The sequence below is a fragment of the Phascolarctos cinereus genome, unplaced genomic scaffold (genome assembly GCF_003287225.1).
Source record: "Phascolarctos cinereus isolate Bilbo 61053 unplaced genomic scaffold, phaCin_HiC Scaffold_2;HRSCAF=192, whole genome shotgun sequence".
Taxonomy (NCBI): Eukaryota; Metazoa; Chordata; class Mammalia; order Diprotodontia; family Phascolarctidae; genus Phascolarctos; species Phascolarctos cinereus.
Window position 1 is genome coordinate 258,477,388 of NW_027555625.1, and position 144,179 is coordinate 258,621,566.

Below are 144,179 nucleotides of genomic sequence, written 5' to 3' on the forward strand. Positions count from 1 at the left end.
TGAATGGGATTATGGGTACAAATTGGTGTTGGCAAAGAGAGGGTTCACTTCTTCTTTGGATTCTGGAGCAAAGAAGAAAATGAGGGATGATGAACGGATCTGAAAGGTAAGGTTGGGGGAAAAGAGGGAGCTCATAAGGCTTCAATTTTCTTGGTGAAATATAAGGTGAAGTCCTTTGCTGAGAGGGATAGCAAAGGGATGGTTTGATGACACAAAGTTTAGAACAAATGATTCATGAAATTCAGGACTGATGCTGTGAATGGGTGTGAAAGACTCCATCAAAAAGAAGTACAAAGATTGCTATGAAATACTGAGCAGTTGAGATTAGAGAACAGATTTGTAGTTGACCCAGTTAGCATGTTGACTCAGTTGTACAACTTCTTCAGGTGGTGTTTAGCAGCATAGGAGCAGGAATGGAGAAAGCAAAGGGTGGAGGTAAATCCAAGGCTGAGATTTAGAAAAGGATGTCTAAGAACAGCACTCCAGTGTTGTCTGACCGGGAGAAAATGAGACCACTGCCTTGGTCATAAAAACTTTGCACCTCTCAATAAATTCCTTGAGGACTGGGATTATTTCACTTTGTATGCACAGGACCTAGCACAGTGCCTGGCACATAACATAGTAGACACATAATAAATGCTTGTGGATTGATTGAATGCAGCCTGTAATTACATTAGGGATTCTGTGGTGTTGTCAGTTTGGTGTTGGTGTTATTATTGTGGCCAGTCTGGCCCTTTATGCTTTAGGTGCCCCTTCTGGGATTGTTAATGACTTTCCCTTTTAGGAAAGACCTTCATCTCCTCCCCCTTGGGACTGGGAACATGATTCACCACTTAAACTGAGCTCAGGGGATTTGGAATCCCCCCAAAAAGCTAGATTTAGAGTCTGTCCATCACTAAATATTTGTTAAGCACCTGCTATGTACTAGGCACCGTGCTAAATGCTGGGGATATAAAGAATGGTAAAACACAGTCCTCACTGTCAAGGAACCCATAATCTAATGGGGAAGACAACATGCAAACAAATCCGTATAAACAAGCTATCTGCAAGACAAATTGGAAACAATTAACAGAGGGAAGGCACTACAAGGAGGATCAGGAAAAACTTCTTAGGGAAAGTAGGATTTTAGTTGGGACTTGAAGGAAGCCAGGGAGGCCTGGAGGCAGAGATGAGGAAAGAGTGCATTCCAGGCTTGGGGGACAGCCAATGAAAATGACCAGAGTCTGGAGATAGAGCGTCTTGTTCAAGCAAAAGCAGGAAGGCCAGTGTCACTGAATTGCAGAGTACATGGCAGGATTAGGGTGGGGGTAGGGTAGTGGGCAGGAGTAAAGTGCAAGAACACTGGAAAGTTGGAGAAGTGCCAAACAAAAGATTTTATGGGGGCAGCTAGAAGGCACAGTGAATAGAGCACTGGCCTGGAGTCAGGAGGACCTGAGTTCAAATCCAGCCTCAGACACGTAACACTTACTAGCTGTGTGACCCTGAGCAAGTCGCTCACCCCCAATTGCCTCACCAAAAAAAAATAAACAAATTTTATATTTGGTCTTGGAGGTGATAGGGAGCTACTGGTGATTTTATTGATTGGAAGGGGGAAAAGAGGGTAACATAGTCATACTTGTACTTTAGGAAGATAACTTTGACCACTGAGTGGAGGATGGACTGGAGTAGATGAAAAAGATCGACAATATGATAAGGGGGCAAAGGACCATGGAAGAGGAAAAGTGTAGTCACCAAAGGGGTCAAACTAGGAAAGGGAGAAGAATGTAGCTAGTGCAGTGTGATAGTTTGAGAAAGAACTGAGGGACTGAAGGATTGGAGGTCGTGATGTGGATGAAGAACAAGGTTTGACACTTGACACTTACTAGCTGTGTGACCCTGGGCAAGTCACTTGTGTGGGACAGAGACCACCTACCCAAATTAAAAACCAGAGTCTTGACAAAAGTTTGCAAAAAGGAGAAATCTATTGACTTTCTCGAGAAAGGGCACCCCTGTGCTGCCTAAGCTGCCGAAAGAGTGCAAGTGCTCTTTGTTAAAGGCAAGATTATATAGACCCTAACGCAGCAGCCCACTCTAACCCCCTTCCCGTTGGCTCATTGGCTGAGCCTCAGGTGTACAATCTATTCGTGTAAAAACTACCCCAGTAACAGAGAGAACAAAGGGGTATAGAAATTATGTTAGCATGTTCCTCTTTTCAGGGCCTCAGAGTTTCAACAGCCTTTTACCCAAGGTCATATAACTAGCTAGAGGTGAGATAGACAGGATCCTTTTATGGCTCAGGAATTTCTGCTAACATTATCTAAGAGTAGGGGAGGGAGAAGGCTAGGGGAGGGGTTCTTGTATTCTGAGGGGTGTACATATACATGTACCACTCAAAAGCAACAATACCAGAACCATTAACAAGAACTAATGACCCTTTGAGGAGGCTTCACTTCCGAGAGATCATCTCTCACACACCTAACCCCAACTGCCTTTTAAAAAAAAAAAGAAAAAAAAGAACAAGGTTTGAGAGAAGTATATTGACAATAGATTGTGATCAGATAAAGGAACTTCATAATTAATGAATGTTGAAGTCCTGCATTTGCAAGTGACGGCAAGATCATAACCATATTTGTGTGTGACTGAGGTGGGATGGAATAGGAAGTCACGTGGAATGAATAAGTTGGGAAACTATGAGATTAGGGTACTTGGGGGAATATCAGTATGTGTGTTGAAGTCCCCAAGTATGAGGGTAGAAGTTGAGGAGGAAAAACTATGAACCAGGCACTGAAGTCATTGAGAAAAGAAGGGGAATGTTCTAGAAGTGGGTGGATAGCAGGTGTGAGAATTCTGATTGGGTGGTAGATACAGATTGAATGATCTTCAAAAGAGAGTTTACTGAGTGATAGTGGCAGAGGGAGAACCTGGTAGGAGCAATGGGGAGCAAGAAGTTGTCCAACTATTCCACCGTGACTAATGAGTCATGAGTAGGGAAGCCGTCATCAGGAGGGAATTGGGTCTCAATAAGAACCAGAAGATGGGAGGAGTAGGAAAGGAAAAGAGTTAAGATAAGGGCAAGTTTGTTGCCTATGGATGGAACAGGCTTTCCAGAGTGCATAGGGTTAAGCAGTGGATAACTTTAGAGTGGGACATGGGAGGGGGTTGTCAGATGAAGTAAAGTTTGATTGAGGGGAATGGAATAATGTAAGGTATTAGGGGTCAGGAACAGGATTTTCTATGATGACTCAAAATCACTGGGCTGAGGAGGGTATAACTGGTTATGATTTTTTTCATCATTTTGGGATGCGTTTAGGCAGATTCATAGGGGTTTGGTCTCAAGGTGGACTACTCTTAGGGCCTTAGGCAGTTGAAGTGAGGGGACAAGTGTGCTTGGAACTGAAGGAATGTGTTACTCCCCTTCCTCCAAGGCAAATGATTAGGCCAGAGACTTAATAGAATGGCCATTCTCTTCTTCCCTGAAAGGGAGAAAGCTGGTGCTCAGCAGTGGTGTTTCATCTCTTGCAGCAGGAGGCAGGAGACCTGGCTGGATGGAATGGTTTTTTCTTGCCCTAGAATTGTGCAGGGGATATAGCTGGGCAAGATCTGGCCCTAACCCAAAGGACCTTTCAATGAAGTGAATGATAGAATAAATATGTAGTTATATTATATGTGGAAGAATGTGAAAAATGCCATAAGAGAGGTACAAAGTGTCATCTGTAGTAGGGAAGGGAAAAGCCACTAGGGTGGAGGGGAAAAGTGATCAGGGAAATCTCCATGGAAGTAGCTGTTATTTGAATGACATTTAGGTGAGATCCAAACTGAACAAAGCTAATAGCTCTCTTGTCAGATCATGAACCCAATTATACTTCAGTAGTTCATGCTGACTTGAATCTAAGAAATCTCAAAATGGTAGTCTGGACATTGCTTAAAGCAGACCATTTCTGGTTTCCTAACCTATATGACTGAGTCTCTAGACAAATGTTCTAATTTGTTCTGAAATTTCCCAAAATTTCTGGAGAAAGGAGAAACCCTAAACTCCCATCTCTACTCCAATCTTCCCTGACTTGGGAAAACTGTTTCATGGCTCTAACTTCAGAAGATTCCCATTGTCCTTCAGCCATCTGTTTCAAGAAGAGAGAATTCTGCTCATTGCTTCATAATCCAAAAAAAGGTGTGTAGGGGTGTGTGTGTGTTGGGGTGGGGGGGGTGGGTGGAGAAGAGCACCAATCACCATACCCAGATTTAGTAAAATCTATATAACAGAATCATTTATTGCAAATCAGTTAACAAAAACAAAAAGTACATAATTTTTTATAATCTACAATTTTGCATGTAGACAACTTTATTAAAAGGTTTCTCCTCTTCTGTAAACTACAGTCTAGTTTATAAACCATGAAAAGAATCAACATCATATGATGTTTAGTCATGCATATTAGGGATGCCACAACATCACTGTTTGGGAAGGTGCAGGCTTGAAATACTGGCCATCTAATTTGGCCTGGTATCCACAATGCAGGACAGTGCTTTTCTGGGTTAACAAACATACATCCCTGCACATCCCTTCAGTTGCAGGTGGAGCAATATTCTGACATCTCTAATTGGCATGAACTATTTAAGACTTGTTCATTTAGATTTTTGAAACAAAATCCACCTTTTAAAAATTTATTTACAAATATTTTAATTGCCATAGGCTTATACATAAGGTTACTAAGTTGCTCTTTTTGCCCTCACGCTTCAAGTATGTGTCACCTCGTAACTGAGATACACCACTCGGAATGGAGAGGGTCCAATGGCCAACATTACATTTAAAACAACTTCATTACCCAAATCCTCAGCTGCATTTCCCACTCACTCTTCTAGTTCTTAGGACTAGAGGCTTCTGCGCACACCCCAAACCAGATACAACTTCAACTTACCACAAACATCCCACATCCCAAAGCTGAAAGAGATGTCTGGGTAGGACTGAAGCACACAGCCTAGACTGGTATGATGAATTTGTTTCAAAAAAAACCAAAAACGCACCAATACACCTTTATGCAGGTAGCTAAAGTGTCCTGGTAAACTTCCTATAAAAAATAGGAGCAGAAAATTAAGGTGTGGTATACCCAAACCCCAATCCCAGAACTTGCTCATTCAATTATTTGCTGAACCTGAAAAAAAGACATTGAAGGTGAGGTGTTTCTTTTCCTTTGCTGATGTCATGTACTATTTCTTTCTTTCTTTTTTTTTTTTCCTGAACAGATGTAGATTCTATTACCTTAATAACGAGCATGGGCCTGCAGACCTGAGTGCTCATGTCAGTATTTAAATAAAAACAAAAACACCCAAAACCTTTTTTTTGGAAAGAACAAGAACTTGAAACTACGTAATACTGAAATTGTAAACAAAGATTCATGATTGGTACTATAAAATGTATCCTCAAGGAAACATTTTAAGTACATTTCAAAAAATCATTCTATTTTAAGATACCTCAAATTCATATTAAAGCCAGACATGCAAATTAATAAAGGACTTCTACTAAAGGCCTCAAAGCCTCTTTCCTTTTTTTTTTCTCTTTTCTTTTAGGTTTTCTTGGAAGTTTATCCTTTACAACTTCTACTTGCAGAGACAGATGTTGTAAGTTCATTGATACTGAAAACACTGGAAGATGAATAAGGCAATGGGTGGTACTGGCAGGTGTGGGATGGGGCCAGGGAAAAACTCTGCAGTTTTTTGGGAACTTTTCTGCATAGCTGGTTTAAAAATAACTTTCCCCTCTCCTCCCTCTTTATCATTTATCTCTGGATTTAGAAAGATTATCAATAAATAAATGTAACTTCTAAATCATGAATCTTTGCTTATCTTTACAAACACACAAAAAAATCATCTTATTAAAGAAAATCATTTTTCTAAACAACTAGTTTTGTCTCAAAACAAATTTTTTGTTTTGAGCCCTACATAGAACATATAAATAAAAAAGGCAGTGTTTTCATGTAAAATAAAAGTACATAAATAAATACTAAAAAAAATTAAAATTTTTCTTATTCTGTATAAAAACATATAAAAAAAGAAAAGAAAAATGAATCCTTCAGTCATGTCACAGCATATAGCATTCCCAAATGTCTTGTTTCCTCTCGTGTTTCTTAGGAAAGGAAAAAATATCAAGTTTTGTGGTTAGACACCATGTGTTCGTTCACTTAAAAGCATCTGGAACGTGTGCTATCTGTGACTGCATACTTGTAGGTGGGCTTGATATGCCTTCTGACCAGTCGGAGATGTTGGAATGTGGAGAGGAGCTAGACCACTGGTCTGGTGACTCTGGGGATGGGGTCAAGAAAGGATGATCAGGAACTTGAAGCTGGTGGCTGGGTGTGTTGTCCATGGGGGAAGAATAACTGTGCTGAGATGGTGGTGTCAAGAACTGAGTAGTGGGCATGGGCTGAGAAAGGGAAGATGGCAGGGTCGTTGGCAGGATCTGGGTCTCCTGTGGCAGAATGGTGTGGACAGCCATGCTACTGCTTCCCAGCTGTTGGACATCTTGTTGGTTCAACTCACTGCCAAGGAAACTCTGGCCAATGTGGCCAGTTGTGGAGCTTGTATTGTGCTGCTGCTGCTGCTGTGGTTGCTGCTGTTGCTGCTGCAAGTTTTGCTGCTGTGGTTGCAAGTTTTGCTGTGGCTGCATCTGCTGCAACTGTTGGGCCTGCATCATGTGGGGCTGGGTGGCTAGCCGTGTATTAGGCATACCCTGGTAGCTCATCATCTGGGACAGGGTAGTAGAGGAAAGGCCATTGTGGAGTGGCCCCAAGATGTTGTGCTGGAGGCTCTGGGCAGGTGGATTCAGAGGCCCAGCGGGGATGTTCCCTCTCAATGGATTATACTGGTTTTGGACCATCCCATTCTGGAGTCGTGAAAGCCACTCACATTGCCCATTCAGACTGGCTGCTCCGCTGACTGCGAAATTCATAGACGCGCTATTCATTACTGAGCTGGGACTAGAAGCAACAGGAAGGTGAGACAGGCGGGGTGGCACCGCATCAAAACCCAAGCGGTTGGCACTGCCCAGTGCGGCCATCTCCTGCTTCCCAGCTATGTTCAGGTGGTTGATGCTTAAATGGGCATCAGGCATACCAGGCAAGTGGTTCAGGGGCACGGATGGGGACTGCTGGAAGGGGGAAGTCATTAGCGGCGGAGATGCCACATCTGACAGGTAGCCATGGGGTGACTCAAGAGAGTCAACAGGGGACAGCACGCTGGAACTGTCTAAAAGGCAGCCCTTTCCATCTTGAGACTTTTTCCTACGGGCCTTGATGTCTTTGGCATCCTTGCCATTACAACTGAGTCCCTTGGTGCTGGGTTTCCGGGCCTTCTTGCTCTGGACAGCTGGCTTCAGGTTGCCAATGTAACTGTTAGGGGAGCAGAGTGGAGGAGACAAGGTGGGTGCCCCCAGTGGCCCACTGTGCAGGGGCGGGCTGCGCACCAAATTGTATTCATCCAGAAGCCGCACAATGTCATGGTGCATCCGCTCCTGAGCGATATCCCGAGGCAGCCGATCCATGTGGTCGGTTATATCCCGGTTTGCAAAGTGGTCCAGCAGAACTTTGGCAGTTTCATAACTCCCTTCTCTGGCTGCGAGAAACAGAGGCGTTTCTTCCTGAAGGAAAAGGCATACAACAAACAACTGTTTAGGAGAAAGTCAGCAGAGGTTTCTAAACCCCAGCATCCAGAATGATTTGTAATTATGACCCCTGGGGACCTTAAAGTTCACAAAGTCCAATCCCCTTATTTTACAAATGAATAAACTCAGTTCTAGAGAGTGGAAGTGATAAGTAGATGTCAGAGGCAAACTGGAACCCAGGTCTGCCTCCAAATCCAGTTTTCTCTACTATACCACACTGTCTACATTTCATATTACATTTGGTAGCTTTTGAGTCTAACATGACAGTCTACTTTCCATTTTATCCAAAGTGAATATTCTAGCCCAGGAGAGCTTTCTCTATCATCCAGTGGGATATGTGAACTCATGGAAGACAAATTAATTTCAACATTAGCCATATCATAATGAGGTAGGAATTTAAAATGATTTAAAGCAAACATTAGTGCATCCCAAAACCAAACTTAATAATTACTTGGCATCTTGGATGATGATTCATATTATTACATCTAGAGTCATTCTCCAGAAAGGACAACAGACCTAGCAGGGTAAAGCTGGGCAGATGGACTTCCATTTCCTCGTGTGCACAAGAGAGCTAACAGTACTGCTTTTCCCTATAGTCACCAGACTACTGGGTTAAGATCAAATGAGAAAGAAGACATTCTACCTTCTCAAAGAGGCAGGGAACCACATGCTTACTCAAAACTTAAAACTTGGCCAGAATTCATAGGTTCACAGGATTTAGAACTAGAAGGATCTTGGAGGCCAATAGTACAATCCCTTTATTTTACTGATGAGGAAACAGGCTGAGATGACTTTCACATGGGACACACACTCAAATCCTTTGACTCTAAATCCAGTGCCCTTTCCCCTCTCTTGCCTCCCCTGCACGTCCTCATGAAACTGAATCAAATTAGACTTTTGTTAGTATTTTTCACCATCATTTTCCTTATCTTTTCTGATAGGGTTCAGACTTTGGGATAAGTCTTACCTTTAGTTACTTAATTTATGTATGTTCTTTATATAGTACATGTGATATAAAGAATATATCCTTCATATAATTTATTGTGTGTGTGTATGTATTCTTTAAAGTTGGCTTAAGTGCTTTTCCTAAATTATCCCAATTCATCCCCACAGTAATCCTGAAGTAAGTGCCACAGATATTATTATCCTCATTTTATAGATAAGGAAACTGAGGCTCAGAGATTAAATGACTTTCTTATGGTCCCATGGCTAGCTAATAACAGTCAAGTTTCAAATCCAGGTCCTTTTGATTCCAAATCTAGTACCCTTTCTATTCATTATAGTCTTCTAGCTCTAGGATTTGGTAAGCTTAACTTTTAAAATAACAATACCTCCCTGCCTCCCCCTCTATGTATGGAGCCATGCAGTCTCTTGTCTACCTTGTTGTTCTGCATATCCTTATTTGCTCCATTTTTCAGCAGTACAACAGCAGCATCAACATTATTTACTGCAGCAGCCCAGTGCAGGGCAGACTTGCCTGGGGGGACAAGAAGGTCAACATATATTTAATCAACTGTTAAGAAACAGGAAACATTCTCCCCACCTCAACCCCCACCCCCCATGTCTCTCTTCTTACTACCACTGGTTAGCTTCCATCCCCAAGGGCCTACCCAGATCATCAACTGCATTGACATCTGCATGGGAGTTGATCAGGTCTCCAGCATGCCTTCTACTGCCAAGCGGGCAGCCAGGATCAGTGGGGTGGTCCCATCATGCATTCGGGCATCCAGATCTGTAGCTCTATTCCGGATCAGGATCTAGTCACCAAGAGAAAATGAGAATTTAAGAGTCAGGGAGGTGACAGGGAGGAACACAACTGCAGAGATGTGCAACAAAAAGACCAGGTGCCTGGCCAAAGCAGAATGCAGTGTTAGAACATTAGGCCTGAAATATATTCTGAACTTAAGTAAATGAGGAAGAATGGTGGATTCTAAAAAAGGAAGAGGTGGAGCCTTCTGATATATGGGTAATATGTACATAAGTTAAAAGGTATCCTCTAATCAGCCCTTCCCCCACCCCCAACCAATCCCACACCAATATCCAAAATCCCCTTTCAGGGGCCAAGATTCTCATTTTACAGCAAGTCATCATATTTCATAAGGAAATCTCCCTGGAGAAAGAACAGTGATTTAAATTTCCTTTTGATCCTCTCAGTGATTCTAATTGCCCAATACCAGAACCTCTAGAGCTGCCACTACCGTTTTCTTCTCTCTTTCTAAGGTGGTTGGAGCAGATGATCACTAAAATCCCTTCCAGCTCTAATGCCTATGATCTTTTCTTGAGAAAAGACACTGATATAGAAGAGGAGAAGAGGACAAGAAGGGGAAAATAGCCATGGAGGAGTGGCTGAGAGCCCAGAGATTTCTTAAGCATGACCCTTAGTACAAGGTCAAGTACAACCTAGTGAGGTCTGAGCATCCCTAGGCATAAAGGCTATATTGTGTGTGTAGCCTTTATATTGCCTACAATAGAATGCAGGAGATATGAAATGGGGGGGGGAGGTGAGGGAAGGAAGGACAAGCTGAGAGGAAAAAAGGAAGAAAAACAATCATGAACAAAGAGCGTAAATGATCCTGGTCTTCAGGTAGGTCCTGAGCAACACAAATCAATCTTATTTTAGATGCATTAGGAAAGTTCATCATATTTAATGGCATTATATATTATCATTTCCTATTTTGTCATTTGCATAAATCCAGTCATTCACTAATTGCATGGCCTTGATGACTGCATGACTTCACTTCTCTCACTCATTTTCCTCATTTGTAAAATGAGGTTAGACTAATGATTCTAAATCCATGTTGGGTTTGCTTCATCATCTTGGTAGGCCAGGTAGGGAAAGAAGGTTCCTCCTGCTTAAGGCAGAAATGGCTCACACCAACTCCTGAAGAGTCCCCTCTGCAGGACATACTCAAAACCAGAAATCTATTATCATTGTGGAGGTTGCTCCGCCTCACACTCATTCACTGCAAAGGACAAGAAATTGCCCCAAGTAAACCCACCTCATGGCCGCAGGCAATACCTCTGGCCTAAGGATACAGTTCCATAGGTAGAGGAGGGGGCCACCAAATGAGAACAAGGGTAACTGGGTGTGGACATTGCTAACTTGGTGAGAAGAACCAAGAGACAAACTGCAGTATTCTCAGGGCTCCCCTCTCCCTCTGATTTCCCAGCAAACTCTCTTCTGAGGATACTGTTTGGGAGGGATCATAAGTATCCTCCTTAACATCATCTCATAAACTAAGGATATCCCCAAATACCTCTTGCTTCCCCTAGAAACCTGCTATGGCACCATTATCCAAAGATTTATCTAACCCCATCTTTAAAGCCTACAACACCTTTGGGGAGAACAAATTCCTTAAGTTTATATCCAAATGTGTGAAGGATGAGAATGCCCCCACTGCCTAGTTCTAGTACACGAGGTTTAGTGCTCACTCTCCACCCCTCTTGAATTATTCACACCATACTTGGAACACATGCCCACCTCACACCTCTTAGAAACTTTTGTTCCCTTCAAAACTCTGCTCAAGTGACACTTTCTGTACAGGACCCATTCTATAGCAGGTGCTTAGAAAATGCTAGCTGCTTGATACCTTTTCAGTGTCTATCCAGACTAATAATTTTCAGCTAAGCTCTTTTGGAGTTTATGAGAAACCATCACACAAATCCCATGCCCCCAACCACCTTTGATCCCAAAAGCTCAGGAAAGAAAAAAGATGAATGCTTCAGAACACCTGGCAGGCACCTACCTGGAAGACCCCCTGAGCATCAGCAGACACAGCTGCATGAAGAGGAGTCCGGCCCATGTTGTCTTGAATGTTGGCATCTGCACTGGCCTCCAGCAGACGTTTGGCTGCATCTGAACGGGAGTAGCGAGCAGCCAGATGGAGGGCTGTCTCCCCAGTTCGATCTGTTTGGTTGTGCAAGCTAGCTCCTTGGTAGATGAAGTCTGAGATGACAGCTGGCGCATCCTCCTCTTCTTCACTGTTGCCTGTCTCTAGGCCCCCTCCACTACATGAAGCTATCATCAAGGGGGTGAAACCATCTATGGGAGAGGAAGGTGAGTGTCCATTTAGTCTAATATTGCTGTAGCTTTTACTTTCCAAAGAGAGAAAGTAAAGCTCTCTTCCTCCATCTGAATTTCATCTGAGGGTGGAGCTTAACAAAAAAAATCCTTGGATTGTCAGCTCAGTCACTGACTCCACTGTCTCATTTCACATAATATCTGTACTTTGGTTTCTTCACCCACTAAAAGCAACATGTGCCCATATGAAATGAGATTTTAAAAACTCCATAATCAAGAGAATACTCTGCCTTCTTGAGAGAGGCAGCTTGTGGAAAACAGTTTCTGGAGACAAGAATATTTAAATATCCCATGTGCTGCTACTCAAAACCTGAAATTGGTGAATTGTCCTAAAGAGAAAGCTGGGGATGGGGGTGGACCACACACACTTTTGTGTTGGGAGTCTTGAGAAGTTTCCCACAACCTTTTCTGAACTTGAAATCTAACGGAACTGAAAAGGGTTTTCCCTCCCCATTCAACAGAGCAGGCTTTCAGAATGTTGATCACACCATGTTGCTATTGACCTTCTGCGTGTGGCGGAGTGGGGGAGGGAATTAGAGCATGCCAGAGAAGACGTTAATGGATTTGGGGAAAGGACAGTGCCAGGGGCTGTTTATATAAATAGATCTACGAGCTATGCTGAAGTAGAGAAAGCATGAGGAGCGTCAGGGAAGGTCTCCTTACCAGGACCTCTGACATTGACATCCATGCAGTCAGCATCAATCTCGCCCTGTGGTGGGGTGGGAGCCATTGACGGGATCCGGAGATCAGCAGCATCAAGATGCTGCTGAGTCCACTGCCGGTGATCTGTCTGATCATCCATGTCTGGCAGCATGACTTGTTCTTCAAACTGGGGAAAGCAGGGAAGAGGGGGCGTGGGGTGGGGTAGAGAAATCAGGCTTCAGGTACTTCAGGAAGGAAGGCTTCAACTAAGCTGTGTATAAATGCTAGAAAATCCCAGGCATCAGCGGCCAACTTATAAAAGGCCTCTCATTGACCTATTCCCCAGCTGGCAGGCAGCAGAGCTCACCCTGAATTTCTTGGTCTCCAGGTCTTCATCTCCCCATTCATTCTGGTTGTCATCCATTAAGGCACCATCTGAGGCATTCTTCAGGGGTCTTTGGAAAGGGTAGAGGGAAGCATAAGAGTGAACTATGCTCACTGAGAGAGTCTGGGAACATTTCACAAGACTCCTCCCCAGCTCTTTCCCCTCTGGACCCCATCTACAATTGCTCAATACAGTGAATGGCCACTGCTCTCCCAGAGCATAATCTACCATGCTTGAAATGGAAGGGGGAAGTTTCCCTGGGGAAAGATCTTCCCACTGCGCAGAACGCCACAGTTAAGGAGGACAGTGCCTGTTCCCAACACAACCCCCTCAGACCTCCGCCCACTTTTCCTGGAATCAGACGGGTTCAAATCCCCGATGTGTGACTTACTTCAATCCCACTGAATCCTCGCCTAAAGGCTCCCGCCGTTTCTTCTTGCTGGACTCGGTCACTTTGAAGCCCTCGGGGAACCACAGCTGGCCATGCTCCCTGCGCCGTTTTCTTGACACCAGCACACCGAAGCCAATGAAGGCCAGCAGCGCCAAAGCAGCCACCACCACATACATAGGATACAACTTGGAGTTCTCTGGGGATTCCACTGTCTTACCTATGAGGGGACAGGGCAAGAGGACACACCGGAACATTGAGCTACATATCAAGTCAAGAACCGGAATAGTCAGACGGAGTGAAATTAGTTCATAAAAGGTAACTCACTAGCTCTATATCATTCTCCCCCAAAATAAGGTCATTTTATACATGATTAATCAGAATTGCAAAATATCACTAAATTCTCTCCTGCACTAGCCTGCTGTATCTGGAGACAGCTTTTACTTTTTTCTCCTTTAAGGAAAAGGATTAGCAAACTTCAAATCAGTGCACTTGCACTGAGCTGTTAAGACAAAGGATTTAGGGGGGATTTTCAAGATACAAACTTCAACTCCTCACATGACACCGATCAATTCTTGGTTTTTTTTTTAAAGCTGTAATGATTTTGAAATAATACCCAACAAAGGGAAAAAAGGCCTGGGGAGGGGGAGTGAAATGTGGAGAGTGGATGAGGACAGAAAGATACATATATCCCAGTTACTTACTATGACTTACCAATAAACTTACTTCTCCAAACATGTACCATTCTTAACAGCTGGCACCACTGGTACCATGAGGTGTCTCCCTTGTACTCTGTTCAGAGGTCTAGAAAATCTTTTCCAAACCTCAGAACAGCATATGTGGGACACCCCTCAGACTAGCTGGCAAAGATGATTTAGTCCCAGTCTTTGGAGAAATTAAGACTGATTTAACCCCTACTGTTTTCCTTTCTCCCAGCACCCCCCCCCAAAAAAAAGATAAAAAGAATTCTAGGTTTTTAAGGAGGAAAATAAGCCAGATTCAGATCTAGGAACTGGCTAATGAATGAACTAAGCAGGAAATCTAAAGGGGAGGATGGTGTTAGAGTAGGGGAATTCTAGTCTCCATTCAGGTAAACAAAGCTGCACACCCTAGGATTTGATGGGCTTACTTACTCTGTACAGCTTCAATTTTGTAGGGGATATTAAGGTTCCCCATCGAAGCCAAGGCCCCCAGGAAGGCTGCCACATCTGTTGCACTCTGAAAACACTGAGAAGACGACTGGATGCATTGGCGGTTGTCAATTTCCAGATACACAATTGATCTGTATAGATGGGGAATGGGGAGAAGCAGGCATGATGACTGGGTACAAGTGAGAGTTGGCAGAGTTCTCTCATTTCTTCTCCCCCAACCCCTTGCTTGGCAGTCCACATTTCAAAAGCAACAGATTTCTTTTAACCCTTCTGAAAAGACAGGGTAGAAAATGTCTTCAACCTAGAAAACTTTGCCATTGAGAAGCTTGGCAGTTCCTGAACAAAGCAACATCTGATGCTACATTAACCTTGTCCCTCAGAAGAACTGAGACTGAAAAGGGTGATGGACATAGACTCAAGAAGGCAAGGCCTAGGAACTTCCCCTCTACTCCCCCCCCCAAAAAAAAAAGAACTACCCACTACCCCTCAGCTGTATAGTGCTGCTCTACTTATCAAAGTAGTTTCACACACCTGATCTTATGTGATATTAATAGTCCTGTTAGGGTAAGATGGAGAAACTGATGCACAGTCAGTATGCTTTCCAAAGTATAAAGTTTATATGGAAGCATTATTAAGATAATGTGATTGAATGATGATTAAGCTTGATCTTCCCAAAAAGAGGTGAGAGTGTACCTCCCTCCCTTCTTTGCAAAGTGGGGAGGGGGAAACAGTGCACATACTGTCAGACTTGACTGACATGTTGATTGGTTTTACTGAAATGCTTTTTTCCTTCCTTCTTTTATTCTTTGTAACATGGGGTAAGGGAGGGGGAGGAAGGATATGTTGAGAAATGAAAATGCTATAAAAACAAAGATAAAAGATGATGAACTTAGGGCCCTAGAAAACCCACTGGACTCTCACCCTCGGATGTCCATCTGGTCCAGCTCCCTCCGCTGCCTCCCTCCAACTTGGGAGTAAAGAGACGTCTTCATTTTATTGAAGACAGCACCCGGCATGTCTGCCCAGCTCTCTGCAGATCTTTTGATGTGGTGCTTTTTCAGCTCTTCTGCATTGCCATAGTAGGGATAGATCATGTACTCCCCCTTGGAATTCTTCTTGAAGACCACATTGGTGTGCAACACTCGGCTGAGCTCCCGAAGGAAATGGAAAGAGTTGTTCTTCAGGTTTTCTGGGAGCATGAGTACCACAACCACCAGGGTCCCATCTGCCAGCTTTTCGGGCATATTGTCAGCACAGTCCAAACCATCCCACTCGCACTCTGCGTTGTTGCAACCCTGGTCACAGTGGCCATCGCTGAAGTGGTCCTTACAGTATTGGTCATACAGGGGGCTAGAGGGAGAGGAAGACATGGTCATTCCTAGCCACAGATTCCTCCTGTATCTTGAAATGAACTACAGCCTGGCTACTTAGAGCCATTCACCAGGGTCCCCTTTGGAATGGTCTCCACATCTATTCCTTGAACAGACCAGAGATACATTCTCAACTGTGAGCTTCGGCTCATGCTGTTCTCCCAACAGAAAAACTGACCCCTTGCCCCAGTTCCTTCCCATCACTGTCCCCTAAAGGTAAGTATGGGGGGGAGGGAAGAGGGAGGGTGCGGTGGCAGGCAACGCTTTTCCTAATCACTAAATCCCATCACAACACAAAATAAATTTGGCTGTTTCTATGGACCAGCAGTTTCTATGGACCAGTCTTCTAAATCTCATGAGGCAAGAAAAAGTGGAAGGAAAGAGAAAGCACATGGCAGAAGGAGACTTACTTGCACTGGACCTCCACTTTCTGGCAATCAAAGCCATCGAACAGGCAGCCAGCATTGTTGCACTGGCTATCACAGCTGCCGTCATTGAAATACTTCCAGCACTGCAAGGACTGGGTGCAGTTCTTCCAGGGGTCATTGAAATTAAGGGAACAGTCTCCACCATCCCAGCCACAAGCATGGTTATTACACTTGCCATCGCAGATCTTATTACCAGTGTCCTTCCTGCACTCAGGAATCTCACATTTCTCTTCAAATTCAGGTGGGGTGATGTCTCTCCCCACCCCACCCAAGAAACTATAGTCCAGGATGTGGCACAGAAGCCCATTGAAGTTGGCAGGGCAGTGGCATTGGTAGAAGGGGCTCTCGGGGATGAACTCGCACGTTCCCTGGTTGTAGCAGGGGTTGGAGAGGCACGGGCTACTCATTGGGTACTGGCACTCAGGGCCCGTGAAGGGCCCCATGCACAAGCACTTCGAGCTCTTCTGGCCAGAGACGCAGGTGCCCCCATTCCTGCAGTGCAGGCTACCACAGGTACGGGAATCATTCTCACACGTGGCACCTTCAAAGCCCTGGGGAGAGTTTAGAGAGTTTTTAGTATGTCCTTCTCCTTAGACTCATAATCCATGATTTAGGGTTACCCTACAGGGTTCTGGGAGGAGGGTTCAGTTAGACATTCAGGACATCACCTCCAGGTCATCAGACAGTCTGGAGACACCAACCTATCTTTAATTTCCCCTCTCCCTTCCACTCCATTCTGCCAACCCTTCCTGTATCCCCACAAAATCGCATCACCACGTACAGAGGGGCAGTTGCAGATGAAGCCACGTCCAGTGTTGGTTGCCACAGCACAGGTCCCACCATTCTTGCAAGGCTTGCCCTTACAGCCATCGACGACTGAATCACAGCGGCGCCCTGGGTTGGTGACAGAGGTATGTAAAAGTGAGGAAGGTCAGCCCCTCATTCATTCTGCCCATCTCCCTTCCACTTCTTCCCCCCACCCAGTCCCTACAACAGTTTCCCTTGCACTGCCCCCCTCCTGCCTACCTGTGTATCCCTGCCGACATTCACACTTAAAGTCATTGACACGCTGTACACAGTTCTGAGTGCCATGAGGATCACAGGGGTTAGAGAGACATTCGTTGACATCACCTTCACAGCGCTCTCCAACAAAGCCAGGAGGGCAGTTACAACTGTAGCCTCCGACTTGGTCAACACACTTGCCATTATTGAAACATTTTGGTCCCCGGGTAAGGGGGTCAATGAATGGGGTGCAGTCATCCACGTTGATCTCACAGTGCACTCCTGCAGACAACCCCACAGGGAGGAAGAAAGTGAGTAGCCAGTCCTCAACAACATAAACAACACAGAGGTAGCAAATTCCTCAGACATCATTCAATCCAATTTTCCATTTAATAAATGAGAAATATGAGGGCCAGAGGGGGTAGAAATGACTTGTCCAGGGTTACTTAGATGCTTAGTGGTACAGCCAAGACTGAAAATTGGTTCTCTAGACTCCCCAAATCCAGGGCTCCTGCCACTACATAACACTGCATTTCAATACTGAAAGACAGGGTCAAGAGGAAGGGATGAATGTTACTTGAAGGGTTTGAGGATTACAAGAAGCCAGCTTAAGTCTTTTGGGTTTAACCTAAGCATGACCACTGGGGACAATGAAAATCCCTAAAGAAATAAATCTATGTGAAGACATACTGAATTCAGGAGACAATACTAGTAGACATAGACGTGTGAAAATTGGCAAGAGTTTGAAAATGGCTGTTAGCTCTGCGGTGATCACCACCTCCATGAAGATTTCCTTTATCCTCTAACTCTCTACATGGCTAGAAGCGTACTCTACCCCCTCAATTTCTCACACAGAATACAAGGCGTCTTTCGTCTCTGCCTTCTGCACTCTTGCATGTTCTGTATTTGCATTTCCACTGAACAAACCCAGGGTCTTTCACCTGGTGAAGATAGCTCCCTTACCTTGAGTCCCCCTGGGACAAGAGCACTTGTATGTATTGATCAGATCGATGCAAGTGCCACCATTCTGGCAAGGGTGGGACAAACACTCGTTGATCTCCTCAGAGCAGTTCACCCCATGGTAGCCAGCGACACACTGAAAAGGAAGAGGAGAAAAGGGAGAAACATCACAGCCTGGCCCCAAATGGACTTAGTTGCCTCAGGAGGCTTAACCATTATGGGGCTGAGATAGACGCAGAATGTAGCAGTCCCGGGCCTCCATTTCCTCAGCCCCTGCAACATTCAAGGGCAAAATCAGAATGGACTTTAAGGCTCAGGGGAGTGGGTCAGGGGTGGCTCTTCTTAAGAGGGTCTCTACGCCAGCCCTGCTTCTGTCTAGGAGCCTTTCCTCACCATCACACTAACTTGTTCAGCACTCGCAACCAGCAATGGAATTCAAAGCAAAAAAACACTCTGCCCTGCATTTTTCTACAAGTACTTCATGTGTGCCAGTGTTTTCTCCTTCCTACAGTGTGCACTCAAGGACAGATTACACTACTACCTTGCCTCATTATCTTTCTCTGCCTTCCCCCAAAGGTACTTTACAAAATACCCATTTCCCTCAGGAAAATCACCAATTTGGCTTCTAGATCCTGAAAAAAAAAATCACATTATCCTCAAAGTAGCCTGCATTACACTTTTATCTCAGGCTAACTTAGAAGGTCATCCTTTAACTCCTACTACTATCTATCCATTTTGGAGCCCAACTCAAGACCTTAGCCTTCTCTCGCTATCAATTATCTTGCCTTCTCCAAATTAGTGCCAAAGCCACACAGCCCAGATGCAATTCTACTCCCTCTTGGACTGGTCTCTCTCTGTTCTGTACGCAAGAGCTATTCTACACTCACATCCTCTGATGCTTCCTTTTGTCATGGAGGTCCAGGGGTCTCAAAGGCTGTTTCAGCAGAGAACAGGCTCTGGTAGGGTCTGATTACTGAGCTGAAATGGTTCCAAATACACACCCAAACAAGAGGTATGCTATCCGAGGTCCAACCTGAGTATGGAGATCTAGAAACTGGCTGCTAGGTGATAAATTATTTAGTTGGGGTGACCTCACATAAATTTAAACCTCCCCTTAGTCCTGTATAATAGTAATGATAGTAGAAAAAGGGGCAAAAATATGAAGAAATGCATGGTGTGAATCTTCCTAATGATACTTTGATTTCCTCAAAGCCTGGAACCATACATATGATCAGCATACGGCTGTAGACACATAAACCCTCATTAGACTTATTCACATTTTCAACAACTAGCACAGTCCTACCACTCAAGATGGCACTCGCTTTACAGGACAATCCAGTATATAATGGCATTGCCAGATATCCAGAGGAGTGTGTTTGTTGTGTCTCTCTGGGAAATGCCAGTCCCTTGTACTCACCTCACATGAATAGCCTCCCAGATAGTCTGTACAGGTGGCTCCATTCTGGCAGGGATTGGGAGAGCACTCATCTACTTGCTCCTCACAGTAGCTGCCTGTATAGCCCGGCTGGCAGCGGCAGTAGTGGGTGTTACCAGTGTCCATGCAGAGCCCAGAGTTCTGGCACAGGTGGGCCACATCAGTATCTACTGGGAACAGGAAAGAAAGCTCAGTTTGTGGAGATGATCAAGGGATTGGCTAGTAGGAGATGGATGTCTTTTTTTTTTTTTAGCCACAGTGACTCATGAAAGAACTAAAAAATATAAAATACTTTTAGTCCTATGAAGCTCCCTTTTGATTTCTATAATAAAAGGTAGTTTATGGATACGAAGCAGGAAGCAGCATTTTCTCTTTTAACAACTCTGCACAGGGATCAGACCATGCTCTCTGTCCCCTCAGCTAATTAGGAAGCAGTAAATGACATTAGCTGTGCTATATGGGTCCAGCAGCCTTGGTAGTGGCTGGTTTCTGGGGTTTCCACAGGCAAATGTCTGGATCGTTTGTATCCCAAAAAACCAAGGGAGATGGCACATGGGCAACTAGCATGGGCCTGCATTGAAACCCTTACGATCCTTCCATACCTTCCCAGTTAACCCCACCCATGGGAAGAGCAGCTCACCTCGCTGCTTGGCAGCCACCTCGCAGGACACACTGGGCACGTCACAGTAGAGGCCAGTCCAGCCCCTGACGCACTCACAGCGGTACAGATTGTTGGTCTGCCAGCACGTCCCACCGTTCTTACAGGGTGATGAGTCGCACCAGCGCACCAGGTTCTAGGGAGAGGAAATGGCAAATCAAATCAAATCCTTCTGCTAGGCCCAAAAGAACACTGAGGATTTAGTCTGTTAATTTCTTGAACAACTTATAGACAGACCTTGTTTTATATACTGGTTTTTTTTTCCCTAAAGGCACACTAGTTGTTATAATGGAACACCTAAAAGGAGATATGCACTGGCTTGTCTTGTAAGGTGAAAAATCCTTGTCAAATCAACCATCACTCCTTAGATGATACCTTTGATGTCCCAGAAATATACCATGCTCACTTTTCTACTTTCCTCTCTATTTCGTGATTCTCTCTTTACCTAGAATACCCCTCCTCCATACTTCCTTCAGCCTAACCAAATCCTACCCACCCATTGTTGGAAATTAATTCAGATCATCCTTCTTGATAAATGCTCCATCCTTCAAATGTCCCCCTTTCCTCTCAAGGTAGAATCTAAGCTCCTTGAGGGCAAGGATTTGTGTTTGTTTTTTGAGAATCTTAGAATCAAAGAGCTAGAGGGAACCTCTCCAAGATCATCTAGTCCAACCTCTCCATTTGACAGACAAGGAAACTGAAGCCTAGAGAGAAGGGACTCTGCCCCGAGGTCACACAGCTATTCCATGACAAAAACTCAGGTCTGTGAACTGAAGTCCAAAGCTCTTTCCACTCTACCTCACTGCTATCCAACATGCCTCTTTCTTAACTACTGATGGTATAAAGACTTAGTGATGAATTCATCTTCAGTCTAAATCTAGGTTTTGCTTAAAGCAGAGTACAAACCCCCAAAGTATAAAGGAACTCACGATCTCTTCCACCTGACCAATGTGATATATAAGCATAGTAGGCAACAGTCACCTGGCAATTGAGGCCTGTGTACCCTTGAGGACAGGTACACTTGTAGGTGCCATAGCTGTCCTGGCAGGTACCCCCATGTAGGCAAGGGCGTGAGTCACACTCGTTTATGTCATGTTGACAATAGCTGCCTGTGAAGCCTGGTGGGCAGAGGCAGGTGAAGGTGTTGATGCCGTCCACACAGGTACCCCCATTGAAGCAGGAGCTGAAAGGCAGAAGGAGTACAACTACCAGTTATAACCATAACAATGAATACCACACTTTGCTCCAGATCAGCTTATCTCACGGCCATCTCCAAGACCATCTCAGTGTATAGTTAAACCTACTCTTCAAACACTAGATACTGCCCAAAAAGAGTCCTTGAAGCAAATATATTTTCTTTCTCTTTTAATTTGAAATGCTATGGCATGTTTAATTCTTTATTATTATTATCATTTTTTGATTGTTCAGCATTCATTTTCTTTGTTCCTCCTACCTCCCCTATCTTCTAAAAAAACCAAAGAAGATAGAAACACAGAACCCTTATATCATATAAGTACAGTAACGCAGAAATTTTACTCTCACGTTGGTCACATCCAAAAATGTGTTTCTTATTCTGCATATTAGTCTATCATCTTTCTGACATGAGGCGGGCAGCATTATCCTTCATCCATTCTCTGGAATCACTGTTGATCATTGGGTCGATCAGAATTAAGTCTTCCAGAATTGTTCATCTTAACAAAATCAACATGAAAATACAAATTTTGTTCTTCTGGTACTGCTCATTTCACTCAGCCTCAGTTCATTCAAGTTTCTCTAAGCGTCTAAGAAGCTGAATTTTTCTTCATTTATGATAATAATGATAATAGCAGTTAACATTTATACAGTACCATGTGCTAAGCACTTTACAAATATTATCTCATTGGGTCCTCACAACAACACTGTGAGTTAGCTATTATGACCCCCATTTTACAACTGAGGAAACTGAGGCAGACAGATGTTAAATGACTTGCCCAGGGGCCGTATTTGAATTCAGGTCTTCCTGACTCCAGTCCCAGTGCTCTATCCACAGTGCCACCTGACTGATTCTATTTACACTGTATTTCTTTCTTTCTTTTTTTTTGGGGGGGGTTAGGCAATGGGGTTAAGTGACTTGCCCAAGGTCACACAGTTAGTAAGTGTTTTTGTGTCTGAGGCCGCATCTGAACTCAGGTCCTCCTGACTTCAGGGCTGGTACTCTATCCACTACGCCACCTAGCTGCCCCCTACACTGTATTTCTTATAACATAATAGTATTCCAATGCAAGTTCATTTCCCAAAACACTTTCTTGTGTATCTTTGCTTATCAAATAATTAAAACAATAATAACAATTCTAAGTCTGGATGATGCCTGGGAGATCATCTAATCTAACCACATTCATTTTAGACACAGGGGTAGCTGAGGCCTAAAGAAAGAAACCAACTTGCTTTAAGGTTAGGCAGACCTTAAATCCATCAGAATCAGAGGTAGATCCAGTCCAATACTTTTCTGATTCAACCTCACATTTGCTTTAACACACTTTCATATTCATTATTTCATTGGATGCTCACCACACCTCTGAGACAGGCAGAGTATTTATTACATTCTCACTTTTATGCATGAAAAGATGTTGGGGGCCTGAGGTGAGGTCATTTGCCCAAAGTCTCAAAGCATATATGTTAGTGACAGAATTGAAACCAAGAATAGACTAGAAAATCTCTTGACTCTCCACGCAGTGTTGCTTCCACAACAAAAACATCTCACGTTTATGTAAGTAACAATTACAAAGCACTTTCCCCCAATTTATATGGAAGTGAGCTGACTAGATGGGACATTTTAAAGATCTCTGCCTTCTCGACACCCATTCTCACCTCTCAGTGCAGTCTGGAGTGTTGTTCTCACAGTGAATTCCACTGAAGCCAGACGGACAGGTACAGGTGTAACTGTTGACACAGTCAGTACAATTGGCCCCATTCTTACATGGGTTGCTGGCACACTCATTGATGTCCTCCTCACACTGGGTGCCTCGGAAGCCAGGCAGGCAGTCACAGAAGGCAGTATTGATACCATCAGAGCAGGCACCACCATTGTGACAAGGATCTAAGAGGTCACACAGCAGCAGTCAATTGCCATCAAATGCAGATCAACAGCCAAATGAAAGGTTGTTTCAAATCACCAATTAAAAGAATTCTAAGCTTTTTGCTCACACCCCACAAAGGGGCAAAGGTAACAAAAAACCAAGAAAGAGTCAAAGACTGGCAAGGCTCAAGGAAGACAGGCACACCAACACATGGGTATCCTGTGAGATGATCCACTTATTCTGGAAAACAATTTGGAACTATGCAGAAAAAGTCACTAAATTAATCCATTCCCCCAACACTGGCCATATACGCTCCAAGGAGGTCAAAGGCAGAAATGTCTATATTAAGCCAAAACATCCAGAGAAATATTTTTTTGTGGTAGCAAAATATGGATAAAAAGTAGGTGCCTGTCAATTGGGAATGACTGGACAAATTATAGCTGATGAGCCCAACAGAATATATTCCAATATATTATCCTATAACAAATATAAGGCAATTTAAAATATACAGGAAGACTTATATGAAATGAGAACACATATCTGTCCATTGACTAAAACTGCAGAAAGGCAGTTGAACTCTAAGTTAATTTTAATGAATGGTCTCTGTCTCAGAAAACTAATAATGAAGCACATTTCCTTTCAGTAGGGATGTATATGGGAGACTATAACATGGGATGTGTTATATAGTCTCTAGCATGGTCACTAATGTGTCTGATGATTTTGGTTAGTTTTAAATTCAAATGAAGAGAGGAGAAGAAAGGTAAAGAGGAACTGACTACTGTGTAAAAACAAAAGGCCTCATTAAAACTTATTTCTAAAATCAACTCCAGAGAGCTGGTACTAGAACCCACGTGCTCCCATTGACAAGTAAATACTAATTCCACCACACCTCCCTGAGAGGGTCTTAACTACTCCTCAACACCAGGAGAACCCTTTTGGGGAAGCTGCCATGGTAATAATCCAGATGGTCACCAATCCCTCCACATTCCCTAATGTTCCTCTTTCCCGCACCTGACCCCAGCCCCGTCTTACTTGGCTGGCAATCATCCACATCGGTCTCACAGTTGCGTCCAGTGTAGCCAGCCCTGCAGCTGCAACGGTAACTTCCATTGGTATTCTGACAGGTAGCACCATTCCGACACGGGCTCTTCACACATTCATTGATGTCAATCTCACAGGTCTGTCCTGGTGGATGAAGGATCATAGGGACATAGCTGTAAAGCTAGAAGAGACCTTAGAGGTCATCTGCTCCAGCCCACTAATTTTACAGAGAGGGAAACTGGCCCAGAGAGGATAAGTGATTTGCTTGGGGTCTCACAGATTGTTAGCAAATGGCAATATTGGAATTCAAACCCTGATCCACTGAATCTAAATCCAGCCCTTTTTTACACTATATTGCCTATGTCATACCACCTATCTCTCTACCTGCCAGGGTAGCTACCTCAAAACATGGAAAATCATCCCCATCAAGCTCAGGAGGCCCACTTCCACAGCCCCCTTCTCCTGGGAATTCTCTAAGGGTTTAGAAGGAATTTGGGCTTCTATTCTGATTTTGAAAATTCCAAAGAAGGCAACTTCAGCACATCCTTCAATGAGCCAAGGGCATTTCTGCCTCCGTGGATGGCCATAAACACTTGTTCCAGGTATAAGAAAACTCCTGGTCAGAGAGCAGGGGCTCTGGGGAATCTAGAGAGTAAGACCAAAAGCCCAGATAGGCAACTGACTTCCGGTCTGCCTGATACTCCCTGACCCCAAGCCTGGGCCCCAATTTGGCCTCATGATTCCACTATTATGAACTGTGTTACTTCAAAGTCTTACTTTGCCCTGTGGTCTTCCTGAAATGCAAGCTAATAGAGCAATGAAGGAGCCCCAGGAAGCATCATGGGACACTTTTTCTGAAAAAGCCTTACCTTGCCATCCTGTGGGGCACATACATGAGAAGCTCTCATAATCCTCCGATTCCTTACACTCTCCACCATTTTTGCATGGATCTCTGGCACATGGAGCCAGCACTTCCTCACAGGTGGCACCTGATCATTGGGAGAGAAATGACAAGGTGAGAAACTGAGATGATTCTGCTTGGATTAGACATCCAGAGTTCAGTACACCTGGTCTCTGTAACACTACTAGGTTCCAGTTTCCACCTCACTGCCCCCTGCCAATTATCAATCCAATTGCCTTTCATTTTAACATCATGGCTTAATTTCTCTCAAAGACTTCTGAAGGTTTCTAAAAGTTCCCTACTTAATATACAAATACCCAACAGATGATATATTCCCCTTAAGCTATTATCAGTTAACACTTTATCAAGGATTCCTAATTTAGCAAAAGTAGTTAATAATCAGAATGAGACCCAGAATGGGAAGGACTGAGATGTCAACTTCATAGCATCATCCTATATGCCCTGACACCATGTCTGGTCCAGTTGTTCCCCTGGGACTCAACACCCTTACTCCAAAAACCAGGTCAGGCTAATTCAAGTACTTCATTCCCATGGCAGAATTCCACTTTGAATTCCCACCTAGCAAAGCCGTAGAAATTAGCCGCTTGTACCTGTCAGTCTTACAGGATAGCCAGTCATTTAGAAGTAACCCTCTGGTTCCTAAAGTAATTCCTATTTGTCACTGAAGAGTAAACCAGAGCCTTGCCACTGGATTCCTAGGTTCTACGTGAATATTTTTTTTTCTCTTCAACATACACATGGAACAAACATTGACACAGACAAGTAGATACATATATGTGGTTTTTTTAATAAAAAGAAAATGAAATCTGATTTATAGATTTCCTGTTTACAGGGCATATGGGGGGAATAAAATGACTAGGAAATCTTATCTTCCTTGTCAACTGTTATCTTCCAAGTAGACCTTTGTGATTTTTCCAGAGCTGATTTTTCCTATCTGTTTCCATGGCGATCTGCACAGACAGGAAATTCGCCAGAGTTTCCTACAATTGTGCACATGTTGCCATTTTGTGCAAGAGGAAGCAGGAAGCTGGCCAACAGGAACTAGATCAGCACTAATTCCCTCTCCTCTCCCTCATACTATTGCCCCGAGGCTCTGTTTTTCAGGGGGTTCTGATGTCGGTTTTTCCAAAAAGGAGCATCAGCAGTCGAGAGAATGCTGTTCATCCACAGGCCCGGAAAGGGATAGAATCCCCCCAACAGACAAGGGCCCCGTACTGTTTTCTTAAATAACACCCGCCTGACTCTGGGAGAGCAACTGAGAATACAGGCCCCTATCTTCGGTCAAAGCAAATATTTCTCTTATGGCCCTATGTCACAGGAAATCAAAGGACAGCCCATCCGGAAGCTTCCTCCCCTTCTGAGTCAGGCTCCCTTAGCAGCATCCATCAGGGCTAACATAACAGAGTTAGGACCATGGTTCAGGGAGGTGCATCCGTCACCCTCCCTCCAAACTGCAGAAATCCATCCATTCTCATGCTCAGAGTGAAAACTCAGAGATACTTGGTTTAGAGAATTTTTCAGTCAATTCTTCGCATGGGACTTTTTATCATGGACAATTGGTTAATGAACAGGCACTTATGATTCTTAAGGAAACCTCTCCCGTTTTTTCACATTCAAGCAAACCCTACTTGGTTGGGTTTTTCAATAGTTGTTTTCAGCTCCTGTAAAAACATATACACATCCTGTCCAGCCTCCCCCAACCACTGGAATCTCCAGTCTCTGTCCTATTCATCTGGATTACTCTCACACAAAGGATGGCAGCCAGCCTCACAGGCCAAAGAAATCTTGAAGACTTTCAGGGACAGAGGGAAATGGTTCAGTGCACATATTAGGAAGCAGGTGACCAGGACAAGACAGTGAGCACTAGGCTGGCTGTCTTAGTAAACAAAGATACATAATCCCTTGGGCCAAAATGAGGATGGTCAAAGCAATTGCATCTTTTCCCTTTGAAAAGGAATATGACATATCGTGCCTCAGTTTCTCTGTCTGTAAAAGAAGAGTGTTGGACTAGGTTAGTCTCTAGGTCCCTTTTAACTTTGACATGTAGAACTTTTGTTCTATGTTTGTTCTATGGGCCCTTCCAGCTCTGGACATTCCATGTGTTTATGCATCAACCAATTTTAGGCCTCTTTTTAACCTATAGAGGGGCATGTCAAGGAGGACTTCCTTGAACCTGGAACCCCCAGCCCCAAATCGGTGACATAATTCTGGAGGGGCACATCCCTGACAAGTTGGTTTTCAATTCTAGATAGATCCCATCTTGCTGTCTTTTATATAAAGTATACGACTGCTCAAAGGGAGAAAGGCATAAGCAACACATGTGAAATTAAAACCCACTGTATGGGCCCTTTCTGCAAAGCGTTAGTTCCCCCACTGTAGTTTAGATTCCAAATTCCCTCAGAACATAGCCAACGAGTCACTTTTTTTTGGGGGGGGGGCGGTATTCCCCTCTATTTCTATCCCAGAGTTTTGTTCACAAACATATTTCCATTAAAGAAGAATCACTCTAAGGGTGGTCCTGAGAGTAGATCAGGAGTGTTTGAAAGAGCCTCTTCTTTAGGATCTGGATAAAAAGGAGAAGTAGCAACCACATACACCTATATTGTTAAGGGACTACTGTTATCAATGTCCTCCCACTCCATGTTTTCTCACCAGTATACGGTAGGAGGCAGTTACACTTGTAGCCAGCCACATCATCAATACAGGTGCCCTGGTTCAGACATGGGTTGGAAGCGCATTCATTGATGTTGGTCTGACAGTTGGGGCCTAGGACAGAAAAACAAACCATCAAGCTCCATTTTCTCAGAGATGGACTTAAAATGGCTACAGTATAAAGGCCCAGGTGCTTTAAGGGAGTAGCCCCTGAGATTAAGGGGTCCTCTCCTTCCTCCTTCCTACAGTACGTACATCTTCCTTCTCTCATCCTTTCCCTCTTAATGGTACATTGTAAAGGGTACTAGATTTGGAAGGAGGAGACCTGGGTTCTAGTCCCAGCTCTGCCATGAACTCAAAGACTGACCTTAAGCAAGCCCTTGCCTTTTTTTGAGGTCTTAGTTTTTCCTAATTAGTTGATTGGACTAGATTATACATAAGGTTCCATCCAGATCTAAAAGCTAGCGATTCTATTCTTTTTCCCCCATGGTGTTTTTATTCGTTCGTTTGTTTTGGGTTTTTTTTTCCCTGTCCCAAATTTGTTTTCCCTAGTCTACGTCTTGGCCAGTCAGGGCCCTGCCCAAACCTAGGCCCGGGTCTGACCTAGGAAGCTTAGAAGGTCCTGCCCTGAGATCCAACCTCAGTAATGGATTTCACATTTATACTGCTCAGTGCAGTCTGGGTCAAAAGAATCACTGCTCAAAGTATTGTTCCCAAGGACATCATAACACTGATAACCATCCACCTATACTTCCTGGATGTGAGTCTGGTCTCTTCCACTAGACAGAAGTTTCTTGAAGGCTGAGGCCAATGTTTTATTCATCTCTGAAATTCCCATTACATTTCTCAGAGGGCCCTGTATGTGCTTTAATAACGACTTATTAAATGAATATTTTCCTACCCAGCAAAGAGCCCTCTACATAGTAGTTAGTTAACATTTTTGTGAATGGAATCCAAATGGGGCATTCCATTAACTAGGAGTCCTCCTAATTCTGGCTCACCTGCCCTATGCTTCTGAGGCCTACAGTTACAGCCAAAGATCAGTAGATTATCAGAAAATAGCAAGGGAGTGAAGAAGAAACCAAAGGAACTCTCAAACTATCTTAAACTGTAGACTATGATACCTTCCTGCATGCCCTGGACACCTCGCCCTAGTCCCCACTTACCGCTGAAGCCTTCACGGCAAGTGCACACGTAGCCACTGGTCATGTCCTTGCAGGTGCCCCCATTAACACATGGGTTCGAATCACACTCGTTGTTATTGATATCACAGTTTGTGCCACTCCAGCCTGGGTCACAATCACACTTGTACCTAAAGAAAGAGCAAAGTCTCTTAGCCATCTTGATTGCCCTGGACTAAACATGCTCGCATTTTTCATTGACAACCTTGAATGCAGGGTCATAATTGAGCATAAGTGTGTAGTTAGATACAATGCTGGACTACTCAGAGGCCTTTCTTAATTTTTTCTGGATGTCAAGTACAAACAGAAAAGAGAAGGCTCTGTTGGGTTCCTTTCTGAGCTTCGAGGCAAGAAGAAGCCCAAATCCAGCCAGGGAAGGTAAGAAATTGGGACCTAGGAATATTGCAGAATGAAGCCATGGGAACCCACTAATGAGATATGGCAAGAACAGAAATCCAGACCATCTGACTCCCTGAAGCTCCAGCATTTTACATACCCATTAAGGCCATCCCGGCATTTCCCATGTATACATGGGTTACTGCTGCACTCGTTGACTTCAGATAGGCACGTGAGATCATGGTAGCCATCCGGGCAGTGGCAGGTGAAGCCGTTGATGCCGTCTTCACACGTGCCACCATTGTGACATGGGTTTCCAGCACATTCATCGATGTTGATGTTGCACATACTCCCTGAGGGGAAGGGGAAAGAAGACAAGGGTGGAATCAACAGAATGGTGACCCCTAAACCCTCTCCAATGGATTCCAGCCTCTCTCCATTTTCAACTTGGTAAGGGAAGAGGAACATCTTGGTTAAGTTGGAAAGGAAAGTAGTAACTCTGGTGTCAGAGAACCTGGGTTTCAGTTGTGGTTCTCCTACTTACTAGCTACTTGACCTTGGGAAGATCACTTAATTTCCCTGATGTCTTGAAGCTCTAAATCCCATGACTTCATTCTATAAGGATTTTTCAGCTTACTCCTTGACCCCCCTTCCTGGTTCTAGAATATAGCATAGCAAAAGAGCACTAGACTTGAGTATTAGGGTCCCGGTATTAGCTCCAACTCCGCCACTAACTCACTCCTTTCCCTCTCTGTCGCTCAGTTTCCCCATCTATCCAACAGTGGTAATTACATGTGCCCTGCCCAACTCATGAAGGTTACATGAACTATCATGCAAAATAAGTGTGCAAGAAATTTAGAAAGGAGTTGTTAGTGATGCTGAATGATCTGTCTCTTCCCAACTTGGCCCACCCCTTGTAATCTCTGTCTCTTTCTCAGCATCCCTTCCATATAATCTAGAATCTCTCCCCTCAAAGCAGGTATCCCATTCCATTAGGCCTCTGCTTCAGCATCTACAGGATAAGGAGCTTGGAACTGAGGAGTCCTTTCCAGTTCTACATCTTATACATGAATTCTTGGCTTTGGCAATGAGGGAAGGGACCATTTCTTGAGTTTTTATTCAAGGCAACAAGGAAGGACTAACAAAGGATGTGGGTTCTTTGCTGGTGTCTTGGGTCAGGCTTAGAAGGCATTGGTAAGCAGGAGTAGTCTGATCCAAGATACTGTTCTGTCCATGGTAATCAAACCAACCAGTCAAACAAGACCAGGAACCTGATAGCCCTGAGACCCAGAATTCTGGGATTACAGGATCACAGGATTTAGAGCCAAAATGGACACCAGAGATCACTTAGTCCAACCCCCTCATTTCATAGGAAGAAAGAGACTCAGAGATTAAATGAGGTTTACTGACCACATCCTCCTCTTTCTTGTGGATAATATACCCCCCCCCACTGCTCCCACGCACCCCAACCCAAGCTTAAGAAGCGAGGAAACTGGTGGGCAGTTAGAATAATGCTAACCACGAAGGTAGTTGGTATCCTAAGGCCAAGGGAGAATGTCCAGCAATAGTCTCTTAATCAAGTGTCTCTGCCTGTAGTCCATTTTGCCAAGGCAACCACATTCATCTTCCTAAAATATGGATTTCATTCATCACGTTGTTCCCTTGTTTAAGAGCTTTCAAGGGCACCTTATTATTTGCTACAGGATGGTCCAAAGTCCTTAAGCTATAGCTCCTCACCTTCTATAATTTGGCTCCAACCTGCCTCTCCAATTTCATCTCACTCTACTCTCAATAAAAATCTCCTTCATTCCAGTTAATCTAGATGAATGGCTTGCAAATACACGTTGCATTTTTTTTCAAACATCTGTTTCCAATTTCTACCTATCCAAATCCCATCTGCTCTTTGAGACCCAGATCAAGTCCCCCACAAAAAGCTTTCCCTAACTGCCTCAGCCTTTGGTGATCTCTCCCCCCTTCCAACTTCCTTACTAATAGTACAACTCATTTGGAACCATCATATTTCAAATACATGTTAACCTTGTTTGTTTCTACATACCAACTAGACTGTCAGTGTTAGGGGCAGGAATGACCTAGAGCAAGACTAGGTACTGGGAAGTGGGGCCATATAGCATAATTACAGGAGATGGGGTCACATGATAGTGATCCAAGGAGTCTCTGGTATCCCAAGAGAGTATGAACCCCACGCTCCTTTCCTGAACCAGATTCTCACCTGTGTAGCCTGGCTCACACGCACACTCATAACCATTAATCTTGTCTATGCATTTGCCAGAGTCACATGGGTTGCTGGCACAGTCATCAAGGTTGATCTCACAGTTGGGCCCTGCAGTGGGGAGAGAACTAATGGTCATTGTTAAGCCTAACTCCTACTCTACTCCATTCCCCCATCACCTCACCAAGGATCTTCACTCTAAAACTACAGGGTGTTCCAAAAGTCTTAGTGCAATTTTAAGCTTTAAAATCTTTTTTAAAAGGCCTTTTGGGACTCACAGGATAGGTAGAACTATATATACAAAAGAGGGGGGGGGGGAGATGTCTACGACCTATCCTCCCCCAACCTTTGGAGTCTTCAGTCTCTGTCTACTCCCTGTATACACACATACACACACACACACACACACATACTTGCGTTCACACACACACACACTCACACACTCTTTCTCCCTCCTCTCTCCTCACACACTTCATGCTCAGCCTTACTCCTCCTTCTGGTTCTCTCACCTTACTAACCCTTCCCTGAAAGACCTCACCTGTGGTCCCCTTGAGACAGAGACAGTTGTAGCTATTATGGCGGTCCTGACAGGTACCCCCATTTCGGCAAGGCTGGCTCTGACATTCATTGATGTTGGTTTCACAGCGATGCCCAGTATAACCGGGGTGGCAGAGGCAAGTGAAGGCAGCAATGCCATCCTTACAAGTTCCATAGTGGCAGGGGTCAGGGTCACATTCATTGATGTCTACCTCACAGTGGGAACCAGTGAAACCTGATTGAGGGAGGGAACAAGAGAAGGGGCTATCAGAATGTGGCTGCATTATGTACTCCTAAGACCCTCACCTCCTACTTCTTTCAGCTGAGACCAAGGAAAGCCTAGGTGGCTGGGATCCCAGTTCTGTCAGACTACTGCCTACCACCTACACCAATGTCTGAGACCAAATTTGTTTGTTTGTTTGTTTTTGGTAAGGCATTCGGGTTAAGTGACTCACCCAGAGTCACACAGCTAGTAAGTGTCAAGTGTCTGAGGTCGGATTTGAATTCAGGTCCTCCTGATTCCCAAGGCCAAAGCTCTATCCACTGTGCCACCTAACTGCCCCTCTGAGACCAAATTTAAACTGGGTTTTTTTTGACTCCAGGCCCAGTAGTCCATCCATTGAGCTACCTAGTTGCCTCTAAGAAGACCTTAAAGAGGCCCCTCTACTCTGGTCCAATTCTCTTATTATACAGAGAATGGGAAGAACACTACATTGCCATTTGGAAAGTCCAACTTCAAGTCCTAAAACTAAATAGATAATTGTGATCTTGGGCAACTCACCTTGCCTCTGGGCCTCAGTTTCCTCCTCTGTAAAAATGAGGGGGATTTGACTAGGTAATCTTCAGGATCCTTCCTAGCTCTAAAAGTATGATTCTATGAAACTGAGAGCCAGACAGAAGAAAAGTGACTTACTCAAGGTCATATGACAAAAATCAGAAGAAGATTTAAAGCTAAATTTGACTCCCAAGTCCAGGGCTCTTTCCAGTTTACTACAACCCTTTCTTTGTATTCCTCCTCCCCTTGGACTGTCTCTTGGCTTGGACCGTCTCTAAGAGCACCCCCCGCCCCCACCCAACACTTCCCGCCTCTCATCAGGGCTCAGCACAGTGTGCACGCTCATTAGGGACAGCCCCACTCTGACTTCTGGCGGGAAGGCCCCACAAAAGCTGCACAAAGGCTGCTCTGTTGAACACCAGGCTGCCGGCATCAGCTTGCCCAGTTGTTCCTCAGGTCTCCGGGCCCCGTGCCGAAGAGAAGCCTGTGCTACACTACCACCAACAGCTTGCCTAAGCTGCCCCCTGAACAGCTGCTCCCAAATGGTGATCTCAAAGCGTTTTTTAACAACCAATAATCCCAGTGTTGATGAAAGCATTGCTGGATTGTGAATGAAACAACAGCTTCACCTGAGATGGGGAAGCATAAGCATCTTAGATTGATCAATGAGAGAGAAACACTACATCAGTTTCCTCATTTGTCAAATGGACAACAGAAATGCCAATATTCCTAGCAAGCTCACAGGGATGGTAGGGAATCAAATGGCCACAAAAATGACTTGAAGGAAGACAGCTCGGAAGGACTTACGATGAAAAATGCCATCCATCCCCAAAGAAAACTGATGGTGTCTGAACACAAATTGAAGCAAACTTTTTTTAACTTTATTTTTCTGAAGTTTTTTTTTCTTGTTTATGTTTTCTTTCACAACATGACTATTATGGATATGTTTTGCATGATTACACATGTATAACCTATATTGAATTGCTTGCCTTCTCAAGGTGAGGGGGTTGGAAGGGTGGGAAGGGAAGAAGGGAGAGAATTTGCAACTCAAAGTTTAAAAAACAAATGTTAAAAATTGTTTTTATATGTAATTGGGGAAAAATAAAATACTAAATAAAATTTTTAAAAAATTTTAAATGACTTGAAGGAAAAAAAATGTTTTGACCCAGCAAAACCACTACCAGACCTAAACTCCAAGGATGCCACTGGAAAGCATCGGACATATACAATACTTATAGTGGCACTTTTGACGTAAGCAAGGAGCTAGAAGAAACCTGGGTGTTTATCACCTAGAGAATACCTGAATAAATTTTATTACATGAACAAAATGGAATATTGCTGCACTATAAGAAATGAATAATCATCTTAGAAAAACTTATACCTGATTTAGAAAAACCTATGTGAACTGCTGCAGAGTGAAGTAATCAGAACCAGGGGAAAATTTTACATAGGGATTTCAATAATGCAGTGGAAAGGGAGAGACCAACAGAAGACTAGACCCCTGAGCAGAACAGCGTCTGATCGTGTCTGATCAGAGAGAAGTGGAGAACTGTGCCGACTGCCCCTCAGCAGAGAAGTGGGGGACTACAGATGTGGAATGCGACATATATTTTCAGCCAATATCATGAATCATTTTGGTTGACTGCACTTATTCCTTATAAAGGAGGAATCTATAAAGAAAGTCATTGGTAAATAAATTTTCAATTACAAAAATTTTGTCTCTTGAGCCCTGGCAACTGTACCCAAAGCCCCTCTCCCTACCAAACCTCTGGTCCATGTCACCCTCCTCCCTACCCCAGAAACACACTTACCTTCAGTACACTCGCAGGTGTAGGTATTGGGGCCATCCATACACTTTGCTCCATTCTTACAAGGGGTGCTGGCACACTCGTCAATGTCATATTGACAGAGGTGCCCATTGAAGCCTGAAATCCAGAGCACAGAAAAGTTATCAGCCACTGCTTGTCTTCTCCTGTGACACCTGCAGTCTTCTTTCCAAAGTCAAGTCCCAAGGAAGTGGGAATTCTATTCTCTGGTGCTATTCTAAAGCCCATCCTCATAAAGTTAGGCCATCCACCCCTCAAGACCAACTCACACTGTGAACCAGTCCACCCTTACAAAATCAGCCCCAAAATCTGCTCACATAGCCCCACTGAGCAGTGTTCAATACATATTTTTCCAAATACCTGTTTTCTTCCCCCCCAAACCTTAGGTTTAGAGAAAATACTCCCAAGAAATCCTGGAAAATACCCCTCCAGCACATTGTTCAAACTCCTGCCTTCAAGTCTCTTCTCCTGCCCTAGCACGAAGCTTTCTCATCCCAAAGCCCCTTAATTTCTTTCAACTCACTCCCTTCTGATCACTGTCCTTTCCATGCACACTGCCAGGCCCCCCATTCCCCACCCCCAGGCCTGCCTATAGAAGCTGGTATTTTTTTTTTCAAACCTACTCTGGGTTGCCATAGCTACAGCCACATAGGGCTGTGAATGGGGGAATCTGACCCAATGTCTGGAACATCTTATTTACATCTCTAGAAGAGTGAAGGATCTGAACTTCGAAATCCTTTCACAGCTTGTCTATCCCCCCCCTCCCCACTCTGTTTTCTCCTCTGGGATACTGAACCTTAGTCAAGCCCCCAACCAGTTCTTTGGCATGTCCCCCTCCTCTAGCCTTCCCATGCTGGAGAATTTTTCAATCACAAACTTTTTATTTTCATTTTAACTGTTTTCAGAAGGCCCAGCCTACCCTCTTCTCTTTTCCTTTCCCCTACTTCAGGGGGGATGAGGGGTAGGGGGTGATGGTGGTGAGGTGATGTGTGTGTGTGTGCGCGTGTGCGCACGTGTAGACACAAACAGGCAGTACTCAAACTAACTATTCAACTGGGAAGGTGATTGGACATCTTTGATCCACCCAGGGAAAGCACATCTGCCCTTTCCTTAGGCAACTTTCCTACATTAACTAGCTCTCTCAAAGATGAGAAAAGCAATAGTTTTTCCCCAAAAATATCCCAACTACTCTGATCCCTACTTTCCTCTCTGTTCCCTTAGTACTCAGAAACTCTGCTCATTCTCTCCCAGCAGTTTAGAAGAAACCATCTCTTCCCCAGAGACAGTGGGCACTTCCCAAAGATAGGCAGGTGTTGCTTTATAATCATAGAGTGCCAGGGCTGGGAGAGACACCTCAGGCTAACACCACCATTTTACTGATGGGAAAACTGAAGCCAGAGCAAAGAAATAGTTTGCCCAAGGTCACAATTAATGATAAGAGTTTGAACTGGAATTCAATCCTCCTGGCTCTATATTCCTATATATATGTATATATCATTGCACTATACCAGAGAGCTCCCTTTCTAACTTTCTAACCCGTATGCTAGGGCTCTGCATAGAGCCAAGATCTTTCTCATTTCTTTAAGGCCACCCATATGACCTACTTTGAGTTATGATTCCCTGACAAATTTCAGTTTATTTGAAAGTGGGAGGCAGGGGAGAGGAGGTAAAGGAAAAGGTTTGTGATTCATTGGATTCACTTTTAAAGTTGGAAGGAACCTTTGAAATTAAGTAGTCCAATGCCTCCTCAGTTTACAGATGAGGAAACAGACTCAGAGGTTGAACACCCAAAGATCACAAACTTGGCAACCAGGATTAAACCTGATTCTACAACTCAAATCCAGTGCCCTTCCTGCTACTACACACTCCCTCTGAGAACCTAGATGAGCAGGGAAGAGCAGAGCCTCTGATCCATTTTTGGCCAAAATGGCAGTATCCCATGATGAAGATGAAGGATAGGGGAGTGGGCTGCCTAGGACTCCAGGGGGCTGGCCCTGTAGCCGGCATGGAAATCCACCTTTCCTTACTTGCCTCTGGCAAGGGGATTAATTTCAACTTTGTTTCCACTACAAAGGCTTATGCTGAGAGGCAAGGCTATCGACCGCCCAGCCAGCCCATCCTTAGTCCTTACCCGTGGGGCAATCGCAGTGGAACTCGCTGATCTTGTCGATGCAGTTGCCGTTGTGGAGACAAGGGCTGCTGGCACACTCGTCTGTGTTGATCTCACAATAAACACCCTCATAGCCTAGGAGGTGGGAGGGAGAAGAGAGCAGGGAATGGGTTTGGTGTTGGAAGGATGATGGTGGGAGAGAAGAAGGGTTTCTGGCATTCAGTACATAAGCAACTGTCAGAAATTTCCCTTTCTTTCCACCTATGAGTCCCAGGAGAGGCCTGCTTGAGGACAGATTCATGCCTTAACAGGAAGTTCGTGGGATACAGCAATGGTTGACCATAATTATTAATCACAGAATGTCAAGGCTGGAAGCAACTGGAGAAACCATCTAGTTCAACTCCTTCATTCTCTAGAAGGGGATACTAGGACCCAGAGAGAGAAAATTATTTGCCTAAGTTCACAAAAGAGCATAAGTATCAGAGCCAAGTCTAGAATCTTACACACACACAGTCCAGGGCTCCATTGGCTCATCAGGAAGCCAAGTCTCGGCAAATAGTAAAAGGTGCTCCTGTTCTTACACTTCATGTCCACCCTAGTGGGGCTGGAGAAAACCCATCAACTCTCATTTCAGACCTGGCATGCAGATACACTGGAACTCTCCAATCTGGTCCAAGCAGGTGGCATCATTCTGACAAGGATTGGATATGCACTCATTGACATCGATCTCACATCGGGGTCCAGTATACCCTTGTAGGCATTGACACTCAAAGGAGCCAAGGGTGTTGATGCATTTACCAGCATGCTCACAAGGATTAGCACCTATTAAGGGGGAAAACAAATATAAAAGTGGACTTAAAGAATTTCCATAACCTGGGAGTTGAACCCTAAATGGCTTTTCCTTACCCCAAGGCTACTCCCAAAAGATGCAAGTAAAAGCAACAGGGACTAGACTATGCCTCCCCTGACCAGATCCTAATCAGGGGGATCTCCAATAGCAGGAGGAACTGTCTCCTCTTTCCCCCAGCCTACTTCCCCCAGTATTATGATTGCAATATAACAAGCACTCAGTTTGTGCCCCATTGGCAGCCAGAATGCTCTCCATGGACCTGCCCAGCCACATACCCAATGAACACTCATCTACATCTTGGTTACAGGCTGGTCCCATATAGCCAGAGGGACAAGTACAGATGGCTTTGCCATTGACGGGGTTGGTATCACAGTTGGAGCCCTCATTGCAGGGGTTGCTGATGCAAGCATCATTGAGGTGGCAAAGCAGACCTAAGTGAAAAAAATGTGAAACGAGATGTGAACTTAACCACATTAAGTTCCCAAATGACGAAAGGATCAACTGCTCTGGTCCTTCCATTATCTTGGATGATGATGCTGTGTTTCAACAAATGAGTTGCCAATTTTGTTTTTAAAGAATCAGGATATAATTTAAAACAACAAAAAACTCTGAACTGAAAGGATCTCTGAGAGATAGCCCAACTTACACCTGTTACAGGAATCCTCTCCCCTATATCCCTGACAACTGATGACAAATCCATCATCCAGTTGATGACAGAACACAAACTCAGTTGACATCAAAACTAGATTTAATTCTAATTTCTCAGTTTTCTTGACTGAGGACCCATTCTCCTTACAGGTACAATAGATAGAGCTGGAGAAAACATAGGAGACTGGGCTGACTATGTCTTCCCTTATCAGATTTTAATAAGTTCCTTAAGGGCAGTAACTTATCTTTCTTTTTCATATTTATATCTCCAAAGCTTAGTATACACCTTGGTACTTAATAAATGTTTATTGACTAATATACCTAAAAAGTTTCTGTATTATATTAAAATAAGTTCCAGAAAGAAACTCGTATCCTTGTCATTCCTAGAACCCAGACAAAAATTCTAGCTATCTGGATTTCTAAACTGTTTGGGTAGGAACTTGTACCAATACCTCACATTCCTATAGCACCTTTATTTTCAAAGCACTTTTCAGCATGCAAATAGTCACTCCTCTTGTGGTTACCTGTGCGGCCATGGGGACATTCACAGTAGAAGGAAGCAACACGGTCATGGCAGGTGGCACCATGGAAACAGGCAGCATTTGCACAGTCATCGATATTTTCACTGCAGTCCTCACCAGTCCAGCCGTTGACACACACACAGTTGTAGTCACCATGGGTATTATGGCAAGTACCACCATTCTGGCAGGCATTGGGCATGAGCTGACACTCATCTACATCCTCCGTACAATACTGACCTGGGAGGGAGAAATTGAGAGGAGGGCACTGTCAGACCCAATCCTTGGGGAGAGGACAGCTAGAAAGGTTTATTCCTTAAAGCCAAGTGATTTCACAGGAGATGGCAGGAACTGGGGCAGAAGAGACAATTTCCAAAATCACATTACAAAGATGTCTGACTAAAATAAATACAAAGTACTATTACTTAAGGGGGCAATCCTTCACAAAGGACTAAATAATCAGTTATAGAAAAATACAAAAATGATTTATTGATTCTCTAATGGTTCCAGAGAACCAAGGTTTTAGCATGTAAGAACTGATATAGGTAATTTGCTTGTGTGTTAAGATAATCCTTTGTATATTACGACACAAAGCTAAATAACACTTTTGGAAATCTTTCTTTTGTAGTATGTTGGTCCCATGAGACTGAAACTTTAAAGAATATCTTATTTCAAAATAATTCCTTTCAAAATGGGGGAGGGGAGAAGAGTAGAAAGCAGAAATGAGATCCATACATATACTACCTTCTTAAACAGAATAATATACCAAGTATATTTAAGTTTTTTCTTGACAACTCAGGCTTATCAGTATGAATATACATTACTGAGACACAGAGAGAGTCCTCTCATATCCAATATGGTCACCAATAGCCCTATCCTGATCCTGCCCTGAAGTCAAACATTGGCAAAAGGATGTCTTTGAATATTTGGCTGGTAGACAGTGTTCAATACTACCATAAACCCAGAGTCCTGTATAAGTGGGCTTGATGTGTCTGGTAGAGCTAAGGCTAAAAGGGCTGGGTAGATAAGGGCTCACAAGGTAAGGACAAAGGACAAGTTGGGGTTTAGATAGTCACAAACCCCCAGGATTCTAGAGCTCTCATTGTAGGGTAAATGGTATGGCCAGCCATTTAAACCCTGGGCCTGAACTTGTATCATCTTCCTTTGCTTAGGACTGCACTGACCTTTGAATCTGGGGAAGTCTCAGAGAATCTGTGAAGCGAGTGTGGAAGAATGAATCTTCCCCATTCCCTGGGCTGGCACCCCTAATATTAGTTATCTTTCCTCTAAGTCAGCCAGGTTTTTGTCAACTGCTCCTTACCTGTCCATTCTGGAGGACAACGACAGTTGTAGGTGTTTACTCCATCCACACAGGTTCCTCCATTCTTACAGTTATTGCCAGGACAGTCATCGATGTTGTCTTCACAGTTCTGACCAGTAAAACCTGAGAAAAAGGAAACAGAATGAAGATAAATCAGGCTCTACTACTTCCTTTTGGAAGAAACCAGGTGAACAAGATCCAGTAGTTCTTCAATCTGGACCATACCAATAATACCCACCAACCTGGGATAATCTCATTTAGAATCTCTATTATCCTCTCCAGAGATCACAAAAGTAACCTCAATTTTCTGGAAATCTATTATTATGAAAACTTAGATTACCAACAAATTAAGGGACAACTGTCTACTTCACTGTAAAGCACAGTATTTGGCATATGCTATCTATGTGCCTGATCACTTGATTAGATTGGTGGAGTAGAAGACAACATGTGATGCAGAGGAGAGACCACTGGACTGATTTAGAGACTTGGATTCTAACCTAGTTCTGTCCCCAACTCCGTGCAATCGTCAGTAAATTACTTCCTTTCTCAGGACTGCAGTTGCCACAACTATAAAATGACCAATCTGGACAAGTTCAGAATGTTCAATTTTTCTAAGGTAGGAAGAATGCAAACTATAGAAATTCCATTTATATTCAGATTTTTAGAAACATGGCTACTTCACAAAGCAAAATACCTCAATGCAAGTAGCTTTGTTCCTGACATGTCTTTTTTTGGGGGGGAGGGGAGTGGGGGTGTTATGTTAGGGTAGTGGAGGCAGAGAGAAAGAGGAACACTTATTTCCTCTCTGAATAATCTAAGGCTTGATTCCTTTATTACAGGGGTCCCTACTTCGTTCAACACCTGAGGGGGGCTAATATCTAAGGCTGCCGGGTTACCTATTAATCTGCTCCACTCCCTCTGGCTCAATGATCAACCCAGGAGGGTCTGATTCTAATTGCTTCAGGCTGCTATACTGCAGGGCAAACCTGTGGCCAGTTACTGATTAACACTCTAGACCTGTTAAGGAATCCTTTGAACTGCCTCATGCCCTTGGAGAAAGCCAAGCTACTTCAGCCCCTTCCCTCTGGGCTTTGCCCCAGAGCAGGAGTGTCAATGACACCCCTATTACCTGCCTGCCAGCCATGCCCACTTAAAGCTGGAAATTGGCAGCAAGAAAAAGCAAGGGGAGAAAAAAGTTCAAAAGGTCTTGGTTGACTCTGAAAAGGAAAAATTCAAGACCTTATGTTTTTATGAGCAAATATTCCTGTGGTGCAGATCCTACCATTCTTCATAGTTCTTCCAGCTCCAGCCAGTTAGGAAGAGCTTTCCTGAAAAAGCCTTGAGGAAGGACCAAGTAGGAAATTAGGGGCCAGACAGTAAAGCAAGGACACACTTTACAGGTCCTCATTCTTAAGGTGCTTTTCAGACCTAGGACATGACAATCAGGGGACCACCCCTGTTTCGTTTCCCCAGTGAACCTACCTAAATCTACCAGAGATCCAGTAAGGAACCCCAAGCAATGACAATCAACACAACCCATCCCCACTCAAGTAATGCCTTATCCCTTAATAGTAGAGTCAGAAAAAGGCAGGAACTTCTGACCCCTTTTGGCTGGGGTAAGTGTCCCAGGACAAGGAAAAAAGAGCTAGGCTTCAAAATATCTGTCTGTTGGCCAAGTGGCAAAGTGGAAGCCAGGAAGCCCAAATTGTTAATGTATAACCTTCTGCTCATCACCGGCACTCCTCTAAGCAATGGTATGTTTATAGCAAATAAGAGAAGGGTTATCACAGCCAAATACTTCCCACAGCAAAGCAGGGGCAAGCACCCAACCCTATGCATTTCCAAGTGCCTTAACTAGGGGAAGACATATTCACCTCCTATGATGGGAAATGTAAGACATGATCCCTGCTCTTCAAAGGTTATATAGACAATGGAATGCACCCATGAAAATAATACCAGACAGGAAATGATACAGCACCATCTTCCTCTTAGAGCTATGTAAGAATCCAATCATTATGAGTTTACACAAGCCCACAAGAGATTGGTATACACAAAGTATTATGCTGTGCTCCAGAGAAATTGAGACCAAATTGGTGAACTCAACCCCGTCTCTCAATTGGTAGTGATCAACAGTGGTGAGAGTCTGTCCCATGTTCTCTAGCACCTTGGGATATATGGTCTTGTCTGGGTTGTTTTATTTTCTCTAAATAGACTGTGAGCTCCAGAAGGGCAGGGAATCTCACTTTCTGTTCCCATATACCTCTCAATACCTAACAGAGGGTTGGGCCTGCACTCTGTGTTTGCTTAATTGTTAATTAGGGAGGGTGATGAAAACAATTGATGCTTTGTTCACTTGCAATTCAAGCTCCTACACAATCAGAATTAATAAACCAAGGATCCTACACTTTAAACCCCAGAATCTTGTCTCCCTGTCTTCTAAGGTCACCCACCTGTAAGAAAAGGTTTCTGTGATAAATCTTTTAGAATTAGACCAACAGTGGGCTTTGGCAAGATAGTCCACAGAAGGCAATTTATCTTCCAAGCCCTGACAAACAGTGAGTAAACAGTGACAGCTAAGCAAGTTGAGAGGCCAGGCAGGAAAAGAAACTCCAGAGCCTGGATGTGTCTTCCCAACCTTCTATCCTCCACTACCTCACCCAGACCCAGCTAGCTGACCACTGGACTATCTCCTGTGATGATAACAGGGAGGTCCAAAACTAGACGCTTGCCCTACAGGAAGTCACTGGAAAACAGTTTGACTTCTTTTTCTGGTGTCTCACACCAACCTATGGTCTTTCCCCCTACCCATCTTTCAAGGTCCAGCTCAAGGCCTATCTCTTCCAAAAAGCAAGTCACTCCTCTGCTCAAAAATCTATTCTGGCTTCTCCTGCACATCAAAGTACATTTCATATTTCTTTCCCTTCCATTCAAAGTCTTCCAGAAGCTGGCACCACTACACTTAATCCAGCTTTATCTCATATTACTCCCTTCTGAGAACTCTATGATCCAACCAAAATGGACTAACTACAACACCTCAAACATGCTCAACATTTGCCACTTTGGTACGTTTGCTCACTCCATTTTCTATGGCGGCAACATTCTCTCTCTGTCCTACGTGTGCTGAATTACTGCCCATCCATTTATCCCTTTAAAAGACAACTCAAATGTCACCTAAGCTGTGAGGCATGAGGGAAAGCTCTGGATTTGGATTCAGAGGACCTGGGTTCAACCTCCAGCTTTTTCACTACATACAATCTGTATGATCAGGTAGTAAATCCAGAAGTGAGGTAGCCTGGGGCATAGATAATGCACAGACCTTAGAGTCACTTCCTGCCTCTGATACTGTCTGTGTACCTTGGACATGTCCTTTCACTGCTTTGGACTTCAGATTCCTCAGATTTGTCAGCATGAGGGCTTTGGAAAGGTCTTGAAAGGTCCCTTTCAGTTCTTAAGAGAGATGATTGCTGTCTTTGTCCTTAGAAAGCAAAGCTGGTCTAAAAACCTTCCTAGAAGAGCTTCCTCCACCTGGGAGGAGAGTTCATTGGTGGTGCTGCTCTCTACCAACATTATCGGCCTGTCAGTTGACAGTTCTTAATGGGGAGTGGCATATGTTGTGTACGTATGTGTATTATGTTCACTGCTCCAGCAAACATGCCAGTAGGACTAGGCCCTGCTAGAGTGGGCAAATCACCTTACTTCTCTAGGACTCAGTTTCTTCCTCTGTAAAATTAGAGAGATGGACTAGATATCTGTAAAGATCTTTCCAGCTCTGAACTCTATGTCCTTTATGGATTATAAAAGTATGGGAATGGACTAGATATAACTCTAAACACTGTATTCCATGACCCCATTCATGGAATTTTGCAGCTGTCTACCTTGCTAATGCATTTAAAAGTGATGCTTCATAAATGCTTGTTGATTATCATATACTATTTCCAATTATAATCAGAGTTGTAAAAAGGAAAATTTTTTGTCCCCGGGGCAAGTACCACAAACCACACCTGGAGCAAGCAGCAAAATATCAACCTCAGTTGAGGGAGGTGGGGGAAGGGGAGGAGAAAGTGGTATAGAGATGTGGGACACTGAGGCAAGACTGATTCCTATGCAGGAAGTGAGAGAAGGGGAGAAAGACACATTAGGAAAAGCAGGAGAGGAGCTACCCCAAACCAACATCTGTTGGCTTCCTGTTTTAACTAATTATTCTAACTAGGTGTTAAGCTCTGTTGTTGCTGAAAGCTGCAAATGCTATTACTACATTCATCACCCAGAAGCAAGGCATCAGTTACACCACCCTAGTTACAGCTCTGATTGTGATGATCTCTGTTTAGGTCTTTATCTCCCACTGGGAGTTGGGGGTGGTGGTGGTGAGGGAACTAAACTGTAAGCCCCATCACGGCAAGGTTCATATCTTATCTAAGGTTCCTATCCCCCGCTCCCCCAGCACCTTGCACTGCACACAAAAAGCATTTAGTAACTATTTGATGAATTGTTACAACAGCTTACAGTGACCACTTTCTTTGCCAAACTCCTATCTCAGTTGTACTACTTAGTGGTTTTAGATGTGTTAGTCACATCTGCCCTAAGTAAAATTTGAACTCTTTGGAGGGACTCTCGTTTTATCTTTCTGTTTCTCTGAGAGTATCTAGCACAGGTCTGGGCACCCAAGTGCTCAATAAAAACTTACAGAACCACAAAATGTTAGAGCTGGAAGGGAACCCCACCTCCTCCACTTAGATATCTAATCTAATCTCCACCTTCCATTTAAAGGATGGGGAGACTGAAGCACAAAGAAGCAACACCACCTGCCAAAAGTTGAGAAAACAGTTAGTGGCAAAGGTGGGACCACAGCCCAAGCCTTCTGGCTCCCTACCTAGGGCTCCATCACCTGATGGACCTGAGCTGCTCCTATAGCTCCTCAGCTCATCTCAGAGAAAGCTTTTCCCTCTCCACCCTCCAGCATGTACACAGGAACACACACAAGAATTATATACTGGCTTCTGATATCATTTCCCCACCCTGGAGGAGATGCTTTTCCGCACTGTGTCCCTAACAAGAAGAAAGGCAATTGACATGTGAAAAGAAGCCACCCCCAGGCCAAACAAAGCCCCAGCACTGCCCACAACCAGCACTCCCCCTCAACCCCCACCCCAGCTGGCTGCTGACATTCAGGAAGTGCATAAGCTATGTGTCTGCACGCAGGGGGCCCCCAGCTGTTTGTGGGAGTGGCTGAATCTCTGAGGAACAGACTGTTGGGGCACAAGCTCGGACTGAGGCTGAAGAGGCCTTTCATTTCCCCTTTTTAAAAAAAAAACACCCTAGCAGGGCCTAGTCCTAGTGGCATGTTTGCTGGAGCAAGTGAACATATACACACACATACACAGCATACGCCACCCCCCATTAAGAACTGTCAACTGACAGGCCAGATAATGTTGGTAGAGAGCAGCACCACCAATGAACGCTCCTCCCAGGTGGAGGAAGCTCTTCTAGGAAGGTTTTTAGACCAGCTTTGCTTTCTAAGGACAAAGAAAGCAATCATCTCTCTAAGAACTGAAAGGGACATTTCAAGACCCTTCCAAAGCCTTCATGTTGACAAATCTGAGGAATCTGAAGTCCAAAGCAGTGAAATGACATATCCAAGGTACACAGTATCAGAGGCAGGATGTGACTCCAGGGTCTGTGCATTATCTATTGCCCCAGGCTACCTCACTTCTGGATTTACTACCTGAAGCACATGGTCTAACACCATATACCAGCATGCTATCTTGGGCCGATCTCCAATTTCTCCATGTATGGGAGCTTTGACTTCCCAAACAGATCATCTCTATGGACAGGGACTATAGCCTTCAGCTCTTGTCTCCCTCACAAGACTGGGTTCAAGCCCAGGTACACAGTACATATTGAGTAAAGACTTCAGATAATACAAGAGAAAGAAGGAGGAAGCTGGGAAGGAACTCAGTACCTGGAAGACAAGTACATTCATAGGTGGTATCTCCAGTCTGACGGCAGGTGCCTCCGTTCTGGCAGGGCGAGGGGTTGCATGGCACATACAGCAGCTCACAGTTCTGGCCAGTAAAGGCTGATCGGCAGACACATTGGTAGGAGCCAACCTCATTGTGACAGGTGCCCCCATTCTTGCAGATGGCAGGGTTCTGGTTACACTCGTTGACATCATGCTTGCAGGTAGGGCCGTGGAAACCAGGTGGGCATCCACAGATATAGCTGGACTCAAAGGGCAGGCACTGCCCACCATTGGCACAGGGATTGGATGCACAAGGGTCAGCCTGTTGGCATGTCTTACCTGGGGGAAAGAGGTAGAAAGAAGGAATGTCAACCATTCACACTTACCATTCTGCTTTTCCTATCTGTTATCTTACCTTATCCTTACCATAGCCTTGTGATGTAGACAGGGCAGGTAGAGTCATTCAGAATTTACAGAGAAGGAAACTGAAGGCCCAAGAGGCAGAGGATTTAGAGCTGGACAGGGCCTTATGAACTATCTAATCCAACAAAACCAAGGTCCAGTGAGATTAAGTGATTAAAAAAACTGAGGTTTAAAGGCATCTGACTCTATCCCCTTTGCCACAACTACAAGGGGAGATTCAACTTAGTGCAGATATCACCAACTAGATATGAGGAGACCTGAGTTTTGGTCCCTGATCCATTATTTACTAGCTGGGGAACCTCTGGCTAGTGGACCCCTTCTGCAGCCTGGTGAAGCCTATGGATCCCTTCTCAGAAATGTTTTTAAATGCATAAAAATAAAATACATAGGATTACAAAGAAAACCAATTATACTGAAACACAGTTATTAAGATATTTAAAAATAAAAAAACAAACAAAAAAAAACCCCAGTTCACAGACCTCCCCGCCCCCCAGGTTAAGAACCCCTACCCCAGAAGTTCAGGCTTCTTCTTACCTGACCATCCTGGGGGACAGCGGCACTTGAAGTCAGTGAGTGTCATGAGTTCACAGGTGCCTCCATTCCGGCAAGGGTTATTCAAACAGGCATTGTCCTCTGGTGTCAGGCAAAGCCGGTCAGAGAAGCCCAGGCGGCAGGTGCAGGCATAGTCCACTATGCTGCCCTGGATGACCGTATGGCAGGTGCCAGCATTCTTGCATGGGGAACTGAGGCAAGGGTTGGGGGCTTGACATCGCTCACCAACATAGGGTCCACTGCAACTGTAAGGTGGAAAACATACAAGTGATTGGTCCCCCGTCCAGTAAGCCCTCACCTCTTGGCCATCAAGATAGTTCTTTGTCTTAGCTCTTCTTCTGTAAAGTTCAAAGATAGGTAGTTGGTACTAATTTCACAAAGAGAGAAGATTAAGACTGGAAGAGATCAGGTAGCTTACCCAAGCTAATTATGACCTAGGTAGCAAATGCAAAAGTTCTAACTCTAGACCCTTGCAACTTAGGAACCACAATTCTCACTGGGAGTTTAGCTTCCTCTATGATCTCCTCCCCCTTTCCCACAGATTAGCAGCTCTCCAAAAGCAAGGCTCTAGTCCCCTCCCATCAGATAAAGTGAGGCGAGTGACTAGGTTTTCCTCTGTCAGACTGGTGGCCCACGGTCACAGACTGTGTCTTCTACCACAGTAGGGGATCCCATTGAGGACAGGGACACCTTCATGTCTCTCCATAGAGCACACATTTGACCAAAAGCACCTTCAACCAGAGTGATCCTGCAAAAATGAGGGGCTCAAGCAAGGGAATAAAAAAGACTTAGGGAGGCAGAAAAGTGGAATTCCAAGCAAAAGCTATCTCTGCCATTATCCTGCAACTCCACAATCCTGGACACCCCAAGATTTACTTCTAAAACCTCCAGTCCCCTCTGTTCCTCTCCCCTGCTGAACAACAACCACAGCAAAGATATCCCTTTCATGTCTGCTTGCCAGCCTGTGCCAGCCAGACTACTCTGCCACCTGTTGCTACATTTTCCAGAGCATGAGGGAAGCCATAAATCACCTGATTAAAAGAAGTGATAGGCCATCTCTCAGCCACCTCTGCCTCCCATTCCCCTCCCCTTAGAGAAGGGCAAATAAAAATCCCTGGGACCAGCAGAGCATCACCGTTCCCAGCCCAACACCCCTGCCCAGAGCAGCATCAGGTGTCTTTCACACAAGCTGGTCAGAATGAGGTACGCTGCTTACGGCTGCCTCAATGCTCAGAATCTCCATATGTGAATGGCATTGCACTTGGGGCTCTAACACAGTGAGCTTGCATAAATTAATTCACTTTTCTAGGCCTCATTGTCCCCATCTGTAACAAGAGGATAAGAAAAAACATCCTACCAGACATTTCTGTCCTAAACTATCAAATGACCCTGGCGAAGTAGAAAGAATCAGAGCACCCAGGTTCAAATCCTACCTCTACCATTCACTACCTGTGTTGACACCTTGGGGAGAGGTCACTTGAACTTTTTAGGATTCAGGTTCCTCATCTGGAAAATGACTAAATAATTTTTAAGGTTTTTTTTTCAGTCCTAAATCCTGTGGTTGAAATGGATTTGAGAATTCTCTGCCAAGTTAAACCCCATACAAATATTCAGTAATAGTATTCTATATAGAGAGTATTACTCTGGACACAGCTGCTGTCATCTCCAGAGGATAATGAAAGCCTCTCCAGCAATGAAAAGGAGTTAACCAACTACTCAGAATTTCAAACCATGGTGACAGAAGGCCCTAACTTACTCCCACAAGACTTAGGTTTGTTTGTTTTTTTTCTAGCCTAATATGTGTCTCTCTCACCTTCTTTTAACAAGTCACTGGGAATAAAAAGCACACCCAGGCCGGCCCTGTGCCTGTTAATTTTAACACTCACATCCAAAACACCACAATGCTACAAGCCAGAGAATCTGCAGAAGAAATTCTGCATTTTGTGGACTGTACTATAGGGTTTTATTTGTGACCAAAGGCTAGGCCTTGCGTAATTCCTTTATACTCTGGACCTTCCTTTGGACTATTGTTCATGGACTCTTTCTAAAGTGGGCTGAATTCCCCACAATTCCATGCTCAGACAGACCATTTTTAGAAAACAAAACAAAAACATAAACAACTTCCCTTTTGAGTTCCAATTCTCTTTCTAGTTTAATTTCCAGGTACAAGATCAGCTTGAAAATAAAAATAGAAAAACACATACTTATCAGAGGGGAGATAGAAGATGCTGTAAGGGTGGGGGGATGCCCAGGATGGAGGAGCAGGAGGAGGGACACATTTAGAAGATCAGAGGAGAATTGGATTTAAAGATATAAGGGATCTCAGAACAAAAAAATTTCAGAGCTGGAAGGGAACTTCCAGAGCATCACTTCTTGTCCTCATTTTACAGGAAGAAACTAAGGGTCCAATGAATGTGCCACAGAACATCGGTGGAAGCCCTGACAGGTGGGTCCCTATGATGGCTTCCCAGAAAGGAGCTGCACTTCTCAATAGTTGCTATATAAATTGCCTTGTCCCAAAACTCCTTTTCTAAGATGAACCTGAGCTGGGCCAGGAGAATCAATCTATCTTCCCTCTGCCAGCCATTTAGCTCTGTCTGATGAGCTCAGGGAGGGAGAGCAAGAAAAGACTCAAAATGGACACTCAGCCCTGCCATCTGTTACCAGAAGCCAAAAGGGCCAGAGCAACTGGCATGAGGAAAACAAAAGCCCCCAAGGATGGGAGGGATGGGGGGATGGCCCGGGGAATTAACTTGTTTCCTGACACGGGACAGAGTTGTGGCCATCGATGGTCATCAGCTCTTAGCAGTTGGAGAGTAAAGAGATTTGCTTCTGTCAGAGAGGCCAAAACTAACAAACTGGCCAGCCTACTCCAGTGGGGGCCAATCCCATTTCTTTTACACTCTAAGATTCTGCCAGAACCCAGAGTTATACCAAATGGCCTACAGTTAGCTAAGAGCAGCAGGTGCTGAATTCAAACCCAGATCCTTGAACTCCTCCAATGTTCTCTTCCCTCTACCATCGTGCCCCAAATAGAGAATACTGGGGTTAATTCCACCAGCAGTGATTCTCCATCCTCTTCATACCCCACTCCGTCTAGCCAGTTTGGAAAGCAGGCAAGAGGAAGGATTAGAAAGGAAAAAGGATCTTTACCCACTCACCACCCCTTTTCTCCCCTCCCCCCAAGTGAATGTCAATGCCCTCTATTGTTAGATAGACGTTTGGGCACAGGAGAAAAGGCTCTTTTTTCTTTCCCAAACTGATGACAAGGATAGCTAGAAGGGAGTGGGAAGGAAGATGGGGAGGAGAAAGGGGAAGGGGGGATGGGTAGTTAGGAAGAGACAGAGGGCACTTGATCAAAGATTTCTGAGGCCTCCTCATCAACACCCACTGGCACACATCTTCCTCCTGCCTGTCTCTTCTTTCAACATGAGATGTCAATCCCACCTCTGGCTAGACTCTCCTGTCATGATTAACTGAAAATACTGGGGAATGTCCAGTGAAGCTGAGAAGGGTGAGATCAGCCAGACCTGCTTTGGCCTCCCAGGAATACCCTGAGACTTATATCCAGGAATTATATATGCATGGGCCCTCACTCTCCAACCAACCTCAATTTCCCATAGTAGGCAGAGGGAGAACACCATGCTGCTTATATACCACACTAGTGGACTTCAGCTTATGCAGTTCCCTGTAGCCAACAATACCACCCCCCCAAAAAAAACCCCAAAAACCAATCCTGTAACCCATCTAGCTTTAACAAACACTTAACATCATCAGGTGAAGATGAAACCTGGGAGAGCCCCCATCCCCTTCACCACCTGGTTTCTAAAAGCAGAATTACAAGGGAAGAGAGACCTCAAGGACAACTAAGTTTCTCCATTTCATCCTCCCTTCTCTCACCCCTCCACTTTTCTAATTCGAATTTCATTGTTGAGGATTGTGTGAGAATTTGTAAGGATTCAGGGATATTTCGAGTTAATGAGATTGTATTATCCCAGACCAATGTGAAGGAAAATGTGTCTAATAAATCAGGCATCTGCTCTCCGGACAAAGGGCGGCTGGAGGGAGCAGGTGCACATTTTAATAAGGAAGAGCAGCTGCTGAGCCTGACGGCCAATAGCCAGGCCCGGACCCAGGCAATGGGGGGTGGGGAGGGACAGGAGGCTAGGTTTCTGGGTGGCTCAATAAATATCCTCCAGTTTGAGAATGCAACAGGCTGCCTCTGGGAGCTGGCTGCTCTTATGAGAGAGACCATTGTCCACCGGGGCTGTGGGCCCAGGAGCAAGGAAAGAGTGAAGGCATGTTTGCCTGTCCCCAAACTCCCGTCATCTTTGTCCCTATACTGGGCGCTATCCCCCTTCCCTACCAGAGATGGGCACTTTAGTCTTGTTTATTTCTTCCAGAATCACCATGAGGGAAAACAGGTTTGGATCATGAAAAGAAGGAGCGAATGTTTTATGTTTTCTTTAATATAAAAGTAAAATGCTTCTCTGGTGAGAACATAAAGGAAAAGTGTCTCCCCTCTCCCCCATCCTCTTTCCCCACTCCCCATTTCCAGAAGGTGGACAAATAAGATAGCAAGATTGTAGCCCAACTCCAGTGGTTTGTGAAGGGAAACTCAGAGAGGTGTGAATTGCCTGTTAGTAATAAGATCTCAGAGAAAAATTCTAGACTGAGCTCCTTTGTCAAAGAAGATTGATTCATTAGATGTTTACATTCAAAGTGTATGTGACAGGGAACAGGGAGCAGAGAGGGGGGAGAAGAAAGGCGGGGAAAAGGAATGAAAAAAATCTAGTGTCTTCTGCTGTGGTCTTCATACCAGCCTGGAGCTGGAAAGGAAGGCAGAGGAACCTCTCAAAGAAAGCCCCTCTACACTTACTAACAAGCAAAAGGCAAAACCACCCCCACTTTTCTTATTTTTCCATATCAACTTATACATGGGCCTTTCAACCCCACACAGTCCCTTCCTACTCCAAGCCCTGATGGTAGCAATGTCTAACTCTATACCCTGAAAGGAGGGTGGAGGGGATACTTTGGGGCTATTAGAAAGACCCCAGACCTTCAGAAAAGCCCAGCCAAAGACTAGGAATCACTCAATGTGATAAAAGCAGGTAGAAGCAGGTTGTTTGCCAACCAAGCCAGAGTCCTAGCCATGCATTTTGGTCTGATGTATTCCAGCAAGGATTAGTGAGATTAACATGGGAAAAAAGAGGGTCGAAGAGAAAGGCCTTAAGGATACTCCATGCCAAATGCACAGGATCAACGTTGCACTAAAGGTCAAGAGACCCCAAATTCTAATCCAGGCTGCTATTAACTCTGCACCATAGGGGCCTGCTCCTCCTTCCTGCTAATCACCCCTCCTTACAATTCACTCTCCTAGAGTAATTAAATCACCTTCCCTAACTCATAGTTCACATGGATTTACCCTCTTCTCAGCTCCTCCTATGGCACTTACTGTGGGAACCATTCATGTTTGCAAATCATAAGTGTTTTTGTATTGTTATTTAAATATCTCCTGTTGGTCTTTAAATCTGTTTGCCAAATAAAAGTAAGCTCCCCAAGGGTAAGAGACTATGTCTCCTCTTTGTCTCTGAGCACATAGTAGTTGTTCAGTCCATGGACCAACTGTCCATGGGGTTTTCTTGGCAAAGATACCGTAGTGGTTTGCCATTTCCTTCTCCAATTTTACACAGGCAGGGGTTAAGTGACATGCCCAAGGTCACACATCTATAAGTATCTAAATTCACATTTGAACTATGGTCTTTCTGACACCAGGTCCAGCGCTCTCTCCACCTATCTACCCCAACCATATAGTACCAAATTAATAAACAGATAACTGAACTTGACTTAACCAGCTCATCACATCTGTCTGTAGCAGCTGCTTCAACATATGATTAATTTACATTAAAAGATGCTTAGGAAGGAGAGGTCTTGTGTTCTTTCCTTTTATATTTTACATGCTTGGTATATTTCCTCTCCAGCAGTGACCGGGCACCCTCAAAAGAAGTCACTTCTGTGAGAGAATGGGCAATTTAGCTGTTACACTTCTCTCAAGCAAGGACCACCCAATTCCCATCTCCCTCTAACATTCCTCACTGTAATAACTGAGTCCGAACCCGCATTTCCTAAAACCATCTCAGGCTCTTTTTTCAAGTTTTCTCATCCAGGATCATCACATCTGTGAAAATCACACATGCCACTCAACAAAATTACGTCACTGATATCAGCTGTGAAATTCTGGGGCACAGGGGTTCTAAACACTTACCTCTTACCTTACAAAGTGGTGGAAAGAGAACCGCACTAAAGTAAGAGTATAAGACCTGGGACTTAAGTCTTGGCTGTGTCCCTAGGTGACTGTCATGGCCCCTCCCTGGGCCTCAGTTTCCCCTGGTGTAAAATGAAAGACTTGAGTTAGAGGACCCTTAAGGGCCTTTCCAATTCTTAGCTGCTCTACTGCTAAATCAGAGAATTGTGTTTGTCACTAGGCACCACTGGCTCTACCCATAAGAGCTGCAGAGAAATATTTTCCACCTGTTGAGCACCTCAAGTAGTAATATCTATAAAGATATGTTATATATTACATATAATGTTACATATTATATAAAGAGTTTTCTCTAGCCTCTTTCAAACTGGAAACTCCCTTTAATTAGCAAGGACTTATAAAGTGACTACCATGTGTATAGCAGAATACAGATCTTTGCCATCATACTTTCTGGGAAGGAGGGAGGGGTGGGTGGGTGAAGAAGATATACCAACAACAAAAAGATGCCTAGCCTTGGACGTTGATTTTGCTTCTCAAAATAACAACAGTGATGCCATTTAACTTCCCAAAGCACTTTCACATCCACTAATCTCATTCATGCTCCACCACCAAGCACCAGAATAGTGAAGTAAGTTGTACAAAGGAATACAGTGAGTTAATGGCAAAAGGCAGAGCCCAGTCAACAACTGACTCTCAGTCCTGGGCTCTTTCTATTCCCTCCACACCATTCTGGTCCTTGGTTTCTCTACAGGAGCATAAAATGAGGATGAAAATTCCCGCTCCACACTCCTTCTAAGGGAGGCTTGTGGGGGGATGAAGGAGAATTTCAGAGACAGTGTGGAGAGAACTGAGCAGACTACTTACTGAAGGAAGCTACCTCAAAGCCAATCTTGGCCCAGGAGCAGCAGGCTTCCGGCCGAGGAGGGGGAGAATGCAAGTTAAATGGTGCTCTGTCTGTGGTTCAAAAAATATTGCCTCCCCCTTTGTTCCCTCATTTCAATATTTCCCCTGTACTGGGCTCCTGCCTTTTCCCCCACCAGCACTGGGCTGGCTCCCTGTTAGCGCGATCTCTATAGAAATGTGACTCCTGAAAGCATCCCCAGGCAGATGTTGCTGTGACCTTTCACCCAAGACTAATTCTAAGTTTGGCTGTTTTCCTTTCTAAGCTAAGCTGCCATCTGCCACCCCCAGGGGACAGATGACAATTCCCTCCTCCCTCTAAATGAGAAGAGATAGAAGGGATGGAAAGACAGAGACCGGAAGGAGAGAAAGCAATAGGGAAGAGGGGAGAGGCAGAAGAGATACCTGTTGACTTATACACATAAAACCAGGGACTTCCCTATAACGGGGGAAGAGTTCTCTGTTCTGCACTGAGGTTCTGTTCAATGTGGGCAAAAGCATAGGGTGTGGAGGGGAGAGCAGGGGAACACAACTTCCTTATCCTGATGTCTGTGGGCCATGGCTCTGTCTGAGAAACGTCTTTGGAGACCACCTACTGGAAAAGCCCATATGGGAACGGTGAAACTGGTATCTAGTTGGACAAAACCAGACTCCTTGGGGTGTCAGAGAGCATCCCTACTCCCAAGACAAAGAGATTAGGGTGAAGCTTGTCCAAGCTATCCATGGGAGCACCTCACTCAGACAACTGGCACTAAGCCTTTGGGAATTAGTAAAACTCTCCATTTGCTTCCCTTTAAAACAGACTCAGCCTAAGACGATCAGGATTTACAGCCTCCCAAATCTGGCTTCGACCTACGGTTCCCCTTTCATCACTCTACCTCCCTTTGTTTTCTTCTCTCTAGCCACTGTTCTCCCCACTCTCATTCTGCCCCTCCTGCCTTGGTACTCGCTCCCTAGGGCATTCCATGACCAAAATCAACTTCCTCCCATTTCTATAATCTGAATCCTCCTTCCTTCACAGTGCAGCTCAAGTACCACCATTCCTATGCAACCCACCCTGATGCCCAGCTAAAAATCACCTCTTTTTCCTAAAAGTTGTTATAGTGCTTTGTCTAGCTCAGGGCTTCTTAAACTTTTTCTACTTGAGTCCCTCTTAGCACTTCTCAAACTATGGGTAGCAACGCCCTGTGGAGACCCACAGTTTAAGAAGTGCTGGTCACTTTTGCCCTAGTCTATCTTACATCAATACTAACCTGTATACAAGAGAGATAAGTTCCTTGAGGGGAGAGACTAATTTTTCTGCTTTGTATCCCTCCTCTAGCTCTGCACACAGTTGATGCTCAATGATTATCTCTTAAATTGAGTCATGGAGAGTTTCTTTGATAAAAGGAGTCTTTATTTTACAAAGAGAACAAGATTTCAGGAGAGTACTTATTTGGCATGATAAAAGGAACCTTTATTTTGCAAAGAGAAGATTTCAGAACAGCACCAATTTGGCATCCAAAATAACTTAAACATTTGATTTATATCCAAATGGAAAGCTCTCTAATGCATAAATTGGGAAACCCCTGCATTTAAAAAAAGAAATCATAAGATTTTAGGATTTAGAACTAAAAAAGGGCACAGAGGTTATCTAGCCCAACCCCTTCATTTTAAAGATGAGGACCCAGAGACTTTTAAGAGACTTGCTCAATATCATTCAGGCAGCTAAGAGGCCTAGCCAGATTAGAACCAGAGACTAGTGATGCATTAATGAGCAGATAGCAGTTTGCTGGGAGGTCTCCAATGGAATGGCTTGGGGCTCTGTCCCAGCCTTTGTGCTGCTGGGCATTTTTAATGATGCTTTAGATGAAGGCACAGATGGTTTCCTTATCAAACTTGCAGCTGACACAAAGGAGAAAGGGATCACTAGTACATAGAATGAGAAAATCAGTATCCAAAAAGATCTAGACATACTAGAATACATTCAGTCAAATGGGAATAAATGTTAAGTCCTATGCTTGTGTTAAGAAATAAATCAACCCTACAAGTACAGGCTAGGGAATGAGAGGGGAGAGCTGGTCTAACTAGACAATGGTTCCCATGACAAGAAACAGTCTCAAAACTGGGACTTTCAGTAGAACATCAGTAAGGACTTGTTGAAGGGTGAATGGTGTCGAAGTGTCAAAGAGCATGGTATAGAGAAGTAGAGGCCTGGGTGGAAATTAAGAAATAAATTTTGGTCTTAGGGTTGTTTCCTAGCTTTGTGACCTTGGGCAACTCACTTTCTATTTGGGTTTATTTACTCATCTGTATACTGATGGGAATTGGGTTCCATACTCTGTCTGTCTGTCTGTCTCTCTCTCTCTCAGATTCTGCTGGTTCCTTTGGCTGAGCTTAGGCAAGTTCATTTTTTAAAAAAATCAGAAGAGGTCCACTAGCCATAATCTGAGGACTGAAAACACCCAACATTAAGATCTCTTAGCAGGTTTTATCAGTTATTCCCAGGCTAGCAATTTCCCCCAACAAAAAAGGCAATATAGCTCAGGAAGAGTCAGAGCAGGACTCTGTGCTTCATGCTAGGGATGGGTGTCTTTAAAAACTTGGGGTGGGGGGGGAAGCCCTCCAGTGGAGTTGAGGTTGCTGAGTCAGCCTCTCTAAGGCACCATCAAGTAACCTTTTGGTCACCCCTTGCTTCAGATCCTCCTTGCCGTGCAAGGGCCCGTGGGAATAAGTGGAGGAAGGAAAGGGTCATGGCTTTAATTAGCTTAGCTCCTTCCTTGCCCTATTTTCAAATTAATTAATAATACCTTCTTCCCAAGCACTCTTCCCACACCCCACCCCCAAGAACAGCCAGCTATAAATGCTTCCAGGTGTTGGCAGGTGAGGCCCCAGCAATCCATTCAGGCTTAACTAGGCACACATTTCTCCCTCACTGATCTACAAGCACCTTGATGGGCCACAGCTCTTTCTCTAGCCCAGGTTGCTACTATTGTTCTGAGTAATCAATCAGTTTCCTACTCTGTGCCTCTGTCCATCTCTTATCTTACCACCATCGAGCTTAGTCCAAAGTTTGCCTCAGTGGCTGTGTGCCAATCCACTCATGGGTTATTCACCAGATCATAAAAATAGGGGTCTCTCTCTCACAATAAGGAAGGATCAAAGCTGAGAGGCCAAGTCTCTAAATCTGTCCTTAAATCTCTACTATTTCCCTCTTAGAGGGACAGTCTCTATCAGCCTACTTAAGACTTCTCGTGATTTCAAACTGGGGAAAGAAAGTAATTTTTTACCTGCAAGGTCAGTGCACTCAAGCTAAACTTTTCAACAGTCAGCAATAGATAGCTGCTACACAACACAATATAGAGACCGAGTAATGGGCCAAGAGTATGGTGGAGAAAGCAGTGGTGATAGCATCAAAGAACTGGGGTTCAAATTCTCCCCTGATAGGAACTATAGTATCTTGGGCGATCACATTCCCTTCCTTGGACTTCAAGATACCTTCTGGCTCTAAAATCCTGGTCCAAAACTAGCCCCAAAGCCCCAGTTCTCCTCCCAGCTATTCTGCAGTTGTACAGGGAGGAGTATTTTATTAGTGGGGCTACCTGACTCCATGCCTCAAGTCTAGAGGAATCTAGCATCCCAAAGAGAAGAAAACTGCAAACACATCCTAATCCTTCCTCAATAAAATGTTTTTTGAGGACAGGGATAGCACAAGCTGTCTGTCTCTCAGGCTTGGCATGTTCTCTCTCTGTCTCTCTCCCTCTTCAGTCCCCCTCTGGGGACCTCTTAAGTTCCTAAAGCTCAGCCCAAGTGCCACTTCCTATATGAAGTCTTTCTTGACCCTCTCCCAGAGGCTCATTTTCTCCAAAAAGCATTAAGTAACCTGCTGTATGTGAGGCATTGTACAAATATGAAGAGGCACACTCTTACAGTGCCTAGGACATAGTAGGTACTTAATAAATGCTAGTTAAATTGAAGAGAATGTCTAGAAAAGCACAAACACATGACTCCTAATTAGAAGTCTTTGAGATTCTAAACGAAAAGCCATCCCTGAACATCTATAAAAACTCTACATCCACCCCACCAGTTTCCTTTAAGCTCCCCTTTCTGCACAGGGCAGAATTTGGAATACTTCATTGCTTATTCACACTCAGGAAGAGTTTATGGCATGTGATAATTCCATGCCAATTCAAAAATGCTTGCTGAAATACTTAAGCAATTTATTAGAAGTCAAATTGGTCAGTTATGCTCTGTGATCATGGGCTGACTCTTATCTTTGACCATAGTCTAAGCCCTAACCTCAACCAGACACTGGCCATCAGAAAATGCCAGAGTCTAAGCAGTGACCCTAATTCCACCCCCTCACTCTCTCTACAATTTGGAACATGCTCCCATGAGATGTCAGAACCTAGAATTACAGATCTTAAGGGAAAAGCAGATCAGAGGACTATCTTAAATTCAGTGCATGCTTTTAAACTTTTCCAAGTTCTTTCACGTATATGAAAGCCCAGGGAGGTAGGAAGGACAGGAATTAATAACACTACTTCACAGACAGAGAAACAAGATTGTCCAAGTGGTTAAAATGGAACTAGAACCCAGGTTTTCTGACTTACAGGGAAAAGTCCTTTCAACTGCCATTTATATTTCCCCTTGCAGAGAAGACACCCTCCTAACAAGGCCTGGGGAACCATGCAAATGAAAGCAGGATCTCCTGGAAGGTGGCACCTCAGCCTCCAATGATCCTTAATCCTCTCTAGAGAGCACTCTAGTCAGGCTTTCCTACTTTGAAATTCTTCATCTTCCCTTCAACTTCTACAAATCCACTAGGACCCCCTGATGCAAGAAACTGAGGAGAATTCAAAAGTCAAAGCCCACGTGATGCCTGAACGGTGCCCAATGCCCCTTTGTCCTTTAGTAGATATGGGCTGATAAGAGTTAGTTGGAATCCATGCAAACTAAGAGATTCAGGAACCCCTCCTAGTTTCTCCACCATCAGAAGCCTAGCTGTGAAGTAACTGTGTAAGAAGGGCAGTGTGGAAAGAGAACTGGACTGGGAGTCAGGAAGCTTCACAATCTTGTCCCAACACTTTCTAGCTATGTGATATAGGCAAGTCACTTAACCTCCCAAAGTCTCAATTTCCTCACTTCACAGGGTTGCTAAGAGAAAAACTTTAGGTACACCATAAAAAAACTAAATAAATCGAAGCTATCAGTATCATCCTATTTTTTCAAGCTAGCTCCCTCTCACTGCAAAATCCAGCTTCCTTTCAGAACCACTGGGAGGTGAGAAATTTACAAAAGTAGACACTTGTATTTAACTCTTCTCTGAGCCGTGCTCACAGCCTGACCTCTTCCTCCCAAAACCATGTTTCATTCTCTGTTGTCCCCACTAGTGTCCTTAAAGAGCCTTTGTCTGAACAGCTGCCCAAGTAATTATCCAGAATATCCTAACATTTTGGGGGGTGGGAGGAGTGGGCAGAGTGGAGGGAAAAGGGGAAGTAGATTTTTGAAAGTTGAGTCTTTCAATTTCACTGTGTCTTTCTCCTGTTTTTATTCCCTTCCCCATCAGAGAATTGGAGAATAAGGTAGGGTGGGAGACCACGCATGGGCACCCAGCATTAACCCACTGTGACAGACTTGGGGTTTTTTGTTTGTATAAAGAGGCAAGTCATAAGGATTACCTGAGCAGAGGCTGTGGTGGGACATCAGTTACCCCCAAACACCTGCTCCTTCAAACCACAAACTTTAGTTCCACCTGATCTCTCTGGTGGCTAATTACCAAGATGGTAGACCGTGCCTGGCAGGGGTGAGATCGAGTTACTGAGAGCCATCCACCTGCAGCCTTCCTGTACTGCGGTCTCTGGCTAAGCATATTAGCCGTTGTGACAGGGGGTGCTAAGCAGAAGGACTGGGGGCGATCTCTGCTGATTCTCAGAGCAGGAAATAAGGGAAAGAGGAAGAACTATGGGTTTCAGAAAAGCTGGACTTAATCTGTCAGCAAGCTCAAGCTAGCTCCCCATTGAAAGATGCTGAAGCAGCAGAGGGGCTGAGTTGAGAATTCTAGATCAGGCTTTGGTGGTTAGTGGGGGGAAAAAGAAAACCAGAGTGAGAAAGTTCTCTGTGTCCCAGTTTGCATGTCCACTGGGGTCCCATAGAAAAGGCTCAGTCCTGGACTATACATTCGGAACACAAAACACCAAAAGAGAGGGCAGAGTCCTCTTTCTCCCTTCTCAGTCCCCTGGTTAGCCTCTAATGCTGTTCTCCCTTCTCCACCAATCTCCCATCTCCCTTTCTCTTACCTTGCCACCTCCTCCCACAAAATAAACTCCTTTCTAATTCCTCAAAGCCCTCTTCATTCTGCATATTAGGCTCAACTCTCACCGTGTCCATTATAACAACAGGTACAGGGACTTTTTTTTTTGTCCCTAAGCAGCAGTCCCTTAAAGAGTTTACATCTATAAGAGGAAGCCTGGTGAATCCTTTTGCTTCCTCCCACCCAGCACATCTCTCTTCCACAGTCTAGGAAGACAGAAAGGAATAAAAATTGAGAATGATTAGAGCAGAGCCCCAAGCACATTTTAAATTTATATTCTTTCCCATCCAGGCCAGCCATGAGTTGGGATCTAGAGCAGAGACAACCATGGTCAGCCCAGAGGTGAGAATTACAGAATCTTTGAATTGTAGGCCTGGAAGCGACCTAGCTATCCCAACCCAATTGTCTCACCTTAAACCTTAAAAGGGAACTTATCCAAGTTCATGGAACTCCTTAATAGCAGAGCTGAAACCAAAACCTCGGAGTTTCCATTATTTATCCCCCGCCCCCATGGCCAAGTGTTATAAGTTTACTAGTATTCTCTGTCATCTTTTCCCTTTGATATTTTTCAATGGGTTACATCCTTAGATAAGTGTTTAACTTTGTTCGACCCTCCTCCTCTGAGAAAGAGGAAATGCAGGAAAACAAACACACCTTCCTTCCCAGCAGTAGCAGGGTGGCAGCCTTGCCCAGCCTGAGAAAAGAGGAGAAATCCCTTTGTGTAGTGAGAATGGATGAGGAATGAGCTAGGAATGGCGATCTCTGGAAGCCTGTTTTCCCACCATCATGAAAACAATGCCTTAATAATTCTCATTGTTCCCTATTCTTTCCTCGGAGCAGCTCCAAAAGTGTGTAGAACTTGGCTCCATGGCCTACCCAGTCTGTGTGTATAGGGTGTGTGGGGGGGGAGGGGATGACAAGGGAAACAGAGAAAGAGTAAGGAGAACCAGTGCCTAAAAAGGTCAAGCAACTTGCCAAAGGTCACTTAGTCCTGTGTGGTGGAGGTCACGGGAAGAGAACCAAGGTTCCCCAGAGCCCTTGCCTAAGAGATCTCACTGGACTAGGCCCATATCCATCCATATCCACCATCCCACACTACCCTGAGGAGTGAGATGAATCAGTGCTAACAATTGAGGAGCCTCCCAAGACCTGCATATGTCCAGGGCCAACTTGATACTTCACTCAAAGAAAATCCCATGTGAATGAATCCTTTTCCTCCACTTTGGGGATGATTTCTCTATAAAGTTCCCATCCATTCCCCTGACCCTCCTTTCTCCTTCATGAAGTCTCTTCCCTGAAACCTCAGCTAAATGCCCATCTCTCCCATTTTTGACTGTCCATAGTATGTGTTGACTACAACATTTTGGAACCATTTATATTTCTCCCCAGCAAAGTCGTATGCAAGAATCTTGGAGAGCTGGGGCTATCTTTCCTTGTATCTTTGTATCCTCGAAGGCTGATAGGCAGTTAATAAAAAGCTTGTTGAATTAAACTGAATTGCACTGACTGTGGTGTTATTTATGTTCTGGTTCGTCTCTACTACTCTGAATTTCTTGAAGGCAGGGACTGCACTCCTCCTCCTTCTGTCCCTATTACAACAGCTAGCACAGGATTGGGCACACAGGATGCTATTTGTATCAACTGAAGGCTAGAGCAAAGCAAGGCTGAGCCCTTACATTAAATCAGCAATTTTAGTCATGCTTTGGTCTAAAGCAAAAAGGGTTTTGGTAATGTCTCAAGGTAGCAACAAAAAATTTATCTCTGAAGAAAGATCTATGCCAACTAGAAAAGGCCTGGGTTTCCTTTCACCAAGGAATTAATCCTCCTAAAAAAGCTGAACCTCAGACAGGTAAGTTTCATTTCTTGTTTAAACCCACTATGGTCTATGGGAAGAGCCTGGAAGTTATAATCTCTGGAGGTTCTTCTAGGTAGAATTCGGGAAGGGGAGGCTTTCTGTGCCGATGATAAAGACTCTTACATTTGTAAGGTTTTTCATGCTGTTCAGAGCACTTCTCTAGTCTTCAGAACAGCCCTGTGAGGGAGGGCAGGTATCACCTTCCCCATTCTATTGGTGAGGCTCAGAGCGCTGAAGTTCTTTGCCCAAAGTCATGACTAGAGCTGGTGGCAGAGGTGGACTCCCAACTGAATCATGTGTCTTTCCAGGAGACCCACCCTGTACCACTGACAGGAGAGAGCATGTTTTCCCTACGGCTCTCAAAGCACAAGAATGGCTTTTAAAGTGACAGCTGAAGGCAGCCAGTCTTCCCTCCCTCCTGGTATGTTTGTGTGTTTTCCTGCGCCAGACCATCCCACCCAGATTTTATGCAACACCACCTGATCTCCTGAGACAAAAAAGACCCAGGAGGGAGACAATGCATTCTTACATCCTGACATGCTAAGGCTGAAATACAAAACTCACTGCAGGCATGGGAGGAGGACTAGAGCTCTTGTCAATAGCCTAGAATAGAGAAAGACATGGAAGCTCTTCTTGGGGGCCAGCAACAGCTCGATTTTTTTCCCTTTCCAGCCAAATGGGGCAAACAAGGGCAATCAATCCATCAACAAGCCTTTATTGAAGACCTACTTTGTGCCCTGAACTTCATGAGGTGCTGGGGATACAAGGACAGACAGTCACTGTTTTCAAGGAACTTACATTTTAGTAGAAGGAAAACATGAACATTTCCTGTTTTGTTTGGTTGTGTCTGACTTTTTGTGACCTGATGTGGGGTTTTCCTGGCAAAGATACTAGAATAGTTTGCCATTTCCTTCTCCAGTGGAATAAGGCAAACAGAGGTTAAACGACTTGCCCAGGGTCACACAGCTGGTGAGTGTCCGAGGCTGGATCTGAATGCAGGTCTTCCTGATTCTAGGCCCAGTACTCTGAGCCACCTCCCTGGATATATCTAGGTACATACAAAATATATGCCAAGTGGATACAAGGTTATGGGGTGGTAAGGCTCTAGCAGCTAGACAGACTGGGAAAGGCCTCATGTAAAAACTTGTGCTTGACCTGAAACTTGAAAAAAAATCAGGGATTCCAAGAAGCAGAAGAGGTAAGGAAGGCAAGCATTTCAGGCACGAGGGACAACCAGCACAGAGACACAGATGGGAAATGGGATGCTATGTTGAGGAACAAGCAGGCCAGAGCGGATGGACCAGAAAGCATGTGGAAGAGAGTAATCTGCAATAAGCCTATAAAGAGACAGGTTAGGGCCAGGTTGTAAAGATCATTAAATATCAAACCTGAATTTATATTTGATCCTAGAGATATCAGGGAGCCCCTGGAGTTTACTAAATGGGAGGGTGACATGGGTAGACTGCTTTGGAAAATCACTGTCAGCCCTGTGGAGGATGGATTAGAATGGGGAGAGGATTGTGGCAGGTAGGCCAAGTAGGAGGCTATGGCAACAGTACAGGAATGAGATGACAAGGATAATTTCGAGCAGTGGCTATGTGGAATAGAAAAAGCCGGGTGGATCTGAGAGATGCTGTGGAGTAGAAATGAGATTTGTTGCTGATTAGATATGCAGAGGAGTGAGAGTGAGGGGTCAAGCATAACACCAGGTTTGTAAGTACCAGAAGAAAGATGGTGCCTCCAACACAAATAGGGAAGTACTAAGAGAAAGCAGCTGGATTCAGAGGGAAAGAAAATAAGTTCTGTTTTGCACATGTTGAGTTTAAAATGCCTATGGGACATCCAGTTTGAAATTGTCCAACAGTTAGTAGTGGTACCAGACTGGACTCAGGAGAGACTAGGGATGGAAATATAGATTTGTGATCTGTATAGAGATAATGGTAATTACACCTTTGGGAACTGAAGAGGTCACCAAGTGAAAAAGTACAGATGGGGGGGGAGAAGAGGACTCAGCACTGAGCCTTGGAATATATCCACAATTAGGGGAGAGGAGATGGACAGCCAGAGAAGGAAACTGATGAGCAATCAGATAGTTAGCAAAAGAACCAAGGGAGAGAAGCATCACAAAAATGAGAGAAAAAAGAGTATTCAGGAAGGGTAGTCACATGGTGCAGAGAGGCTGAGAAGGATGAGTTCTGGGAAAAGGTCAGTAGATTTAGGCAATTAAGAAATCATTTGTACCTCTGTGGAGAGCAGTTTCAGTGGAGTGATGAGGTCAGAAGCCAGATTGTAGAGTCCAGAAGAGTGTGAGAGAAGAGAGAGATGGAGGCACCTAGTGTGGACAGCTTTTTCAATGAGGCAGCAAGAAAGACATATTTTCAACGGGAAAGATGCAAACTCTAGTCTTTATCTTGGTGAAGGAAGGGTGGTGATGGGACAAAAAGAAAATAGAAGTGGACAAAGAGGCACAGGATGAGGGAGACAAGCAGAAAGGGAAGACAGGTGGAGACACAGAGGATGGGGAGAGAGAAAACAGAGAAACCCTGATAGACAAGACATAGAGGACACAGAACAGAAAGAAAAGACATAGGGTTCGGGGCTGAGGCCAGAAACAGATAAAAGAGATAGACAGAAAGAGATATAGAGGAGACCCAGGAGGTGATGGACAGGCAAGGAAAGGGAGAGACACATCCAGGAAAAGAGAGGTCAAAGAAAAATGAGAGATTCGACAAGTCTAATAAAAAGGAGGCCTGAAGTACACGCATCAGATATTCTTCCTAGAGTGTTTTCATTTTTTTATCTTTTGATGAGGGGGAGAGAAATGTGTGTGTTGTGGGTGGGGGAGAGGTGGGGTGCAGGGGGGAGGGAGATAAAGGAAAGATGGATCACAAGAGAAGTGCATGCACTATGCCTAACCATGTACACTGGAAATGTTGAAAAGAGACTTTTATATTCCATCCCTTCCTTCCAGTCTACAGAAATCCTTGGGTCAGCCACAGCCTTATTGAGAAAACTGAGGACAATAAGAGGCTCTGGCCTCTGCTGCATTCTTCCACACTGCTCCTTAGAAACCCCCTCTCCTTTTACTGGGAACAGCGGGCACTGTGAAAAGGGCCGTCTGTCGCCTCCGCCTTTTGACTCCGAGGCCTGTCTAACATTTTAATAGCAGCTCAAGAGGCCAAGGAGACTATCTCCAGGGTCAGCTTGTCATAGGGTCACTCTCCAGCCAGCAACTGTCACCAGCCCCTTTTTCTCTCTATCCAAGCAGACTAATGGCTCTGTCCCAGGAACGCTCAGCCTGTAGAGCAGAAGCTGGACAAATGGGAAGAGGAGGAGCCAGGAATGAAGGGATTCCATGAATGATTCAGCTCATCTCCCCCTATAATATCCTTTCTGAAAATTCCAGAAAGGGAATAATGATGACTGTTACTGGGATCAATTGGGTCCAATTTGCTCTTGTCTACATATAGGACTGCCCAGACCTTAGATGCTTCTGTCTCTAATCAACCTTATAGAATCATGGACTTCCAGGATACCTAGACCATCTCTCACATGCATCTGATTGATTCCTTTTCAGATAATCACACAGTCTTGGCATTTATAACATTCACTCACTACCAGGGGAAGGTCTGGGTAGACAACATTCATTAGTTCTATCAACTCACCAGTCTTTCCTAAGTGCCAGCTAGTGTGCTCAGAACTATGGAGGATACAGAGAAGATAGCCTCAGTCTTCAAAAACTTTACATTCTATTTGGGAAACCAGGTCCTTGTTTTATAATTGTGTACATGTCTCATCTCCCCATCTAAACTGCTAGCTCCCTGAGATCTGGAGAGCAGGGACTGCTCTTAACTTTGTATTCCTCCTCCTTTACCACAATACTTAACAAAAACAATAGTGTCACATAGGAGCATTTAGTAAATGTTTACTGAATTAATGACACATGTGAAAACTCACCCCACGCCATCCCCCCCCCAAGATAGCATAAATACACAATCTAACAGGTAGTAAAGAAACACTTGGACATCTTTGTAAAGCCCCATACAAACTGAATTATTCTTAGGACTGAGGATCAGATTTCCCTCATGCTCCCTCCTTTTTTTTTTTGACCAATTTAAACCCTAGTTCAACCTGGAAGCCCCACTTCATGTCTTACCCCCTCCATAAAGACTTTCTTGACAACTGTAACTCAAGCTGATCTAAAAGCACCGTCACTAGAAGTGGCCTTCAAAAGTACGTACTATTTCTTGTCCTAGAGAAGAAACAGAGGTTCACGGAGGCTCAGAGAGGAGAGATTACTAACCTAAGATGACAAAGCTATTGCGCTGCAGAGACTGGACTAGATCCCAGATCCTTTCAGTCCTAGGCTAGAGCTCATTTTCTAAAGCACCACATTGCTAGGGTCCTCTTCAATATGGAATGGTGGAAATAAACACTGGCTCTGGAGTCAAAGGACCTGGGTTCAAATTTTGCCTCTGATAATATTTGTGTGACCTTGGGCAAGTCACTTAACCTCCTCAGGCCTCAGTTTACCCTCATCTATAAAATGAGAGGATAGGACTAAATGGCTTCCGAGGTCCCTTCTTGCTTCAAGTCTATATGATCCTACAATCTTCTGCATTTTTCATCTGTTTGCTTATCTAACAGAGGCTATGGTATGAACCCAGTCATTATAGACTGGGGAATTATAGACTGTCTTAAATTGACAGATGTTACACATATGCTGGTTTGTCCAACTACAATTCAAGTCCTTCCTAAAGAGTAGGGGCTGTTTCCTCCTTCTTCTGTCTCCTCTACAATGCCTAGCACTGGGATGGGCACTTTGCAGGTTCTCTCAGTAATTACATGAGTGATCCACAATAGGTAATTACTGAAAGGTGGAATTCATCATTGATAACCTGGACTTTTTCAAACTATTTCTTCATCTCTCCACAAAGACAGTAAGTATCCTGAGTTAGAAAGGTCCATGGGACCGGCTTCGATAGGCACATCTCTGATGGTCTCATGATTCAGAAGGCTTCATCTGATAGGTTCCACAAGGGACAGCTATCTTTCTTCCCTAGAGGCTAAGCACAGTGCTACACACACACACACACACACACACACACACACACACATTTACCAAATGGTTTGCTGAACTGAATATTCCCATTTTCACCTCAAGCACAAGCCAGTACCAGGTCCTGTTAGAGGGTCCTGTGGGGGGCATGAAAGCCAACCTCCTCCATCTACTAAACATTTCTTACAGAAAAGCTGTTACCAGAAAAACAGAAAAACCAATCTCCCTGGAAACTTCATATTTCCAGTAAGTGCATAATTTCCGCTTACAGACCAAAACTGAAAGGAACTGGTAGGTGTAGAAATGAGGTTCCTCCTAACAAAGATCTGGGCTCATCTTTCCAAGGCTTATGTGATGGTAGCTGCTTACCAAACACCCACTGTCTGTACCTTGTAAATAAAGCACTAGATTGCACTCCAAGCAGTGTTTCCTCTCCCTGTTTACAATGGGAGTCCCAAGACTATTTGTCTGTCTGACAGATTGCAGCTAGTGAATCCAGGAATGGGAAGGCCTTAAATATCCACTCTGTGTGCAAACAAGGCCTAAAATAACCAACTGCTTCCATCAGGGAACCAGAGAAAACTTGTTAAAGAGGAATTGATTGATGTGCAAATAATTTCTCTCTTCAACTTGATTAAGCATGAAAGTTTCCCTATTAAATCCAGCCCTCCCTGGCTGGAGAGTCTCCACCGACTCCCAGAAAAATGCCTGGTGCTCACTGAGTAACTTTCCTAATATTAACTCCAGACAGCCCCAGGCATCAGGGGGAGGAGATCTAAACTGGAGCATGAGATTAACTCCCAAAGGAAAGATAATGGACTGAGCACCTCCACTCCAGCTCTCCTTACTTTTCATTAGAAAATGACTTTCTTCTTTGGCCTCAGACCTCTCACCCAGAACATTGGTCCACCTTGGCATTCCACTCCCTTCAACTTAAGCAGTGGGGAGGGAGGGTAAAAAAACCTTGCTTCTGTGACTCAACCAATCCTTAACTACTCCAGGCTACTCTTTCAGCCACTACCCAGGTGATCCTAAGAACATGGGTTCACAGATTTCTACTGGAAAGGACCACAGAGATCATCTAGTCCTATACTCTCATTTACAGTTCAGGGAAGGGAAGGGTCTTGGCCAAAGTCACACAGCTAATTACTGGCAGAGCTGGGACTAGCGTCCAAACCCCTCTCACCTAACTGCCAGTATGAGGTACCCCAACATTAGGCTACCTCAGTTTAATTAGGTGAGGACTGAGTTTACTTTTAGTAATACTTTTCAGGTTAGCAAATTAGCAGTGTAAACAAGATTATAAGAGGAATATTTACTTAAGAGAAAAAACTGCTTCAAATAATCTAGAAATATTTTATTTACATGCAAACAATGTAAATATGATAAGAGCCTCCAGGATACTGCTTAGGCTGGTGCTATGCTAAACTCAAATCATTTTTAAAAATTGTGCCTTCACTAAATCACAGGAGACACTTTTGTTCATCTAGTTTATGCTACTGCACTTAGCTGAAAATAATAAAACTATTTTTTAAAATTCTGTAATTGAGACTGTTGTTATGGTTTAGTTGTGTCCAACTCTTTGTGACCCCATTTGAGGTTTTTGTGGCAATGACACTGGAGTGGTTTGACATTTCCTTCTCCAGCTGATTTTACAGAGGAGGAAACAGAGGCAGACGGGGTTAAGTGACTTGCCCAAGGTCATGAAGCTATTTAAGTGTCTGTCTGTGGCCAAATTTGAACTCAGGAGTCTTTCTGACTCCAGGCCAGGCACTCTATCCACTGTGCCACTTTGGCTGCCCTCCTAGTTCTGCTACTAATTTATTGTGTGATCTCGGCAAAATACACAGCCTCTGGGTCTGAGTTTCACCAACCTGCAAAATAAGGGCCCCTTATACTAGATGATCATTAAAGTCTCTTAAAGGCCTAGCAATCTATGAATAATGTTACTTCAAATGGATCCAAAAACAATACTCAAATTTCATTTAACAAATTGAATGCCTAAGAGCAAGGCCTTATTCCAGAGAGGCCTGTTCTAAATGCCTCAGCACTTGGCTCCCTACCCCAAAGCCACCACTATCACTAAGCCAGAGGACATTGAGGCCCCTGGTCTAGAGCCCAGATCCAAATTTCCCCCAGAAGATCTGAAGAGAAAGGAAAGAAAGAAAAGGCTTGCACAAAGTTAAGCTGGGCCTTGAACACCTCTGCATTCCAGAAAAGGAGTTCTGTGCATTTATTATCACCTGGAAGAAAACGTCTTTCCCCCCCACACACCTGGGACCAGTTTTTCCTGGAGAATGACCAAAACTTCTGTCAGTCATTCCTGAGGAAAACTGAAGCAGAGCTTTCAATCACAATACCTCAATTCCTAGTATCCTACTTAGCTTTCTTAGAGCTGGATGGTTCCTTGTGCAAACCCTCATTTGTCAGATGGGAAAACGAAGGTCAGACGTAGGAAATGACAGCCTTGACCACAGGACAGAAGAGAAACGGAACCCAGGTCTCAATGAGAGGAGTGCAGTTGAGTGGGAAGAGAGGGGGTCATGAAAGAGAGATTTGGTCTTGCTCTCAAGCCAGGAAATGCCAGATTTCTTCTCTATTGTCCTTAAAGCCTCTTCTGAGAGAAAACCAGCCACACCTGACAGAGACAACTCAGTTATAAGAACAATCCATAAATGATCAAAAGTTCGGCAGACCACATTAATTGTCCCCTGAGGCCAGTCGCTAGTTAAATCTGTTTATGCTTCCTACAATTCACATTCCTCTCATGAATGTTCTCAGTCTACAGGGACAGGTGGCTCCAAGAAGTTCTCTCTCAACAGAAAGGTGAGTCACTTTTATTGGCTAGCAACTGACCAACCTATTCTTTGCAATATGACTGCTCAGCTTCTGTATCTGTGGATTTGCAAATGGAGACTAAAAGTGTCTTCCTGTTGTTGTTTGGGTTTTAGGAAAAAAGCAATCATGCTATAATTCCATATTTTACAAAAGGCCATCTCTCTCTTCCCCTTCCAGTTTGGGGTAATTCCAGAGTGGTTTCTGGAGTGGCTGTTGCCTGGGCAGGGGAGCTCTGGGGAACATACAAAAATGAACTGAACTTTCTGCAGATGGAAAGAAATCTGTAACTGTCAAGACTTAGAATAATGATTTCCACTCCTTCCCCTGGTTTTTTGGCTATGAGATGAGGTAGGCTGTTTGTTTGTCCAGGAAAAGGACCCCCTCTTCTGGCCCCAGTTGCAGTAGGAGGTCACTCGAGGCATGAATGTTACAATTCAAGAAGTATTTTTGGTCCAAAAGACCTGACCCAGCAGACAAGGGGAGGACTGGGAAGTTCAGCTCTTGGTTCTCTCATAAAGGCTCACTGCACACCCTGAGGCAAATCATTTCATCTTTCCTGGCCTCACTTTTCCCATCATTAAAATGGAAATAATCATACTGCCCACCACCACTTCGTGGGGGAGCAAAATGTCTGTAGAGTACTTTTATGATCTCCAGATGAAAGCTTCTGTCAAAGTGCAAAGTTATTATTGTTACATTATTGAGGAAAGCAATCTAGACTCTCAATCAACTCAGAAAAGCCACATCCTTTCACTATTTATAGAACAGACATGAGAAACAGGAAAGGTCCCTCCTCTCCTAAAGCACTGGGGGGAGAAGTTCTTCCCAACCTCAGCTTGAGTAGTGGAATGCTAAGACTTAATGGTTTTGTATCTTTGGCGGAGAGTACCCGCCCCATCCTTAATCCAACCTGGGTGGATAACCTCCAAATTACCCACCTCAGAGACTTGTCACTAGGCAATGGACATGGCCTTGTGGCCTGGCACACTTTACCATGACAGTTTCTTGGGTCCTCATGCTACTGTGAATCATCTTTATCTCCTGCTCTCCCCCCAAAACTGAAGGTTTATATCCTTTCACAGTCTCTTCTAAAAGTTGAGGTTACAGCCTCTGAGCCCCTTTACCCAGAAAGATCTGAGTTGAGTTATTTCAGAGGTTCCTTTTATCCATTGTTCATTCAACTCCACCCTCTTCCTGTCCAGCCTACAGTTTAGTCCCCCCCTTTAAAAAAATTTTTTTTCAAGGAAAAATGTTGGGTAACTCACAGAACCAATACATACCATAAGAAAATCTTTTTTAAAACATTAGGAGCAGAATTAAACAGAATGATAGATTTAAACTTTGCAGGACCTTCTTTCTTGCCATCTATTCATATTTCTAGCAATCTTCCCCCAACCATTTCTAGGCAATCCCTTCTACTTGACACTCAGTATTTTTAAATGTGTTTTTCTAACCCTTACATCCTCTAACTATGAGACAGAATTGCTGCATAAACAGAGGAAGTCCTGTAACAGACTAATTTTTTTCCCTCCCAGCTTGAAACCAATGATTAGATTTAACCTTTCTTCCTCCTTCACTTCTTTCAATCCAAAACAAGGTTGGTACTCAGGCATAGTACAAAGAGTGTTGAACCAGGAATCAGGAAACCTGGGTTCATCTCTCAGTTTAGTACTTACCACCTAGTGACCCTGTGCCAAGTCACACTCCAAGCCTTAGTTCCCTCACCTGTAAATGGAGATATATTATCCCTTGTCCTACCCACCTCACAGAAATGTACAAAAGTCAAATGGTACCTCTACCAAATCCTCCCAATGTCTTCTCAGGCAAAGTCTCTCCTTCTCCATCGTTCTTTGCCCTTCCAAAGGTAAACACCCAAGGCCAGTTTCCCCCTGCAGAGAAACCTACCATTCTTCTATCAAGTGGAAGAGCAGGGTTCTGGGGCAAGCCTGAATCTTCCCCATCCTCCTAGAGAGGGCCACAGTGGGTCAGCTGCATCTCAGTCAGCTCACATCAAATAAGAAGGATTTCTCCTGTCCAGGGGAATTTGACAATACAGAAGAAAGACTAGGCTTTCAGTGAAACAAGGTACAGCAGCAAAACCATCTCCCAGTGGTTCTCATCCAATGACAAAGGTTACTTTGCCTTAGTGCCATAAACAATTACGTTTTGAATCCCTGATCCAGACCTATCAAAAAGAGTAAGTCTGGACCCGGCTTGCCTCAATATGGCCATGGCTCCCTGCTTTCCTGCTGTAACCGAGAACCCCCAAATGCCAGAACATTGCCCTACTAGAGTCATCCTGGGGTATTTATTTCACTCCATTTTCTAATTGGATTTGTAAGGGAAGCACAATAGGGCCTTTATGGCCCAACCGTGTTAAGTGCCAGGCCAAATTGAGGTGTGGCCCTGGGCCAAAAATGTAAGGGGCCAACTCAGCTTCTGCTATCTCTGCCCTGGACTGGGCTTCATTTAGGAAGCTTGGAAGTAGAGTTCCCAGTAAAGAGATATTTGGGAAGGGAGGAGGGAAAAGAGGTGGGGGGTGGAGGGATAGCTCTTTCAAGGTCATGTCTTCTGTTCCATGTTAGAGGGCTTAAGGCAGAGGATTAGAGGCTACAATAGCCAAATTATCTTCTAGCAATGAGAAAAGGGGTCTCCTTGAAAAGGCCCATGACTACCATGAAAATTCAAAGCTCCAGCCACAAGGACTATGTTGACACTAGCAACACTGTCGTGCCTTATGGTGACCACAGGCATAGTAAAGGGAAATCACTTGCTTTACCCCAACAGAGTTTCCGTTTCCTACAGAGGGCAGCAAGCCAGATGAGAAAACCTCAATGTCTGACAACCAAAATTTCCATCAACATGACTGGCAGTCCAAGGTAGTCCTCTCTCCTCTCTCTCTCACCTGGGAAACATCCTTATCTAACTTGGTAACCAGAATGTAATAAGAAGAGAACATCAGAGCTAAAAATGCCTTTAGAGAACATCTTGTCCAACCCAGTCACTGTAGGGATTAAGAAACTGAAGTCTAGAGAGAGGAGGAACTTGTTCAAGGTTACAGAGAGAGCGCCAGGACTAGAGGCCAAGTCTCCCAACTCCGGGTGCAATGTGCCTTCTGCAATACTGAGCTGCCTTTCTAAAGTTTTTCTCCATCTCCAATTATATTATACTGAAAACTCTGTACATATGTAAATTTGCTGGGGGTGGGGTAAGACAAAATAGCAAAGAAGGAAAGTAGGGGTGGGAGAAGAGATTGTGGGGTAGAAGGGTATGGGGAGAGTTATGCATTCTGGGAAGCCACACATGATTAGTCACACAGCATTAATCTGCCTCCCTCAACAATAGCTGCCGAATTTCGACTGAATCCCAGCTGTCGGTCCTTGAATGAAAGAAAACAAGATTTAGGGCATCAAGCGTCGGTGAGGCTTCTGCAGGGGGAGAAAAAAGCCAAAAAGGAGGAAAAAAAAACCCAGCGTTCATTCATTAGAGGCTCACAAAGAGGTCTCCTCTTTGTCCATTAAACTGCTCATGGGCCTGATTAATTTGCTGAAGTTTTTGGGGAAGGAAGGGGGTGAAAGGGGTGGGGTGGGGAGGGGCAGGGAAGAGAGCTACCAAACCAGGCAGGGTAGCTGGACTGAAACAGATGCACAAGCATGATGCCCAGTGTTGTCAAGGAAATCAGCCAGTCAACAGTTGGAATGAGAGGGCCTCTGAGATGCAGAGCAAGGGGCTACCTCTTAATCTGAAGCCTCAGTGGTGGGGATGCCTTCCTCTTTTTTTTCCCCTCCCCACAACTATCAAATGCTTCCCTCATTATTCACATCAAGGATGAACTCAAGTTGAAGAGCATCTGGCTTAGAGGCAAAACTTGATCAAACTAGATTTTTAAAAATAATAATCCCTCACTCTTTTTTCCTTAGGTTTGCTAAAAAAGTACTTATGTTCACTGTTTATCTCCCTTGAGGCTTACTCACAAAAGCCCCAGTGAAGGAAAGCAAGAATTACAAGCCCCAATTTACAGAGCAGGAAACTAAGGCTCAAGGAGAAATGACTTTCCCATGATTATAGAGATAATTTGGGAACTAGAATCCTAATCTCAAAAAGTAATAGTCAATAAATACTTATTAAGTGACTACTATATACTAGGCCTTTGCTAAATGCTTGGGATACAAAAAGAGGAAAAAGACAGTCTCTGTCCTCAAGGAGCTCACAATCTAACTGAGGAATTAGATTTATACAGACCAAAAGAATAAATAGTCTAGATTGACAGACAATTTACAGGAAGTGAAGTACCATACAAGTCAAATCAACTCCCCCTCATCTCTCCCATCCACCCCCCTCCCACAAAGAAATTTTTCTTTCAATAAGGTATTATAGAGAATTTTTCCAGAATCCAACCCTTGTACTAGAGAAGTCTAGGAGTACTAAAACTTAGATACTTCCATTATAAGAACAATAGACATTAACTTTATCTTAGAGGAAACATCTACAGAAAAGGGAAGGGAGGAAGAGAACAGGTGTTTATTAAGCATCTACAATATGCCTGGCACTGTACTAATAACTTTACAAATATCTCCTTTGATCCCCACAACAACACTGGGAGGTAGGTGTTATCATTATCCCCATTTTATAATTGAGGAAACTGAGGCAGAGAGAGATTTAGTGACTTGCTCAGTCACATGGCTGGTATCTGAGGCTGGATCTGAACTTAGGTTTTAGAGACTCCAGGAACATTGCTCTAGCCACTGAGATTTATGAGCCAGATGGGCTGGAAGTTGAACACCAATTCCACTTGTGTATGCCTTTCTTTAAAACTGAACTATGTCCACTGGAAAATCAACCTCACTGAAACACTTGGGGGAAGAAAAAGGGATATGGAAATCCAGGCTCTGGCCCCTGACAAGAAACATAAACAGTTTTTCCTAAAGTGACCCTCCACTCCAAAATGGGAAGAAAAACTTATAGACTAAGCCAAACCACTGCAGATGTGTAGCTAGTACTTATTAAGTGATTGCCACACTTTTTCTAATAAAAGTTACCATATGATTTCTCATCCTCGTACATATATCTCAGAGGAAAGACAATGACTTACTATAAAGACTATCAAAGAGTACTACACTGAAGATCCCACAAAAGCAGAGGGGAATGGTTCTCAGACCACTCCAAGTGCATGAATACTTACATGCATGATTCTGTTCCATTGTCATAGATTTCACACTTGCCTCCATTCAGACAGGTTTCTGAAGGTTGGGAACACCGAAAACCTAGGAGATATGTATAAGAAGCCCAAGAAGGGTCAAATTTATTAGTCTAATGCTATTAATTAACATACCAACCTGCTTCCAACCCTGGAGACCTCAGGAGTCGGAGTCCAACCCTTAAACTTTCCAGAAAACTCACCTCTTCCTCACCGCCCCCATCCCCTCATTGCACCCAGGATAAGTCATATAATCATAAATTTGGAGCTGGAAGAAACCTTAGAGATCATCTTGTCCAGCCCTCTTATTTATTCTTATTTACTTGACTTCTCAGTTTTATCTTCCTCACCTCACCTAGCATAGTAATCTATTTATACCATCATAAGCACTTAATAAATGTTCATTATTGCTGAATTGTTGAATTAGTTGTATAAGAAAAATGTATATTTGCTAAATATTCTACACCTATTATAAATGTGCGTATACATATAGAAAAACACATGTGTATGTATGTATAGAAACACACAAACACAGGTACCATATTTTTTAGGGGTAGATACCCTTCTAATGACTTCTTAATGAATTCAACAGGAGGTAGGAAGGAAGAATGGTAGACTGCAGGTCGGGCTTTTTCTATAATGCCAACTACCCAAGGTCTACTCCAGACTACTAGCTCTAAATTACACAATAGTTTGGCAAAGAATGGGAAAGTTACCCAGAAGCCAATCTGACCAACTCAACTACTCAAAAATTCCACCAGCACGACTTTCCCAAGCTTCTCTCGATCTCCCTTCTCGCCCACCCAGCCAGAAGCCTATACTTTAGGGGAGACCCACATCTCTCCAACTTCGGAGGAGGGAAGGGAAGGAGAGGAAAAGGGAGGGGTGAGGAGAGGGAGGAGGGAGTGTGGGGGGGAAGTTAAGACTACAGTGAGCGCTCAGAAATGCAGTGAATTGTCTGCCTGTTCAAACATCCATGGTAAAGTGACTTATCTAGCCAGTCCTGGAGGGGGAGTCTGAATAGCCCCAAAGCAAGCCGCACACACTCCCCTCCTGGCTCGTGGGAAAATGCGACAGCTGCGGGGCCCAGCTTCCCCTGAACTCTAACAAAGCGGGAATCAGAGCCTCCCATTGTAGCTCGTTTAAAGACACCTCTTGTTGCATTATTGACTGTAGGACTGGGATTGAATACTCTTACCTCCCGGGACACTCAATACCTGCTCCCGGGAAGATCTGAGCCGCACCAACGGGCCCGCCTTCATCCCACCCCCCACCCCCCAAATGCTGGCCCAATTCACAGAATCCCGTGGACACCCCCTACCCCAGCTCCATTCCTGGGCAGAGAGAGAAGTAAAGCGCTTCCCCAACCCAAGCCCCAATTAGGGTTCGGGCTACATAAATCAGGCATGAGAATATAGTGGTCTCGTCCCCGCTAGAGGCCTTTTTTGGAGAGTCAACTCAAGTTAAGAGTTTGGGGTGGGGGGTAGCTGTGCCCAGAGTCTGTGGGCTTTTTTTACACTTTTTTCAAAGAGGAGAGAGTAGGGTTAGGCAGTGTTGTTCTTCTTTGAACTGCTCGGGGAGGGGCGCCCACGAAGCGTGGGAAGCAGAGAGGAGGGAGGCAGTGAGTGGAGGACACCCGGCAGAGGGCTGCCTGACTCATCGCTGTTCCGTGGGCTGAGAAGGAGGAGGGAGCCTTATTGGGGCGGGGGGGAGGGGAGCCGGCAAGTGATCGTTCTCACAATCCCCTGAGAGTTGTCATTCCTTAAAGCCAGGAGAGAAGGAAACTCTAAAACAGAGGGTAAGACCACAGGAGCCAGAGAATGTTCTCTGAAACTTTTTTTCCCCCTTTTTCCAGGGAGGATCACAGATGCTTAAAAGTTTTAGGCTTTTCAGCCAAAAAGTTACCCATCCCCCAAGTTTCAAGCAACTTTCCTGTAGCTTGCGGGAGGGCTGTCTCACCAGGGTGGTTAGGGTCAGCAGAATGGCCGGGGTACAGAGCTCCTGCAGCCCCAGAGAGTGGGGCTACATAGGCCCCCTAAGGCCCAGACGAGCGGACTTCCGTCGGTTTCCTCGCAAAAAGCTCGACTTTGTTCTGAGCCCGAAAACCCCGCGCCGCTTGACATCCGCCCCCAGCCCTCGACCCGAAAGTGCAGTGGGCAGACGGAGAAGAAAAGACCAGAGAGAACAGGAAACCTGACTCAAGTTCGAATAGAAAAAGAACTCAGGCAGCGGAGAAGAAACCCAAAGCAGGATGGGGGTGGGGGGGGAGGGGAGGGGATGTAGATTGGGCGGGGGAGGGAGTGTAGGTTTGGCAGTAGGTAGAGAGATACAGGTTTGGCAGGGGGCGGGAGGGGTAAGGGTCGCTCAAGAAGTCAGCCCCAGTCTCCAAGGCTGCTGGAGCTCTCCCCCTGACCTACACTTTCCATCAGTTTGGACACACAACCCAGACTCCGGACCTCCCTCTCCTGGTGCCACCTCAAATCCCCGCCCTAAACAAAGTCCCCAAACTGGGGGCGAGAGGAGCCCTCCCTGAAGGTAGGGGGAGTCTCCCGAAAAAGGGGGGGGAGTGGGGATGGATGACATCCTGGATGTAGCCAGGGGCGCAAAGCTGGGAAAAGGTGACTCCAGCGGGTCCGCATACCGGCCAGGGAGGTACTGACACCTTTCCACCGTTCCGCTGCTGCCACCACCAACACCACCACCACGATCCCCGTAGTGACCAAGCCAGGTTGCTTCCCCCTCCCCTGTACAATTCACTCCTGTTCGCTCTTTCCCAATCCTGTGGATTAGCCGCGTTCCTCCTCCAGGAGGGAAAAAGTTTTCTCCAACAGTGCACAAAGTTTGCGGGTTTGCTCGCCTCGCCTGATTGTTCCCCACCCCCAGGGCCACCAAGTCCCGATTTCCACTGGAGCAGCCCCACGTCCTACCTCGTGCGAGGACCGGCAGCAGCGACAGACAGACGACGGGCACTAGGAGCGGCCGCATGCCTCCCGCAGCGGCCAGCTCTCCCCCAGCGGCGCTTCGCTCGGGCAATCCTAGAAGGCTCAGAGTGACATAAGGTCTCCGGGCGGGCAGGGAAATCCTAGAAAATATCTCTCGGACAGGGAGCCAATCTCGCTCTCGCCTTCACCTTCTTCGCAGGGGGACGGGCGCGCATGCACTGCCTCAGTTCACTCGTTTTCTCGCTCCCTCGCAGACTTCTCCGCGCCGCGCCCGGCTCAACCCTACGTAACCTACAGCTGCCAAGACACTAAATGAAGGGGAGAGCTCAGCGCCTCTCCCACTCCTCCTGCTACTCCCCACCCCCCTCAGTTGTGAAACTCCCTCTTCTCCGAATCCTTCCGCTCCCCCTCCACCCCCTCTCTGTAGAGCCTCGATTCGCTCAGCATCAGAGCTCCCTGGAGAAATCGCGGGCTGAAGGTGCTTTCTGGGGTGTCCAAAGCTCTCCCTGAAGAGCCCTGAGCACTTTTCTGGGGCTGGGAGGGCGTCCCGTGCCGAGGGACTACTTCTCGTTTGAAAGTTTCAGAAGCTACTGAAAGTTTGTTGCGAGCTTGCGGAGGGATTCTTGGCTCTTGCTACGAAGTTTCTGTTCTTCGCCTAGTCTTTTACGCATTTGCATGTCAATGGAGGAGCCGCTGGTGCCGGGGGCCAGGGGGCCGCGAGAGTGGAGCTTAGGGTGCGCTCAGCCCCAGCCACCTTCCCTTCCTCTCTCCGCGACCTTGTCTCTGGCCTCCCTCTACGGGAGGCTCTTAGGGGGCTTCGGTTTGCAGAGGTGGAGAAGATAGGGAAAGTGGAAGGAACGTTCGGGGCAAAGAGCTGGGGATTGTCCCAAAGACTGTCTGATCTGTGAATGCCTTAAAAGGCAGTGAGCTGGGCTAGGGGACTTAGGTTTGGAGTACTCTTGGGCCCCACCCTCGAGAGCTTTCTTGCAGTGGGTGTTGCATAGGGGTAAGACTTGGTGGGTGACCTAAATCCTCCTTTCCAAATGCAGGAATTAATAGTGGAGCACAAACAGGTTTGTGCACCCATCCTGGTCCCCAGCCCTCCACTCCCTCACCCCCTTTAACTCTGGGGACTTCTAGGAGATTGGACGGGTCCCCTGGAAGGTGACTAGGGACTTGAATACCTTTGGCAATGACGTCATCATGCACTTGACTCTCTTAGAGGAGCAAGGTCTTAAGGTGCCCCGGGGGTCATCTATTCTAACTTCTCTTTGTACGATGAAAGGAAACTAGGTCCTAGAAAGATTAAGTGTCTTTGTCCAATTGACACTAGTAGTGAGTAGTAGCGGCAGGATTTCAACCCACATCCTAAGACTCTGAATCCAATCAGCAAGTATTTTTCAAGCACCTACTACATAACAGAAGCTATATTTCTAGAGATACAAAAACAAAAACCAAGCGGTCTTTGCCCTCAAGAAGCTTATAAATTTGACTGGGAAAGCATCTACACATAAAAGTAAGCATGAAATTCGTACCCTGTAAATAAAAAGTAGATAGAGTTGGGGAGAGGAGAAACACTAGCCATTGAAGAAAGGGGCGGGAAGGGCTATGTATAAGATGAACTTGAGCTGCATTTTGAAAGGGCTAAGGGATACCCAACTGGGGGAAAACCTGTGCAGAGGCAGGGGGTGGAATGTTATGTACCAAGAGAAGCAAATAGGCCAGAAATATAGTGTGCATGAAGTGGAATAATGTGCAAAGAGTCTGGAAAGGTCCTTTGGAGCCAGACTGTGAAAAGCTCTGAGTACCAAAGGAGATGATATTTTATCCTAAAAGCAATAAGAGTCAGATCTTTAGGCCTTAGGATGCTGTCACAGTTTGGTGAATGATGTTTTGGAGAGACAGTGGGGAGGCAGGAGACCAGTTGGGACACCACTGCATTAGCCCAGTCCACAGAGATGAGGCCCTGGGCTAGAGTGGTAGCTTTGAGAGTAGAGAGAAGGGGCCACAGATTTTATGGAGGAAGATCAACAAAACTTGGTAACTAATTAGATATGAGTGATAAAGAAGAGTGAAGAGTCAAGGATGACTCTAAGATTTCAATTTCAAACTTGAGTTACTGAGAAGGTGATGGTGCCCTCAAAGGAAAGAGGAAAGTTAGGAAGATGTATGGGTTCGGGGAAAAAGATAAATTCTACCTACTTTGTACTTGCTGAGTTTCGCTGCCTGTGGATCATCCCAGTGGAGATGTCCAACAGTTAGTTGTTGGTGATGGACCAAAGGTCGGGGAAGGAGGTCTATAGATGTAGATCTGGAAGTCATCACCAAAAACATGATAAGTGAACCCATGGGAGCTAAGGAGATTGTGGTAGAAAGAGTAGAGTGTAGGGTGTAGAGACAGAAGAAAAGAGATGACAGGACAGACTCTTGGGGCATACCCAGTTAGAATATAGGCCATGGATGATGACCCAGCAGAGCAGATTGAGGGGTACACTCACCCTTGATAAAAGAGTAGCCAGACAAATAGGTGCAGAATTAGATGACAACACAGAGAGGAGAGAGGAGATGGGAATAGAGAGTTATCAGCAGTGTCGCATGAAGTTGGACAATTCAGAGAAAAGGATAATGAAGTTGCATCCATTTAAACAGACCCCATCTTCACAAAGTTCCAGAAAGTGTCTGAGGTGTATGAAAACATGCTTAAAATTTTTTTCACCTCTGCCACTAGCGTCACTCAAAAATAAATTGAAGTGTCAAAACCCCTTCTACCTCATGGTATATAGGCCTGTATTTGCTTTGTTTTTATTAAACAACCATCTGTTAAACCTACTCTGTGCTGTGTTAGGTGCTGGGGGAGATATTTCATTGATTTGTATAAACATTTTAAACCATTCTCTTCTCTTTCTAACGAACTAGCAAGCCTTTGTGGAAGCAGGAGACCACAACTACCCTCACTAGAGTAGCTAGGAAACCTTTTCATTTACAAATTGAGCTTCTGAACACTTTCTCTACCTTATTTACAAACACTTCCCCAAGTTGGTAACAAATTATGTTCTCAAGCACTTTGTGTAGGATTCCTACATACTTGAGTCTGTTTGTTTGGAGAATCATTTCATCAAAGGAAACTAGAGTCTAACATTAAAGGTTACTTTAGCAGAGAGATGTTAAGTACAGCAGCTTCACAGCTGAGTGGCCATTTTCCCACCCACTCTGTCCCACAAGATCATGGGATGGATCCCAGAATTTGCTTGGCCTGGCTGGAAGTAGATGGTCTATCTCAGACTAGAATCAGAACCTTAGAGTTAGAAAAGATTTCAAAGGTTATCTAATGCAATACATTTTTCAAAAGCTTTTAAAATGTTTTAATTATTTTTATTAACTTGACATCTATCTCCTTGATTATTTCCATATACAAAGAATAGAAAAAGAGAATTGCATATGAAACCATGAATCTCAATTACTGAAATCATGGTTATTATTTTTTTAAAAGTCTATAATAAATTCAACATGGTAATTCCAATATATCCTTGTTCACTTGTGTCTCTGAATTTCCTTCTGATCTTTTCTGTGTATTTAATAAATAAATGTTTCCTTAACGATCCTTTTTCTCTTTATTTTGGCATCATCATTACTATTCCTTCATGATTTCTTCCCCCCCAAAAAAAAATTTCTCCTTTTCAACAAATAAGCATAGTCAAGCAGAACAGATCTATACATTGGCCGTGTCAGAAAATGTATGTCACATTCTGAACCTTTAGACCTCTCTGTCAAGAGTGAGGAGTTATGATTCATCATCAGTCTTTCAGAGTGATGGTGGTTCTCTGCTTGATCAAAATACTTCATTAAATCCTTCAAAGTTGCTTTTCTTTATAAAGTTATGGTTACAAATAAATTGCTTCCCTGGTTCTTCTTAATTCACTCTATATCCATCATATATATGTCTTCCCACATTTCCCTGAATCCATTCCCTTCATAGACCATAAATTACTCAGCCATTTTCCAATTGATAAGTACTCCCCTCATTTCTGGTTCTTTAATACAACGAAAAGAGCTATTTTAAATGTTTTTGTACAAATTAATCCTTTTTTCTCTTTACTTCATCTTTGGGGTATAACCTAATAGCGGTATCAGTTGGTCAAAGGATATGAACAGGTTGGTGATTTTGGGGGGTATGTTCCCAAGTTGCTTTCCCGAATGGTTGGACCAACTCATAGCTCTCCTGACAGTACATTCATTAGTGTGCCTGTCTTCCTGCAGCTACTCCAACAGTTGTCATTTTCCATTTTTTTGGTCATCTTTGCCAAAATGGTGGCTATAACATGGAACATCAGAGTTGTTTTAATTAATGCAACCTGTTTCTAAAGAGGAATCCTCTCTACCATATCCCTTAAAAGTGAACAAGTGATATAGCCTTTACTTGAAGATCTCTGACAAAGACTCATAGCTTCTGTGAGGCAGTCTGTTCTCCTTTTAGATAGCTCTAGTTGTTAGAAGGTTCAATTTTGTTTTGTTTTTCTTCACATAGAGTCAAAATCTGTCTCTTTGCAGCTTCCCATTATTCCTCATTCTGTTCTTTAAGGCCAAGTAAAATGAGTCAAACCTCTTTTCCAGAAAATAGCCTTTAACATACTTGAAGAAAATATCATGTCTCCATTCCCCAAGTCTTCTTTTCTCCAGGATAAATACCCCCAAATCCCTTCAGTCTATCCTAGTTAGTATAGCTTTGTTTCCAGTCCTCGCTGTTCAGTTAATCTGTATGATGGTGCTTGGTATCATAGATTTACATCTGCTTCTCACTAGTGTTATATGTGCTTTTGGAAGAATGTACCCCCAGGTTTGTAAGGGAGATGTTTTGTTGCTCTTGAACTTACCATGTTATTCCAGTAAATGCTTTTTTTTAAAAAAATGAGAACTGAAAAGGACCTGAGAAGTTGTATTTTATTTTATACTTCTTTATTTTGCAGATGAGGAAATGAAGACATAGAAAGGTTAAGTGACTTACTCAGAGTCACACAGCTAGGTAAGTGACTGAGGGGTATTTGAACCTAGATCTTCCTGACTCTCAGTTCACTACTCTATCCTTGATGCTTCCAAATGTGTTCCAGTTCATCAGTGTACTTTAAAAAGTATGGTGTCCCAAACTAAACACATTTCTGTAGCTGTGTTCTGACTGGGGTACCAGAGAGAAAACAATACTATCAATTACTTGGTTCCTGAGGCTAATCCTCAGCTTTGGATTTCTGTTGGTATTTCATATTGGTATGTACTACTCTTGACTTGAGTTCATCTTGCAGCTACCTATATTTACCTTCGCAGAAACTGAAGAGGGACCCTTGGGTTTATCCTGAAAACAGGTTTAGGGAGAAAATACTTTTTTAACTGTTGGTTCTCAGCAGAGCTCATTCAAGGAAGACATGGAAGGAATTCAATTTTTTCAGGACTCAGGGCACTAGCCTAAGGAATTTCAGAGAATGACCTACCAATTTTGCAGTGGCAGACTATTGAAATGTCCTTTTTTCCTGACTTGCAATAGCAGCCATATCATAAACTATTCCAAGGCAGAGATGATACCTTGTTACCAAAAAAAAATCTCTAAGAACCAAGTTTTTATAGAAGAAAAAATCCAGGCCCTGGACAAACAGCTCATTTATTTCAAGTAACAATTCACATTCAATTAAAAAACAAGTATTTCCTGAGTGCCTACTATGTGTCCAACCCTATGCTGTATCAGCTGGGAGGGAGGCAGGGAGTAGGTTTTTTAATTTAGAGCTAGAAGGGAGGAATCACAGAAATCACAGAAAAGTGTAGCTTCCTCCTTCCATGAAAGAGAAAACTGAGATTCCAACAATTGAAGTCACTTGCTCAAAGTCATGAAGGCACCAAGAAGAGAGCCAGGATTCAAACCATGTCTAGGTAACTCAAAGTTTCAGTGCTCTTGTCCACTGTAACCTGATGCTTTTTATAACAAGACATTGCCTCTGCTCTCACAAAATTTACTGGAAACAGAAGTAACGCGATAAAAGTCAAAGGGATCAGGGATAGATTGTAAGGAGATCAGAAAGGGGAAGATTTGTCTGGGCTGGAGTAGCCAGGGAAGGACTCGTGGAGGAGGAGCTTGAACTGGGTCTTCTAGGATGGGGGAAGATTTAGATAAGCAGAGGGAGGAGAGAAAAGAGAGAAGGGCATTCAATAATTTCAGGGCTGAGAGGTATTAGGCCAAAAGGTGAAGATTCCAGCATAAAGAAAAAGAATAGAAAGCATTCTCCTCTGAACCACTGTAAAGAGGAATCTGACCTGTGCTGAATCACCATCCCCTAAAGGCTTGTAAATTATCATCTTCCTAAGGTGACTCACATTTTCTGTAACCAAAAAAGAAAAAAAATGAATTCCACTCAACCAAACTTTTGAAAAATGGTCCTTCCGTGATACAGAGCATTGATCTGGGGTCAGGAGCCCTAGGTTATGGTCCTGGCTCCCTCATTAACACACTATATGACACATGGCAAATTGCTTTCCCTCTTTGGGCCTCAATTTCTTCATCTGTACAATGATAGGCCTGGACTAAGTGACTTCTGAGGTTTCTTCCAGCTCAAATGGAAGTCCTACCCGATCTGAGACTGTAACAAACAACTTTGCTCTTAAGTAACCTGAGAGCATTTTGATGGGACTCAGAAAGAACCCTGTACTCTGTCCAGACTGTTTACACTTTAGCCCCCACCAGGTTTGGCAAACTTCAATTTTAATTTAAACACACACAGGCAGGCAACATTCAGTGGTACTTTTAAACATAAACATACTCAGCCTGCCCAGGGCTGGCCTTATTGGTGGGTGGGAAGGAGAGGTAGATAGGGTTTGAAGTAAGCCAAAGACAGCCTTGAGTTTTGGGACCACCACCTATTTCTAACCCCAGAAAGGAATTCAGACCAGTCCCACTGTATGTGTTTCTCAGGAAGGAACAAGCTAGGATTGTCATTTAGCAAACATTCATTTAGTTTTATTTATCAAGTGCCTACTTTGCACTATGCATGCTTTCTTACCTCTAGACAACTTTTATGAGGATGCTCTGTACTACTGGAATCCTCACTCTACGCATGAATGAAACACATCATTGATAAAAATATAAGAAGAACAGGAAGGCTTTGGTAAATGATATTCTATAGTGTACCATATCTAAAATGTACAAATAATATACATGGCCTCGCTATGTCTTTTACTTGTTCCCTATCAGAAGACATTTGATTATTTTGGGTAAAACGCAGCCTTAAAGGATTTCCTACAAGTTGTCTCCCTTGTGAATGTCAAAATGATTCAAGACTGTTTGATGGATGTAACAACAAAGATAACTTTATTCCAAGATTCCTCTGATTATCAAGGGAGACATAAAACTGGAAGATAACTTGCTCTCCAAAGATGTTTGCTATTGAATTGAATGATGTCCACAGTGAGGTCCTCAGGATGCTCCTGTTTGCTGATGACATTTTATTGCTAGCATCTAACTCAGAACATTCAAAATCTCCTGAGGTTGAAAAACACTCCAAAAAAAGAAAAAGAAAAAGAAAAGAAAGCCATTCAAGAGTACTCAGCCTAACAGTTCACACAGAAAATTTAAAAAAAATGGATGGAGAATGTCTATTGCCCAGGCTATGATATGCAGTAAAGATAGCCCATTAAGCTGATTTATCAGGACACAAATTAGTATAGAACCTTTAAATGAAAAATTAACTAGGCACCAAAACGAACAGAAGAGAGCTGATATTTGAGAAATTATACAGCACCTTCAAAGGCCTCAAATTCCTCTGAAATAAATCCATCTTTTTATCTTTTTTTTCATCAATATTCTTCTAATGGTGTTATCTGGCTGCAAATCATGAGACACTGTATTTCCAAAGAATAAAAATTTGAGTCATTCAGAAGGCAATGGAGAGATATACATATGACATATGTAAATAGGTTTCACTATATTAACAATTGTATGCAAAAAGATCATAAAAGACATAGGTTACAGAAAAACAGACTGGTGAAGGAGCAAAAGCCAGGGATCATAGATTGCCAACAAGCATTTTCGCTGGAACCTAGATAATGCTAAAAGGACTAAAGGAATTCCCCTGGCACATCTGGCAGACCCCCTGTGGAGGATGGATGGCAATACAAGGATTAAAGACCAGACAGGTAACATCTATGCCTTTAGAAAATCACCCTCATCAGTGAGATCATGGACCCACCGAAGATTTCAGAGCACTATGCCAGGAGCTGAGGAAAATGCAAAATTTAGACCTGGTTCCTGCATCTTGGAGCTTACATTCTAGAGGGAAGATAAATTATGCATAAAGATAATATACTGTGTATGATAAGCACCCTAAAAGAAGTGAGAGACATTGTTGACTATAAATTGTAGAACAGATAGATATCAGTATTCCTCTCTGGTTCCTAGTTTTCTAGCCAATGAAATCACAAGTATAAGCTTTGAAAAGTACAACATACTGAGTAAGATTTGAGAGGGAAGATCGTTAACTACTGAATGTGGTCTCTTTCTCTACAAAGGGTCATGAGCAAGTTTCACTTCAATGTAAGCAACGATTTTCTAAGAATTAGAGCTGCCCATCAATGGAATGGACTGCCTTAGCAAGTAGTCAGTAAGCTCTGAATCAGTGATTGTGTTGAAGTAGAGACTGGAGAGCAAAGTTCTTAATTGTGTGTGTGTGTGTGTGTGTGTGTGAGAGAGAGAGAGAGAGAGATGAGCCCCTTTGGCAGTCTAGTTAAGGCGATCTCAGAATAATGTTTCTAAATGTATGAAGTAAAATGCATAGGATTATGAAGGGAACAAATTATGTTGAAATGTAGTTATCAAAATATTTTCAGGGACAGCTAGGTGGTACAGTGGATAGAACACCGGCCCTGGATTCAGGAGAACCTGAGTTCAAATCCGGTCTCAGACACATAACACTTACTAACTGTGTGACCCTAGGCAAGTCACTTAACCCCATTGCCTAGCCAAAAACAAAACAAAACAAAATATTTTCAAAAAATAAGTTCATGGACTCCAGAAACTTGGTTAAGAATCCCTGCCCCACAGGCTGGATGTCTATCAGAGAAGCTGTAGGATGAAAGTTCTTAACTTGGGCGGGGGTGTGGATAGATTTGAAGAGTCTATGAACTTGGATGGGAAAAAAAAATCACATTTTCATTTGCACTAACCTCTAACTGAAATTTAGCATTTCCTTCAAGTATGAATTTTTTAAAACATTAAGAAGTTCCAGAGGCTTCAGGTTAAGAACCCCTGCTGGAGAAGGATCAGGTAAGGGGTTAGACTAGATGACCTCTAATTCCCTTCCAAGCCTGAGAATCTCATTCAAATTCCTTTAAAAAGCATAATCCTTTATGTACACAGATGATAATCCTAACCTACCAGCAATAGGATTCTCTGACTCTGACTTTGACTCTGAGCTGAGTCTCAGTCATCAGAGATGCCTCACTGAGCTATTCTTACTCTCTCACCCTCCTCTTCTTGTTATCAATAGTATACGTCTATAAAATGGCTGGCTAAGGTTAGAGGTGAAGTCAAGCCACCAATTATTTGTTCTCCTGTGTTCCCAGCCCAATACTCACTCCTACAGTAGGAGGGAAAAAGAAAATAAAACACAGAATAAAACTTTAGGAACCTTACAGTTTAATAGAGGATACCAGCAGCACGTGTGTGCTCAAGCATGTGTGTGTGCATGTGCATGTGTGTGCCGGAGCTCAGGATCAAGTAGGAAAAGGAGTCCATTCTAGACATTAGATACTAGAGATGGCAGGACAAAAAAAGGGAACAGAGAATTATCTAATTCAGTTGGAATATAAAGTGAGTGGAGCAGTGTAATTTCAGGCTGGAAAGCTAGGTTGGATTTATTATATTCTCGATGACCTTGAATGCAAAGGTCAGGGGGTTATACTTTACTTAGCAAGCATTTGGAAGTCACTGAAGGTTTTTGAATAGAGGGGATACATGATCAATCAATTAATCAACTGAGGAGCTTACATGAACAAAATGGTGCACCAGGGAGATTGTTTGGAAAATGGTGAGGATAATGAATTAGAAAGGACAGATTGGAGACAAGAAAACCAATTAGGAGACAAAGTGGGAGGAGATGAAGGGCTGAGATAAGGCTGTTGTGAAGGGATGGATGAAAAGGGTATAGCAGAGGTAGAATCAACAGAACATGGCAATTGATTAGACAAAGATGATGAGTTTAGGTGATTGAGAGAACGGTGGAAACCATAAGAATGTCTTAGGAAAGAGAAATAGTTTAGTTTGACTGAAAAACCAAACTAGGACCAGGAAAATAGGTTGGGGCTGGCTCATAGAAAACTCTGACTAACTGAGTAACTGGCTTCCCTAATCTTGGCCTCATTAGTGGCCCTCTGAAGAAAGAAAGTAAGTAGCCCATATAGAGTGTTAGATTTGTCTCAGGTGACAAGGTCAAAATTTGAGTTCAGGATTTTTAATATGTTCTATTTTAATGCGGTTATTATTTTTTGAAAGATCCTTTTGAGCTTCTCCATAGGAACCATTAATAGCTTTTGAGAGAAAATACAATTGTTTTGACAGGTATAAGCTTAGAGTACTGATCTGTGAGAAAACTCTTGGATACATATTTGACATACCATCCATGGCCCAGGTCACAGCTAGCATCTATCTCACTGTGAGACCTGCACAGAAATTCTGTGCAAAATATGCTCAGACATGTTCCTAGAATCCCTGACAGGTAGCCTGTACGAGCAGGTGAGCGGCAAATTTCTTGTTTGAATAAAGGGTGTTCCTGTAGCTTAAGCCCAGGGTCTCAGTTTTCTAATATTTAAAATGGGGTATGTGGTGAACAGAGAGAATGGATTAGATGGCTTTTAAGGTCAGTTCTGGTTTATGTTAATGGAATAATGTGTTTTAGTAGTGGTTAGTGGGTCAGGGTGTGTGTGTGTGTGTGTATGTGTGTGTGTGTGAATTTGGCAGTAACTGCCTGTCAGACATTCTCACACTTGAAGTCTTGAACTTTAGCATTTGAACATATACTGTCATATTTCATCTTCTAATTATTTCATGTGTGTGTCATCTCTCCAGTTAGACTATCATTCCCCCCAAACAGGGACCTTGTATTCTCAATTTTTATTCAATTTCTCCCTTCCTTTCAATATCTAGCTTGAATGCTAACTTCCCCTGATAGTTTTCCCTCAACCACCCACTTTCCCTGTCCATAGGCAGCTTCCTTTCTGAAATGTTACATTGCATCTTGGTACTACTCTAATTCAGTCATCCTATAGCATTATGTGTCAGAGTTTTTGGTGAAAATTTTCTTTGGAACATTTTTAAGAATAAAATTCAATAAAACCATCCAACATATGAGCAAAGATTGATGGTGTATAAAGCATTTTGAAAGACCCTCTGTGATGAAGCTTCACTTTTCCTCCCTTACTCAGATGACACATTGCTCTTCTACCTGTCTTCAGGTAGCTCTGATACCACTCAGCATCCTGTGACTTCCCGGACCAAAACTCTCCTCCCTACCCATCACTCATTTCCATATATACATAGTCTTCCCAATGTAAACTTAAGCTGTTTGAGGGCAGAGAATGGCTAGCTTTTCTAGTTCTAGTCTTAAGGCTTAACAGTTTCTGGGGCTTAGTAAGTGCTTAATAAGTGCTTTTTCATTCATTCGTTCATTCATTCATTCATTCCATATCCATTGTCTCCTACTTCTCCAATTAGAGAAGCTTATCCTTTAATTTTTTCCTCCCAAGGACCAAGTTTGTTCATTACAATTACTTAACATTCAGTTTCATTGTATTGTTTTTTTCCCCTTATATTCCCACCTACTTGTTTTATAAATTGGGGTTAATACTTTTGGAATTATCTATGTCTTGCCTTCCCTTAAATTTTAGAGAGGTTTTATTGTTGTTGAAGCCCAGAAAGAAATCTTTCTTTTTTAGAATGAAAAAAATATTCCTTTTTATTTTTCTAGAAAATATCACAACAAACTTTTCAAGCTGAGGACTTCTATTTTTTTTAAAAAGTGCTATCTAAAAGGAATGGCGTGAATCACTCTGACTGGTTGCTGCCCTGATTGTGTGACTTCAGGTATTCTACAAATCTCTTTAGCATCTAAACTTGTAGAAGTCCCAGCAACCTGAGTAAGGGCTTCCATGAAGCCAGCTGGTTTTTGCCTCCATTTGCTCCAGACACATTTAAACCTGTTTAGAACTTCCGCCCCACCCCCAGGTTCCCACTCTCTTCTTTCCTCCCCCAACTTTTGGTTAAAATAAAAATGGGTTAGCAAACTGGGGTTTGGGTTACAGGGAGCACAGGGAATTGTGTTCACCAGGCAAAACTTTGTGCAAATATAAACAGGTACAGCACATCTGTGAGTTATTTTCATGTCTCCAGGGGCAAGGGAGAAAAAAAAAACCCAGCCCTTAAGTGAGACCAGAATTCTTCTATATTTTTGCCTTGACAGCTAAGGAAAAAATTTGCCAAAAACCAGAGGCCCCGGAGAGTGTTGGCGTGGGAATGTTGGTTTAGTCAGAGATTTGCCCTGGGCCATTTAAATAAAAACAGGCACTTGAGGGGCAAATGCTTGTAAATGGAGAAGCGATTATTACTGATTGGACCAAGAAAGTATTGTTTTGCAATCTCTTCCTTCTTCTTTTTCTTGACCCCTTCCTAGGCTTTATCATCACAATCAATACTTCACAGATAAATATTTTAAAATCCAAAGACTTTAATGTGGCCATGATCAGGGTCCTCATTTCTCAGTAGAGACATGTGGTTTCTCAAATCTTAGCTTCCCTGTCACTGAAGGATGCTTTAGCCTGAACCACTGAAGGAACTTTTAAGAACATAAATCAAGCCAGCCCCTCATAGATCACTCCAGGCAACTAGGAAAGGATAAAAATATTTCCAGTCGGGGGAGGCAATGTGAAAATGATCAGGGCCAAAACACTACTGTAATGGGATTCCATCACCAGTTCCCAGAAGCTCTACAGGCCCAGAACTGGGCTTGTAAAGGAGTCAGAGGAGTACATGTATTTCATTACAAAAAAAAAAAAACCTCTCCGGATTAGGCACTCTGAATGAGCTGACAATATGAACTGCAGGCCATTCCCACAGTTAAAACAGCAGAGGCAGCTAGCGTTGTGGAATGTAAGTTCTTCAAGGGTAGAGACTGGTTTTCTTTTGTCTCCAGTACCTAATGCAGAGTATTGATTATTAATAAATACTAGACTCAGGAATGTGGAAATATATTTCAGATTTCCTCTCTGTTTGGCCTTGGATAAATAATTTCCCTTATCTGGGCTTCAGTTTCCTTATATGTAAAGTAGGAATAATCATACTATCCTACAGACCTCCCAAGGCTATGGTTGAGGTTCAGATGAGATAATGGATAGGGAAAGGCTGCACAAATGTAAATGATGATGATTATTATTAGGCAGCTGTAGAATGAATTAGAGCCAAACAGAACCAAGTACATTTCAAAGCTTTTTTTTTTTTTTTGCTTTGGGCTTACTGTAGAAAGATGATTCCCATGAAATAGGGGAAGGAAAGGGAGACTGAGGGCTAAGGACTAGGAGCCAACATCCAAAGGCTCTGAGTCTTCTCCTGCTACCCACAACCTCTGTGACTTTGGACAAGTTGTTCTGACCCCTATGGCTTTTGGTTCCCCTAAATGTTGAAGGGGAGTTAGATGACTCATTCTGAAGCCAAATCTAGCTGGCAGGAAATGATGGAAATTTTTTGATGTAATATGGGGAGAAGCTTAAACAAGGTGGGATGTCCACCTCCAGAGAAAGAACAGATGGCATCTGATTGCAGATCAAAGCACACTTTTTAAAAAAAAAACCCTTTCTTTATTTTTCTTATTTTTTGGTCTGTTTTCTTTTGCATCATGGTTAATATGGAAATGTTTTGCATGACTGCACATGTACAATCTATAGCAAATTGCTTGTCTTCTCAAAGGGAGGGAGATAGAGAGAGGAAGATAATTTGGAACTCAAAATCTAAAAAAAAGTGAGTTAAAAATTGTTTTTACATATAATTGAGAAAAAAACAAACAAACAAGGTGGGATATGCTAGTATCTCAGGTCTTCTCTAAGTCCAGAGCTCAGGGTAGAGTGAATGGACTTCTTTGGCCAGAGGATCAATGGCTTTTACCTTAAAGCCCAGGTCTTCATCAGTGCTATTACAGTCAAGTCTATTTCACATTTCAAATACAAAAAGGTATGGTAGTTTTTGTTCTTTTTCTAGTTCCAGATAAGAATAGCAAAACAGAGCAGAAGCTGGTGGCTTTGATAGCTGCCTCCTCTTCACTCCATGCTTATCTGGGACCTTGGGGAAGATCAGTCCAGGAGAATAAAACATTTATTCTACAGTAGGAAGCTACAGTGGTAATGAATTGAAAAGGTGTATTCCTAAAAGCCTACCAGATCTATGCAAATGAGAGAAAGAAAGAAAAGAAAGGAAGGAAGAATGAATGAATGATGAATGAATGAATGAATGAATGAATGAATGAATGAATGCATGCATGCATGAAAAAGCATTTGCTATGTGCCAGGCAACAGGGTAAGCACTGGAAATCAAATACAGAAAGCAAAACAGTCTGTATCCTCAAGAAACTTACCTTCTAATAACAGAAAGACAACTATGAAGGAATGTTGGTTTGGGAGAAGCGTTTTGTCAGCTAAGTCACAGGGATTGTGAATAGAGTCACAAGGCAATTTGTTGACTTATCCTTTGCAGGGATGGGAGCATTGTTCTATGCTGCGGACAGAACTAAAGAAGGGAGAGGTTGACAAATGCTTTTGGGTAGGGAGCACAGGATTTGGACGGTGAAAATGGCCAGGGAATAGTCAGAGAAGAGGCTTTCTCATCCTGCGACAATTGAAGTGAATTAGAACCCTACAAGATGAACTAGAGGATTCCAGTTAAGGACAACCAGAGGATTCTGCCCTGTCACTTTTATGCCTTAAAATGGTATTGTACTTGTCAGGGACTACCCCACAGACTGACTCTTAAGCCCAGTTACAAAGGGAGCTCTAATTCCATCAGATGTCTCAAATAGAAGAAATGAGTATAGTGGAAAGAGCCCTGGAATTGTTACCTCTCATGGCCTCAGTTTCCTCATTTGTAGAATAGAAGTGTTGATGACCTCTAAGATGACCTCTAAATTCCCTTCAATCTCTAATGATCTGTGACTCTAGAACAAAAGTTTTTAATCCAGAGTCTGTGAACTTGTTTTTCAAATTGTTGTGATGTGATACTTTAATAAAATAGGTTTCCTTTGTAATCTTATACATTTTACTGTATTCATTTAGAAATATTATTGTGAGAAGGGTCTATAGGCTTCCTCAGATTGCCAAAGGGGTCCATGACACAAGAAAAGGTTAAAAATTCCTGTTCTAGAAGGATGGATTAGATCAGGTGTGGGGAACCAGCGGACTTGTGGCCACATGTGACCTTCTAGGTCCTCAAGTACAGCCCTTTGATTTCGGCTTCCCCACCTCTGCTCTAAGGTCTCTTCTATCTCTGAAGTTCTATGATTCTGTTTGAAATTGACTCTCTCAGAGTTTATCAACCTACAATCCCATAGCAGACCACCATCCTGCTAAGGTCCTAGTAGCTATGAGCTATTTTCCTGAGAAAGGCCTGCCTCAGAACTCTTTCCCACAGCTGTTTGCTTCACACCTGGCCCTGTTCAGTATGGCTTGAGGATCCAAAGAGGTTACTTTCTGACTCCTGAAAAGGTTACCCCTGTCCCCAGGGCTCTTTCAGCTCCAATAAACAGCCAGAAAAGTTCTCTCTTGGTTGACTTGTTGGGAAGCTGAACTGATATGATTATATCTCTCATCAGGACAGATGGATCACTATTCCTCTCCAAGCATCTGGCCTAGGGACAGTCAGTTTCCTGACTTGGGAAAGGGATTAAAGAAGTAGAATAACTTCTTTATTATGGGAGAATAACAGGATTTCTCAGAAATCTAGACTTAAGTATAGTAAGAGGAGCCCAGAACCCTCATTCCCATTTCTTCACATAGTAAAAATTCTACTTTTCCTTTACTTTGAGAAAGTGGGAAAATTCAGCCATAAAACACTTCCAGAGTATTAGTGATGCTGAAACAGCCATCAGCCTCTTCTTTAGACAAGCTCATAACAGGCAAGAACAGTTAGCAATGGAAAGCAGATTCAGCCAAGATTGATTTTGAATTAAGCAAAGTATATCTTTGACTTCTCCACCTTTTAAGGTTACTTTTCCCCATGACCCAGGCCACCCCCCATTGTAGTTCTATCTGTCATCCACCCCAGGCTGTGTGACATGCCAAAGACTTTCCTCCTTCCCTCATTGCTGAACACAAATGCCCTACCTTAAGGCCAGGTCCATCAAAGCTCTGTTTTCAATAAGGTCACTTCCAATTTAGCATTTAATCCATGTTTATGGGGATTAGTTAACTAGTGGGTCCAATTCAATGAAATTCAACAAGCAGTTATTAAGGGTCTACTTTGTGCTAGGCACAGAGCTAAGGATAAAAAGAAAAAAACATAAACAATAGAGCTTACATATTACTAGGGAAAAGCAATATGTACACAGATGAGTACATAAAACATATCCCTAAAATAAACAGAAGACAATATTTTTGAGCAGGTAAGCATTAACAACTGGGGAATTAGGCCCTTTTTTTTCTTTTTTCTGTTTTGAAGGAGGGAGGATTTGAGCTGAACCTTGAAGGGAGCTAGGAATTCCAAAAGGCAGAGGTGAAGAAGAAGAACATTCCTAGCAGGGAAACAGCCCCTGCACATTCACAGGGCCATGGACATACAGTGTTGCCTACAGAGAGAATGGTAAGTGGGACAATTTGGTTGGAATGTACTACAGAATATGCTAGAGAGAGTAAGTGAAATCAGTCTAGAAAGACAGGTTGCAGCTGTATTGTGAAGAGTTATAAATGACAAATAGAGGCATTTGTATTTGATATTAGAAGCAATAGGGAGGCACTGAAACTTCTTTAGTAGGGGAATGACATGGTCTGACCACACTATGCAATATCGATCAATTGGTATTGATATCAATCAACTAGCAATGTCAATTCCATAAATGTATGGAGGATACTTTAGAGAGAAGAGAGACTGAATGTAGGAAGACCAGTTAGGATGCTATTGTAATTGTCCAGGCAAGAAGTGATCCCGGGGGGCAACTAGGTGGCACAGTGGATAAAGCACCAGCCCTGGAGTCAGGAGGACCTGAGTTCAAATCCAGCCTCAGACACATAACTCTTACTAGCTGTGTGACCCTGGGCAAGTCACTTAACCCCATTGCTTAACCAAAAAAAAAAGTGATCCTGAACTAAGACTGTAGTCATGTGAGTAGTGACAAGGAAGATGCTGGTGTAGAACTGACAAGACGTCTTGACTGAGTGGATGATTCTAACATTGTGAACATGTGTTGATAGTATCTTTAATAGAAACAGGGAAGCTAAGAAAAGAGGTAGGTTTAGGAGAAAATATAATGAATTGTTTTGGAAATGTTGAGTTAAAGATACCTATGGAACATCCAGGTAGAAGTAGATAGCAGGAAAGTGGTGATATGAGGTCTAAGCTCTGAAGAGAGGGGGTTAAGGCTGGGGAGGAAGGATATATACATCTGGGAGTAGTCTTCATTAAGGAGGTATAAAACTGGAAGGACATGAGACTTCACTAAGAGATAGAATTTAGAAAGAGAAGGGAAGGGAATCCAAGACAGAGTGCTGGAGTACACCCATGTATAGGGATTGGGAGCCAGACAATGGTCCAGCAGAGGAGATGGAAGAGGAGCAATTAGGTAGGAGAACCAGGTGATCAGTATCATAAAAATTGAGAGACGAGAGTCTTTTGAGAAGCAACAGGGTAATCAACAGTGTCAAATGTACAGAGAGATTAAGGGGATGAAGACTGAGAAGAGGCCACTGGATTTAGCAATTAAAAAATTGATAATAACCTTGGTGAGAGCAGTTTCAGTGGAGTGGTAGATTTAGAAGCCGTACTGCAAGGGTTTGAGAAATAAGTAGGCTCTATGGAAATGGAAGCAATAAGTGATAGATGCTGTTTTTAGGAGTTTGGCAGTGCAAGGGAAGAAAGATATAGGATGACAGATTGAGGGCCAAGTGAAAGCTTTTTAAAGATGGGGGAAATATGGGCATATTTGTAGTCAATAGACAAGGAACCAAAGAGAGATTAAAGATTAGAAATGGAGAGGATGATTGAAGGGGCAAGCTTCTGGAGGAGACAGAGGAAAGATGAGATCAAGAGCACAAGTAGAGGGACTGGTCTTGGCAAAGAAACCTAGGGACTTTTTGGGAGATAGGACCTTAATTATCAAGTTTGGGACCTCTATTTACCAGATGGTAAGCAGTTAGAAACTGTTGTCCTTCTCTCTGGAAGGACCAACATGGCTATTGGAATAGTAGCCCGACATTAAATTGTCTACCTTATTCATTTCTCCGATAAAGCTAATAACTCTAACCTGACTGAGTTTTTGGATTGGGAACCAAAAGAGTAGGTCCAGACACTAATTTCACTGGGCAACTTGGAGCAAGATATTTTTCTCCCTGGATCACAATTTCCCCAACTGTAAAATATATAAGTTAAACTAGGAAATCTTTAAGTGCCCTTGCAGTCCTGACATTCTGTGATTCTCTATATACATACATAACACCTGCAATTGCATGTGTTAACTTTAGCTTGATTTTACTTTTGTAGTGAAAACTATTTTGAGCCTAAAGGCCATTAACCCAACCAACCTCTATGACCCTTCATGCTCTGCACTAAATTCTTGAGGGTTTTTTGTTTGTTTGTTTGTTTGTTTTAATCTATGTTGCTCCAAAGTATTATTCTTGGATGACATTTAGAACTTCATTGTGATTGTGAACAAATTGAAAATGCCTAGAGTTGAGTCTCTCTGCATCAGGGCCAAAACTTGTGGAAAGGAGGAGTGGGATCTTACTGGTTTTAGTAGGTTATGGAGGGGGCACTGGACAGAATTGGAGAGAGGGAGATCAATCTTCAGAATGTCTTCACCCCAGGGCAGGTACTAGGGAAACCAGTTTTTGCCTAGTTTCTTCCTTCCTTTGTTCTCAGCCTCAAATATAAGGGGAAGGTGAGTGGAGTGGGCTGGTGGGAGATACTCCTAGTAAGTCTGGCCCCAAGTCTGGCCCCTGAGCTTCAGTGGTGCTTTTTCCTAGAGTAGGTGATAGGAGGATAAGGTAAAAAGTATGGACAATCTGAACGTTTCACACACCTGTGGGAGGGTTGACTCTTTTGTCTACGAGAGGTCCTGCCTCAGTAAGAATATACCTTCTGCCTTCATTACATTTGTCAGTGGGACTTTGCATGAGCACATGTGTGAGAGCACACCCACCCACCCACACACCCACCCACACACAGGCCCCCTTTCCTTTAATGAGCGCTGACTGGCTATTTTAACGCCTCCTTGCAATCTTGCTTGCAGCCCCCATCCAAATCCCTTCACCATCTGCCAAACCAATACAACTCCAGATCTTCCCACTAGTTTACAACCTTCCTGGCCCTCCAGCAAGTCCCTACTGAGAGGCCAATCACCATAGCTAATTCATTTTCCTCCCTTGCTTCTCAACAAGCCCCATACCCCAGTTTAGAACTCACCTATCCCCTAAGCAGAAGCAAATGATACTCCTAGAAAACTAGCAGAAATGAGCCTAGAATGGTCCTGTTTCCTTTGGAGGCAGTTCTGTCTGGAGATGCTTGAGAAAGATAGAAACCTGTCTACAAAAACCTATAGATGCTCGGGGATCCTGGAAAAGAGCATTTTCAGGGACTTAGGCAATCTATCTCTGTTCTCTGGCCCTGAATTCTGTTGAAACTTCCAAAAGAAAACCTCCGATTTAAAGTCTGTGCTTCCCTCTCTGCCTAAAGCAAAGACACCCTTACTGTGTCTAGCTGCTGGGTCAAAAACGTAGTTAACAATATTTGCTTCTGTGTGTAGCACAAGCTACCCAGAGCGAGCTGTAGGAAACATAACCTCAAATTGTGGGAGAGGAGGTAAGCTCTTCTACCTTTTCCTAACTTTCTTAACTTCTATCCCCATCTCTTCAAGCATACAACCACCACCCTTTTTCAGGCCCTCATTACCTCTTGCTTAAACTATTACAACAGTATCCCTTCACCGAGTCTTTTACCCTTCTTCTCCAGTCCATTTTCTACATAGCTGTCAAACTGATATTCCTAAGGCTCAGTTCTGACTGTGTTACTTTCCTGCTCAAGAAGTTTCAGTGCTTCCCTTTTGTCTCTAAAAATACAAACTCACACTTGAAGTCCCTCATGGTCTGACTCCAATCTACCTTTCTAGATTGATTTCTTATTACTCCCAATCAGATATTCTACATTCCAGACAAACAGTCCTACTTGTCATTTCCTCTATATAACATTCCATACCCCACCTCAGTGATTTTGCCCTGGTCATTCCCCATTCCTGGAGTGCTCTTCCTTCTCAACGCTACCTCCTTGAATTCATAGCTCCTTTCAAGGCTCAGCTTGAGTGCCACCTTCTATGTGAGGCTTTGCCAGATATACCCAGTTCTTAGCATCTCTCTAACTCAACTTAACTTTGTATTCACATGGCATATATTTCGTATTTCTTTCACAAAACCTTCCTCTGATGCCTCATCATGTCTGAATTCTAGAAGGTTGTTCCTGTGGAGCTTAAGTTCTGGTAGGTTCTACTATGCTGGAAAGGCTTTGAGGATGGTCCTGGCCACAGGTTGAGTCTGCTTCCTGTGTACCAGCCAAGCTAAGTATGGAGGGGCATCTCACCAAAAGGCTGGTTCCTCTGTAATGAATTATTTAACCAGAATAACCTATGAAGCAAAAATAAGTATAAAATGTCCCTGTTTCCTATGTGGCCTTCTTCTGTTTCTGCAGTGATAGTATGAGAGTAGCAGAAAAGGGGCCAGTGGATACTAAGAATCACATAGTTATTAGTTTGCTTATAAACTTGAATTTGGCTCTAGGTACTTATTGTGTTTTAAAGAAATAGATGAAAGTACTTTCAATGTGAGATCCTCATGGACCTAGCAGATAATAACCGGGTGGACATACTATTATAAAGAAAAGAATTGCATCAATCCTGACATTCTCACTGTCTCTACAACCAGAAAAAAGAAGAAAGCTTCAGCTAAGTGGAAGAATGCCTCACATGATCTCCTTGGAAACAAACAAAAGCTTTGACAGAATTGATTCTGTCACCCATACCCCAAAACAATTGAAAAAACCATCATTTCAGGGAGCATTTGTTCATCTTGTATTTCCAAAATAACTATCACCAAGATAACTGTAGCTTATATACCAACATCCTTGTAGGGGATGGAAAATCAGGGAAATTTTACAGAGCTCTTTATGAGACCCTCCAAATTAAACCAACATGCACATTAATATTTAGTGACTTCAATGTAAAGAGAGGAACAAATAAGGATAGTGAGAAATGTATTAGAAAATATAATTCATGAACTGTATTTTCCTCCAATGGGAGGCCAAAGATTTATAGATTACAAAGAAACCTCAAGACTATGTACCATGAAGGGCAGCTAGGTGGCAAAGTAGATAGAGCACCAGCCTTGAAATCAGGAGGACCTGAGTTCAAATCCGGCCTCAGACCAAATACTTGATACTTACTAGCTGTGTGACCCTGGGCAAGTCACTTAACCCCAATTGCCTTAAAAAAAAGGCTATGTACCATGAATCCTTTCTTCAAGAAGAAAATCAATAAGTGCTAGGTATAGCAATCATGGAATAACATCACAAAAATGAAGTTGATCATATTTTAACAGGCAGGAAATGACTTGCTGCTGTGGGAGTCATTCCTGAAACAGCTGTCTGTGTACAGTCAGGACATCAGCTTGTTAGAGAATAGATTGACATTAGTAAAAAGCTAGAAAAAGATTATTGTTGTTGTTGTTGTTCATCTTTCCTTCTCAAGGAGGACCGATGACATCACAAGGGTGATGTCTTGACTTGCGCATGAATTGGAGATAAATGATATTTTGCAGCTGGAGCAAGTCCGTCCTGACCAATTCAAACAAGTTATTGATAAAGAGAAATGAGATATAAACAGAAGAAAAGCTATGGACAATATAGAATAATTTCACATAACAATTTAACCAATAGAAATAAACTTCCATAATGAGGAGATAAAAAGAGCCAAAAAGATCCAACATAGTCAGCAAACAGTTGACTTACTTGCAAAACAGAGAGATATGGCAGTGGAAGGCAGCATCAATCTAAAATATAAATTTATTTGTAAGATCTTTTGGAGAAGGGAAAACTTCCAAAGATAGTGGAGGGAAAATCCAGTTTAAGGAAACTTGGTAAGAGAATCAACTAAACAAAGTCTTCCTAAAAGCACTTAAGCATGAAAATGGGAGGACAACAAATAGGAAAAAAATGGGAAAGATTTGTAAAAGTTCTAACAATGAACTTTTTTTTCACTCTCCAGGACAGTAGAGCTACCACATTTCAACTCTAATATCACAATAAAATATGTATATAATGGTGCTAAAGACAACCAAAAAGGGAAAAGTAGAATGATTATTCCAAGGATACACAAAGGAAATCTATGCTTGAGGCATAGGTGTAAGTATAGTCCAGACCTTGGGTACCAATACACTCTAGGGCAAAGCATTCCCATTGACCTTTCACCTGTGGCATACCAGATTCATGTTCTACCCAGGCCTATGGCTGGAGGAAACACAGTTGTGAAAGCCTTTAAGATCAATTCACATCTGAAGGAGGAGAAAATCCCAATGTCATGGGGAAAAGAAACCTCATTGCAATTTAAAAAGATAACTAAGAGGGCATGAAGAGCTACTGACTTATATACTTCCTTTCCTATTGCTATGAAATTTTAAGAATCATCTACAAAGACATAAAGAATATCTTCAATGAAGGTATTAATCAGCAGCAAGCAGGCAAGTAGACTACGCCTTGACTGTCACACAATTAATAATATTGTGTAGTTGTTTTAAATCTTCATGACCCCATTTAGGATCTTCTTGGCAAAGATACTGGAATAGTTTGCTATTTCCTTCTCTGACTCATATTACAGATGAGAAATTCAGTTAAACCGGGTTAAGTGACTTGCCCAGGATCACATAGCTAGCAAGTGTCTGAGGCTGGATTTGAACACAGGAAGATGAGTTTTCCTGACTCTGGGCCTATCCGCTGTGCCAGGTACTGTGCTAAGCATTTTACAAATACTATCTTCTTTGATCTTCCCCAAAACTCTAGGAAGTAGATGTTATTATTATCCCCATTTTACATTGTGGAAACTGAGGCAAACAGAGGTTAAGTGACATGTACAAGGTAACACATCTACTGCATATCTGAGACCAAATCTGAACTCAGAACTTCCTGACTAGAGGCATGGGACTCTAACTACTGCCCCATCTAGCTGGCTTAATTGGCTAAAAGATGTAGAGAGTCTAAGATCCTACTGTAGTTATGGTTTAATGATTTTTAAAAAACCATTTAATTTGGCACTACAAAATAGCATCTTAAAAAGGCTCTTCCAATAAGGTATCTTCCATCCATAGATCAAAATCGTTTTAAATAACTTGAAAGATCTACAAGAAATAACCTTGTTCTGAACCCCTTCAATCATATCAGACAAGTCACAAAATTGATAAATAAAATCTCATCAGAAGTGTGTACCACTGTCTTGGAGGACATCTAACTGAAACTTTCAGTTGAAGAGGGATTACCTAAGGAACCCTTTTGTGTACTGTCTTCTCCCATTTCATTGTAAACTCCTTTAAGTCAAGGACTGTCTTTGTCTTATTTGTATGTCTAATGCTTAGCCCCGTGCCTGGCATATAGGCACTTCATAAATGTTTATTGACAATGGATGAAGAATGGTCACTTCCTCTCCCATGCTACTATTTGTAGATTATATTATGCAGATTGTAGCAAGCACTGGAACATTGTAGAGCCTCCTGGAAGAGATTTGTAACCATTCCAAAGAGTTTGGTGTAACCATTTACAAAGAAAAACCAAGTATATAAAAAACGTCAATTGTACAAATGATGCCATACAGCTAGACAGAAACCAATAGGGCTTATTTGTCAGTATACACACACACACACATATATATACACATACACATATGTGTACATGTATGTGTATATATGTATACAGACATACGTACATGTATGTATACACACACATATACACACACATATGTGTACATGTATGTGTATATATGTATACATACATATATACACATACACATATGTGTACATGTATGTGTATATATGTATACATACATACATACATACATACATACATACATACATACATACATGCTGCTCATCTTTGATAACACAAATTGACAATGAGTTGGGCCCAGCGCTGAACAGGGAAATGCAACAGGCTGGATTGTCTTCAGAAAACTGCAGTATTCTCTTAATGATCTTAAATGTTTTTTGTCCTTCAGAAACAAAGCCCCATATTTTTTATGGCGTTTTAATTTTTGTTGATATCTTTAATTTTTACCTCCTACCTTCATTTCCCAATCTATCTTTCACCTTGCTTCCTTCCTGAGAGACATCCCTTATCACAAAGAATAAGAAGGGGTGGGAAAATAGGTCAGGAAAACTAGCCAAGGCGTCTACCAAGTCCAGTGTTACATGTTGCCTCCCACGCCCATAGCTCTACAAAGAAGGGAGGTACATTCTCATTCCTCTTCTTTGGAGCTATGCTTGGTCGTTATAATTTCAGCACATTCAGTTTCCATTGTGTTTTTCTTTCCATCCTCAGTGTTGTAGTCATTGTGTTACTCATGTTGGTTTTATGTCTTTGAGTAATGGAGCACTACAGTGTCTGAAGAATTAAAAATAAATACCACAGAGAAGGCAATGAAAAGACACATGGAGGTTATAAGGCTACAGCACATAAAAAATAAGGAAGTTCAGAGAAGAACCTGGGGCATTGCAAATCAGGACACACACAGGGTAGCACTTGGAACTCTGAAACAAATCCATAATTGGAGAAGCTGGTTCTTATATCATGAATGCCAAAAAGTAAATTAAGTCTCACTACCTTTCATGTCACTTGAAATCTTAGCTTTTTATTTTCTACCTAGTGATAGCTAATATTTATATAATATTTTAAGGTTTGCAAAGCACTGTATATATCTTCACAACCAGCCTGTGAGGTTGGTGCTATTATTATCCCCATTTTAAAGATGGATAAACTGAGGCTGAGGAAGTTAAGTGACTTGCTCAGGGTCACCCAGCAAACAAGGAGTTGAAGTTAGATCTTCCTGACTCCAAGCCCATGCTCTGGATTTATTATCCAACTGCTGGAGTTGGAATGCCTACTGTCCACCTCATCAGCAGAGGGGAAATTTGGTCAACAATATGATCTTGTAGGCTCTCCAGAAGGAAACAGATTGTAGTCTAATTCACATTACTATGCGACTTTGGAATTTAAAAGAAATTTCCTCACAAAAAAACCTGTGATATAGGTAATGCAAGTTACCTCCAGCACTGTAGAACCCAACCCTTCCATGCCTATCCATTCTGTATGACTATGTTCAAAGTCCTATGGGGTCCATGAAACATACCAGACAGGCCTTCCTTATTTTCTCCTGACATATTGTTATTCATCTCATTCTTGTTATCTTTTTTCAGTAGAGTTCATATAGAAATGACCCCTATTCTTTTATTATTCTTTTGTATTCTGTGAATTGGAGTTGGCTCCAGACTAGATCATGCTTCACCTCCATCTGGCCCAACATCCAGAATCTACCTACCAAGGATGTTGTGATGTTCGAATGAGATAATATAGACAAAGCCTGTTGCAAAACCTCAAATGCCAAGGAAATGCCAGTTTTTGTCCCCATTTTTACAAACAAGGAAACTGAGGCTTAGAAAAATTAGGAGCTTGGCATTCACACTGCTACTGAGTAGCAGAACCTCCGTTGACTGGACTGATGAGTCAACAGAACTGATCTAATGTCTCATCCCAGGGCCAGTGCTCAATGCGCCGACTTTTTTTTCTGATTAAGGGCAGAAATTGTATTTAACAAGACAGTTTCAATTAGCATGCTAAGAGCATTTTTATGTGCTTTTTATTTTCCACAAGGATTTTTAAACTTGGATTTTCATCTATTAATATTTATACCATAACCAACAAACAATAGCTAAGGTTCAATTCTTAAGCAGATGCTTTAAAGTTAGAGTGTCTATCTAATGGCAAACAAATTCAAAAAGGAGCAAACTAAGTTTAATATGTACCCTGAGGGAGGAGTTGGAGGAATTTTTGATCTGGAGGAATGATTATTATGTAATAACAACAAATATTCATATAGCCATTTAAGACTTGCCAAGAGCTTTACATATATATGTTGTTTCAAAAGTCTTAGTGTATGCTTAAACTTTAATAGTTTATATATACATATAAAATCTTATTGAGTCTCCCTCTCCCCCAAATCCTACTCCCTCTTACTGTCAAGGGCATCACCATCCTCCCAGTCCCCTAGCCTCAAAATTTAGGTGTCATATTCAGCTCCTCACTTTCACCCTTCATATATACTGTCTTGCCAAGGGCTACTGATTTCACCTTTGTAATGTCTCCTGAATATATCCCTTTTTTTCCTCTGGCACTGCCACCACCCACCTTGGTATAGGGCCTCCTTGCCTCATGCCCAGACTACTGCAATAGCTGCTGGTGGTTTCTGCCTACCTCAAATCTCTCCCCGTTCCAGTGCATCCTCCAGCTGCCAGAGACTTTCCTAAAGTGCAGGTCTAACCATGTCACCCTCCTACACCATAAACTCTAGAGGCTCCTTATCACCTCCAGGATTAAATACAAAATTCTCTGGTGTTCTTATACCTTACATCTCATCATGAAGTGATAGGGACATTGGCCTCCTTGTTATTTTTTGAATAGGACACTTCTCTCCACTGCCCTCTCAGGGCATTTTTGTTGGCTGTCTCCCATTGCCTGGAACACTCTCACTCTTCATCTTTACCTCTGGGATTCACTGGTTTCCTTCAAGTCCCAGCTAAAATCCCACTGTCTACAGGAAGCTCTTCCAGATCCCCCTTAATTCTAGTGCCTTCCGTCTGTTGATTATCTCCAATTTATCCTGTATATAGCTTGTGTGTACATAGTTCTTTACATGTTGTCTCCATCACCAGACTGTGAGCTCATAGAGGATAGGGGCTGTTTTCTTGCCTCTCCCTTCTTATCTACCTCTCCTGGCTTCCTTCAAGACTCAACTCATATCCTACCTTCTGCAAGATGGCCTTCCCTCCTCGATGCTAGTGCCTTCCCCCTGAGACTACTCTCCCTCCACACTGTTTATACCTTGTCTGTACATTTGCCTGTTGCATCTTTCATTAGAATGTGAGCTCCTTGAGGACAGGGACTGTTTATGCTTTTCTTTGTATCCCCAGCCCTTAAAATGCACACTTGGCTCATAGGAAGCACTTAATAAATGCTTGTTGACTGACTGATCAACAATTCTACCAGGTAGGTGCTATTATTATCTCTATTTTAGAGAAGACGAAATCAAAGCCGAGGACAAGTGATTTGCCCAGGGTCACACAGCTAGGAAATAGGCCCTTTGGGACTCCAGGTCTAACTTGCCCTGTCAACCTTGCCGTCTAGCTGTTATCTCAAATAATATGTTTGGAACTTCTGACATTGCAGGGCCATGGAGGCATCACTTTTCTTTCTGTCAGACATAGAGCTGCCAAATGCTTTCATTGGATAACCAGGTCTTTTAAGATCTATGAAAAGAATAGCAGCATTGAAGTATGTATTCTTCTTTTGAGCTTCTTCAAGACTCTTTCATTAAGCTGGTTGATTCTTTCAAGGGTCGTCCTTTCAGGTATGGATTTGCAACTCTCTCATGGGCATGTTTCCAGAAGATAATTCTTGCACAGCAAAAACTGTACTTATTCCTGATGAAGAGCTATAGTGGCAACAGAATCAGTAGCTGTAGCAGCAGTAGGCAGCATATCTTCTTAGTCATTCAATCAAATCAACAAGCATTAGTTGTTATTAAGTGATCACTACCTGCTTTTCTTTACGACACTTTTGGGCTCCAGTCCATACTTTCTCCTCGAAGACATTTATTTTCCTGGGCCTTTTAGCTCTTACCTCTAAGAATCTGAGCTGAAGGTGGCCATTTGAGTTTGCCCTTGGGAAGAGGGGCAGATGGAGTGAAGTGGTTCAAAATTTACTGACCATCCTTTTCCTAGAATGGATGGGGCGTTTATATGAAGATGGACAGGAAACAGGGAGAGAGGCAAAAATAGACTCTGCCCTCAAGGAGCTTACATTGTATTAGGGGGAGATAAACATGGATGTGAATGGGTACATATAAGACATACATGGAGTAGTAGATGGAAGGTAACTTTAGATCATTCAATTTCTAGGACTTTTTCTTTATGTCCTCCTGGGTGGCCAGACTCTATGTCTTTTCCCCTTTTAGCCAGTGAGATCCAACTATCCCACTTGTAAAAGTCTTCTCTTCTGCATACCCCAAGCTCATTTGGTTATCAGCATCTTTGCTAAATGGTACCTCTTTGCTACCTGTTTGCTAAGGCATATCCCTTCCTCCTCTGCCCACCCTCACCCACCTTGATTCTATGGTCCAAGGCTGGCTCAAATTTCACCTCCTCCAAGCTTTCCCAGACTACTGCAATTCACAATTTTCCAACCTCTTTTGATGGTTGCATAGGGCCACAGAATTTGGCACTAGATTAGATATTGCTGGAGGGACCCCAAAAAGGACAGTTCCTTAAAGAGTAGGGATGGTCCCAGGGTGAGGTCTAACTGAATTGTGGGTGTGGTACCAATTGAAAATTTCAGCTTAAGGAGCTGGAGAGGGCCTCAAAATTCTCCTCAATCCATCCTTTTGAGTATTTAATAATATTGAATGAATCCTATAACGAGGTGCAATAATTCTTTCTTAGCCAATCAGAAGTTATTGCTCTTGTTGCCAGGGGAGAGGCTGTTTGGGCAACAATGACCCAGAGAAGGTGTAAATAAATGTCTTTCCTCCAAGTCTTGAGCCAATCTCTTCAACCTCCCCACCCCCAACCTTTCAGATACAGAATGTTGCTTCCTCCTGCTAAGTGAGTCATGCCCAAGGAAACCCTGTTTGTGGGCCCAGCAGCAATCTCTCTGTGTAGGAGAACATGGGCAATTCAAGTAAATGAACGTGAATAGTTTACCATATTCAAGATACTGTACTTGGCTATGGGGTTACAAAAATGAGGGGACCATCTCTAGCCGTCTTGATCTGTATCTTGCCACTGGACCCAGATGACTCTGGAGGAGAAAGTGAGGCTGGTGATTTTGTACAGTCCTCTCTCACTTAAATTCCATTCACTTGCAAGTCATGACATCACCTTCCTGATGTTATGGTCCTCTTTGAGAACTAAGGATAAACAACAACAAAAAAAATAAACACAATGACGGTCTCTGCCCTCAAGGAGTTCACAGAAGGAGTGGGTGCATGACCCAAACACAAATTTTGTGATTCTGTGAAATAAATGTGGATTGATGTAATACGTAATAGCAGGAAATGATAAAATGCCTTAGGGAAATTTGAGGAGGGAGAAATCATTTTCAAATAATGAGTGCTGGGTGAGTCTGGGCAGTCTTCTTGGAGGAGGTGTCACCTGAATTAGGTTTTAGGAGCTTGGGATTTAAAGCTGGAAAAGACCTTAGTGATCACCACTCACAGTTTATAGGAAATAAACATAGAAAGGGTAAATGGAGACAGTGTGGTTTAGTGAAGAGAGCAATGGCTCAGGAGTCAGGAATCAATCAACAAGCATATCTGAACTGTCTACAGTGTGCACCATGCCAGGTGCTGGGGATACTCATACAAAGAATGGTTTTATCCTTGTTCTCAAGGAGCTTCCATTCTAGCCATGAGGCAAATATGTGTGTTAGCACATGTAAAATAAGTGTAAAGAGAATAAGTACAAATAAATAGTAGTTAAATAAATTGCAAGGTAGCTTAGAAAGAAGGGCGCTAACAATCAGAGAAGTACAGGAAAGGCTTTCTATAGGAGCCTTGGGTGGTGCTGGAGCTGAGTCTTAAAGAAAGGAGTTGAAGATGAGGAAGAAGAACATTCTAGCCATGGGGGATGGATGGCTAGTGCAAAGACAGGGAGATGAGATGGAATGCCTTTTGTGAGGAACATAGATAAGGCCAGTCTGACTGGATGGTAGAGTTTGGGAAGTAAATATGTATATATATATATATGTTTGTATGTATAATGAGGCTGGAAAATAGATTGGGTCCAGGTTGTGAAGGGCCGTAAAAGCCAAACAGAGTTTATATTTAGTCTTGGAGGCAATAGGGAGCCACTGGAATTTATTGATTAGAGGAGTGACATGGTCAAACCTATACTTAAGGAAAATCACTTTGACAGCTGTGTGGAAGAGGAACCAGAACAAAGGGAGACTTGAGGCAGGGAGGCCAATTAAGGTCGTGGTTGTGTAAGAAGAAAGAAGAGGTCAGATGGAAGTGATGTGGAGATGAGAAACAAAATTTGGCAATTAATAGTATATATTGGCCTTATGAATCTGAAAGACTGGAAAAATAGTGGTGGCTTTGATAGAAATGGAGAAGCTAATAGGTTTGGGGGAAAATAACAATAAACTCTGTTTTGGGTATGTTGAGTTTGAGATGTCCCTGGGACACTAGTTTGAAATGTCCAATTGGTTATGCAACACTGAAAAGCTCAAGGGAGAGCCTGGAGCTATGAATCCTTAAGCACCGAGATGATAGTGAAACCCATGGAAACTGATGATGTCATCTAAAAAAAGAGAGGAAATATAGAAGTAGAAGAGAAAAGGGCCCAAGGCAGAGTCCTCCTGCAGAACACCGACTCTATCCTGTCCCAGAAACTACCTGTGTGACCTTGGGCAAATCATTTATCTTGTCTCAGTTTCCTCATCTCTAAAAGGGGGATTAATCTACCTACTTCATAGGAGTGAACATAAGATTACATGTATTTATATACATGTGAATGAAATAACATATATAAAGAGCTTTACAAACCTTAAAATGCTATATAAATGTTAGATAACATTATCATTAAATGACTTGCCCAAGGTTATACAGGTAATTGAATAAAGAAAAGAATTTCAACAGTGGATTTATGAAGGGAATATATATGAGAGCAGGGAATTACTGAAGGCAGGGAATCATTATGGGAAATTTGAGGAGGGAGGGATCACTTTCATTTCTCCTGGGAATCAGAGAAAGCTTCCTGGAAGAGATGGCACATAAGTTGGGCTTGGAAGGAAGGAAGGAAGGAAGAAAGAGAAGACTTCAGTAAACATGGGGGATGCATGAGCAAAGGCAGACTGAAGAGGAAAGAGCTAGAATGGTGGAAAGAGAGTAGATGGGTTTGTCTGGGAGTAGTATAGGAGTAGTATATTTAAAAAGCACTTAATAAACTTTAAAAAAAATTTCACATTAGTCATGTTGTAAGGAAGAATTAGAACCAATAGAAGGAACCACAAGAAAGAGGAAACAAAACAGAAAAAAAAGCAAGTAGTATGCTTCGATCTGCATTCAAACTTCATAGCTCTTTCTTTGGATGTGGATAGCATTTTCCATCCTGAGACTTTTAGAGATGTCTTAGATCCTTGGATTGCTGAGAAGGGCTAAGTCTATCAAGGTTAGTCATTGTACAACATGGTTGTTACTGTGTACAATGTTCTCCTGGTTCTGCTCACTTCACTCAGCATCAGTCCATACAAGTCTTTCCAGGTTTTTCTGAAGTCCACCTGCTCATCTTTTCTTATAGTACAATAGTATTCCATTACATTCATATACCACAACTTGCTCAGCCATTCCCCAATTGATGGGCATTCCCTCAATTTCCAATTCTTGGCCACCACAAAAAGAGCTGCTATTAATATTTTTGTACATGTGGGTCCTTTTCCCATTTTTATGATCTCTTTGGGATACAGCCCTAAAAGTGGTATTGCTGGATCAAAGAGTATGGATAGTTTTATAGCCCTTTGGCATAGTTCCAAATTGCTCTCCAAAATGATTGGATCATTTCACAACTCCACCAACAATGCAATTTTCCCACATCTCCAACATTTATCATTTTCCTGTTTTGTCATATTGGCTAATCTGATAGGTATGATGTGGTACCTCAGAGTCATTTTGATTTGTATTTCTCTAATCAATAGTGATTTAGGGCATTTTTTCATATGACTGTAGATGGCTTTAATTTCTTCCTCTGAGAACTGCCTGTTCATATCCTTTGACCATTTATCTTAATAAACTCTTTCAAAGTGCCCTACACTGTTCAGGAACTTGAGGCAGGGATGGTATGAGGCCCAAATGAGATAATGGATGCAAAGTACTTTTGCAAACCTTAACATGCTATATAAATGCCAGTCGTTGTTGTTGTAGTTGTTGGCTACGATGATGATGATGATGATGATGATGATGATGATATCTTCCAGTTACCAGGCCTCCAGTCAGGGATGGCTTCATTCTTTAAGCCTTCTACTACACTCCTGCTGAGCTCATGCAATGTTTATAGAGCATTACAGTGGCAGGCTGGTAAATGTTTAACAGCAGGTTCCCCTGAGAAAAGTGTGTGCACACTTTTAAGTTTAATCTGCATTATTAACACTTTCTTAAACCTAGAAATCAACAAAACAATAAACCAAACCCTGATTTATAGATTGCTGTTTTCTGAGGTGTAAATGCTCACACTGAAAATTTTAACAATCATCTCCCAAGCAGGGTGGAACTGGCTCCAGCATAGCCTTGACTTGGGAATACAAAGACAAAAAAGAAAAGAAAAGAAAAGAAACCATCCTTGACCTCAAGGAGTTTAAGTTTTACTGGAAGAAAGCAATATATCCATAGATGGAAATATAGCAGGCAGTTCAAAATACAGGTCCAGAGTGCTAGAGAGAGATATGGATTTGGGATTCAAGTGATAACTGAAGCTCATGGTAGTTTCCATCAGAGGAGAGAATTCTGATAGACAAGAGAAGAGTGGCTAGGGCAGAGCCTGGATATTGACTAAAGGACAGCTTATCTCTACCAAAAGGAAAAGGCCAAGTAGGCTATGGATCCTTTCTGGTTCAGTGGAAAGAAGAATAGATTTGTAATCAGAAGACCTTGGTTTAAGCCCTAGTTTTTCTGAGTCCTACCTGTGTGACCCTGGGCCAACCATTTTACTGCCCTGATGTTCCATTTTCTCAGCTGTGAAATGAGGGGATGGGACTAGGTGACCTCTAAAGTCCCTTCTAGTTTCTGGACCCCATGAACCTGGGATTCTGTGAATCCAGTCCAATCAGATTCTTTGACAATTTATACAAAGCCTACTATGCACAGAGAGTCCAGCAGCTAATAAACCTTTATTGGGGGTCTATATGCCAAGTACTGTGCTAAGTGCTAGGGATATGAACTCGAGATGCACACAGTCTAATGAAGGAGACAAAATACAAACAGCTATGTGCAGCACAGTTATCCCTTCCTCATCAAAGGGGTTAGGGACACAGCACCCTGGCAATCTGGAACATCTGTGTAAAATTTTTTGGCCCTTCCTTTGCACCAGAGAAGAAGTCTGGATTGTTATGATATTAAAAGATAAGATATGTTGATATTATACAATACTACATGTATATTTTATGCATTTCTGAGTTTCAAAACTTTTTCTGTGTCATCTGCTGGCCTTCGAGTGTCATCTGTGGCTTCCACAAAACCTCCCCTCAAATTCCCTTTTAATTTCTTATGCCCACCTATGAAATATCGAAACTGTGATAAGGAAAGTCGTGATGTGGAAGGGTTAACTATACAGGATAAACTGGGAATGATCAATAGAAGGAAGGCACTAGAAAGAGGATTAAGACATACTCCTCCCATTAAGGACTTTCCATGCAAACTCCCATTAAGGAGTTACAGCCTGTGCATATAAGGGAGGAGGAGGCATCTGAGTTAGAGGCAACAGAAAAGAGAAAGGAACTATCTTTTCCTCTACTCTTACCCCTCCTTCCCCCCTCCCCCCAATCCAGGAACTGGTTGGTTCTAAATACAGTTGCTTTTAGTTAACAGCTGTTTTACCATTAGATCTCCTAGATTCCATAAATTCTGGGGGCCTTTCTGTCATACTTTAGCATTAGAAGTTGTTGGGCTTTTTTTGTGTTGGTTTTGTTTGTTTGTTTGTTTGTTTGCTTTTTGTTTTTAGCTGAAAGGAAGCTTAGAGACCATCTGGTCCAACCCTTTCATTTTGCAGAGTAAAAGACTTAAGGTCAAGAGAGAGGAAGTGGCTGGTTGGTAAGTCACACCGAAAGCCAGTGGCAGAGCTAGGACGAGAGCCCCGCTGGGTCTTCTGGCTCTCAGACCAGTCCAGGCTGTTGGAAGGCATGCAATCAGGCAGATCACACCTTTCTCCACATCCCCCAGCTATACATACAGCACAGGGCGAGCAGATGTGTTTCAGCTGAAGCTCACAGGAAACAGGCAACTATTCTTTCATAGAAAGGCCACAAGGGGAAAAAACACATAAAAGCTCATCTAATTTGCAAGAGTAAACAGGAAAACGGGGTGGGAGGGGAATGAGGAGTGGGAAGAAGAGGGAGAAAGAAGAAGGGTAAGCAAGGCTACTTTTTAACAGTAAAAATTAAAAACAATTGACAGGAAATAAAATTTCACCACTTAGAAAAACATAAGAGTTTTGATGAATCAGATCTAATGATTTCAGTATTATTAACATCATCATTTGAATATTTATAAAGAGTTTCCAGCTTTGAGTGTACAGATCATATAAACAGGTCTACTGGTTCTTGGTACATTTATTCCCCTTAACACAGAGAAAACATAGGATCTTTCTGTTTCCTAGTCTACTTTGTACCTGGCCTCTCAAAATAGCCCCGTCACTAATAGATATCATTATTGTTGTTGTTCAGCTGTGTCTGACTCTTGGTGAGTCTATGAAGGGTTTTCTTGGCAAAGATAGTGTAGTGGTTTGCCATTTTCTTCTCCAGCTCATTTTACAGTTGAGGAACGGAGGCAAACAGCATTAGGAGACTTACCTAAAGTCACACAGCTAGTAAATATCTGAGGCCAAATTTGAACTCAGGTTTTCCTGACTCCAGACTTGATGCTCTATCCATTGCACCACCTAACTGTCCCTTAAAGATATCATTACTCTGGTCTCTTTCTAATCTGTTCTATGTGGACTACCAAAGTAACCTTGGAACACCATTTTGTTCTGTCACTCTCATACTCAAAAACCTTTAAGAGCTCCGCTTTGCCTACCACATCAAATCCAAACCACTTTGTGCCTGATCAAAGACAGCGTTAAAAGATAAGCTCTTACATGTGTGCAAGTTCGCAAGTGCGTGTGAGTGTGTGTGTATGTGTATGTGTGTGTGTGTATATGTGTGTGTATGTGTGTGTATGTGTGTGTGTGTGTATGTGTGTGTGTATGTGTGTGTGTGTGTGTGTGTGTTAGCAACTAACAGTATATATGGCCTTGTGAATCTGAGAGACTGGAAAAATAATGGTGGCTTTGATAGAAACAGGAAAGCTAGGACAGGGGTAGGTTTTAGGGAAAAACAATGAGTTCTGTCTTGGGTATGTTGAGTTTGAGACACTGGACTTTTATTTTTGTATGTATTGTGTTATCTCCTCACATAGAATGTAAGTTCCCTGAGGGCCAAGACTATTTCACTTCTGCCTTTTCATCTGTACCTCCTGGCTTCTCTAGCTTCTTTCAAGTCTCAGCTAAAATACCATGCCTTTTCTGGTCCCTGTTTATGCTAATAGCTTTCCTTCTGTGATTATCTCTAATTTATCTGGCGTATGTCTTTTTTGGTACATGGTTGCTTGTCTGTTGTCTCTCCTATTAGATTGACAGCTCCTTGGTCTTTCTTGGTATCTTCAGCACAGAGTGCTTAATAAATAAAGTACCTAATAAATGCTTGTTGATTGATCATTTAAACATCAGTATTCTCCTTATGATGCTATGAGGTTACAAATAATGAAATACTGCCATTTAAGAGGAATCAGAAGCAATTGGTTTTCCAAAGAACAGTGGAAAGACTTATGGTAAACAATTAAGCTACAAGATATCAGCAGTAGACTTGTGCCAAAGAAGTGGTGAAAGAAAGGAAAAGAAGAAAGAAAGAAAAAGAAAGAAAAGAAGAAAGAAAGGAAGGAAGGAAGAAGGAAGGAAGGAAGGAAAGAAAGGAAGGAAGAAGGAAGAAAGAAAGAAAAAAAAGAAAAGAAAAAATGACCGAAAACATGTACAGTTAGCAAACATGTCAGGCCACTCACATAGCAGAAGCATGGAATAAAAGATGAATGGATGATCCAAGTTCTGAGCAATGATTCACCAGATAGTTTAAAAAAAACAAAACCAAAAACAACCTGCTGGGAGGTCTCCAGCCCATTGGGTGGTTGCTCTATGGAATATTTACATGAAGACATGAACAAGCATCACACAAGCTACGGAAGGGTTGAGATATTTGGGTACTGAAGAATGTATAAAGTGATCAGAATAAGTTACCTTTACTAAGGGAACTCAGAGGCCCCAAAGGCAACATTGGCCTTTGTGTTAGACCAGACATTTCTCCAGGTTTAGTCTTTTCTGTGCCTGAGGGGTGATGGAACTCTACTCCCCAAATGGAGATGATGGAATCTTAGTGATGGGGAGGAAAAAGGAACAATTTAACAAGGTCAAAACTGGAAGGGACCTTACAGACCATCTAGTCCAAACTCCTCATTTTACAGATGAAGCAACTGAGGCCTGGAGAAGGGAAGTAACTTGTACTGTCACGCAGCAAATTAGCAGCAGAGCTGGGACTAAAATCCAAGTTTCCTGACTCATTGGCCCTGTGCTTGAGCAATGGGATGGCCTTAAGTACAACCTTAAGTGTAGGGGATTTCAGGAGCCAGGGTGTCTGAAATTGTACTACTTAAAAATAATTTCTTCTTGTTAAATTTTGCTCTCTTCATTCAGTCCTCCCCCCTTAAAAAAACCACCACCACAAAACACACCTACCCACCCACCCACCCACAAATATCTGTCAAAGGGTAACATCGTGTCATTAGGTCTGATAGATTGAGTTTACCAGATCGGTTTCCTTCCGGATAAACAGAAGGAAGAAGAGAGATAGATCCTCTGGAGAGTCAATACTGAACAGTGAGAAACCAGTGAAAAAAGACCCCTGCCAAGGATAACCTCTCATTTCTCCACTTTACCGGGGAAAGACTGTCCTACTGAGTAGGCCAGTTGGGTGGGGCAGGCCCCAGACTAAGCCGCCCAGTGAATTACTAGCATGAATGTGGCCCATTTGGGGAATGACACCATTTCCCCAGGAAATAGAAGGTCAATGGTAGCATCTATTTTTCAACAAACATCCCCGCCGCTGGAAATCTCTCCCTCTATCCCTCGGTTTTGCTGCAACAATAGAAGAAACTTGCTTTAGAGAAAAATTGCCTTCTTGTCATAGCTCTTTACCTTCGTTAGCTTTTTTTCCCCATCTTTCTAGACACATCACAGTATATCATAGAAAGAGTACTTGGAATCAGGAAAGGCTTGGGTTTGAACTCTAATTTTTTTTGTTTTGTTTTGTTTTTTAGGCAATTGGGGTTAAGTGACTTGCCCAGGGTCACACAGCTAGTAAGTGTCAAGTATTTGATCTGAGGCCGGATTTGAACTCAGGTCCTCCTGTCTTCAGGGCCAGCACTCTATCCACTGTGCCACCTAGCTGCCCCCTGAACTCTAATTTTAATGCTTAATAGCTAAATGACCTCACCAAGTCTCTCTGAGACTAATTTCTTCATCTGTAAAATGAGGATAATAATAGTTACCTGATGTACCTCATATAGGTTTGTGTGAAAGAGACTAGCTCCAAGTCACTGGCAAAAGCAGGATTAAAATCCAGATCTCCTGACTCCAAGGTGTCTGGAGGCAGCTCAGCGTGGCACTGTGTATAGAGCACTAGACGTGGAGTAAGAAAGACCCACAGTTCAAATACTCAGACATTTACTAGCTGTGTGATCCTGGGCAAGTCACTTAACCTCTGTCTGCCTCAGTTCTCTAACTATAAAATGGGAATAACAACAGCACTTACCTCCTAAGGCTGTTGTGAGGATCACATGATTGTAAAGCTCTTTGCACAGTGCATAGTAGGCACTTAATAAATGCTTCCTTCCAAGCTGGGGTTGTTTTTACTGTGTGATGCAATGAAAAGAGGCTTTGGAATTAAAGGTTCAATTCCACCTCTGCTGTTTTCTACCTATGTGACCTTGGGAAAGTGACTTAGTCTCTTTGAGCCTCAGTTTCCTCATCTGTAAAATGAGGGGATTGGCCTAGGAGGCCTCTGAGGTCCTTTCTAGTTCTGGGTCTATGATCCTAGTATTACTCCCTTTCTTGTTGGCACCTTCCAGGAGTGCTTAAGCCAGACTCTTAGTAGACCCTTAGCCTTCCTCATGTCACTTACTACCCTTTGCTAGTCCTTTATCTCTCTAGTCTCCCCACCTCTATCCCCAATTGAGTATTGTTTGTTGTTGTTTTTTTGGCAGGCCATGAGGTTAAGTGACTTGCTAGGCAATGAGGTTAAGGTCATACAGCTAGTAAGTGTTATGTGTATGAGCTCACATTTGAATTCAGGTCCTCCTGATTCCGGAGCAGGTACTCTTATCCACTGCCACCTAGCTGCCCCAACCCAATTAAGTATTGCACAGACCAAGAAGCATCAGAGGCTCTGCCCTTTGTATCAGACCAGTTACATAGGTAGGGCCCAAGCAGATACCAGGCTTCCTCCCTAGGAATGCCCCTAGATTCACAGAGTGAGAAGATGAGGACATTCCTCTGTAATCAATTTCTTTCCTGAGATGTTTTGATTCTAATAATCTCCATATTAACATTGTCAAGTTAAGGATAGTTGAAGAGAATCAGAAAGGTTCTCCCTTTGGAAAGTAACTGGGGAATGTATTTTTTCAGTTCACTTCTAATCAGCTCAGTTCAATAGGCATTTTTTATTAAGCATCTACTATTTACACAGACTTATTCTAGGTGGAATGGGGTTAGATAAAGGAGAAAATAGTTTCCACCTCAAAGAGTTCACACGACAGTATGTGTATTACACACGTACAGTTTTAGAAACAGAACATTTAAACTAGTTGGAACCAGGGAGGCACTGTCCTACTGATTAGGGTTGGGTGGAAATAATAGAATCCATTTCTCTTGTTTTATAGATTGAGAAAACTCTAGACCCAGAGAGAGGAAGAGACTTGCCTATGGTTATACAGTAAGTCCGGAACAGAGGAAGGCCTGGAACCCAGACTTTCTGTCTCTCAGGCCAGAACTCTTTCCAACCTACCAAGCTGTTCCCTTGCATATTTATTGATGCAATCCAACTCTTTTTAAAAATGTTTATTTATTTATTTTTTTATGATTCAACTCTTAATCACCAAGGAAGTTTAGGGAAGGAGAGACCAGAGTCGGCAAGGGGGTCAGGGAAGGGTTCATTGAAGAGATGAGGCTTGAACTGGACCTTGAGGGACTGGTAGGTAGGATAAATTTAAGGGGGGGAAAAGCCATAATCTCTTAAGCCTTTTGGCTCCATTTGAATAAGCTTAGAAAGACTTATTAGGCACTTAGAGGTACCAGGCACCTTGATAAGTGCTAGAGATTCAGATACAAGCAGGCAAGAAAGTTCCTGCTCTCAAAGAGCTTGCATTCTACTAGGGGAAGTTGACACACATAGGGCAGTAAGAGTCGGAAAGAGTCAGATGTGGGAAGGGAAAGGTATTCATACTGTAGCCTGAGACTCAGTAAGATAAGTGAAAGTTCAACTATAAGAGGCCAGGGTTGTTGTTCATCCTTCTTTCTCAGAGAGGACCAATGACATCAGGAGGGTGATGTCTTGACTTGCAAGTGAGTTAGATTTAGGTGAGACGGCTATACAAAGTCATCAGCCCCACTCCCTCCTCCAGAGTCACCGGAATCCCGTGGCAAGACATAGGTCAGGATGACTAGGGATGGCCCCATGCGGTGGGAGACCTTGGCCTTTTTAAGCTAAGGTCTTTCCCAGGTCTTGGTTTGTCTGAGGCAAGGCCCATTCAGTAGTTAAAGGCTGGGCAAGAACTAAGGTAAAAGATGGGCTACTTTGTCTTCACAAAAGAATCAGTCCAGAGGCTAGGGTGCTAGGGAGAGGAAAGAATAGCATTGGAAGGAGATGGGAGTACGGGCTCTATAGCTAAAAGAGAGGGCTCAAGAAATCAGGGGTGGGGGTGGAAAAGTACAGAGTCCTTTGTGTTGACTATGAGGAAGTTAATGAGGGACTTTTGCTCTTTTTGTTTTTAGACAATGCAAGTCTCCCCTGAAAAGGGTTAAGATTGCTCTGGAAATCACATAGAGGGTGTAAATCAGATTAAACTGGAAGCTCCCCAAGGGCAGGAACTTTAATTTTAGGCAATCTAAGCCCGGGTCACTTATTTAGTCATAAGCGAGCTCTAAATGCTGTCCAAGAACACCATTTCCCAGTAACAGGTATATAAAAGGAACTTGGGAATTTAGTGCATCTAGAGCATGAGGGACCCCAGAGGCTAGTTGGGTCAGTGGATAGCCTTAAGGGTCAACACAGTTTTCACCACAAAATAATATTGGACAATATCTGGCCTCCTCTGGTTTGGTGAGTGGCCTGGGGGATAAGGAGAGCTTTGGATTGGAGTGGTCAGCACCTGTGGCATGGCGTTTATTTCTCGGGGCTTTTTCAGTTTTTGGCTTCTGAACCTGGCGTGGATGTTCAGTTGAAAGCTGCACCTTTTTTTTGCCCCTTCACCATCCGTAGGCTGTATCAGTTGTCTTGCTGGTAGCCAAGGCGTGCTTGAAACTCTAGGAAAGCAGCAAGCTGGAGCGTCCACGTCAAAGCAGCTGTGCCAAGGGAACCTCTCTTCTGAGGAGCAGGCCTTTCCAGGGTCCCAACCCCCACACACAGTTGGGAAGAACAGTGGATATTTACTCTGAATTGGGTAATAACTTCAGTGTGGCAGTGGCTTATAAAACTCTAGGAGAATAATTGCTTTTCTTTGTTCCCACTGGAACCTTAATTGCAGGGATAATTCAGCCACCAAGAAAGAAAAACATCCCTCTATCTATATATTTGTGTCTCTCTGGGAAATACCTGTTAAGCACAACGTGCATGTCTTAGTAAATAATAATTTTCCATATATGACATAAACATCTTTCTCACCATTAATCACCTCGATACTATCATAACACAGAAGTAATTATGAGGATAAATGGGCAGTTTATCTTCCCTTTCTCTCTCCTATGAGTTAATAGAAGAGTCAAGACCAGTCCCAGCAAGTTCTTCTCTGTGGAGGATTATGCATCACCTCAGATTCCATTTTTGGTTAATCCTTCCTATGGATGCAAATTAAGTGTTTTAAGTTCATAACAAAAGAGTTTATAAAGGGCCGAGGTAGAATCCGACTTCAGACCCGAGTATCTGCCCTCCTCTGTAGCTTGTCTATTTTTAGAGGAAAAAGGAAAGTTAACTGATAGCTAAATGTGTTACTAATAATCCAACCTTTTGGGAATAGTGACAATACCTCCTTGAGAACATTTTTAATCTGTTCACAAGCCTTGTTCAACTGTTAGCAGGATTGAGAGGAAAGACTGGGAGGCAGGGGACTTGCATTCTAGTCCCAGCTCTGCTAACTAGATGTGTGACTAATTGTGTATAATTCTTTTCCCCTTTCTAGGCCTCAGTTTCCTCTAACATCAAAGGAAAGGGTTGGGCTAGAAGATCTCTTAATGTCCCTTCCAGCTCTGACAATCTAGGTTCTAAGGTCCCTTCAAGCTCTAACAGTCTATCCTATTTTATCTCTATCACACTGAATATAGGGTAGGTTTCTGCTGCAGGCAATGGAGGGAGAGGTAGGAGTGAGAATCTATCCTCTTTGTCGTGGGAATGTTTGTCCTAGAGTAGCCTCTCTGCCCAGTTTTCTGTTGCCTTAGAAGTGTGCCTAGCAAAGAATTGGAAACTGAGGGGATGCCCATGAATTGGACAATGGCTAAATAAGTTGTGGTATAGAATTATGATAGAATAATATTATGCTGTGAGAAATGAAGGGGATAGTTTCAGAAAAACCTGGGAAGACTTATATGAACTGATGCAAAGTGAAGTGAATAAAACTAGGAAAACATTGTACATAGTAATAGCAATATTGTAAGGATAATCAATTGTGAAAGACTCAGCTACTGTGATCAATACAGTGATCCATGACAATTCCGAAGGACTCATGATGAAAAATTCTATCCACCTCCAAAGACAGAACTGATTCGCTCTGAGTGCAGATTGAATGTTTTTTAAATTTTCTTTATTTTTCTTGCTCCCCACCGATCCTCTTCCCTCCCCATGGCTAATATGAAAATATGTTTTGTATGACTTTATATGTAGAATGAGTAGTATATTTTTTGTTTTCTCAATTGTGAGGGAGGAGATGGAGGTAGGGAGAGAATTTGGAAATGAAAAAAAAAAAGAAAGAAGCATGCTCAGGTGGTTATGGTGGTAGTGTTTAGAAGTGGGAAGTCTTTCTTTTGATTTTGAGGCCAAAATGCCCTTTTCCCAAAGCCAGCTGGTAAATTCCTGATAATGCAAAGGCCCACCTATCAAGTTTCTAGAGACAAAGGCCACTGTTGTTTTTTTAAATAACTTCCCTGCCTTAGTTTACCCTGATGAAATGGAGTAGTCATATGGGGGTGGGGAAGGAGAAGGATCCAGGAGCTCCCAGGATTAAATGTCTGGGTTCTTGGTCAGGCAAATGACCTCCTCAATATATTTATCTTGGACCTTAGGAGTAGATCTAGGATTTCAACAGTTTCTTAGGAGTAAGGAAATGGGGTGGGCCCAGCTTTGTAAAATGAACCAGGACCTAGTAACTGAATGGGGCTTAGCAAAAGAAAAGTAGAGGTATTAGTCCCTGGTCTGGGGTGAGTGAGAGGGAGGAAGAGGGAAAAGGAGAGGAAAAAAACAGAATCTTTGTATAGCTGGGTGTTTATAACCGTCACCCCTATGGCTTAGAGAGATTTAGGGTCTAGGTTTAGAAATTATATTTTTAATACCCACCTTTATCCATCCCTTTCTCTCCATTCCCTGCTCCCACCCCCAACCCCCAGGCTGGGCTACCTCTCATTGTATGTTATAGGGACTATTGCAACTATTTCCCAACTAGAATATATGACTCCAGCCTTACCCTGCTCTCCTCTCCCCCATCCATCCAGACTGGTATTTTTTTTTTTTTGCAATTGGGGTTAAGTGACTTGCCCAGGGTCACACAGCTAGTAAGTGTCAAGTGTTTGGTCTGAGAGCAGATTTGAACTCAGGTCCTCCTGACTTCAGGGCTGGTGCTCTATCCATTGTGCCACCTAGCTGGCCCCCATGGTATCTTTTATTCTTGCCTTTCACCATGGGATATATGTTGCAGCCTGCTCATACCCCCATATGCTGATTCTTTTGTCTTCTGTGTGATATTCACTTTTAATTCTAATGAGAATGTTGTAGCTTATGTTTTGCTACTATGTCCCAATACAGATAAGTTGGTGTAAAAAGATGGGCCTTTGCTTTTATGGGTAGTGAGCGGTCATTCAAAGAGCTTTGCAATTTGCTGCAGACAATCTAGTCCACTCTTCTCCTCTTCAACTCTGGGTCCATGTTATTATCCATTATACTGCTTATTTCAGATATACATACTAGGTTGATGTGTTGAATGCACGTTGAAATTTGGTCAATAAACATTCTTCATCTGCTTGGTCTTTCCTGTGTGAATGGATAGGCCAAACTCATTTGAGTGATTATAGAGCCCTTCCAGGAGGTTCTGAAATGTACTGGGGCTTAGTACAATTAGCACCATGGCATCCACAAACATACTCATATTTTCTGCTAACTCTTCCAGGGATGCATCAATCCTTGTAATTGACTGTCAATCCTTGGAGAGTAAAAACTATATCCCATGCTTCACCATATCTCCTATACCCAATCATGGTAAGCACATAGCTGGTGCTCAGTAAATCTTTCTGGATTGATTGGTTTCACATTTATCATTTCACTCTTTAGATGTAAGCAAAGAGGCCTTATTATTATCTCCATTTTATAGATGAGGAAAATAAGGCCCAGGGATCTTATATTATGTATCACACCACTATTTAGTGGCAGTGCTGGGACAAGAGCCCAGGTGTGGTCACTCCAGTGTCCTTTCTGTCATACCATATTGATTCCCAAGTAGTGGCAGGAGTCCAGCAGAGGGGACTTTCTTGCGACTTACTCCCCTGTTCTGGTGGGCTATTTGCTCTAGAATTTGTTTACAGTATCATATTTTTCTCCCCTGGGGCAACCATGAAAACTTTCTTCTCTGGACTTGGGCCTTTTTTTTTTTACACAACTAAATTCTCCCCAGATGGCTTCTCTAGGGCCCAATTAGGTTGTGGTAATAGCCCCATTCATAACTGAGGGAGTAATTATGATGTTAGAGGAAAGGCCATCACTCAAGTCATCATAGGGATAACTTTCTAAGTCATCAGAGTGATAATTTGAAGAGGGTCACACCCTCAGCACAGAACTGTGCCATGGGACTGAGCTCTGCATTTGGAGAAAGATGTAGAGAATCATAGACTTTAGTATTTCAGGGGTGAAATGTAACTTAGAGACCATCAGTATAACCACACTCATTTTATAGATAGGAAAATGGAGGCCCACAGAACAAATTGCCTAAAACCTCACAGGAGAGCACATGAGATGACCAATCAGCTAGGGGAAAAAAAGGACCTAGGAGGAAAAGCTTAAATGATTTGGGATTATTCAGGCTGGAGAAAAGAAGCAGAAGGGAGATTTAATACTGTCCCCTAGGTTTCTTTAGGGAATAGGGCTAGAAGCTACAATGTGCCTTGTGTACAAATACTGTTTCAAATGCAGAGAGGAAGTCCAGGTTGAAATGGGTCCAGGGATTCTTGTGGGGATAACCCTGGCCCCTCCAGCAACTGAAGTTTATCTGAGTGGGAGCCAGGTGCTATTTGGGGCAAAGGTCTCTGAATTTCCTTCAAGTGCCCACTTGGGCACATGGAGAAAACAGCCCCAGGTGGATGGGGAAAGTCTCTTAGAATTAGTTGAATTGGGCTGAATTAAAGTCAAAGTGTTTATCATTTTGGAGGCTTTCCTCTGGCCAAGGGGATGTTTGACCCATAACTCACTTCTGGTGCTTCCTACAATGAGCTGTTCTCACCTTTCCTGGTGTGCTTATACTCCTCCCGTGCTACCAGTCAAAAGCTGTTTCTGCACAGAAGACTAAGATTGTCCAAAATGTACTACAAGTGGCACTAAGACAGTTCAGAGTTCAGTGAGTGTTTGACTCATTTCCAAAGGATGCGGGAGGCTTTCCTCCGCTATATTCAATTCAATTAACATTTATTAAGCACCTTCTGTGTGCCAGGCACTGTGCCAACCCCTGGGGATACAAAAAGAAGCAAAAGACAGTCCCTGCCCTCAAGTAGCTTACAATCTGATGGGGGTGGGGAGACAACATGCAAATATATACAAAGCAGGGTACATATGGTATAAATGGGAAATAATTAGCAAAGGGAAGGCACTGGAATTAAGAGGGGTTGGAGAAGGCTTCCTGCTGGGACTTAAAGGAAGCCAAAGAGGTCTTTGGTTGGAGCACAGGAGGGAGAGTGGTCCAGGCCTGGAGGATGGCCGCAGAGAATGCCTGGAGCCAAGAGATGGGGTGTCGCCTTCGTGGAACAGCCAGGAGGCCAGTGTCACTGCATCAAAGAGTACGTTTTGGCAAGTAAGGTATGTATAAGAAGATTGGAAAGGTAGGAGGGGGCTAGGTTATGAAAGGCTTTGAATGTCGTCTCTTCTAAGTTACTCTAAGTGTCATATCGTTTCTTCTCCTGCCTTGGTTCAGCCTGTCACCTGTCCAGGAGGGAACAAACAGAGCATTTTGTATTTGCTCCTGAAGGCAATTGGAAACCACTGCAATTTATTGAATGATCTGACATTTTGAAAAACAAAACCCCGTCATTTAATCGAATGCTAATTGATTATTTTCTAAAAGCACAATTTCACTTTCTGAGCCTCAGTTTTCTCATCTTTAAAATGGGGCTAGTAATACCTCACAGAGCTATTGGGAATATATCAATGAGAACTCAATGAAAGGGTTAGTCATTTAACCTCTTGGGTCCTCACTTTGCTCACCCATGAAGTAAGAAGATTGGACGAGGCGGCCTCTCAGGTCTCTTTTGGCTCTAAATCTGTGAGTCTATGATTCTGCTTTCCAGTGTCTAAATCAGCCACCTACCAGCACAGTCCTTGGGGCACAGAGGGGTCATAGGAGGAAGGGGGCCAAGGAGAACTCTTTTGGAGCCATGCTTCCCTTCCCCAGTTGACAGTGAAAGGCAGGCTCTTTGCCTCTTTGTCATCCTCCTTCTCCCAGGGTTCTCAGTGCCAAGTTCACTTGTTTCTGTCAAAGTCTGTAGCCCTAGGGGGTTCAGGTGTCCTGATCTGTCCCCCAGAGATGCTCATTGACCTCGACCTAATAAACCAGTTGGTTGAATTCAGCTGGTTTGTTTTTCAAACTAGTTTTTGTGCATGAGGAGACCGCACATAAGCATTTGGGGTCTGCTGGTTTTGACGAAGTCCTCTCTCCAAGGTTTAGATCTGCTCCATTTGGGGTGGGGGGACTTAGGAAGCAAGACCATTTGTTGCTGAGGTCAGGTGACAACTGAGCCACATCCCCAAATCCTCAATTGGCAGTTCACTCCTCACTCTGGTGGGAATGAGGAATAAAGTTAAGCAACTCACCTCCCCACGGCAAGAAGGGGAGCATGTTAAAATAAGGGAGAAAATCAAATTCCTCTACAGGCACCTCAATCCCCGGTCCTGTTTCCTGTTGTGACTTTGGGTCTCTCATCTCATCTCTTCTCCTGCCTGTGTTCAGCCTGTCACCTGTCCAGGAGGGAGCATTGATACCACAGAAGGGGATGGGAGAGGATCTAATCAGACTCCATCTGGACCAGGAGGATGAGGTGAGGTGGGGTCACTGGGGCAATGACTACAACAGCAGAAAGAACTTTGTTGGCCTCCTGGTCTTTTTGGCTTCTTTCCAGTCTCAGCTAAAGACTCACCTTTCATAAGAAGCTGTTCCCAGTCCTTTTTATTCATACTACCTTCTCCCTAAGATTAGCTCCAATTTACCCAGTGTATGCTGTTCCAAGTCTGTACAGAATTATTTTCTATGTTGTCTCCTCCATTAGATGCTGAGCTCCTTGAGGGGCAGGAAGGGCTCTTTTTTTGTCTTTCTTTGTATCCCTAATCCTTAGCAGAGTACCTGGCACATAGTAGGTACTTCATAAAGATTTATTGACTGACTGACTTCTCAAGTAAAGTTGACCCTTCTCTAGGGAGCGGGTCAGGACCCAGATTACCCCAAACAAGGTCAAAATTAAGTGCCTGTGAGTGTGCAACTTGGAGGGAGGAGAGAAAGGGAAGATTTGCATCCCTGAATTTTCTTTTGGCTGACATTTACAGAGACTTCACTGGTATTACATTTTTTCCCCTACGGTTGAAAGTATACTCTACTATATAAATCTTAAGTGGTTGTTAAGCAGACATGCTAAGGAAGATCTTTTATCTCTGCCAGTACTCTCTTTACTTTCCACCAGTCTGACTTCAGACCTCATCATTCAATTGAAAATGCTCTCTCCGAAGTTACTAAAGATCTGATCTCTCATTTGTCAAATCTGATGGCACAGTGGATTGAGCGCTGGGTCTGAAGTCAGCAAGACTCATCTTCCTAAGTTCAGATCTGGCCTCAGATACGTACTAGCTATGTGTCCCTGGGCAAGTCACTTAACCCTGTCTGCTTCAGTTTCCTTATCTGTAAAATGAACTGGAGAGGAAATAGTGAACCACTTCAGTATCTTTGCCAAGAAAATCCCTAATGGGGTCATGAAGAGTCAGACAGGACTGAAAAACAACAACAAATAACATCCTTCTAGACCTCTTTAACACTGTCCATCACCTTCTTTTCCTTGATACTCTCTTCCCTGGAGTTTTCAGGATGCTGCTCTCTCCTCATTTTCCTCCTACCTATCTGACTGCTCCTTCTCAGTCTCCTCTGCTGGCTCTTCATCCAGGCCACATTGGCTAAAGGATAGGTGTCCCCTAGGGATCTGTCTAAGGCGCTCTTCTCTTTTCCCTCTGTACTATTTCACTTGCTGATTTCATCAGCTCCTATGGATACAACTATCATGTCTATGCAGGTGATTCTCAGATTTATTTTTCCAGTCCTAACCTCTTTATTGACCTCTAATCTCACATCTCCAACTGCCATTAGACATTTTGAACTAGATATTTCATAGATCTCTCCAAAACTTCACTCATTATCTTTCTCTCCCAACTTCTCCCACCTTCCTCACTTCCCTGTCACTGTCAAGGGCATTGCCATCCTCCCAGTCACCCAGATTCCCAATCTAGGTGGTTTGATTTGCTTAAATCTTTGACTCCTCACTCTCTCTCACCCAACATCTCCAAGCTGTTGCCAAGGCTTGCTGATTTCATCTTTGTAGCATCTCTCCAATACTCCCCCTTCTCTCTTCAGACACTGCCACTCCACCCCCGTGTAGCCATCACCACCTCACATGTAGACTATTGCAATAGCCTGCTGGTTGCTCTTCCTACCACAAGTCTTTTGGCATTCCAGTCCAGCCTCCACTCAGTTATCAAAGTGATCTTCCTAAAGCACAGGTCTGGTTTTGTCACCCCCTTACTCAATAAAATCCAGGGCTCTCTTATAGTTGATCTTGATCAACTATAAAATCTTCTGTTTTGCATTTAAAACCCTTCATAACCTGTCCCTCCTCCCTGACCTTTCCAGTCAATTTACACCTTACATCCCTCCATGTGCTCTTCAAATGAGTGATACCGGTTTCCTTATAGTTCCTCAAAAAAGACATTCGTTCTCCAGGCATTTTCTCTGGCTGTCTCCTATTCCTGGAATGCTCTCCCTCCTCATCTCTGCCCCCTAGCTTCCCTGGCTTTCTTTTAGTCCCTGCTAAAATCCCACCTTCTTCAGGAAGCCTTTCCCAGGCTGCCTTCCCTTTGTTGATTATTTCCAATTTATCTTGTGTGTTACTTGTTTGTACAAACTTGTTTACAGGTTGTCTCCCCCATTAGACTATGAACTCTTTGAGGACAGGGGACTATTTTTTACCTTTCTTTATAACCCTGGCACTTAGCATAATGCCTGGCACATCGTAGGCACTTAATAAATGTTTATTGACTGACTGATACAAACAGCAAGTTTTACTGTGGCCAGAACAATCTATCAATGTGTGATAAGAGATTGATGGGCCTTTCTAACTTTAGTAGGGTGGCCCTTGATCACAGACTTTTACTTGAAGCCCTTCCAGCTTGGTGGTCTCTGTCAAGGCTTGAAAGTCATTGGCATAACCTTCAAGAACCCAGTTTCATTTCCCCATAATGAGGCATTACAAAAATTTGGTGATTGTAGCTTTAAAAAATTAAGAAAGGGAGAGTGAATAAGCATAGTTCAGATAGGTTGGATTAGCCACATTTTGCCACTCATCTCATTTCTCCAAGCCATCTTTTTGACCTTGTTTTATTTGTTTGGTTTTTTCACCCATCTTCCTGCTTTTACTTAGGCTGCATCTCATACCTGGAGTGTTCTTCATACTCCTCTCCACCATCTAAATCCTATATACCTCTCTAGGCCCCGTTCAAGTTCCACCTTCTCAGACAAACTTAGACTCAGACTCAGAATGTGAGATCTGAGAAGGTCCTTAGACACCTAGTTCAAATGAGATAGTTGTATATAAAGATCTTTGTCAACATTAAACACTATATAAATTTAGGGATCTTTCCTTAATAATTTGCATTCAGATGAGCTTTAAGTTTATAAAAACACTTTCGTCATAACATCCCTAGGAAGCACGCCATGCAGATACTATATTCTTCATCTTATAGATGAGGAAACTGAGTCTCAGAGAGGCAAAGTGATTAGGCCAGAGTCTCTCAGCCAGTAAACTTTACTGCCTTAGCAGCTGAGTACAGCATCATGCCAATAGCAGGTACAGTAAATGTTGAATAAAAGAATGAATGAATTGAGTGTTTGGGCAAAGGAGGAAGAAAAACTTTTCAGGGACAAGCTCTCCCAGTTGAGGCCACCCAGGAATGGAGCCAAGCTCTGGAGACAAAGCTTGCTTTTTCTTATCCTGAGCTCCCGATGTGCTCAGAGTCCTCAGGGCTTCTGGCCCATAGAAGGACGCAAGGTCAGGTCCCTAATGTGCTCTACTCCACTATTATTTCCACCGAGACACACATTCCCTGGAGAATATCTCTCGCTTTCTGCCTAGGAATAAAGTGAATTTGATCTCCCTACACACATGGGTAAGGCTGGCCAGCGCGTCATTATTGCTCCGCAATCTTTCTCTGTAATCCTCTCCCTTTCCTTCTTATCATCATGATGTGCCTTTTAGTGTGGAGGCTTCCTGGGGTTCTGGAAAGAGTACTGGATCGAGAGTCAGAGACTCTGAATCCAAATCTTGCGGTACTCCCTGTGTGATTCTGAGTAACTTAGCTTCACTTAACCTCTCTGGCTAAAGTGATTATAGGCTGCATCAAGCAAATCAACCTCCTCAGCTTCCTCACCTGTAAGGTGAGAGTTGGACTAGATGACCTCTGGGGTACCTTCAGGTGCTAAATTGGTGATCCTTTGGTCCAGATAACTGGAACTGAACAGAAGGAAGAGATCACCGTGGACTGGGAAATTTCACAGTGCTTTTCCCTAAAATTATTTATAGGGGAGGTGCTGAAGCCCATCGCTTGAATGCCAATATTCTCTTGGGGAAGTCATAGGACTGTGAGTCATGAAGCACTATAATTTCAGAGGAATTAAGATTACTAACAATCTAAAAAATTATGGAGCAATTAAGAATAAACATGAGTAAACTGTAACTTCCAATGCCCCTGATACAAAAGCTGTACATCTTTGTGGCATGTCTGACTGGAAAAGGAGATAGGCCAGTCATCTATTGGTAATGTGATGACAGATGTGTGGCTCCGCAGGTGTATTGGTAATCCCTTAGCTATTAAGAGCACCAAAAGAAAGCTTCTAAGGAATGTATTGGGTGTTTCTTCTGTAGGAGATTTACAGTAAAATATGGAAAAATAGGATGAGAATATGAGGAGGGCTGCATTCTGCTCTGGGGAAGGGAAATCTTTTTTAAGTGTTGTAACATTTAAAATTTTTTCATATGTTACTCTGACCCAGAAATATCAGAACTGGGCATTTGCTCTACAGAGGTCAAAAAACAAGGAAAAGACCGGTATGTACAGGAATATTTATATCAACACTTCTTATAGAAAAGAATTAGAGCCAAAGTCAGTGCCCATCACCTGGGCAGTAGCTGAATAAGTTGTGGTAACGTAATATAAGGAATGTTATTATGTCATAAGAAATGGTGAACATGAAAAGCTCAGAGAAACTTGGGAAAATTTGTATGAACTGATGCAGAAGAAATTAAGTAGAGCCAGAAGAACAATTTATACAACAATCACAGTATTTTAAATTCTGAACCTAACCAGCACCAAATAAGATGAACATTTCCAGATACAAAGCAAAACAGAAAAAGATGACACATGAAGTTATGACTCTATACAGCTTGTTTCTTCTTCCAAATATCAACAAATTCAACAGTTATTTTTAAAGTCATCCTGGTTGTCTGTGCTTCCCACTGTGACCTTCCTTCTGTTCTCTTTGGTGCATTAAAAAAAAAAGACTTTAATGGTCTTCTTTTCTTCTTTTTTCATTTTATTAACCTATTGATAACTTCTCTCTTCTCTAACTCCCCAAACCAACTTCCCACCCCCACACCCCAATTCAAATAAAGAAAAACAAAAGCCTTTGCATTATGTATACACAGTTTCTAAGAACTATGATCATTAAAACATTGTGAAGAACTCTGAAAGACTTCAGAACTTGGACCAAAGCAGCAACAAATCATGACTTTGAGAGACTTGGGTGGGCTTGGGTGGGAATAGGGGAGTGAAATAGTAAGTAGTGATAGAGATGCAAAAAAAAAATCTTTTAAAATGCAGCTGATGGGGCACTAATGATGGACCCTTACTTGAACTTTCCCTGGTGCTCCCCTGGGGCACCTGGCCCTACCTAGTTAATAATCCTTTCAACTGCCCTTTCATTGTGGTCCTATGCCTAGACCATACTCCTTGATTCCACCTAGACGGCTTCCATGTGGCCCAGGTCCCCGGAATTCGCCTGGAGCACCTAGTCCTTTCAGGTCCTTCTCTGTTACCTCCCAGTCACCGCAGACTATTTGGCCACTTCTAGATCCTTCCCACAGACTTCTGTATAACAGGACTGTCTTGCCTCCATTAAAGAGCTCAGATTCCTTAAGATACTGGCCCATTTGTCGATACAAGTGTCACAAATGCTCAGATTCTTACAATCTGGCCAATAGGACAGATTCTTAGAATCTCGCCCACCCTGACTGGTGTTCTAATAAATCTGGTCTTTGGCTGAAAGAAGGCTTGGGTAGAATTCATTCGAGTTAGGGCCTGTGTCTCTTGCCCTTGAAATGTAGGGTTCCCAGCACCCCTAGACCTCAATATAGCAACATTACAAAAATTACAAAAATATACAAAAAACAAGCATTACAAAAATATACAGAAGAAAACAGAAATAATTCAGAAATACACACAAACAGGGCAATTTTGTTATAGCCTTGTTAAATTTACCAAGGTCCTCTGTAAGAAATGCCCCACTTCTTCCACTAGAAAGGTTTTCTTGGACCGTCCATTTTGTGGAGGGGCCCAGACTGGCCTGTTTTCATTCCACTCCCAGCCCAATTCCTGATTTACTCTGGGGTACTTTCATTCTCCCCTTTCTCTCTTCCCCCAACTCTTGAGCTCCTTTTGTGTGTTGTCTTCCTCAGTTAGAAGGTAAGCTCCTTTGGGGCAGGGACTTTTGGCTTGTATTTGTGTCCCCAGTGCTCAGTCCTGTGACTGCATATAACAAGTGCTTAATAAATGTTTGTTTTCTTTCTACTTCAACAACAACAACAATAATATGTAACAGAAATTCACAATTTCATGCACTGTCCTGTTGTTTTGTTTTTTGTATGTTGAAATGTTTGTGTTGGATGCCGAGTTCATAATATAAAAGAAAAATAATTTGGTGTGATATCTTATCTCCCTTCCTACACTGTGAGCTCTTGGAAAGCACAGACCTGGTCTTACTTGGTCTTTTCTTCTTCTTCACAGCATCCACTTAATGTCTAAAGAATGAATGAAGTGAATTAATAAATTAATCAAATGAGTGAATGAATGAGTGCCAATCATAATATGTTAAAATCTGGTCTAGGCCACAAACGTGGTATCCTGATGACAGATAACAAATGGAACTGGTCTTTCATTATCTGAATATTATTATTCCGAGATCTCTCTTTATTCCTCTATCATTTTTGCCTCCCTTTGTTCTTTATATCTTCATCTCTCATTTCCATCTTCCAGCAGGAATAGATACAGTAGGGGAGATCTTTCTTGCATGTCTTTATCTTATTTTATGGATGGAAACACTAAGGCCCAGGGAGATTTTAATGGTCAATGGTTCTCATAGGTCAGCAATAGAACTAGAATTGGACCTTCTAGTCTCTGAAATTCTAGATGGTTACTCAGCTCCCAGGTCATTTTGTCTAGGGATTGTCTCCCAAAAGGATTGGCAGTGCTTCCAGTTCTATGGTGGGGGAGGGAAAAGCCCCTTCCCCCATTTCACACTCCAAGCCCTGGCTAGGCTTTAGCCAAAGTCATCCTTATTGGTTCTTCCAGCATCTGGGAGGGCACAAGAACCCATCCTACTACTGAAACAACCAGAGAGATTTCAGGACTGATATTTGGGATGTGAAAATCAGAAGAGGCTGGCTCCGCCCAACATGAATTGGAGGAAGAGCTAAAGTTTGGATTCCAGCTCCTCCAAGCTTAGGGTGTTAATGGAGCATTCCTGAAATACTTTTCCACCATTCATCTCTTAGAAAACAGACTTGCTGTGCAAACACACACATTTGCTTGCTCACATCCCCCCCGGGCCCAACAGTTTAGGTACAAATTCATTCCTCAGGCCTCCTCCTATGCTGAGTCCATTGTACTGATTGGAGCTATCCACCTTCTGTGGATCAGCCAAGGGGATGGGGGGGTGTATGGGGGAGGAGGACAGCCTGGAGCAGGGAGTAGAAAAGGCCTCTTTCCTTTATCCCGAGAAGGGAGAGGCCAGAGGGCTGGAAGTATTGCAGTTCTGAATCACCCTGTGGTTATGAATAGTAATGCAAATGAAATGCAAATGAAGACATTGGGAATAGTAATGCAAGTAAACTGAGTCATATTAAAACCAAGAGCCAAGAAATTTGAATGAGTGAATTAAAATCACTTATCAAGTGCTTATACATGGCTAAATACTTCAGGGGGGGTAGGGTGGGGGTGTGGGGGTGCTGAGGCCACCACTCACCTGTTTGTAAATGTTCCCCTGAGTATGTCCAGAGATAATCTTCAGTGTGGTCATTTTATTTCTAGTCAATGCCATGCTGAGATTTTTTTTTTTCATAAGGTAAAGAGATCAGAGGAGAATGCCTTCCTCTGAGGTCACTCAGCATGTCCCTATGGCACTAGGTCACACAGGGCAGTGTCCAGAGCTTCGACTATGTCTATTCCTTTCTTCCTTGGGACAAATCTTATAGAACTGTTAAAAGGAAAATTCAGTGTGAACACAGGACTTTGGTAGTGGTGGTAGGGAGACATAGAAATCTTCTGGCAGGAATAATGGCTTCTTTCTGGACTTCTAGGTTTATGTACTAAAAGTTTAATAATCATTTCTCAAGTACTTTCAGCCCTGTTCTAGGGAGAGTTGAGGGAAGGAAAGGAGAAAGAAAACCTAAGCCCTGCCCTCCTACACATTTGCATTCAAAAATTCAACTTCTTAAGTAAATGAAAGGTGAAGCATGGCTAGAAAACAGTTCATGTGGGAAAGGATCTGGGCGTTTGAGGGAACTTCAAGCTCAATGTGAATCAATAGGGTGACATAATAGTCAAAAAAGCTAATGTGATCTTAGGCTGCATTCAGCAAACAAAATGGTGAATGAGAGAGTTACTAGCTAGTTTCACTGTACTCTCCCCGGATCAATCACTTCAATGAATGAATCAATCAACAAGTATTTATTAAGTGCCAACTATATGCCGACTATATTAAGTCAGCTCTGGGCATCACATTTAATGAAAAGCACTGATAAGCCGGAAAGTATCCAAAGGAAGATGACAAAGATGGTGAAAGGTCTTGAGACCATGCCACAAGGTCTCATTGTTGTTTATCTTTTGTTTTCAAAGCAGAACAATGATGTCACAGGGTGATGTCTTGACTTGTGTGCAAATTGGATTGAAGTGAGGAAGAATTGCATAGTCATCAGCCTCACTGTCTCTTCCAGAGTTACTGAAGTCCAGTGGCAAGACAAAAGTCAAGACCAGTAGTGATGGGCTGGGATGCAGCGGATGACCTTGGCAATTTTGATGTCTGATCAAGTTCCACAGAGCCTTCTTCAGCTGCCTTCATGGCCTTTGTAACAAATTGTTCTCAATCGCCTATTCCACTGTGGGGAACTCTTCACAAGCTTGGCATAGACATCCCCCTAACTCACTGACAGGTTTGAGGCCTGTGGGTTATCTTCAACCTGGTCTAGCCCCTCTGCCTACACGATTTTTACTAGGGTGTGGCCGCTGTGCATGCTATAGCTTGTTGGAGCCACACGTGAGAGTTGGGAGGCAGGTGGACACCAAAAGTGAATGAGCAGCCCCAGCCTGGCTTACTGAATAGAATGCTAGCCTTGGAATCAGAAAGATTTGGCTTTGGATTTCACCTTTACTTTCACTGTGACTTCCCATTACCCCTCCTGTTCTGATGTTTGGGTGACAGAGGATCTTCTAGCTAAAACAAATAACAAAGGGGTCCAGTAAATTATAAAACCAAAACAAAACAAAACATCTTTTCACATTCTGTAACTCCCAGGGAAGCCTTGAGTTTGACCTGACATTGGCTGCCAGGAATCTTTAGGCAACTTAATCTCCGGCCTCTGCCATACTGACATCCTTACCTCCAAACGCTAGAGGGTTTTGTTATGTTTTGGGGAGGATTTTATGACCTTAAAATCTAATCTAAGATATGTAGTATCAGTGTATTGCAGTAGAAAGAGGCCTGGAATTGTAGTCATATCTGGGTTTGAATCCTGATTTAGTTAACCTCTTACTGTATCACTTCCCTCTGAGTCTCAGTTTCCTCATCTATAAAACAGGGTAATAAAATTTGCCCTACCCACCTTATAGAATTGTTCTGAGGATAAATTGAGAGAATGGATGTGAAAGTTATTTACAAACTGTAATACTCAGAGAACCCAGTCTTTGTTCTAGGAAGTATGTACTAGGATTTTTAGGTCCTTTCTAGGTTTTGGATGGAACATTATTCTAATATAGAAACTGCTCTAGGAGAAGTCATCCTGGGTACGAATTTTCTTTCTTCCAATTATTTAAATATAAGTATTATTATGTTGTTGGGTTGTTTTTCAGTCATGCCCCACTCTTCGTGACCCCATTTGGGGTTTTCTTGGCAAAGATACTGGAGTGGTTTGTCATTTCCTTCTCCAGCTCATTTTACAGATGAGAAACTGAGACAAACAGGGTTAAGGGACTTGCCCAGGGTCACACAGTTAGTTAAGTGTCTGTGGCTAGATTTAAACTAGAAGATTAATGCATTAATGAAGATTAATCTTCCTGACTCCAAGCCAGGTATTCTATACATGGCCGTCTCTACTTCCTCTCCCCTACCCCAACCCCCCCCCCCAAAAAAAGATCGGTTTTACCTGTTGGGACCTCAATTTCCTCCTATGCAAAATGAGAAGGTTGGACTAGATGACCCCTGAGGTCCCTTCCAGTTCTGTCCGTGATTCTCATGAACTAAAATATTGGCCGTGTCTAACAACACATGCTTCATTTTACACCTGCGGTCCATTATTTCTCTGCTAAGAGGAATGAGATATGTTTCACCATCAGTCCTCTGGAGTCAAGATTGCTCATTGCATCGATTAGCATTTTGATGTCTTTTTGCTATTTCAGTAAGGTTTTTTTTTTCCTGCTATTTTGAAGAATGCTTAGAACAGGACGAGGAAGAACAGACAGCCAGTAAGGTGCATGGAGTGGGCTCTGATGGGGAGGACTAGCCATGAGAAACAGGTGTTGCCTCTCAGAAGAACCACATGAAGGGCACAAGGTTGAACAAGCTGCTGGTTATAATTATTACCCAGAGCTCTGTAGAAATGCAGAAAAGACAACAAAGGCACAGAATCAGGCTGAGGAGTCACCAGCCTGGGATCCAGCTTCCCCCTCCCAGTCACCTTTACCCCCAACCGAGGCCAACTTGATTTCGTTATTGGGGACTGGCCTGTGTTAGTCCACTCTATGAGTCACAACCGTCTCTGGGGATGGGAAAGCTCTTTGTGGATGAGCTTGGATGATTTTCTCATCCTTCCTCTGAAGTGGGTGCCAGGCCCCCTGAAGGTACCCTAGGACTCACTGCTAATGTCTTCATTATTAGGGATATGCACTAGACTTGTGGTTTCAATGCTATAGGGAAATCCCAGATGAGAAAACTCCTCCCATCAATGCAGGCTAGGACCTTCTCTGCTACTTAGCATCTGAGAGATGTTGTCTAGAGCACAGAGAGGTTAAGGAATCTGTCCAGACTTATATCACCACCGTATGTCTGAAGAAGCACTTGAACTCAGGACTTTGGGGCCAGCTGTTCATTCTGCCACAATGTCTCCATCATTAGGGAACCAAAATAGGCATGTGGGAATTCCCTCTGGCCTTGAAGGCATCAGAATAATTTGATCTCCTGACTTAGAGGCCTGGGAAGCAAGAAACCCCACACCCTCCCATCTAATCCTTTCTACCACCAGCAAATCTCCCCAGCTTGGAAAAAAATGACCCTTGGAAATACCACTGCCAGTCAGCTCCAGCTAAACTGATTATTGTTGGTTCAGCTTCTTATGTCCTATCACGTCTGCATTTAACTCTTGAAGAACCGTGGCTTTCCTTCTCCTTTGAATGGGATGTTGGCCTGATATGTGTGAATAACCCATTCTCCCAAGGTAGGCCTCTGCCTTCCACTTACCTAGGTGAATGCTAGGGTTGGAACAAAAGGAGAATAATGGAATGACAAGAACTGGAGGTGACCCTAGACATTAAACTTATCAAATGTGTCAAACATTTCACAGATGGGGAAACTGATGATGCTGACAGAGAGAAGCTGTGGAAGCTTATCCAAGGTCAGAGAGATAGTTGAATGGCAGGGCCAGAAAAAGAATCTATGAATTAATGTGTGCTATGAGATGATCCCCCAAATATATTTAAGTGACTTTTCAATGAGGAGATTGGAGAGTACAGTGCTTACCCCCAAAGAATCTAGTCTCCATGGTAGAATTTCAGGCTTTTTTTCCCTTTAAACTAGGTGGCCTTTTTATTCCCTTATGTCATGGTGCATCACGAACTGCCTCGACCCTACCTCTAACTGAAGCTGTTTCTGGTGCTAGGCTCACAGGAAGTGGTCAGCAAACAATGACTAGTTGTTCTGTCCATGTTGGATGACCTAAGCCACATCTCACAGTGCTCATTTAAGCCACATTCGGTGTGTTAGGTATGTCATGGCAGCCCTTTGATGTGGAAGAGGAACAGAAGGAAAGAAGTATGATATAGTAGAGAAAGCACTAGAGTCAGAGCCAGAAGGTCTAGGCTCAGGTCTTAACTCTTGGGCAGCCCCTTCCCCTCTATGAGCCTCAGTTTTCTCTTCTGTAAAACAAAAGCATTGGATTGTATGCTCTCTGAGCATCCAGATCTAAAATGCTGTGAGAGGAGCAGAGGTCAACATCACTGGGATCTGAGTTCATTAGTTTGGGATCTGAAGCACCCTGAAAAGCATCCAGGGCCTCCAAGGCCCTCTTGCAGGAGGGTGGCTGCTGAGAGTAGCTCCTGAGAACAGTCCTTGGCTGAGCGTCAGCCATGCCCCCAAACTAAACAATGCCCCTTCTGTGGTCTGACAGTGAATGATCACAACAGAAGGAATCCAACGTCCTGTGCCCAGCCTAAAATTACTATCTCTCTGAACAGTCTAGAGGATAAAAAGGCTCCTCTCACTGCCAAACATACCTTTGTCTGTGCCCCCTTCCCCCACTGGCCCCAGCATCTCCTCTCCTGCATGCCATGCCTGCTGGCTTAATCCTGAGGCATTGGATGCTGCTGGAGTCTTTTTGGCAAGCAATACCTTCCTTCCTAGCTGTTCAGGGATGCCTCAGGGGATGTGTGATATCTGGGTCACTCCAAAGGAGTGTATCACCACATACCCCATGGGAACAACCATAATGGTGCCACAGCATTGATGTTGACAAGACCTGTTTTTTTTCAATGGTCCGAATATGTCTACTTGTGGCCTCAAGGCCACAAGTTCCCCACCCCTGGTGTAGACATATCATTGGTGCTTCCTGGGAATCATGTTCCCTCAACTAGGACACTGATTCCTATCTGACTTAGAGTCTAAGGATGATAGACCATACTATGGCATAGTGAGAAAAATGCTGGATTTGGAGTCAGGAAAACTGAGTTGAAATTCCACTTTTGTTATTTACTGGCTATGTATAATTCATCTCTCTTGGGCTTTACTTTCCTCATCTTTAAAATTAGAGATTTGGACTAGATGGTCTCCAACATCCTTCTACATTGAAATCCTGGGTATTCCATGATTCTATGAACTTTCTGTTTCCTAGAGCAACCTCTGTACTTTGGACCCCTCTGTTCCCAATAAAATAGAAATAAATAATGTCTGCACCTTCCTTGCTTCGAGTAGCCTTTGAAAGAGTCACTGGGAGAAAATATTTAAAGCACTTCTTGAAGAAAGATGACCTAAAAATAGCATGTCATTTTCCTCATTTCTCTAACATTCTTACCCCGTGTTGAGATGACTCTGCTCCCTTTGTAGACTAAAATAGAGTCAGCACAGAATATCGGGAAATATGGTGTACTTGAGATCAGACGTGTGACCACCTCTAACACTGGCAGTGAGCACACTCCTCCAAGCCCACTTCTCTGAGCCCTCCTCCTCCTCCTCTTCCTCTTCAGGAAAGTAAGGACAAGAAAGAATACCTATAATACCTACCTCCTGTGTTTGCTGTAAGACTCAATAGAGATAATGGCTGTAAAGTGCTTTGTAAACGTCCAAGATGCCGTTGTCGATGTAAATGATAGCTGTTATTGACATCGGTGACATTATCAATCTGTCAAAAACAAACCCTGTATGTTTGGATAGCATTTTACAAGTTTAAATTGTTTTCACATGTATTATCTTATCTGATCTTTACAACAACCCTGTGAGGTAACCTACAGGCACTTTTATCCTTCTTTTACAGGTGAGGAAACCGAGGCTCAGAGAGGTCTAGGGAATTGCCCAAGATCATTCAGCTCTTTGGCAGCAGATCTATCTGGATCTTGACCCTGGGTTTTCTTACTGCAATCCAGTGTTCTTTTTACTAGCCACCCTGCTGGGAACTTGGGTGGGGTGAGAAAGCTAAGGATGGCTAAGTTTACAGAGAACTGGGCCTGGAGTCAGGAAGACTTGAGTTCAAATCTAGCCCCAGACACTTATTAGTCATATAACCCTGAACGAATCACTTAACCTCTTTCTGCTTCAGTTTCCTTAACTGTAAAATGGGGATAATAATAGCACCTACCTTCCAGGGTTGTTGAGAGGATCAAATGTGACAATATAGATAAAGTGCTAAGCATAGTGTTTGGCACACTGTTGTTGTTCAATTGTGTCTGACCATAATCCCATGGACGATATTGTCCTTTTTTTTTTTAAAGCTAGACAATGGGGTTAAGTGACTTGCCTATAGTCACACAGCTAGTGAGTGTTATGTGTCTGAGGTCGTATTTGAACTCAGGTCCTCCTGACTCCAGGGCCGGCGCTCTATCCACTGTGCTACCTAGCTGCCCCTATATTGTCCTTCTTAGCAAAGATACTGGAGTAGTTTACCATTTCCTTCTTCAGTGGATTAAGGCAAATAGAGTTGAAGTGATTTGCCCAGGGTCACACAGCTAGTAAGTGTTTGAAGCTAGATTTGAACTCAGGTCTTCCTGACTCCAAGCCCAGTGCTCTATTCACTTAGCCATCTAGCTGCCTGTTTAGCCTGTGCTTACATCTGGCACATAGTAGGTGCTTAATAAATGTTTGTTTCCTTCCTTCCTACTGAGTACCCAAACCTGTGCCAGATATTTTGAGGTAGGCAGTGGAAGATTTAGTGAGAGTTTACAATGAAATCAAGCCTATGGCTCTATGGGGCACTATGAGTGTGTGTTACAATTGAGAAGGAGTATGTGTATAGGACTTGGAGTCAGAAAAACCTGGGTTCAAATTCTGCCTCAGACACCAGCTGTGTGAACCTAGGGAAGTCATTTACTCTCTCCTGGCCTTTGTTTCCTTTGTAAAATGAAGAGGTTGAACTCTACCATCTCAATGGTCTCTTTTAGCTCTAAAGCTATTAAAAATATGACTCACAAAATCTGAAGTAGAAAAGTTCAGAAGATTAATTTTTAAGAGTGAAATTTCATCATGGCCATGTACGCATAGTAGGCTCCCTAGTGAGTATGTATATATATAATGTATATATATAATGTATATATATATATATATATTATGTATGTATATATATATATCATATATAAAGTAATATATAATAAATAATAATAAATTAATATATGTATTATATATGTAATTTCAGAAATGTCAATGGGAAAGTTTGGGTTAGGAGGAAAAGGGAATGCCCATAATGGAAAATTATAATATCAAAATAACTTCTGAGAAGAAATTCTTTCCTTTGACACACCCATCTCAAAAATCAGTCTGGAGGGTATATAGCAGGGGGAAAGTCCACCTTTTGTGAGACATCTGTAGTCATGACTGAAAAAAGGAGACCATTTCTGAGTGTTTCTTCCATATTCCATCCAGATGGTTCAAGCTATGGACTTAGGCCTTGGAGGTATCTGGTCAGGGTTTACACAGAAAGTTCTGGTTAAATTTTACAAAGAATTGACAGTTTTCTTTGTTAAGACAATGTCCTAAAATGTATCTTTTAAAAATATATCAATAATAATAAATATATGTATATTTTAAACCAAGCTGCCAAAAACTTCTCCAGAAGAGAGTAAATGCTCTCAGAAGATCTGATCCATCCCAGATCCTGGTCAACTGGAAGTGTTTGTTTTCTAGGCAAAAAATACTCTAGTTACCCACAAGAAACTAAATATAAAATTTGGAAAGAAGTTCTGCTGGCACCAGCACACTGGAGACTATAAATATGTATTGTAGGGATGGGTCTGGAAATTAAGTTTGCTCAAAATAACATTTGCTTTCCATTTTATGCCATATTTAGCCATTGGGACACCTTCCCATGGCTCAGAGAAGGACTTGGGTATATCCGAGATTGATGAGTCCAGGGGACTGTGGGGGCTTGGGCTCCTGATAGCAGCACTGCCCTGTGGACTCTTTCTCAGGGTAGGGGAAGTTGCAACATTTGAGTCTAGATGTCTCTTGGATTCCAGGGAGGTCATTCATTCCTGGGTGGGAGAGAAGAAAGCTCTGCTGGAACTAGATGGGGACCTCTGCCATGAATCATGAATCCGCCATCTTCTGAGTGGCAGGACTGGCATTTCTACAGCAGAAGTTTACACTTTTAAAAGCACTTTCTATTCACAGACCACACTATCTCATAAGGTCCTTACCTAGCCTTGGGAGATGTAGGCAGGGAAGGAAACAGAAAGGCTCAGAAAGAATCAGTAAATTGCGATTATAACCACAGTGATTTAGTGGCCAGGACAAAACTAAAATCCAAGTTGTCTCCTGACTTCCAGGGTGGAGTCCCCAACTTGACTGGTGTCTAAGAGGAAAAGAAGTTACATCTGAATAGGTTGAAGTACTGTCAGATATAACTCAGGTGGTCTTTCAACCACTTTCCTCAGGTTCAGGAGATCTCCATGAGACTTTGTGTATATATACACCTTTTATTGTTCATCTCTGGCAGAGATACAGGATCTGAAATATAGATAGCTGGGAGTCTATGGAGAAGATCATGGACAACTGGGGCTCAACCAGAATGGGAAGGGAGACTAGCCTGTGGTGGGAGCAAGGGGGTCCTTAGATCAGAGACTGGGCCATGGCAAACAGATGTCTTGCCTATGTGGACTTTGCAGGCCATTGCTCCTAAAGGTTGGGAATATGAGGGGATCTGCTACTGAGTATCTCTTGGACATCTTCAACAAATTCATTAACATTGGACTCAGAGTCAGCATGGTTTTGTGGAAAGAGCATTGGTCAGGGGCCAGAATACCTGGGTTGTAACCCTGGCTCTACTACTAATTAGTAGTGTAACTTTGGGGAAGTGACTGCTGGGCCTCAGTTTCCCCATATGTAAAATGAGAGAATTGGTTCCGAAATCTTTAATAATATTTAGATCTAGAAGGGATTTTAGAAGTCATCAATCCAATACCTTCCCTTTCCATTTCACAGATGAGGAAAACTGTGGCCCACAAAGGTGAAGTGACTTGCCTGGGGTCACAAAACTAATAAGTGTCATAGGTAGGATTTGAACCCACATCTTCCTGATCCCAGGTCTAGCGCTCTATCTATCACACCATTTGCAGCTCTCATGTTTTGTTTCTAAATTGCTTAGTTATCAGCAAATCCTTCAAAGTCTGTCACTGTCTACTTTCTCAGTTCTATTCCCTATGTGACTGTAGGAAAGTCACTACCCCTCTCAGATGGGCCTCTTCCCTATTTATTAGTATTAATGAGGCTAGAGCAATCTCTGAGATCTTTTACAGCTCTAAGAGTCTATAAATTTATTTATTTAGGTATAGACGTATAATTTCATTGGTGTAGGGATTCCTGGTAAGGAAACTCCCATATTACGTCAGGTCAGCATCTCCTACAATTCCTATTCTTACAGAGTTGCTTAGGGTACAGAGAGGTTTAGATGGCTTGCTCATGGGTAACAGCTAGTATGTATCAGAGTCAGGACTTAAACCCAGGTCTTTATGATTCCAAGGCTGGTCTTCTCTCCACTATTTCAAGTTGCTTCTCTAGAATAGAAGGTCCCCCCTATATATTCTCCCCAGACACAATACCTTGGAACCTGGGCTCCTGGGGATGGATGACCATCTTTGGAGAGAATGTTTGAACATGGCAGTGACAAGAGAGCCTAAGCAGAGAACAGGAGAAGACAAGATCATCCTGGGAAAGAGAGAGGGGACACAGATTTCCCCACTGACCCTACTCCCAGCCCCCTTTAAATTTGTGGGGGGAGGTATTCACCCCATTTCTGGGAATGCCAGTGCCCTGTTTCCCCAAGGGCAGTGCTGGCAAGGGGGAAAATGCCAGGAGCTTTTGTCTATTCACAGACTTATCGGCAGGGAGGTTCTGATTTCACTAGGGCTGCTTCCAGCAATCCCAGGCACATCCAGGAGAGAGAACCATTATCGGCTCTTTTCGAATCTACCCTTTTCTTCTGGGCTTTTTTTTTTTTTGTGGGATAGGGAGAGGGGCGGTGGAAGCTGAGTGCTCTGAGTGCATCACGGCTTCTCACCATGGGCTAAGAGATAAGGGGCTGGACTCAAAGCCTTATTGTTTGGTCCAACAAAAGGACATTTCTGTAACTTTTCAGTGAGCTGGGCCAGGCTCCCTCAGCAGGGCAATCTAGTAGTGTGGCCCTCTATGGACAGGCAGAGGGGGCTGATCAGAGCCACAGCCTTGACTCCTGCTGCCTAGTCCACTGGTGGGGACAGGGGAAACCCTAACCAGGCACTGGCTTGAGGGAGAGAGCTGGGGAAGGAGCCAGTGCCTGCTTCCCAGGACCTCTGGATCACAGCAGGTTTCTCCTTTCTGACCCCCACTCATCTTTTCTCTGGTCTTTGGGGGGGATCTTTCTGGGGCCTTTACCCCAGAAACTCCCAAGCAGTCCTGACAATATGTTATCCTTCACACACAAAGACAGCCCGCCTGACCAGAGCTGAAGCAGGTGTCTCCAGCAGTGAAGTTATCCACACTCTCAGGTCATCAGCTCCACCCAGTCCAGGGATCATTCTGTGACATCATCCTGTCTCACCTACTCTGTTAAAGTTACGTCCTCCTATTCTGCTTTCTGCCTGCTCTCACCCCCATTTCCAGCCTTTGGAAGAGCTCTTTGGGTCCCTGGCTCCATTCCAGCTAGGCTTCCTTCCCCCTCCACCCTGCGACTCTACTACGCAGGTCACAATACTGGCTCTCCTGGCAGAGAGAGACTGTCCCATCAATCCCCACCTCCTGCTCCCAGCCAGACCTGGAGCCAGGCTTCCTTCCTAGGTCCCCACTGTTGTTTCCCACGATGCATGCCCAAAACTCTTTCATAAAGCTCTTCCCACCATGCAGGACTGCAAAGAACTCTGGAGGAGGAAAGGCTCTTAGAGATCCAACTGAGATTTTGGAACATTGTAAAGAACCCCAGTCTG

The 144,179-nt window shown here is 43.1% G+C and overlaps 1 protein-coding gene across 1 annotated transcript; it reads right to left on the reverse strand.

Moving 5' to 3' along the window:
• Window positions 1-4,217: 4,217 nt before the first annotated feature.
• NOTCH1 (notch receptor 1) lies at window positions 4,218-78,733 on the reverse strand. The gene is given in 35 exon segments (XM_020981907.2): window positions 4,218-7,606; window positions 9,010-9,107; window positions 9,241-9,285; window positions 9,288-9,387; window positions 11,377-11,672; window positions 12,375-12,540; window positions 12,721-12,808; window positions 13,130-13,346; window positions 14,260-14,408; window positions 15,199-15,627; window positions 16,058-16,626; window positions 16,857-16,969; window positions 17,102-17,359; window positions 18,041-18,173; window positions 19,455-19,639; window positions 20,113-20,266; window positions 21,112-21,313; window positions 22,978-23,206; window positions 24,219-24,371; window positions 25,097-25,216; window positions 27,802-27,915; window positions 28,968-29,113; window positions 29,479-29,671; window positions 31,549-31,659; window positions 32,087-32,320; window positions 34,672-34,785; window positions 36,818-36,931; window positions 37,433-37,618; window positions 37,922-38,077; window positions 38,819-39,052; window positions 40,134-40,256; window positions 46,093-46,431; window positions 47,050-47,312; window positions 75,456-75,537; window positions 78,398-78,733. Coding segments are annotated over 35 exon segments (7,629 nt in total). The 5' UTR covers window positions 78,456-78,733; the 3' UTR covers window positions 4,218-6,148.
• Window positions 78,734-144,179: the final 65,446 nt, after the last annotated feature.